Below are 144,179 nucleotides of genomic sequence, written 5' to 3' on the forward strand. Positions count from 1 at the left end.
AGGGTAATGCATTTGCTGACGCCTCTGCTAAACATGCTGCTGCCATAGAACCTTCCCCAGATGCATTTCTAGGTTCCCTTTCTGTTTCTATACCGCCGCCGTCCCTCACTGACCTCACCTTGCTCCAAGACTCTGCCCCAGAAACTGAGAAAGAATCCCGGATTGCCCAAGGTTGCTCTCTACATCCCGATTCTCTTTGGCACTCGCCAACTAGCGCCTTTGTACTCTGTCCGTCTCTGGCTGCCCTGCTACACAGTGTTTCACATGTCGGAAAGGAGGGGATGGTCTCTGCTGTAACTAAGACAGGATGGTGGGCCCCCCATTTTAGCTCTTTTGCAGCCCGCCACTGTGCAGCCTGTACCATTTGCCAAAGCCATAATATTGGTAAACCTGTAAAAGTGGCCCAGGGGTTCCGGGGTCTGCCTCAAGCACCGTTCTTGCACTGGCAACTTGATTTTGTACAAATGCCTAAATGTCAACAATATGAATTTATATTGGTTATGGTATGTTTATTCTCTGGTTGGATTGAAGCCTTTCCTTGTCGCAAGGCTGACTCACTGTCTGTTGCCAAATGTTTGTTAAATCATATTATGCCTGCCAAGGGAATTCCTGCTACTCTGTCCAGTGATCGGGGTACACATTTTAGTGGACAACTTGTTCAACACCTGGACCGTATACTGCATATCAAACACCTGTTGCACTGTCTCTACCACCCACAGAGTGCAGGTGCAGTTGAAAAACGAAATGGTGTACTTAAGAATAAGCTTGCTAAAATTTGTGACTCTACAGGATTAAGCTGGCCAGTAGCCTTACCATTAGCCCTTACGGACATGAGATCCACTCCATCCCAAAGGCATAAATTAAGTCCCTTTGAAATTGTTATGGGATGCCCTATGCAAGCTATGACTACCATTACTCCCATTCCAGATTTGAACTTGACTCACAGTGCGCTCCTTCAGTATTGCAAGGGACTAATGCAAGCTGTAAGTCACTTCCATTCACAGGTTCGAGCCGCCTGGCCCACGGAACCCACCTCTGACGCTTGCCACAACCTCCAGTCAGGTGACTGGGTCTATGTATGGCGCCATCATCGAAAGCACGCCTTGGAGCCCCGGTGGAAGTGTCCTCATCAGGTACTGCTTACTACACAGACGGCTGTTAAACTATCTGGCATCGCAGCATGGATACATGCTTCACGGTGTAAGAAGGCACCATCCCCAGAGAACCAATCATCACCTCAGGACAACGCAGAGTCAATTTTGACTCCAGAAGAAGACGTAGAGGAACAGTCTGCAATACCTTACAATCTATGCTCTTGTAAGGGTTGCCAGAAGCAGACGACGAACAACAACAACAAAAAAAAGCAGTAGCGACCCTAGCGCCTACTGCTTGGTGGGCATAAAACCGTGACTGCGGTTCCCTCAGTTGAGGTTGTCAGAACCAGAAGAGCCTTGCCTCCAACATGCGCCTCTGCCTGTTCCTCGGCTGCTGGTATCTTACGGTCTGGGGAGACCACGATGACAATTCTTTTATCCAGCAGCAGGTGTGGATAGCTCAGACCCTTAATATTTCTAATTGCTGGGTCTGCAGCCACATCCCAGCCCACTCTCAAACTGGTGTTCCTGTCCTGGCTATCCCACTCAAGTCCCCAGACCTCACTGGAGGGCCTCGTCCATTTAACAAAATATGGAACAGCAATGACACTTGGGAAGCGGTGGGAATAAATGCATAAGTGTGGTGGAGGGAAAAGGTCATTGGTGTTGGGTGTGTAATGGGACAGGGCTGGATCTGGGGAAAAGCCATTGCCTTCACCATATTGTGGCCAATGGTGTATGGGATTATTCAAACAAAACTAAAAAGTGGCAGGCCGGGTATGGAGATATGAATTTTCTCTCAACCTGGGATAAAACAGAGAAATCAATCTCATGTTCCCCCTACAGTAACCTTAGTGAAAACAATACAGTCTTTCAATGTCATGCAAATAACACCACTCCTGGTAAGGAGAATTACCCCGTACTCTTTGGGAGATACTACTCCTCCTTTGCAAACACCTATATGACAAATGGGTACAACCAACCCTTCCCGGCCTTAATAGGCCATCACTGGGTGTGTGGGACCAGAGCTTATACCGCACTACCAGCTAATTGGTCAGGAATCTGTTATCCCGCCCGACTCTGCCCACAATTCCGAGTGCTAGGAACCTTCCCTTGAGAATGCCTCCGCAATTTCAGGCGAAAAAGAAGGGACTTAACAGATGCCCAATGGTATGTAAATAACATAAGCCCTTTAACCTGGGAAGAGGCCATTGGCGGTTTCTTAATACCATTAGGGGGAGTAATACACCATGCAAAAGGGCTCCTAAGGTTACAAGCAGTAGTTGAAATAATGGCAAATGAAACCGGAGAAAGTTTAAGAGCCCTGGCCAAAGAAACAGGGGCAATCCAACAGATGGCCCTCCAAAATCGTCAGGCATTGGACATAGTGCTGGCGGCAAAAGGAGGGACTTGTGCTCTCATTGGAAAAGATTGCTGTGTGTATATACCAGACAACACCAATGAGGTAATAGATCGTGCTAGCCACTTAGAGCAAATCACATATCTTCCCCACGAAGAGCCAAGTTCTTTATGGAAGTGGCTAAGTAACCTTTTCAATTTCTCTGGCATAGAAAACTGGTTGTTTCAGGGAGCCCTAACTCTCCTGTTTGGAATCCTAATAATTTTTGTATGTTTTCAGTTACTTTCCTGTTGTATCCAAAATTGTGTCAGGCATGCTACACAGATAACTGCCCCAAAACAGAGTGCTAATTTGATGATTTTAAATATCACTGATGAACAAAGAGTTAAAGAACGATTGATATGTGGAACCGAGTAATTGTTGGTCATTGCGTAGCTTGACCAAAAGGAGGGATTGTGAAAGTAGAATGAATTATATTTAAATTATAATTCATTAAAGAAATGCTGCTTGAAAGGTTTGTTGAAATATGGTTGTCAGGAAGAGAAACATTAAGGAGTGTGAGACAATGGGTCCTCAAACTAATTAACTTAGAGCTCCTACTGAGCTAGGAGATTGGTAAACGTTAGTATGCAAATAAGATATGTATGTGTATTTGTCAGTTTCTCTTCCTTTTGTCTGTTATGTTAAATTGGCTTTGGCTTATCTGTATAAATAAATTAGCTTGAGCTTTTGTATGGGGCTCACATATCTGGGTGCACTGGCAAAGCGCTTTGCTAATAAACAGAGTGGTCTGACAAATTCTGTGAGCCTTGAATCTGACTTTGACAAGTGGCACAGCTACCTTATACAGAGCTGTTCCTAAAAGCACAGACTATCGCTTAGTGAGCTCTAGGGTGACCAGATGTCCTGATTTTATAGGGACAGTCCTGATATTTGGGGCTTTTTCTTACATAGGGTCCTATTACCCCTCACCCCCGTCCCGATCTTTCACACTTGCTGTCTGGTCACTCTAGTGAGCTCATATACCCCACATGGAGGTGACCAGCTACCTACTAATTTGATAATGGTACTGTTGATACCATTAGCTCCATCCTGGGGTTATGACAACTCGTGTTAAACTGCAAAGCCTAGAAACTGAATGACCAGTTTCTATCATTCACATGAACATGATTCTTTTCTATGAGTTCACTCTTCTATTTAGAGAAATATGTCACTGAGAGCTCCCCTTCTGTACATACTTACCCAGTTGCCAAAATAACCCCTCTTAGTAACTGGCAGCTTTAAAAGCCAGCCAGCAGCTGACTTCGAAGCAGAAGGTCAGCAAAAGAGAGTGAGACACTTCGATTCAGAACTTTAATGTGATCCTTGACTGCAGAGCAAAAGGGCTTGATTGCGCTATCTGGAGTGTGTTACATACAGAGTGGAAAGTCATCTTCATAGTCTTTGAACCTTTTGTGTATATATAGATATATATATTCTTCACTCTGTTGATTTCAAGATGAATGTTCAGCCTTGTGCTAGATGCGGTTTTGGGGTTTACTCTGCTGAGAAGATAAACTGTATAGATCAGGTCAGTAGACATTCTCTATCTTGATCATTTTGGACATTAATAAACATATGCATTGGTACTTTACTTACTAATATTGGGCCTCATCCTGCTTCCATTGAAGACACTGCCAAAACTCCCCAAACTGTACATTCTTTATTCATACTGGATTTCAGAACTGAGATGAACTTCATGATAAAAGTTTGTTGGAACAAAATTAAAAACAACAAACAAATTCAAAATGACAATTGATCTATTTAGTGCATGTCCATTCACACATGGGAAATGGTTATTAATTATATAGATAGAAGGGATCAATATTGGTGTTTAAAAATCACTAGAATAATACAATATGAAATACAAGAAACTTTCACTATATTTTTATCTTTTGCAATTCTAGACATGGCACAAAGCCTGTTTTCACTGTGAAGTCTGCAAGATGATGCTGACTGTAAATAACTTTATCAGCTATCAGAAAAAGCCTTACTGTCAAGCGTAAGTGTGCTTCCTTATAAAAAATAATCATGGTGTAAAATTTAAGTTACCATAATTCATTAGAAGAGTATGTTTGGGACAGATTCTGGTCTCACATATTGTGGTGTGAAACCAGAATAACTCTACTGATTTAGTTGGGGTTGGTCCTGCTTTGAGCCGGGGATTGGACTAGATCACCTCTTGAGGTCTCTTCCAACCCTAATATTCTATGATTCCATGATGCTTCAGCGGAATTACTCTGGATTAATATGGGCAGCACTGGCAGATGAGATCGGAATCTGACCTCATATGTAACATTTCCACATTTGTCATGTTGTCTTGTAGCTTAGAAGACACCAAAATAAGTGTCATTTGAAGTATTTAGAAAAGTAAACTATTGTGACTATACTATGATTTCTGTATTGGCAATTAAGAGTTAACAAGATGTGAATTCACTTAGTAGCCAGAAAAATATGTAAAATGCAGATTTTAGAGGGAGGTTTTTTTCTGAAAGTTTTTTATTTCATAATGATCAATTCCTGTCAAATTTGTCATTTGAAAGGAAGAGATGACAGTTGTTTTTTATTCTATTATTCTCTTTTGTTATTAGAAACAAGCATTGATATGATATGATCATTAAAATTAATTTAGTTGTAGGCACCTACTCTATAAAACAATAACTTGTGTGTAACCCAATAGTCATGTTGGGGAGTGGGACGGGTTCGTTCAGTGTTTTTAAGAAATATAAGACTAAAAAGAAAACCTATCTTTCTGGTGGTCAATAACGTTTCTAATTTCCCATTACACTTTCTTTTATAGACATAACCCAAAAAACAACACATTCACAAGCGTATATGAGACACCTGTAAATATAAATGTGAAGAAACAATCAGAAGCAGTAAGTGAGGTAAGAAGCTTTAGGAACAAATGTGTTTTATATTCAGCTGTATTTTATGTTTCAAAAGACACCATTGTAGTCATGTGTTCTGTTCTAGAAATGTTCTAAAACACAAAGTCCAGGCAGAAACTCCTTCTTCTCTCCCATGGTCTCTTTGAGAGTATTAAAAGTTTGTACCCAGGTTTGGATCAGAATTTTGAAAATGGGCCACAACAATCAAATACTCCCATACTTAAGGGGTTTGAAATCCAGATCTTGATTCAAATTTCCCAGTTTGATCCCATCTCTCGCTTGCTTATGCTGATGTACAGATTTGTTACAATTTTTCCCTAGAAATATATCAGTTTTATGTAGAAGAAGACACAGTTTGTAACATTTGTTATAAATATTTCAGTGAATGCTGGAGCTGGCTGGAAACTTTTGAAATTTAGACGAAATGAGGGAAAATGTCTAAAATTTTATATGTAGTGTTGCTGTTGCTGTGTCGGTCCCAGGATATTAGAGAGACAAGATGGATGAGGTAATTTTGTGGAATATTTTTTCCTTTTTTCAACAAGAAAATTTTTTCTATCTCTGGTGAATTTGTATCCTACGTGTTCAGTATTCATTTTAAAAAGAGGAATAATATATTGTGCCTGTTCAGCTCTACATTGGAGAAACAAGGTGGGTGGGAGAGACAAGCTTCTGAGCTTACGCAGAGCTCTTCTTCATGTCTGGGAAATGTATTCAGGGTGTCACTACTAAATATAGGGTGGAACAGATTGTTTAGTGTAAGTAGTTAACACATATTACATGTATTCTAGACCTGAAGAAGAGTTCTGCATAAGCTCAAAAGCTTGTCTCTCTCACCAACAGAAATTCGTCCAACAAAAGATGTTACCTCAATTTGCCTTATCACTCTACATGGCTACAACACTGCTTACAACTCTACATTATAAAGCCGTTGAATTACATTGCAAAGAAAAAGAGCAAAAGAATAATTTTGTCAATATCACTAGGAACCCCCAAGGTAGAAATATAGCCTTACTTCTTGTACATTTGGGGCCTCACAGTCCTTACTCAGGTAGCAAATCTATTAATATTATTGGGAATCTTCCTGATTGAGAAATGCAGGCTCAGTGTGTAAAGGGATACTTATCTAATATTGTAAGTGACAGTGCTCACAGAAAATTGGTGGAATGCTGAACAAAGCTGTGCAAACTTGATAGTTTCCATCATGTGGGTTCATGAAGGCATTTTTGTAAACTTTCTATCACTTGCTTTGAATTCTGAGTTCAAACACCAAGCAAAACTTGACTGAAATCCCCAAGTCTTTGATACCAAGCCACAAAGCAGCTTCAGTTTTATTATAATCTGTACCCAGAAGGTTTTTCAAGCATCTGATGAACTTGGCTGAGATTTATAAAAAACACAAAGTCAGGTTTTGCATGGTTTTGTTTTGAGAACATTTTAACTGAAATATTATGGGCGCATTGGATTTTCTTGTACCTGTACCTGTATTAAAGGCTGTTGTGCTCCTGAAAAACACTGCGGGAGCTCAAAGTCTTTTTGTTTTATGGCATTCTTTCCTGTCTTGTGGTGTTTTCCTCCAAAGACATTTGTTTCAATTTTGTATTTCTGGTAACTTTAACGTTAAAAAAGTACATAGTAAGATGGCAAATAACCACTGGTAACTGGCCCATTTCCATATGTAATGTAGCTTTATTGACTTTAGTCCCCTTTGATACTATAAAAACTATTGTGATTATTATATATAGTAAGCATAAACAGTGTGTTCATATATGATTTCACGTCCTACTAAAAATTCTCTGTAAAATAAGGGAAGGAAGTTGTCTTATTTAAATTATTGCACACACTGTTCATATTTTTTCTGCTTTCTGGACAATGCTGGCATCATCCATTTAGCAGCATTCATCATACGTTGCACTTTTTCTCCCATCTTTCTTACACACCATTTTTATGTATCAGGTTTTTGCAATAACTCAGACAATCTTAAAACAACAACCAGTATACTTTAAATTTTGTGTGACAGAGCTGGTCTGGAATGAGTCTGGGATTATTGCAGGTTCTATTTCTGTTTGCAGACTGTGATATGAGACCCTGTTACTTCCAGTGTGTTGGTGTGTATATATACACGCAAGGCAAATTATAGTTCAGAGATCACTTTCCCTTCTTTTCTCACCTAAAGGAACTTCTGTCCCTTTCAATCACATAGGGAATTTTGAACTCCAAAGAGGGGGTAGCTAAGTGTACTTAAGGGCCTGATTCTGCAGTCCTTACTCACTGAAAGGCCCATTCACTTATATGGCAGTTTTGGGTCTAGAACTATGTATGCTAAATGTATAAAAGAATTCTCACTTGAGAAAATGTTTGAGTTGAAATGTTAATGATCTCAAGTAAAAAGAAAAGGAGTACTTGTGGCACCTTAGAGACTAACCAATTTATTTGAGCATGAGCTTTCGTGAGCTACAGCTCATTTCATCGGATGCATACCGTGGAAACTGCAGAAGACATTATATACACACAGAGACCATGAAACAATACCTCCTCCCACCCCACTGTCCTGCTGGTAATAGCTTATCTAAAGTGATCATCAAGTTGGGCCATTTCCAGCACAAATCCAGGTTTTCTCACCCTCCGCCCCCCTCCACACAAACTCACTCTCCTGCTGGTAATAGCCCATCCAAAGTGACCACTCTCTTCACAATGTGTATGATAATCAACTTGATTTAATCAAATAAATTGGTTAGTCTCTAAGGTGCCACAAGTACTCCTTTTCTTTTTGCGAATACAGACTAACACGGCTGTTACTCTGAATCAAGTAAAAAGCATATTCAACTGGTAAAACTGAATATGCTTTTACTTGAGAACATTACATTACATTAGAGAAGAAGGATGGTTTTGCTCTTAAGGCACTAAACTAGGACTCAAGAATTGAGTGCAATTCATTGCTATGCCACTGACTTCCTGTGAGACATCAGGCAAGTCACTTAATCTCTCTCTGCTACTTCTCTTCACCTGTAAAATGGAGATATTGATACACATTTTCAGCCTTCTTCTGTCTTGTCTATTTAGATTGTAAGCTCTTCAGAGCAGCAGCTGTTTCTTATGTGCAGGTACAATACCTAGCACAGATAGCACCCTGATCTCAGTTGGGGCCTCTAGGTGCTATTGCAAAACAAATACTAAATTGTAATAAAGTGAGACATGGAGCTCAATTTTGCCATTAATTTACATTTGTGCAACCTCACTGACTTCACTGAGGCTGCACAGGGTAAAGGAGGTAGAATATTACCCACTGACTGATACACAGGACCAATGTTTCATACTAACACTTGAACTGTATGTTCTGTGCAGATTTCTCTCTTGATTTCAGTTGTTGTTATATTACTGGTGTCTAAGAACCAAATTCTCTTCTCAGATTTTCATGGTAGGTTTCAATTCCAGTGTGCTGCTCCTGTGGGAACAGAATATCTTAGTCAGAAGCCACTATGTGGATCAGAGAACAGATGTTTGTACTAAGGGATAAATCTAACCTCCTTCTCCACCGATACCTTAGGCAGTGGTAGGAGGCAGGTCTGTGTTCCTTGCATGGCACAGAATCTAGTGCTTGTGTGGCCTTCCTGTATGGCAGTTGGCAGAGGGAGGATGGTGATAAACAAAAGGATTGAAGTAGAGTTGGCCAAGTAAAGGGGACTCTGGTGGGGTGGAAAGGGAGAAGAGAGTGCAGTGAGCAATGTTTTCTCAAGGGCTGCAGAGTTTGGGTTGTCTAGGCCTGTGTTTGTTTTGCAGGGCCTAACATAAAATGGTGTCTCTCTGTATCTGTATATCTTTAAAAATATACGGCTATATCCTCAGTTGATGAAAACTGACATAGCTTTCAATGCCAGTCTACACCAGTTGAGGATCTGGTACATAGATATACACACAAAGTAGCAGAAGTGTGCATTTGATCATAGCTTTGTTATGTTAGGAAGTAAACAAAGTCTTGCACTGGTTTAAAATTATTCTCGCTGCATTTTGCACTTACTGTATAGTACTATGTACCCAGGCGCGTTCAGCACTTTCCCACCTTAAAATGACAGCCTCATGCATCCATGATGTGAGAAAAACCTATACATAATGATGCCATTATTTTTTATAGATTAAATATCGAGAAGAGGGGGAACAATTCAAATCGTTTTTTCACTGGGATGTGACATCTACAGATATGGAAACTGCCCATAGAGTTCAACAGCTGGCCAGTCAGGTTAGAGACATTCTTCAAGTACACACGTTCATGTGAGCAGCTAGTATGCAACCCGCCAAACGTCGGCCTGGTGTGAGCTACTGCCCCATGCTAAATGGGATGATTATTGCTATGCTTTTATTCACCATATTTTAGTCATGAGAGTCCATTTATTATTATTTTCTTAATAGCCTGTTTAAATTGCACTTGCTTTTCTAGGTAGCATATTTTAGTCATTAAAAAGAGGAGAGCAAGAGTCAGGAGATTTGGATTCTATTCCTGACTTGGCCATGGAGTCATGCGTGAGCTTGGTCAAGTCACTTACATTCTCTGTGCCTTTGTTTCCCCTTCCCTAAAATGAGTATAATCAGACTTGCCCATCTCTGTAAAACTTTCAGAGATCCTCAGATGAAAGTTGCTGTGTAAGTGCTAAGTATTATTGTAATCCATCATTTGTCTTGCCACTTTTTCTATTTACTGCAAATATTGAATGAAATTCTGGCCCCATTAATGTCAATGGTAAAACTCCCATTGACTTCCCTGAGGCCAAGATTTCACCCATTGTGTTTTGCTAGTGTTTTTTTTCTGCCTACCCCAGTTTCTCCTCTGACTTGATCCTGAAGTAGAGCCATAATGCTGAATTTGTGACAGTATTAATTTTCAAGGTGAGTGTTGCAAACACAGGATCAGGGACAGAAAGAAATTGGGCAGGGAGTTAGGAATCCCTGATTAAATTCATCTATGTGAGCTAGTAATAAAGGGAGAACAGAAAATGACTGCTCAAGTTAACTATTTATTTAAAAATAAAAGGTTTTTGCTAGTGTTAAAAAATAAATCTCCCTTCACGCAGAGACTGGAACAGTAATAGAAAATGTAGAGGGCTAGCTCGATGATTTATTAGGCTATAGAACCATTCATCTTATTTTGGTGGATCAGACCCATCCCACGTCAGTAATAACTAAAATATGCTGCTTTTGAAATGGTCTAAACCCATTATCACTCTTCTTGGCAGTCTCAGCAGACAGCCAAAGTACTCATAAGTCTATAAATAACTGTCATCTCAAGAAGCTGTCCCTTTTGGCTGGGCAAAGTAGATGCTGCCTATACGGGTAAACAGAGGACTTCACTTTTCAGAGCTTTCAATCTGGCATTTTTCACACACTCTGAATTCTTATGAAATAGGTCTGACAAAAAAGAAAATGTATCTGTCTTCCATTTGCTGAATTTTCAGTTTTCAGATTTGCCTGCACAACATCTGGCACAGATTTAGCACTAATAGTAATGCTGGGCTAGCAAATTCATTGCTGTTTGCGTGATGTTCGGCGTCACTCAGCAAATGTTTTACTGGAGTTTCAGGACATGGGCCCTAATTTCGTATTGCTTAAGCAAATCTTATGGAATGTGCTCAGAAATATTCTTTGATGTGGAAAGGGTCAGCACAAAATTCATATCACTTAAGATCCATCTGTGTTCTCAAAATGAGACTGAAGAGGAGTATAGGCCTCATGCTTTCCCTCTGCATAGGAGTATGTGTCACCCATAATGAATGATGGTTTTCTTTTCCCTGCCTGGCAGATTAACTATTCAGGTTTAAAAATGAGTATACACATTTCTGCTGACTTAATCTTTCCTTTTTTTAGAAAGCCTACCAAGCTGCATATGAAGAAAACAAATCCTGGTATTCTGGAACCATCCCAGATCCTGAAACGGTCAGGATAGCTCAGGCACAGAAGACTCTCAATGATGTATGTGGGCTGATGTTTGCAATAACTTTATTTGTATGAGTTATAGTGTTCTGAGGACTTTCCAGTTTAGAATAGCCAAACTTTCAATAACAAATTACAAAAGGAGAAGGTGACATGCATTTACTGCTATGTTGAGACACAGTGTTGAGCCTTGTGAGCGCTATCTATATATACCGTCAAGGTCACCTAACAGTGTTACTGCCAAGCTTAGAAATTATATTCAAATGGAACTACCATGAACTTCTGCAATTAAGATACACTTCAGCTACAGGACAGTAACATCTTAGGTACCTTTGATTGTAGATGGAGTCTAATGTATTCTACATCTTCCAGTGGTGCTATCACCTATAGGCTGCACCAACAGTGGATTACACATCTTATTTTTTGTAGAGTAGATAAGGATCTATTGCCTTTCCATCAACCTGAAGTGAATGGAAATCAAACTTGGTATAAGAATTGAAGATCTGTGCCTATGCAAGGTGGTCTTTACTAAACTAGTAACTAATAGTAAATATTTTGTTCGTAAAAATATTAAAGGATTATAAATAGATTTTTTCCACTTTACATAGGAAATGTTCCTAAATTTTGAACTTAAGAAATACATTTTCTTTTATGTGTCAATTATTTTAAAACTCTTTAAACATGTGTAGCCAAACTGATGGGATTTCCACTTTGGTTAAGTCCATTATGGTTTTTAAAAGTCATCAGGATAATATAACCCATAACAATTAGAATGTGAACATTAAAAGAGGTGTCACATTAATGGACAGAGGATTTTTCTTTAAGAAAATAAAAATTGTATAATTTTCTAGTTGAAATACACTGAAGAATATGAACAACAGAAAGGCAAAGGCAGCTTTCCAGCCATGATGACTCCAGCTTACCAGATAGCTAAGAAAGCCACTCAGCTAAGCAGTGACGTAAGTCCCAATTTGTGTGTGTCAAACTTACTGAAGTTCAGCGAAACTTGGATTTAAAACAGTTCACGTTAAAAGGTGCATTCCATAACCAACACTAATTGTAAAATAATTCCTGTAAAAGTGAAAAAATCTTGAACATGATACATTAACACAGGAGTCTCTAGTAAACTACATAGCCTTGGAAGAATGTCCCATGTAACAAGTGGAGCTTGAAACTTGTCTCTTTCACCAACATAAGTTGGTGCAATAAAAGATGTTGTCTCACCCACCTTGTCTTTCATGTATAACAAGTGACAGTATGGGCATTTTCTAAGATATATGGGACACTTATGACATAATGGCCATCTCAAATTTTAAAAAAATGAATTGCTGTACCATTCTACGCCATCTCAAATTTAAAAACAATTAATTGCTGTACCATTCTATACCCTGTGAATTATTTGCTCTTATTTTCCTTTTTTATTTTTATTCATTTACTTATCCACTTATTCCAACTTTTTCGTCTCTCATTCTTTCCCTTTTAGTTTGTAACATTATATAACAATACACTAGTAAATTGATTTACCTAGAATTTACTTTAACTTATCTATGCACGTAATGTACCATATTATAAAAATAACAATCCAAAGAAATCCAGTGAAAATAAGAACCATACAAAACATTTGAAAAATGCTGTTGTGGCTTCCATGTCAACCGTTGCAATAATATAGTTGTAAGCAAGAGGGGTTTGGGACATTACTGAAGAATCTTGGAGTGATTTTATTGAAGAATACTGTTCCCCCAAAACAAACACTTTGGACCATATCCAGCTGCTCCCACTGAGTTTGGAGTCTTTCCATTGACTTTTATAGGCATTGCATGGGGACCGTAATATGTAGACAGCTTACTATGTTGTAGATATCAGCATAACCAGTCTTTTTTTTTCTGTTTCCCTATATTAATAAAGAGAGAACGCTGTATGAAGTACCAGAAAAAATAGTTTTTTCCCCATAGTGCAGTTTTCTTTAACTGCCATAAAATGAACACCTTTGGCACTTGATAGATTAGGCTGAGTGAAATAATAGAACAATTAAGCTAATGCACATAGTTTGATGAGTAAAATTAGAACACACTGTAATGACAGTCACTTTTAGTCAATAGTAGATACACCTACCTTTGTATTTACAACTGAAGGACTTATATTAAGGACAGAAAACTGGGAATAATTCATTATCTGAAACAAAGGTCAGTTCTTCTGTTGCCTTTTCAAGCCTTATGGAAGGAAATACCCAGATATTTGCTAGTAAATAGTTTTAAAATGCACTTTATATCTTCTGCTTCCCAGGTGACATATAAGCGAGGACATGAAGACAGGGTTTCCAGCTATACCACTGTCGTAGACACTCCAGATCTACTGCACGCAAAGGCTGGAGGAAGGCTTATGAGTGATGTAAGTGTAACAGGAGAGAACAGGCAACCTGTTTCAATCCTGAATAATCTCCAGAACAGGCCTGTCCTGAGTACAGAATGAGGCAGGGGTCTTTTGGGAAAAATAGTATTTGATCATCTAATTAGTGACGATGCATACAAGGCTGTGCGGGGTGAGGGGTGATGGTGAATGAAGGTTGCACAGGCAACCTTAATTCTGATATTTCCTGACTTTTGAGTTGACTTTGCAACCTCAGTAGTGTTCTTTTAATGTAGCTTTTTTGTGTGTAGCATATATAAATGTGTGCAATATACTTGTTCCTACATTATCTTGCTTTTTTTACAGCTGAAATACACAGGAGAATATGAACAGCAGAGAGGGAAAGGCAGCTTTCCTGCTATGATCACTCCAGCTTATCAGATAGCCAAGAAAGCTAATGAACTAGCCAGTGACGTAAGTATCAAAAGCAATATCTCTTTTGAGGAAAAAAATCCAACAGATTTAGGGCCAAATTTTTTTCTGGCAAAATCCTGTCAGTGCCAGTGGAGTTACATCAGCAGAGAATGTGGCCTGTAGGATTTCAGGTAATTATTTTTTGCACGGACAGGTCCTGTGTTATACACCAGGGAAAATAAGGCCATTATATTTTGAAAGCAATACTGTTAATCTCTGGGGGCAGAAGGCCCTCCCAAGCTGCACTTGGACACAGAGGAATGAGGGGAGTGGCCATAAGGAACCACTTGTGGCTTTCTGACCCTGTTCTGCTAGGCCTTGGTATAAGTTAGAGAGGAGCTCTAATTTATACCACAGGCACAAGGTCCCTCTTACAGGAGGATTGGTTTTACCAGAGCTCTGTCCCTTCCCTAGTTCATCCCTGATTCCCTCTCCTTCCCTTTATGTTGGTGCAGGAGTGAGCTTTGACTGAGAGGCACATCCCGCTCTTGCCATTGTCTTGGGGTACTATCGTGCATGGTGCTCAGCACTCTTGTGAGGGGCTGAATGCCCTGCATTCCTACTGAAGTCATTTGGAGCTGAACTCACGTGGCAGCTTTCAGGAGTGCTAAGCATCTTTCAGGATTGACCCTTCAGGGAGCAGCGTGAGCCTGGGATCTTTAGTGAATATAATTTGTCTGCTTTTGCCTCAGTGCCAGAATTGCAATATTTGTTAAATGGGTACCAACCCGACTGCCAGAAGTTGTGATGATTTAACAAAGCAGTTTCAAGGGAAGATAACATTACCAGCCTCCTAGGAGGTTAAATTAAATCATGTGTGTTCAAACTGTCTCATTAGTATCAATTTTTACACAGGCAGGGAAAGGAAATACGTATAGTATATTATGCTAGCTGCATAGAAATTACTTTAAAACCAGGATGGAGAATTTTCTGGTTATTAACTCATCAGTGAAAGTCAAGAAGGACCCTTAGGGCATGTCTACACTTACCTCTGGAGCGATCGATCCAGCGGGGGTGTGTGTGTCAATTTATTGCGTATAGTGAAGATGCGATAAATCACCCGCCAAGCGCTCTCCCGTTGACTCCGGTACTCAACCAGGGCAAGAGGCACAGGTGGAGTCGACGGGAGAGCGTCAGCAGTCGACTCACCGCAGTGAAGACACCCAGGTGAGTAGATCTAAGTACGTTGACTTCAACTACGTTATTCAGGTAGCTGAAGTTGCGTAACTTAGTTTGATTCTCCTCCCCCCACCCAGCATAGACCAGGCCTTAGTCTTAAAGTCAAAGGCAGATGAGTGATAAACATTGAAACTTTATATGCTGCCCTTGATCTGTGGAGGTACTCTTATTGGTGTAAAAAATCGCCTATGTAGGATAAAAGGCAAGCTTGCGTATAGCTTGTAGGCATTATTTTGGCTTCAATAGAGATACTGTAAATCTTGGGCCTGAACTTGAAAGCTGCTCACCTAAAGCTACCATTGGGCCTAGTGGACATGCTAGTGATCAGCACCTCTCAGAATCAAGCTTCTTATTATTAAAAATAATTATTGGTGGGCAAAAGATCCTGCTGTAGAGTGTGCAAAGCACATTGAGATCAGGTAGGATGAAAGGCACTACATAGTGACTCTGCACTTAGGTGAATTATATGTTTATTTTTAACCTTCTGGCACATCAGATGTTAGCCACTGCCAGATGTAGAATGTTATACTTGGCAAACTAATGATCTGAACTGATATAGCAAGTCCTATGTTCTTAAAATATTATTAAATACAAGTAGAAAACTTGGCTTCTGAAGACTGGTTGAAGCAAAAATTTTTTGGCAAACCTTTATTATTAACATGTGCATGCGATTTATGATGCAGCATATATGTAACAGGCCAAACTCATCCGGCTTGATCTTCTTTTCTTTCTGTTAGGTGAGGTATCATCAAAGATATGAAAAAGAGATGAAGGGAAAAGCCAGCCATGCAACTGGAACAGATGATGCTTTCACAAAAGAAAATCACTTTAGCCAGGTATGCAACAACTAAGAGATACCCATGTACCCATGCTACAGCTGATTGTTAATACTGCCGAATGCTTAGAGTTTAGTAATGGCAATGGGATTTGCTGTCTCCTGTTGTAAGCTTTGTTTTCCCATATGAGAAATCAAGACCTCAAGGAGAGAGTAGCATGATAATACTGTAGTCTGAGTATGTAAATGAGCGTGTACCATTGGCAGGGGAACAAACAGGCTTTCTTTCAACCCTGTTCTTTATGGATTCATCTTTGCTGTTTTCCATTTTTCAGGAAATATAATTATTGCGGGCAATGCTAAAAAATCCTAATATTGATTAGCATTTAATATCATAATATTAATATTAATTAACATTTCAGAAATTTGCTTGAGGAAGTTATGAAAAACAGAAGTTACAAGCAAGTTAGAATTCAGCTGGAAGAATAGTATTTTAAAAGAGTGACAGGTTATTCATGGTTATTTTGGATTCTCTGTACATACTTATAGTACATTTTGGGTATAGAATAGCTATAGATGCTGTTACCATGTTATTGATAGACTTCACTGTAGTGTGACTCAACTTATCATGTGAAATGTGATGTGACATAGCATGACCTACAATGAACCCCTTTGCTGTGAGAAGTCATAGGAGAAATACCATGAATATTTGTAGCATTTACACAACTCCTGCTATAGCAGGCATCCTCATTTCACCTGATCTGTCACATTACTACAAAAGGTTTATACAAAGTTACATAATAAGCACATACATGTTATGGTTTCTAATGAGGAAATTGTTTTTTCTTTTGCTAAGATTGTTTAAAATAAAATATTTAACAATTTCTTTTTCAAAAACCGTTAATATGTTTATGAAAAAGTTATAAATAATCCTTTGGCAAAATGATTTTAAAGTTCAGAACAACCTTTTTTCTGTAAACCTGGCATTAGTCCAGAAATGGTTCAATTCTGTCCTGACATAGCGATAACGTCCTGGATATTCTCATGCAATCTGAAAGCTAAAGAGATTTAACCATATGCTTTTGAGGGCAGAATCTTGTCTAAAGACGCATTCCGCTTTATGGTACTAATTCTAGAATAATAATAAATAATAATAATAAAAAAAGAATGGGCCCTTTTTTTGTTTTTTAAAGTATTTGCCACCATAATACCTGAGCACCTCTCATTCATTCATTAATTCATCCTCAAAATACCCCTGTGAAGTTGAGAAGTATTACTGTACCCATGAGGACTACAGTCACAGAGACGTTGAGACTTGCACAGCATCACAGAGGGCATGTGATGCAGAGCCTGACTTGAACCAGATCTCCTGAGTGTCTTAACCATGAGACCCATTCTTCTTTTCTTTTAGTTTTTGGCCTGCGGGAGTTGGGGTGAGATTTGGAGGCTGTATTCATCTTCTCTGTACTGGAGGAATGCCTTTTTGAAAGTAGCTAAGTTACCCGTGCTTCCATTGCAACATAAATAAAGAGGCCATAGAGAAAGTTTACATTGTGGGTGATTAAATACATATATTCTAGTATGAAATGAACAAACTTTACAGACAAATAGAAGTAATGAACTATACAGGCACATTACAGAGACTGGGGAGCTTAGAAAAGTCATTAATCATCCACTTGCTCATATGTAATGAATAAACACCCTGAATTTTCTGCAGGATTATATGGATGAATATGAAGAGCACAGAGGCAAAGGAAGCTTTCCTGCTATGATCACTCCAGCTTATCAAAATGCCAAGAAAGCAAATGAACTGGCAAGTGATGTAAGTATAAAACATGAATAATCAATACAATACATAAACAATTAAAAGCAGCAGTTTGTCGAAGTAGTGCTTAGAAGCAGAATGCTAAAATTAAACTAGAAAAACAAACAATGACATTTCACTGCATTGCAGAGGACTAGATGGCTCGGGGGATTGATGATGTCCGTTATCACCAAAGCAAACTATGTTCTTAGTAGTTTTAGTTGTGAGATTTGCTACAGTAACTCCCATAGTGATTAAATATAGCTTGAATGATCTAAACAGTTTCTAGTTTTTTGATTATGTTGTATTGTATCTTTAGTACAAAGCAATTGATACTGAGACAAGAGAACATAGGATGCGACATTGGCATATCATGAGGATTGAATTCCTTATCTGCAGTACACTGATTTTTTTTTTTTAGTTGTAATCTATAGAAGACGAACAGACTTAGATGTGGCAGCATAAGGTTTTTCCATACAACCACCAACCAGTGAACCTCAGCTCAGTTCTGAAGGGACCACCTCTAGTAGTCACAAAATGTGTCTAACTGCATTCCCATCCTTTCTTGTTTTGTCTAGCATGACAGCCCAAAAGGCTGCCTCTTGGTGGAAATTTTTGTGATGTGGACACCTGTCCACTGGGAGTAGACTGAGCCCATCAACTCATGCAGACCATTAAAAAGCTAACAGATGGCAAAATCTTTCTGTCAATACCAACCCAAGCCAGGCACAAGCAGCAACCTAGAGGTGAAAGGTTCCATAGTATCTTATTACTTGAACTAATGACTGGGAGAATATAAAAAAACTAACACCTCCTATGCAGTGTAGTTATAGCTGTCTCAGTCCCAGGATATTAGAGAGACAAAGTGGATGAGTTAATATCTTTTATTGGACCCACTTCTGTTGGTGAGAGAGACAAGCTTTCGAGCCACACAGAGTTCTTTCCTTTCCCACATCTGAAGAAGAGCTCTGTGTGGCTCGAAAGTTGTCACTCTCACCAACAGAAGTGGGTCCAATAAAAGATATTCCCTCGCCCACCTTGTCTTTCTAAGACCTCCTATGACTGTGGCCTATTTCAATGACAAATCCAGTGATGCCCAATTTAAGAATGAATATTTAACCTTTCCTGATTAAAGATGCCATTGTAACAGGTCTCCAGAATGGTAAAAATCAAAATTATATTTCCTAATTGGCAAATTGTTATGGGGGTTGGTTTTATGGTTTTCTTTTTGCTGTACAAGGGGTATGAACATATCGTAGTATAAGGCAATTTAATTCTTCTTAAAGTCTGAGAAACTGAACACAGACTCCAAAATCAAATCTGAATAATCACAACATTTCAGCACACTCTAAAATATCTTTTGTTTCATAACATACGGGGTAGAATTTCAAAGTTAAGCATTTGCAATTGCATGAGGTGAGGAGCCTGTCTGTGTACATGTGAAAATTAATTGATTTGTGTGCAGAAGTTAGGCAAAACACAAATATAATCATCCAGACCCAGGGGTAGAATCTTGGCCTATTTAAGTCAATGGTAGAACTCCAAATCTAAATTGGCACCTCCTTCACCTCCCCCCTTTTTAAAATATCACTTAGCACTATCTTACAGGAGGGAATCGCCATCTTTAAAGAAAAAACAATACATAAGAGTGAAAAATAAAAAGTACTGTACACTCAATAAGCTGGTTTCTGTAGAAGAAAAATTCTAGTGGGTAACCATCTATAATTCTCTGACTGGCACCCTAACGTAGACTACTGAGAACTGAATTCTTTAATAGAATTGGGTATAAGCCTCAATCAGTTGCTAGCCAAGAATCTGCTAGTGATTATTAATATGAAGATGTCTGTTCAAGTAACTAAGAACAAGTGTGTCCAGCCAATGGGAAAACTTCTGTACAAAAATAGTAAATTGTGAAGTGTTTTCACATGAAACAGTCGGATTACGTGACTAGTGATTTTCTCTGGAGATGATTTTAAGAAGTAACAGGCTACAATTAATTTACCTTTCCAACTTATTTACCCTTTTGTTAAAGCATATTAAAACTAGTAGAAATTAAGGAAAAGTCTTACTCTGGTTCTTCAAGTGAATGGAAATGACAACGATGACAAAAAATATCTTTGTTTTGATGATTTTTCCCTTTTTTAGATAAAGTACAAAAAGGATCATTCAAAGATGAAAGGGGCAGCCCACTTCCATTCTCTTTCAGCCGAAGACAACTTAGTTCTTAAACAAGCCCAGAATGTCAACAAGCTTGTCAGTGAGGTAAGGCGTCAAATACAATTATGGACTGATAGGAGAGCAGCCCATACTAGATACAGCTATATCTATTTATCTCTGGCAGGTAAGTTCTGGTTTCTCAGGCTAGGGAAGTAAACAGTTGTTGTCCTTAATGACTAGCACACATGAAAACAATCAATGTGTAGTACAGTTATAAAATATGGCCATTCCTTGGGAGAAACATTCAGGGACAGATCCTCAGCTGATGAAAATTGTTATAGCTTCATTGACTTCAGTAGAGCTTTGAGAAGTTACACAAGCTGAGGATCTTCCCCTCACCTTTCTGTGTTTTTTAAAATGAACCCATCTCCAGATGAACTAAAATAGCTTTTCTGTTTCTTGAACTACACTTTTAACTGCCAGTGTTTTTTCACATAATTACTTTCACCCTTGGAGAAAGGAACATTCAACACTTACCGGTATGGGGGCCGGTCTGGGGTGGAAGGGGCGGGCCTGGGCGGTCAGCGTCCCCCAGCCAGCCCATCCGAGCTGCCTGACCCGCGCTGCCCAGGGCTCTAGCAGCGATTTAAAGGGCCCAAGGCTTCAGCCGCTGCCACGGTAGCAGCAGCCGGAGCCCTGGACCCTTTTAAATCGCCGGCCCCCGGCACAGCTGCTCCTTTTGCCCGCACCCTGTCGGCGGCCCGGGGTGGGGGAGTTAAGCAGGGTCCTTTGTCGCTGCAGTGCTTTAAACAGGGTCCTTTGCTACCACAGTGCTTTAACGTCAGCTGCATATGGGCTGGTACCGGTGGCCACTTTTTACCGGTATGCTGTACCGGCCCATACTGGCCCACTTGCACCCCTGCCCTTCTCCAAAATACATCTTCCCTTCCTCCTTCTCCTCTTTTTTTTTTTTTTTTTTAAGGAAAAGAAACCAAGAATATACATATTATAGGCAGAGGAGATCAAGAAATGCAGAATTTTGTTTCAGATAAAGTTTTCCAAAGTGTTGTCAATGTGATTTAGTGAACAGATTGTTGGACTGGTAGTCAGGAGACCTGAGTTCTGTTTCTAGCTCTGCCACTGACATGCTGTGTCAACTTGGGAATCTGTTCACTTCAGTTCTCCCACCTATAAAATGGGGGTAATGGTACTTGCCTTCTATTGTAAAGTGCTTTGAGCTCTATACATGAAAAGTGCTACATAAATGCTGAGTATTATTATTTTATTTTTCTGAATTTCAAATGTATCTGAAATGTATGTATGTCTTTAGATGTGGCTTAAATACAAGTTCTATACTTCAGAACTTTCAGATTTTTTGGGAAAGATTTGCTTACCTATTTCAAAAATATGAAATCCAAATCCAATATACAGCTGAGCTCTAATTCTGTACCCTTTTCTGCCTCCACATGTACATGTGACGTAATCAATGGGAAACTTGTATGTGAATTAAAGAGAAGAATTAGACCCTCAGTAACAGTACTGGATATACTAATTAACACTTTCATACAGGGAATCTCAATTTGACTTATAAAGTGACATCACTGTTACAGAGAGAGAGAAAGCAGCATATTTCTGATTCTGGCCAACCGAGTATACGAACCTAAGGAAGTTCTGTGCATGGCTTTTAGTGCTGTGTTTTCTCATTTTCTGGGGTTCTAAACAGAAGTAACTTAGGATAATTTAGAAGTGTATATTACGGTGTTTTAAAGGGTTTTCTGCAGATAATTGGAAAAATTAACCTTTGAAAAATATATGCAAAATGGGCCAAAATCCAATTTCCATTATACCTGTGTGTCTGTATTAATGTATAGAGAACAGAATCCAGCATCCTGTAAAAGACTGTCGCTTACAAATAATGCAAAAAAGACAAAGCTGCTTGTAAGAGAACAATGTAGAGGAATTCTCAAACTATTCTGAGTTGTTAAGGCATGTCCACTATTCTCTGATTAATGGATGCAGTGCGTCAGGAGTATTCTCCAATTACCCAGAACAATTCAGTGTCAACTGAAGTGCCAGGACACAGCCTTCTACATTTGGGTACTCTTGTGATATCAAGTGTAAATCTATTTTGTAGCAGCATAACTGAAATAATGTGTACATCCTTTGGGGATGCAACTACGTAGTCTATTTATCAAGAACATTAGCATGTATTAATTTGTTCATAGAATTGTGCTGTGAGAATAAGGATAACATTTTCAAGATTGATACGTGATTCTAGATGCCTTTGTTTTGGGGGCCGCACTTGAGAGGTCTTTAAGGGTATGTCTACATTGCACCTGGGGGTGAGCCTCCCACCCTAGGTAGATGGACTCGCATTAGTGGAGCTTGAGCTAGCATAGTAAAAATAGCAATAGGAATGTTGCAAGCCTAGGTGGGTTTGAGAATCCGAGCCTCAACATCCACGCTGCTATTTTTTGAGCACGCTAGCTTGAGCTCTGCCTGAGCTGGGAAACTCACTCCCAGATGCAAGGTAGGCATACTCCAGGGGGCCTCATATGTAGATGCTGAGTAATCAGCACTTTCTGAAAAACGTCTCATACTAAGGACCCAAAGCTGAGACATCTAATATCACTAGTCGCTTTTTGAAAACGTAGGCCCCAAAATCATCATCAAGGCTATAGGGCTTACTATTGGAAAGGGTAGAATTAGAAGTGTGGAATCTACAGTTTACTGTATGCCATATAATAAAATCCTTATGTTTAACTTATCTGGATTTAAGGTATGACTTATGTGCATAGATATTTTATGCAGTGAATTCAGATTTTGCTACATCTCACCCTTGAATTTTTTTTGGCTTCTAAGGTGAAGTACAAGAAGGATCTGGAAAACAGTAAAGGCCACAGTATTAACTACTGTGAGACTCCCCAGTTCAAGAATGTGAGCAAGATCTCAAAATACACCAGTGATGTAAGTCCTCAGTACCTTGTATGCAGTGCAGTGGAAGTTTAACTTAGCAGCTGCTGGACTCACAGTTCATCTGTGTGTATTCCATGTAAGCCCTGAGTAAAAGCTGCATTGGGAGTTTGAATAGAATAGTCATTTTTCTGTGTTTGTACAGCGCTTAGCATAATGGGGGCCTGGTCCATGACTACGGCTCCTAGCCACTACAGTAATACAAATAATAATAATTAATATAGGGAAAAGAGATTACTTACTATAATGCATTGCTAAGCTTATCAAAGATGACTATTAACATTATTTGTCACACTTTCATTTACTTCATCACTTATGTCCATTTGTTAATTGAAGTGACATATATGCAGATAATCTCAGGAGCCATTTTTTGAGAAATAAATTATTGAGCAGAACATATTTAAATATCTGTAAAACTAATGCTTACTATTATTGGTGTAGCAATAACTCATTTAAAAAACATATTTAACTAAAATACATTAGTAAGATGATCTCCATCAGCACAAAGGTAGGGCAAAATGGGTGACTATCCTGAATGAGGTCACAAAAGAGTATTCATGCAGGAATCTTAAAATACCATGGGATTAATTCCTTTGTTATAAATAACTCTTTCTCAGTTTAATGATCCGTTATTTCTGAGGTAAATAATTTTCAGCAAGTGAGTGAAGTGAGAAGGCACCAAATTTGTGTGGCACGTAGGTAATTTTGGGAATACAGTTGACATCTGTTGAAATGAAGGTCTCTTGGGAGGTGTGCCAATAATCTTTTTTTTTTTTTTAGGTGTCCAAGTTGTTGTATAAACATGATGAGTTTTCACACTATAGCAACACTAGTAGATCATTTGAACTGGCTATATTTTCCTATGCTCAGTACCTGTCTCTCTGCTGTAACAGATAGTGAAATGAAATACATTTTCTGAGACAATGTTTGCTTTTGTGTATAGCTTAAATACAGAGAAAAATACCAGAATCAAATGAAAGGTCATTATGAAGGCATTGGCATGGACAGGCGCACTCTGCATGCTATGAAGGTTGGCAGCTTGGCAAGCAATGTAAGTCATTTGCACTCATATTACAATAGGTACTGCGGTAGTATTCAGTTATGTAGATGTCTTCTTCTTTTGTTTTTTTTGTCTTTAATATTGCCAGCCTTCAATTGATGAGAAATCTTAGATCGAATTATGTTGGAAGGTGCTGAGGATGGGTTTGCTGAGAAGACTATAAATCTTGGGAACCCTCCTGCACTAGTTTACACGTATTTTATCGTGTAGGAGAAGTTTAAATTATTCATTTAGGTATCCAATCCTGCAAAATTCTGAGCTCCCTCAATTCCCTTGGACATCAATAAGAGTTGAAGTTGGTCAACACCCTGTAGGGTCAGGTGAAAAAACAATCTTTAATGGAGGTTTCTGAACCCTGGTTAATTTACTGGATTAGTCAAGAAGCCATTTTGTTACATACCGTTCCTTCAAGTACATTATTTACAAATCTGTAAGAAACTCAAGAACTGAGCAGAAAGATAAAAGAGATGTGTCATAGGTGGAAGTTAAGTTAATGCTCTGACTGTTGGCATTGGATTAATTGTGTAGTTGAAAAAGAATCAATTAGTGGCTAAACTATGCAAATAATTTCTTTTTTTTGTCGTTGATGACATTGAACTTACTTTGTTTCTTGTGTTTAATATTAATATTATTGTTTCTCCTTTCCTCTTGATGGATAATTATTCAAACAAATGACAGCTTTAAAAAAAGACTGATTTTTTTTGTTCTCCCTGTTTCAGATAGCCTATAAATCTGATTACAAGCACGACGATGTTGACTACAATTACCCAGCTACACTCACTCCTTCATATCAAACAACAAGGAAGTTGGTTCCTTTGAAAGATGTAAATAATTGTATGGGTTTTCATCCTGTTTCTTGCATGGCTCATCATCTCCTTGGAGGAGAAAATCTGAAGCATAGTGTGTGATTTTATCCTGGTGGCAAACAGCTGGTAACACAAGGCTCAGTGTGGTCAGGAAGCCTGTGAGGATTGGGAATGGGAAACAGAGACTGCCAGCCCTAGTCACTAATTTCAGTTCAGACCAGATTATTGGTAACCTAAAGATGAATTGGTGTGGAGATGTTTACACTACTTGCCCATGCTGTACCTCAATAAATTGAGGACTTCAGTCTAGAGTTTGTCATTCTGGCACCTTTCCAAACACTAACAACCCCCCCCCCCCGAAAATATTAGTGGAATAGGTATAGCTGATCTCTTTTGTGGGTTCTTCCATACCTAATATTCTAACTGCTAACAGGAATTGTATTGCTCCTTCTCCAGCAATAGTTCCATTTTGTCTGTGGAAAGGGCTAGGGAGTCAAGGAGGGGAGAAAGAGAATTTGAATTAACTATTCTCTACCTCTTGCCATGTGGAAGACGTACATCCCCCAAGAGGTGAAGCAAGAATGTCAAGGGCAGAGACTGTAGGCACCAACGTTTCACTTATCCAAGAGCAGACTGGGCTTGGAGCATTTTATCTAGTACATGTTTGCCATGACTCCAGACAGGACTTGTGCATGACTGGCATTGCGGCAAATTGATCTATATGCTCCAAAGAAAGAACCTGCAATCAAATACAGCATTGGGCCTAAGCTGTCCAGAGGCTAAAGCTCACTTGAGCAATTTGGATGTGGGTTCTGTGGATTACCACACAGCCAACATTCCCAGTTCTAAGATCATCATCAGCAATAAGTACATGTGGTTAAGTTTAAAGAGAAAAAGAAGGAAATTAAAAAGAAGAAAAGAAACTCTCTGCTGAAGAGAGCCTTAGATACCTATATAGAAAGAGTGAATGAACTCTTTTAAGTACACTGATCACTTTTGGCTTTGTGAGATAAATCATGCAGTTCTTGTAATGTGAGTTAACATGGTGGGTAGCAGAAGTGTGTATATGTGCAGGTGTCTTAGATAAAGAGGATCCTATTAAAATGGATTCATAGCTTTAACTGCCTTTAGAATTACACTCCACTTCATGGCAAAAAACATTCCTAAAGAACTAGCTTTAAGAAACATACAATTTGCAATGTTTGGTGATTAACTACAATGTATATTACGGCCTACAGAGGATAATAATTGTGTCCTGCAAAATGTGTCCTGAGGCCTTTGGCAGGAAGTGGTTTAAAAGAAAATTTCTCCATGACATTTTATCTTGCATAGTTTGGGGATTTAATATATTTATCTTTATAGATGTATTATTGCTGCAACTGTATTCATATACATGAGCAGGGGGTGGGACTAGACGACCTCCTGAGGTCCCTTCCAACCCTGATCTTCTGTGATTCTATGATACTAGGAATTTAGTGCACTCTAATCCTACTGATGGCTGACACTGAAATGTTTTTTCCCTGCACCATATATATTTTCCCTTCCATAATAAACTCTTACCATATAAGAAACTTTTATGATCAGTTATTACATTTTAAAAACTAGTTGAAGACAAGTAGTAATAGAGCCCATTGGAATACAATTTGTTCTGTGTAGTTATATGGCAGGACAGACCACTACTGAAGTAAGTTCCTGATTACAAAATAAAAGGGATTCTAAGGCTATGTTTACACTATGCGGGATCGACGCTTTGGTGATCGATACCCTGGGGGTCGATTTAGCTGGTCTAGTGAAGACCTGCTAGCTAAATCAATGGCAGAGTGTCTCCTGTTGACACAGCATGAGGTAGACACCTCAGTAAATTGACCTAAACTATGTCGACTCCAGTTACAGTGTTCACGTAGCTGGAGTTGCGTAATTTAGGTCTATTTACCGTGGTAGTGTAGACATAGCCTAAGAGATGATGCAGGATATTAATTGGATAGGAATGCTTTATAGGAACTGATTGAAACTGTGTCTCATTAATAAAATCCACATACTGTGTTTGAGGGAAGTTCGTTTTCAAGTAATATAGAAGAAATAATCTCAGCACAGGGAATTTTCTGGGGATTAAGTATCGGCTGTGCTTAATCTCATCCACAGCTCCCGGTTTTGGGAATTGTTCTACACCTCAGTTTTCATGACTTAAGTGGTGGGTTTACCCCCAAATTTCAGCTAAACGAAATTTCTCTACCATACCTTTCACATGCCAGTCTGAGCATTTCCTTTTTTGTTTCTCATTTTTAATTTAGGTAAACTATAGACAAAGCATAGACAAACTGAAGTACAGCTCTGTTACCAGCACTCCACAAATTATTCAAGCCAAAATAAACTCACAACAGCTCAGTGATGTAAGTCCTTCTCCCACTGACCATCTCTGTTTATTAGTGATAAGAAAATATTTTATTTCCTAATATTCTCACTGCATATGTGTTTTCTTTCTTGTTGATCATAGTTGATAAGTAGGTTTAAAACTAAAACAAACCATAGAAAGTGAATGAAATTGCTTTCAAAGCCCAAGTGGCCACATCAGTAGATCAAGAAATATGAAATGCTTTCTTGAACTTTAAGAAGCTATATAACTTCAGTTTCTGGCTATTTGATTTGTTAACACTTGTTTTTATTGGACTTGTCCTACAGGCCTATTTATATTATACCATTTACTGGGAATTTTCTTTGAATAACTAGGGGAAAGTTATATTTGCCTTTTCTTATTATTCCCAATTTTATTTAGTTATTACAGACTTTTATTATGGCACTTAACACATTAAAACAAACAATAACCTCTTCAAGTTAAATGGAATTGCATTTGGTGTATTGAAGGTAATTTGTTTCAATGTCTGTGGCAGTTGACTTACCGAGCCCAGTATGAGAAAACCAAAATGAATTACACTCTACCACGGGATGTTCCTCAGTTAGTCAAGGCGAAAGCCAATGCTGAGCTATATAGTGAGGTAAGCAAAGTGACTTGCAAATGTAGATCTATGTATTGTCCTCAAATATGAGTAATAATGAACACACGGATGCTGAGACTGTTCAGGAAGAACTAGGCATCTTTGTTCTGCCTTTATTCAACAATCTGAGACAAAGTTATCCAAATTAGTAGGGATAAAATGTGAAGCACAGCCTTGGAATTTGTTCTGAGATATCATGAAATGACTTGAATTTGTCTAGGAGATTAAATGTCCACACCACAAAACTGACCGTCCAAATTGGTGCTCATTGGATGTATTACTCTTCTGGCAGGGCTAGTGCAAAGACCAAAGATTTAGGTCTTGATCCAAAGCCCACTGAAGTCAGGGGAAAGGCTCTCATTGACTGCAACGGGCTTTGGATCAAGTGCCACTATTGCCAACTCTCATGATTTATCGCAGGGGTAGGCAACCTATGGCACGCATGCCAAAGGCTGCACGCGAGCTGATTTTCAGTGGCACTCACACTGCCCAGGTCCTAGCCACCGGTCCGGGAGGTTCTGCATTTTAATTTAATTTTAAATGAAGCTTCTTAAATATTTTAAAAACCTTATTTACTTTACATACAACAATAGTTTAGTTATATATTATGGACTTATAGAAAGAGACCTTCCAAAAATGTTAAAATATATTACTGGCATGCAAAACCTTAAATTAGAGTGAATAAATGAAGACTCGGCACACCACTTCTGAAAGGTTGCCGACCCCTGATTTATCACAATATTTGGTGCTTTACTTAAAGCTGCAACTCTTGGAATCAGACAGAAGACAGTTACCCCCCACCCTGCACATTTATTATTTGCTACAAATCTCATTCCTTTTAAGCCAATCTCGTGGTTTTTTCAGTGTTTGAGGCTGGCAATACTGCAAATCCTTAATGGGGATTTCACACTCCATTGTGCTTCCTCCAATTCAAGGTGGAGGTGTATTGGTGGAGAAATGTGGGAAGATGCACAGTGCCTGTGATGTACAGTTATTATCTCTATTGTTGTGATGGTCATGCCCAGAGGCCCCAATCAGAATTAGCCCCATTGTGGTAGGTGGTGTACAAACACAGAGGTAAAGATGGCCTCTGTTCCAAAGAATTTCGGGTGGGATTTTCGAAAGCAGCTGAGTGAATTGGGCACCTAATTTCCATTGGCTTTCAATCGAAGTTGAGCCCCTGGCTCTTTTAGGCACTTCAAAAATCCCACCCTTACAATCTAAGAATTCCTGCCACCTGCTCTGTGCATAATTGGAGACCACAAGCTCCAGGATGTTAAATCTGGCCTCTTCCAGAAGCAATTATTTAACATAAAATAATAATAAATGAATATATTATATTTCAAAGAGTGTATTATACTTTTGTTTTGTTCCTCATGATTTTCCATGGTTGCTTTAGCTGTTTAAGCAGGTATATTGATGTTAGTGACATGCTGTTGTATTTCCATTCTCAGATTAAGTACAAAGAAGGTTGGGAGAAGACCAAGGGTCGGGGCTTTGAAATGAATCTGGATTCCATGTCTTTACTTGCTGCCAAAGCCTCAAGGGATCTTGCCAGCGATGTAGGTTATATTTAATTAACTAGGAATTATTCCTAACAGAAGTCAGCTATAGAACAGGGAAATAAATATGTTGCTTCATCTGTTTTAAGCCCTGAATTTTACTGTTATGCATTCATCTTTCTCGATGGTTGATGAACTCTAGAAAAATTTGTTCAGAATAATTTCTATAGGCAACCAGCCCCACTCTCCGAAAAATGCTTATTTTTTTGTGTATATAAAGAAATAAAATTAGAAAAAGAGCAGTAGCTCCATGTCCATGTTGTACAATTCAGCATTTGAATTAATTAGACCAACACAAACCTCACCACCTCCAATGCAAGTACAAGGCATTCTTCTTTGATTTACCTTCTTTAACATAAACACATAGCAGCATGTACATTTAAAAAGAATCCTAAAAACAAAACCCTACCAAAATAAACCACTACACTGCATGCATCATTCTCTCCCCTGTGGAGATGTTGAGGGAGAGAATGAATCACATATGACAGATGTTATTCAAGTTGCTTAATGAGTTACTGGAAGGCACTCAGATATTACACTGCTGAGGGCAATATAACAACCTGCAGAATAGAATAGAAGCTGTTTATGTTAAATCGAGTCAAACCCCGAAGACCTTGTTCAGTTTTTGCTTAGAACCCCATTACATATTTGCCTCAATAAGAACATCAGAGTTCAGTCCAACACATTTTTCTTAAAAACAAAAGAATGATTTAGCTGTTTCAAAGGTTTTATATCTAGAAAAATATCCATGCGAGGAAAGGTTGAGCTCTTCTAATAGGTTAAAGAAGACACAACTAAGGCTAACCTGATTGCCCTTCAGAATTCATAAGCATATCTGAGAGCTCTGAATTGGCAACCAGGCCCTGCACTCAAATGGCCAATCCGTAAACATACTGCATATCTTTGTGGCAATTGGAAAATGACCTGTTATTTACAGTAAATTGTTTTCCTCTTCAAAGATTAAATACAAAGAAGAATATGAAAAGACAAAAGGCAAAGCAATTGGAAACAAAGATTCAAGACTTCTGCACTCTCTGCAAGTGGCCAAGATGGGTAGTGAGGTAAATGTTTGATTTCTCTTACTTAAAAGATGTTTTTCATCATTATACTATTTTGCTAGTTTAGGGTAGGAGATCTTGAACACTGCATTGTTGGTATTGATCTTATTTTCGGAAGAGGAAAGCACATTGAACCCTGTCTTAAAAAAACAAACTAAACAAAAACAAACAAACAAAACCCATAGACTTTGCAAAGAGATGCAAGATAAAAGAACAGAGTGAAGTGAGCTGGACTGTGTTATGGGTCCATAAGAGGAATTGCCAGTGGAACCTGCAAATCCATGCTGCCATTTTGGGGCTACAATGTGGCCCCTTTTGAAACCTCACTCCTATAATTCTTTGCCTAATATGCAGCAGGGTAGGCAAGTTTATTTCACTCTATTGCAAATGATGATGGAGACTAAGTATAGGTTTTGTGGACAAATAATGCCTGATTCTACAGTGATATCAAATAAAGTACTTATAAGCCATTGCTTTCTTTCTTGTATCTCTTAGAGTAATGGTGAATGCATTGTTCCTTTATATCCTAGATTGCTTATAAAAAAGGTTTTGAGGAGAGTAAGAGACATTTCCATTTGCCCATGGACATGGTAAACCTGAAGCACGCCAAGAAAGCCCAGGCTTTGGCTAGTGACCTTGAATATAGGAAAAAACTTCATGAGTACACAGTGGTTCCAGAAGACATGAAGACAAAGTGGGCCAAGAAGGCCTATGGACTTCAGAGTGAGGTAAGGCCAGACAAACCCATTTTAAATGTTACTGCAGGTTGAGGGTTGAAGAGTTATCGGGATATATTAGATGATCAAAATGACTTAATAATATTCCTTAGCACTTTTCTATCTGTTTTCATCTTCAAAATGTCTCTTCACGAATGCAGAACTGGAAAGTGTGCATACTTTAACTGTCAGATTTGTGTCTCAGTCTAAAACATTTTTTTTCCTCTGTAGCTGCAGTACAGGGCAGATCTGACATGGATGAAAGGAGTTGGATGGATGACAAAAGGGAGTGTTAATATAGAACAAGCCAAAAAAGCAGGAGATCTTGTTAGCGAGGTGAGCTGCACTTTCTGGATGTTTTTCTGACTGGAAGGTTGAAGCCTGGTTGACCAGGAGTATAGATGCTGTATGTGGAATGGATTGGGAGAATCAAGCATATTGGAAATTTGAGATATGTCTGAGCTGATGGGGATGGTGCATGTGTGTGGCAAGGCGGTTTGGGAAATTTTGGGTTGCGGTTTGGGAAATATTTGCCCATCATGCAACTATACTCTTCTTCCCTGGAACTCAGTATTTCCATTACAGGGCTCTCACACAGATCTCTGTGTAATCATAATTGTTCCCTCCTACCCTTCTCCATCTGCCTGCCCCTTTAGCACTGGGAAAGAATGGGATTTGCTGTTTTTTTTTTGTTTAGACCATTTTTCAAATCTTAGTAAAGCAAGGAGCTAAAACAGGGCACACAAACTTTTAAGTGATAAAAATAAAAAATTAGATGTTTCAGAGCCTTGCTCTATGGCCAGTCAGGGCTGAACTTGCTCTGAGTCTTTGGTGGCAGCACTAGCTTGCAGGGCTCTTCATTTCTTTTCCTTGGTTCATTCCTGGCCTACCACTGCCATTAACCTCATGGGAATACACTTTCTCAATGTCTAGTTGTAGCTCCAGTCTAGTTGTAGCGTTGGTCACAGGAAAGCAGGAGGATAGAAAGAAGAAACAATTAGGAGAAGTTTGCCTTAAAGGCAAAGGAAGGGAAAAAAGCCTGTTAGAGTTACTGGAAATCACATACTCTGATACCTTGGGCCTTCGACATCCAACTCTTTACTCCCAAAAATGAAAAATACATGTCAGAAGCAAAGGAAGAAGCAACAGCGCTCAGATCCAATATCTTGCTAGAGATGGACTGACATCTACTGCTGCGGCTTGCAATAGTAATGATCACTGCCACAAATATTTAATTTGTGTTGATCTGCCTGATACTAACCTCCTAAGATGAAAAGTGTATATTATTTTAAATATTTCAGTTTCCAGCCAGAATCTGGCATTTTGTCATTTACTTGCCGAATGTCATTATGTTATGTTGCACACAATTGTGACAAAAACACACTGTTCTTAATCTGCCTCCATCCCCTCTAAATTCTAAATACAAAGTAATGAGGACCTCTTTGAAGTGGAGTATGCTTTTTTAACTTCTGTTTTGCATGCAGCTGGGAAAGTCCCAGTGTGAACTGATCTGTTCACCTATCAGTTCAAACAGTGGTTTTCACTGTCGAATTGTGATGTAATAGAAACACTGTCACATATACCCCTGCAACAAGGAATGGTTGGTTTGATTGCTGAATTGTTAGATTAATAAAGAGTCAATTAAAGTACATAAGAAGAGTTTGCCTGGTCTCCCCATCATACGCTATCTTGAAATAGTTATGATGTGTTTTCTTATACTGTCTCAAAAGCAGACAGAAATTTGTTGTTTGCTCTGAAAGGAACACCAGGCTCGATTGTTGAGATGAATTCAGAATAGGCCCACTGAGGTCAGTAGGACTCTTTCTTATGGCTTCAGTGGACCTTGGATCAGGCCATTAAGGAATATTATGGTGTATTGATCAGAAGGACAGTCTTATTTATGCAAGGTGAAACGCTGGTTCCTTGCACAAAGCCTCTGCAACAGGGCTAACTGTCGGATACTAATGCACTGGGCTGGGCGGAATGGAATGCTCCTTCTGACACCCAAACCTGGAGCCTGGGTGTGGGGCACCTACAGCTGCCACTAAAGACAAAACTCTGTAGTAGCATCCAGTTGATATTGGAGAAAAATGCCAGCGTAATATTTTGAATTGTCACAATGATATATAGGGAAAAGTTTGTATCAAGAGGTTTGTATCAAAATATGTCCTTTGTGCGTTAAGGTCTTTGTCAAATAGTACAGCAGCATTAAACTCTTCCATAATCTAACAAACTACAAAAGGAACAACAGAAACTTGTGTTTGAAAAGGTTTATATCGTAAAATGTGGTTGTAACATGCATTGGGTGGCTCAGGAAATGGGTAATGGCATACAGAGCCTTTTAACTTCTCTGTTACTGATTCAAATCCAGGACAGGTAGGGAAGGTTGGTCATTGTCAATGTGAACCAAGAAAGGGATCTAGGTCATACAGTCAGAATATCTGGCATTAATTAGTATGCATGGTTTCAGTCTCAGGAGAGAGAACACTGATTGGCTGGGCATGCATACGGCACTGCTCTCAGCACTCGCACTGATCTCACCAGCTCCGGTTCAGAGAGGATAGAATGTGGACGCTGACAGTACTGGTACCTGTGCTGTAAAAAGAAGATGTCAGTTTCCAGAGCTCTCAATCTTCCCCTTTTGAAAAGCACTGAATTCACTTGGGAAAATAAATGTGATAACAATTTCTGAATGCTTTTTTTTTTTTAAATCAGAAAAAATACAGACAAAAAGCCGATGCTCTAAAGTTCACCAGTGTGGCCGACAGTTCCCAGATCAAACATGCGAAGAAAAGCCAAGAACTGCAGAGTGATGTGAGTCCTCATTGATGCTTTATCATTAACTTGGTAATTCTTGGGGACAGATGGGAACCACTGAAAAAGAAATTGGCTTCAGTTCTGAATCTTGCCATGGCTTTAAATAACTTTGAGCTTTACTTCTTAAACCTTTTATTTTTTTTAAACTTTCCCCTGCTTCACAGCTAGAAACCTTTAAACTTGATAGGGAACAGATATATGCAAAGTCTCAGACTTCAGATACTGTGGTGATAAGGGCCATATAGGCATCTGGATAGATGGATAGAGACTAAACCGAATCCTTTACAACTTTTGCATTTGGCATGGACCTCTGCTGTTTTTCTTTCCTCAGTGAGACTATTCTGCCTGTCTCACTCAAATCCTTAACTATACCCTGTGCACTTAGGACTGCATCTTTTTGAGCACAGATGCTTATGCTATTTTTAGGGAAATAAAGCTTTTTCTCAAGGTTGCTATTTTTTTTTTGCCACTCCCCTTTCCTTCCTTAGATGTGAGAAATAGAGCAATGACCTTGCCAGCTGGTATCTGTGAACTCCTGGCATGGTGAAGGCACAGCTGGACCACAACCAGTTTTTAATTTTTCAAATCAAGGGACACCTGTTGTTAAATGTACTGATCACCTAATTTAGTGAGAGTGGTAATTGCTGAGAATGAGATATGTTACATGTTGTGGCTTGAACTGAAGACACTGGCAGCTGTCCAAGTATTACGTGAGCAACACTTCATCCTGGGTTGGTTGGTCTTTCCTAGACAGCTGCCTGCTTTCCTTTTTTGTTCATCTGTGTTATTAATATGTAACCCTTCTGCCAGTGGAGCCAGCAACAACCAGGGGGTTCAATATCTAGGGGGTTCCTTTTCAACAATACAGAACTGGCTCGAGCCCCCATCCAGTAACCTGGGAAAATTACACACCACCCCTGGTATGTAAGAGTCTGAGTGTTGAAAAGAAACTTTTAACGAAAGGCAGGCAGTCTCCCAACATTAATTAGGGAAAATTGCCACAAGCAGGATTCATAAGCATAAAACTGTGAGCAGGACATCCGTCCCAGAGTGAGTGGGGCAGTGCCTTCCGCCTCATGTTCCTCAGTTCTACAACCAAAAGTTCCTTTTCTGTGCCCCTCTCTGCTCCCTCACCAAACCCCACTCACAGCGGTTGTCCTTGGTCAGTAAGGACCCAGGGTTGAGAGGTGCATCTGTGAGAGTTCACCTCCCACCCAGGAAAGAAGGCACCTTGCTTGCTCTGCCATCTGAGCACTTGCTTTGGCTGGCCACCCCACCAGCCACGGTTCCTCTCTGCTGGCTACCTTGCCATCCGGTCGTTCCACTCCCGCTTGCCGCTCCCACCGGCCGACTTTCAGTTACCTTCTGCTGGCATCTGCCTCTCTGCTGTGACCTCTGCAGGTCAGTCTCTTAGTGATTTTCAGCTTTTAGCAGGCTGGGCAGAAATGCTGTCCCACCACAAGTGATTTCAGCTCTCATTTAAGCACTTAAAATAACAAAGGCTCCTAATGGAGCCTATTTAGCTCTATCTTTGAACAGTGGGGAGGAACAGGTTAAACCAGACCGGGGGATTCTTAGGGAGAGTCCACACTTACTGGCTGGGACACCAAACCCCCTCCTCCGCCTTACTTTTCACCCCCCCTGCTCTCAATACTAAAGTGATTTATAAAAGAACATAAGAATGACCATACTGGGTCAGACCAAAGGTTCATCTAGCCCAGTATCCTGTCTTCCGACAGTGGCCAATGTCAAGTGCCCCAGAGGGAATGAACAGAACAGGTAATCATCAAGTGATCCATCCCCTGTCGCTTATTTTCAGCTTCTGGCAAACAGAAGTTAGGGACACCGTCCCAATACCAGCCAGAGTTGATCACTTTGAGCAACACAACTCTATCTGCTCTATCTCACTGCTGTTCATGTAAATACAGTTTGCTCCTGAAGTCTCTGCCCCTCCCAGTTAGCTGTCAGGGGAGAACTCATTCAGACCCTGCTTACAAATATTTGGCAGTTTCATTTTTTCATCCATATAGCTCAAACCTCTTTAAAAAGTTGGTTTTCAAAGTGAATCAGAAAAGCACATAGCTCTCCTGACTCTCTTCTCTTTTGTCTTATCCACTAGATTATTCTGCCTCCCTGTAGCTATAAAGAATGTGTCTTGAGGCAAGTTTGGTAGCCCTGGGGTTAGGGTTCAGTGCCACTTTGTGGGAGACACAACTTCCCCGCCACCCCCAATCTCTGTGAGATGCAGAATGTTGAGCCTTTAAGCGAAATGTAGCTCTGAATGCAACAACCTTCTAGCAAATCTACAAGCAACTCAATGGACTCTGAAGCAGAGTGTCTCCTCCTGGAATGTACGCGCTGTTAGAAATGCACTGAGATGTAAAATGGAGGTGGTTGCTGCTTCAGACCATTAAAAATCCTTGGCACTTTCATTTAAAGCAGGGACGTTAGTCCTGGCCAGATTATAATGTGATTCATTATATCCAGCTCACATAAATACTCCCTGCAGGTTTAGTTGCATTCTGTTTTCTTCTTCATTTCCTGCCCTAAAATGTAGCATTGCTGTGTGCTATTGAACAACTTAACTCATTCCATGGCAGAGGCAGCTTCATTTCCATGATAGATGAAGTAATTTCTTGTGTAAACTTTGTACAGAACATTAGTTTGTATCAGCTTTTATGTCTATTGAAATAAAGTACTTTGGGATGAATAGCATGTATAAATATATCATTATCCCTCCCTCTTTGGCTAAGGAAAACCAGTGAGGCCTGGGGAATTGAGGAAAGGTAGTGTAGATCAGGGTAAAATAGAGAATCCCAATAAAAGGATGTTTATTGTTTTATCAAATGTATGTGATTTGTATCACATCACTGACAATTAATAATAAATGAATTGGCTAACCTGGAATTGATTCATGCTTTATGGGAGAGCATCTCCATTCAGGTTTTGGAAAAAGGACCCTGACTTTAAAGGCTAAATCATCAAGTAACTTTTCCTTTAAATATTTTTGCCTGTTTCTTTCCATAGACTCAATTGTCATTTGAAATTGAACATAACCTGATGCTACTGACATTGTTTGCTTTGTTTCCTATGGACAGGTTGCATACAAGTCGGGGAAAGAGCAGTTTCTTCATCATTACACCATCAGCAAAGACGAACCTCTCTTCATACAGGCCAGAGCAAATGCCGCAAATATTAGTGAGGTGCTGTATGGTTGGGGCTGGGCACCACCCCTTTAACTTATCAAATGGTATTTACTGCTGTTGAAGTAATTGCTCTATAGTTAATAGAAGGACATTTCCCATGAGCTGATCTGAATATTTAAATTGAAAAACTTCAGAACCAAATTATTTGCTTTTGCTTGAATACCTGGCCAATCCCAGTGCTGCTCTGAAGGCTCTGATCCTTCAAAGCCTTTAAAACATTCTCAACTAATTCATGTGAGTAGTCTCACTAGTTTTAGTGGCACATGAATAGTTCCTTTCAAATCAATGGGGCGATTTGTGGAGGAAGTATTCCTCAGTGTGAGTAAAGGTATCCGAATCAGGCCCCTTAAACTTTAAGTTCTATGGGACAGGGGCCATCTCTGACTATGTGCACCTACCGTAATGGAGCTCCAATCTTACATGGATCTCTGCGTGCTACTGTAATGCAAATTATTTGTGTTATTCATAATAAAGTAGTGTTGTTATTGATATCTCCTTAGAAATTGTACAAGAGTAGCTGGGAGAAGCAGAAGGAAAAAGGATTTGAACTTCATCTTGATGCACTGTCTTTCTTGACAGCTAAGGCAAAGAGGGATCTGGCAAGTGATGTGAGTACAGATTCTAATTAGATGATATTCCATAATTAACCTGATGGTTTGTTGTAGAAAAATATAAACCTTCTCCACAAACCTGACCATGCAACCTCTACCCCAGCCCCTTCTAGCCCTTAGGGTGAATGTTCAGAACCAGAAACTGAACAAAAATTTGCTAAGTGGCACTGCAGAATAATAATGCATCTAAGTCACTGGTCTGGCCAATAAGCCAGAAAATTTCTGGAAGAGAGGCTGGTTTTCGAACAAATAAAGATTATTTTGGCTGAATTCTTTATCTTTTAGATTGTGACATGTAATATTAGAAAAAAGCTTCCTCTTTTAGATACGCCTATCACCAATCTGATTCCCTTTTGGAAAGAAGACACGTTGATTACTTGTACTGAAAGCTCACAAGCCTTAGAGACTAGGTCTTGCTCCATTTTCTTTCCTGTGTTACTGTGAAATCATAGGCATCTCAAAATGTAATTGTCATTGGGAATCATCATTGAGCCAGTGTGTTTCTAGTGGGGTCCTGCAGGGATTGGTCCTTGGTCCTTTGCAATTTAATGTTTTTGTCAATGACGTAGAAGAAAATATATGGTCATCACTGATAAAGTTAGCATATGAAACAAAAATTGGGGCAGTGGTAAATAATGAAGGGGACAGTCACTCATACAGAGCGATCTAAATGGGTAAGTGAGATGCTCCAACAATATGTGTTTTAATACTACTAAATGTAAATGTATACAAATAGGAACAAAGAATGTAGGCCATATTTGCAGGATGGGCGACTCTACCCTGGGAAACTGGTAATTCCTAAGTCAAAACTGCATGCTTTTCTAAAAGATCTTCTGTAGGAATTATTTTGGGGAAGTTCTATGGTCCTTTATGGCCTTGGAATCTATGAATCTTTGAGGGGAGTTCAGTTTCCAAATGTGGATCTCACTACTGTAGTGTTTCTACCAGAGACGGAAAGGCAAATGCGTTTTGAGAGAACCCGAATAATGGCAAAAATGGAATGCCGTCTTTACTTTAAGTGGCTAAGTTACCATTTGATAAGTGGCTAAGTTACCAGTTAATCAATGGCTACAGCTCAGCTGCATCTCTTTGTATCTATGATCCATTTTTTCTTCACAGATAAAGTATAAGGAAAGTTATGAGAAGACCAAGGGTAAATTGATTGGAGTGAAAGACGTGAAAGCAGACTCACAGATGGCGCATTCTCTCCACATGTCCAAGTTACAGAGTGATCTGGAGTATAAGAAGGCATCTGAGGACACAAAGTCTCAGTTTCATGTCTCCATGGATATGATAAACCTTGTCCATGCCAAAAGGGCCCAGAATTTGATCACAGACAGAGGATATAAGACAACCCTGCATTGTTTCACTGCTCTGCCTACTGACTTGAAAGTGGAATGGGCCAAGAAGGCCTATGGTTTGCAAAGTGATGTAAGTTCACCATCTCATACATTGCATAACTGTTTTATTCAGCTCTTTCAGACCATTAGGACTTAAATGAATTTCTATAGCTCATTAATTAAAATCTAGGTTTATACATTTAGGACCAGAAAAATATACCTTATATATTCACAAAATCCATTTAGCTCATAAGAACACTTGAATCAATGGAACTTTTTGTCATGGACAAATGTTTTTTTGGATCTGAAAATGGAGTCCTTAGAATCAGCACTTATTTGCCCAGTTCGGTATGTCAAGTCTTTTGTATAGCATCTTTTAGACATTAATGAACGCTCAGGACTCTCCCGTGAGGTTTATTATTCACCATTTGCAAACAGGTAAATTGAGGTAGAAAGAGGCTAAGTAATTTGCCCAAGATGATGACAGAATCAATTACAGAACCCAAGAGTCCAGTCTCTGCTTTAACCACTTGAGACACTGCCTCCTTTTATGGGAAGGTGATATGTGTTTGTTGTAAGATAGACTTGCCTCTTTAATGAGTGAGGCTGGGATTTTTCATAGGCACCTAAGGGAATTAGGTGTCCAAATCTCCTCAATTTGGTGTGAATTGTGTGCCTAACTCCCTTAGGCTCATTGAAAATTGCAGCACTGATGACTGGCTATTTTTTTGCCTGGGGGCGGGATGGTGAGGAGTGGAGGCTTGATCTCTCCTTGTAATTGGTGAGTAGAAAAATGTCACCAGTGTTAGGGAAAAAGTGTTCATTTAAACACCCTTCACTGTTCAAGGTCCTTGGACGATATCAGCTGAGACCATTTCCTGTCATTGTGACATTTTAAGTGTTACAAGAAATTCTCTGAAACAGATCTATACCCTCAGAATCCTCATTGTCTCTGCAGTGTCCTTTTAAACAAAGAATATCCAGGAAGATACTGCATACGATGAAACAAACCTACCTTTTGTATTCAGAGTAAGAATTGAAGACGACATTGAGGGAACAGGCCAACCTTTTTAAAAGATTGCCTTGCAAAGCTTGCAGCAGAACTGATAATAGATGGTTATACTGCCGCCTCTCTCGGTAATTTTTTGTTTTACCTGCAATTACGCAGACGTGGATAAAACAAAAGCACGCACTAATTTGGCTCAGTTGGTGTTCCTGATACGTCTGAATCCTCTAATGGCACTTTAAATGTATGAACAACAATGGGGCATTTTTTTCCCTTTGTCAGAACCAATACAGAGCAGATTTGAACTGGATGAAAGGAGTTGGATGGATAGCTACTGGGTCATTAAATGTGGAGCAAGCTAAGAAGGCAGGAGAACTCATTAGCGAGGTGAGATTTCATGACAGCATGTAACAGAACTTGCTGCATAATGTGTGCAAAATGTCTGTATAAAATTAAAATAATTTCCACTCAAAGGGGAAAGAAAAAGGCATACCACATGAAAGCCCTCAAAACCGGGAATAGGACTGGTAATTAGAGGGAAACCAGATACCAAACACACACCAGTAGGAGTCCATCTAGCCTTTGCAAAAACAAAGCAGGTGACAAATGATATTATGAATAATAATGGCAGTCAAACAGTGCTCAATTGCTTCCTACTAGCCTACCTTTTTAATGAAGCAAAACAGGAGAGATGATGAAAAGATGCACTTACTGCACCCAGAGCCTCCTTTTGAAGACGTTCTTTCTTGCTCTCTTTTTCATATATATTCACATTGGACATGGACATCTATGTGGATCTCTCTTGATCCAGCTGTCTGTCTCTGTGGATTCTGATCCTTATTATCCTCGTGACTTCCACATTACCCACTCAAAAAGAATGCTCTTTAGATGAGCTTGAGACTACTTTGTGCCTGTTTTTGTGGTCCTTCAAAGGAGGCACTGGCAGAATTAGTTCAGTAGTTTGCAGGTTTCTGAAGGAGGGCCTGTTGACCAAATCTTTGTCAGTAGAAAACAGAAAGACTTACAACATGTTAGATAGCCATGGGTAAAACCAGTGGTGAGCTGGAGCCAGTTCGCACAGGTTCGCTGGAACCAGTTGTTAAATTTAGAAGCCCTTTTAGAACCGGTTGTCCGGACAACCAGTTCTGAAAGGGCTTCTAAATTTAACAACCGGCCAAAAGTGGCACCGTAGGCGCCGATTCCATGGATGATCCGGGGCTGGAGCACCAACGGGGAAAATTTGGGGGGGTGCAGAGCACCCACTAGCAGCTCCCCGCCCCACCCTGTGCCTGGCCCCAGCTCACTTCACCTCCGCTCCTCCTCTGCGTCCTCCCCTGAACGCATCGCCCCGCTCTGCTTCTCCCTCCCCCCAGTTTCCCGCGAATCAGCTGTTCGCGCGGGAAGCCGGGGAGGGCTGAGAAGCAAGCGGCAGCTTCGCGCTCAGGCCCAGAGAGGCGGAGGCGGAGCGAAGGTAAGCTGGGGCGGGGGGCCATGAGGAGGGCCACCTGTGCTGCAGCAGGTAACCGGGGTGGGGGGCGCACGCAGGGGAACTGCTCCCCACCCCAGCTCGCCTCTGCCTCCCTGGGCCTGAGCGCGAAGCTGCCGCTTGCTTCTCAGCCCTCCCAGCTTCCCGTGCGAACAGCTGATTTGCGGGAAGCCGGGGCGGGGGGAGGGAGAGGGGAGAGAAGCAGAGCGGGGCGGTGCATTCAGGGGAGGAGGCAGAGGTGAGCAGGGGCCAGCTCCCAGGAAGCATCCGGCAGGCCCCTCTGGCTCCTGGGCGCGGGGCGGGGAGCTGCTGAGCACCCACCAAATTTTCCCTGTGGGTGCTCTAGCCCCGGAGCACCCACTGAGTTGGTGCCTAAGGCAGCACTTTTGATGTGATCAGTGGGGGGAGAAGCCGCTCCCCCTGCTCCCCCTCAGCTATGCTACCCCGCCCCTAGGAGCCAGAGGGACCTGCTGGATGCTTCCTGGGAGCTGCCCCAGGTAAGCACCGCTGGGACTCCCCACCTTGCCCCGCGGCAGGTCTCTCTGGCTCTTAGGGGCGGGGCGGGGCGGGGTGGGCACCCACTTCGGTGGCCCACAAGACCCCCCTGCCCGGTTCTGGGGGCGTCAAGGAATGCAGGGGGTTGGATGGGGCAGGAGTCCCGGGGGGCGGGGGTGGGCCACGAGGGAACCGGTTGTTAAGATTTTGGCAGCTCATCACTGGGTAAAACCTAGAGGGGTCACCTGTCCACACATTGAGAATAAAGATGCACCAAATAATTTAGCTTTGCAGTTATCCTTTAGCATGTGTTGCATCCTAAGTGCTGGCATTATTGATATATTTCCATGTAATCGTCTGCAGTAAGAGAAAACAGACTTTTAAAAGACAGCTGACCACGTATTCGGCCGGCTCCGCTAAAGCCAGTGGCACTCTGCCTGTTTATACGAGCTGGAAATCTGGCCCACAAACTTCTAAATGATGCAGATGTCACAAAAATCCGCATTTCGTTGTCACTAACTGGACACCACCATCAGTTGGGAGGCTAGTGTTTCAGTAGGATATGAAGGCTGAACCCCTTGAAGTGGTCCGTGTAGGTGAGGTGTGGCCCATGCTGGCAGGAGACTATAGCAAAGTTGCGTTCCTACTTCCTATGTTGTGTCTGTCCGTTCTTCGAATACAGAACCTCAGACTCCAAGACTGTTAATCGGGCCCGTTTTATGAATGCTCAATAACATTGTTTGTTTATTTAAAAGTCTGGCTGCATCTGGCAAGATGGGATTAAAAAGCATCTCCAAGAGCAATATCTCTCAGCACTTAATTAAATGAATTTCTAGTCAATTATTCTGCAGATCTGTTTTCAGTTTTGGGACAAATTCTGAGACGTCCAAAACCACCTTCATCTCCATTTAAAGTCTGTACATCTTAGAGGTCGTTCATCACTTAAGGATTTGGCCCTGGAGCCTAAAAATTGTGTTACAGGATGTAGCAGGGATAGGGATTTAGACTCGGACATTGAAATCTGAGCAGTTTCTAAAAGAGCCACAAATGCCCCACTCACGCAGCCGGACTCTATGTGGCGTGGAGATAAGAATGAAGCTGGAAGTAGTACAGCCTAGTGCAGGAAGAGTGGCTGCTGATTTGACTGCTACACATGTGTGGCCTTTAAGGATTGGGCCATATGGACAAAGTGTAAGCTTGACCATATGCAGCCTTCATTTTAATTATTTATATTTTAAGACCTCTCAGAAGATACTATGGGCCCTTTCAAATAAGCGGAATTAATCTCAGCACCTGTAAAATATGCAGCAATAATTAAACCCAGTATTAGTGATTTTACTTCAATTTGCCGTGCTTAGGTGTTAGCAGGAAATATAAAACTTCCAACAATAAGTGTAATCACTGCCATTTTTTAGCGCAGTTCGAGTGGGTACCATTTCTTGCTTAAAGGAACTATAAATAAAAAATGTAATCAACTGTACTGTGTTTGAAGCCATTTAAAAAATGCTTTCTTACGTGGGTCCCAGAGTATTCTAGTAGGCATAATCTGATTTTGAAATGTTTCCTTTATATTTAGGTAGAAATACTTTAATATTAATCGGCAAATGGCTATTGTTAAATTGAAACAAATATTAATCGGAAAGTACCTAGGACATAAAGATGAGGAAAGAGGAATAATAATTATGTTCACAAATTCACTCTAATCTCAAGCAACCTATGATTTTTCCCTTTCAAATAGCATGAAAGAGCAGCACAAAATTCACAGCTTTGATCTTTTTCTGCTCAACAGAAGAAGTACCGTCAGCATCCATGTGCTTTGAAGTTTACCAGTATTAAAGACACTCCTGAGATGATCCAGGCTAGAATTAGTTATAACCAGGCTGTGGATGTAAGTTATAATGTATATGCATTAAGATTATAAGAGTGGTATCCTCTTTGAACAACCTGACTGAAGAACTGGTTTTCTCTTTCTCTCTCTAAGATTATTCTTGGGAACCACGAAGCTTCTATGTTCTAGTGAGGTGCACCTTACAAAGGGCATGATTTTTACTTAGTATGGAAGTCTTCTATGCACAGAGCTCCCATTGAAGTCAATGGGACTTCCACACACAGAAGGCTTTCTATACAAAAATATTTTGCATGAATATGATTTGGGAGTGGGACTGACCTGCCTTCCTTATTTAGAAATTTTTGACCTTTTGAGGTCTAGCAAAGAAAAAAAAACATTTCTGTGGTTACTATTTTCAAACCCAAATGTTTGAAATTTTAGTTTCTGTTGAGACTTTAGAAATGGAATGTGAAGTGACGTGACAAGACTGAAAAAATAAATTAATAATTTTAAGCTGTCATCCTGCTGAGAGAGAAATCCAGGAGGACGAACCTAAAAGGGAAGAATAGAAGCTATTTTGCCTTTATTTTTAATAGCAGGACTATTTGAAACTGTTGTAGACTTAACTGAGATAATGTGGAAGTGAATGGTAAAGTCACCCAACAAAGACAAGTTTCAGCCAAGAGAGAATGTTTTATTGAGGAGAAAAAACACTTGTGAAAATAGGTATTTTTAAAATCAAGAAAAAGATGACAGAGCTTTGTGTAATGCAAATGCTAATGTGATATTCCAGTACCTTTGCCTTTGGTAGACTTAATAAAATTCAAAGTCCTTAATACTAAAGCAGAGTAAATATGAGTTAGTACTCAGCATCGGCGCAATGTTACAGTTACTCCATGTTTGGAGCTGTCACTGGCTTTCCACTCGGGAGCATCTACAGAACTGGGCCCCTCTACATCAGTGAACAGCAGCAGAGTAGAGTATTTGAGAAGCATAGGGGTGCAGTCTAATGGGTCTCAAGCTGTGGACACCCTAAACACTAGAACAGACAGAACAGTCTATAGGGAAGGCAAGCAGATTGAAAGAGAAGATGGTCCATGAGAGGATCTTGCATTTACGAAATGGTCAAAAGCAGTCAAAATGTTGGACAACTGTACTAGTCCTCCCAGTAGCTACATTGTAAATCTAAATGCAAGAAGAAACTGAGAGGTAAAGTGAAAAAATCTTTCAGAAGATGTATCTGCACACAAAAGGTTTAGATATACTAAAACACGTATTGTATGCCAAGTATCAGTTAGTTATTTAGAATACGTGCATTGGTAGCAGATGTAGTAACAACTGCAGTGTTATCCTGTGGGATTGACTACCCAAACTTTCAATAGTCTGTAATTGTCCCATTTTATTCTATAAAAGAGGGGATGGTAAGATGACTGTCTCCATATGCATTTACTTAGGGTTGACAATCATTTTAAAAAGGCATGCCAATGGATCCACAGTGTTTTCAGTGGGAATTGTAGGTGGCTCAACCCCTCATAGTTGCAAGTCCTTAATGAATAGCCTGTTAATAATTAGCTATCTCTTTAGTCACATATGAAATTGATAACAGTTTTTTTAATATTAAGAAATCTAGGGTCTTACACTGGTTTTATACCCATGTGACTTCAGTTGAGTTACTCCCAGTTTACCCTGCTTGAGAGAAGTATCAGGCCCCAACTCTTTTCAAGACCTCTCGATTAATACAATTGCCTGTATTTATTCGTACTGCTGTTGCTTTTCTGTATTCTTTGCTTTTCATAAATTCAGGCCTTATCATTTTTATCTGAACCTGTGATCAGATGTGTAGTGAGTGTTCTATTTGAAATTTTTCTGCATTTCAGAGGCTGTACAAGGAGCACGGAGAGAACGTAAAGCATCATTATACACAAACAGCAGATCTTCCTGAAATCCTTCAGGCTAAATTAAATGCTTTGAATATCAGTGAGGTGAGGATATCAGAATCTGGCCTTTAATGTTTCAGAAGAAAAGTGAAAAACACCCCTAGAGTATCTTGCTAATTTTACAGTACTCTGCTATGTACTTCCTGTCTCTCATATATGATCATTCTATGGCCCTATTATCCTCTTGGTAAAATAAGAAATCAAATGTGATTGGATATTTTTATAAAATACATGCTCTAGGAATTACTTTGGGGAAATTCTCTGGCCTGTGTTATACATGAGATCAGACTAAATGATCAAAATAGTCTTTTCTAGCCTTGGAATCTATAAATCTATAAGTCAGACCACTAGACAGATTAGAAATGAACAACCGAGAAAGTGAATTACAGCCCCATTACTGAGATTTGTGTTCTGTTGTACATCTGTCTTGTATTGATAGCTTTATTTATACCAGCCCCATCTGTCTGAATAAAATGAAGCAAACACAATGATGCTTCTATTATAACAACAAAGGTGCAACGTCAACCTGCTGTGTAGTAAATGAATTTAAATGCTGTTCAATATTTCCAAACAGACTCACTACAAAGAATCCTGGAGCAAGATAAGAGATGGTGGATATAAACTGAAATTGGATGCCATTCCCTTCCAGGCAGCAAAGACTTCAAGTGAAATCATAAGTGATGTAAGTGAAATTACTGCTAATTTTGTCCAGTATAAAATACCAGCTACTCCAGACTGTTTCTGTAGATGTGTGTCAGTGTTCATGGAAACAGTATTTCCATCCTACATGCTGAGAGGGATCTGCCCCATGCTCCATTCAACTCTTGGCCTCCCTTCTGAGACTAAGACCCAATGAGGTGTCATTGGTGACTGAGGGCTTTCAAATACGGAATTGTACTGAGATGACCAACTCATTTCAGATATACACTGAACAGCCATAAGGGTTGTTGACTGCTTTCAGTCATTACCAACCTAAACTACATCTGAAGCAGAAATCTATAGGTAAGAAAGAGATTTCAGAACCAAACTTTAATTTCTTAAAACACATAGTCCTCTGAAACGGATTTTTTACTGAAAAAATAGGTATAGCAGGCTTTATGTATATAAAAGACAATGCCAACATAGTCATATACAGAGAAATGCATTCGGAAAGAATGTCATATCCATCATATGATAGCATGTGGTGGGACCCATGTTGCTTTCTAAATATCTACATTTGTATATTCTTCTAAATAAGTCAAGATACTGAAAGATGTGTACTGACGAGGCTCCCTCAGCATTCACTTCAGATTTATTCAGGATTCATATCTTAACACTTGGCAAAACATAACATGTCTTAGCAGGTGTAACTAGAATTTATAGTCCAAAGATTTACAACTGCTTCGTCAGAGAATTCTTTACATTGTCTATGACTTGTGTCGAAAAGGGGAATAGACTTCTTGACTGCTTCAGCAGTTCTTGTTCATTCAATTCATTTGTTCAATTACTGTTTAAAAAAAAAAAAGCAAGGCTCAATTTTGGTCAGAAACTCACCTCTTTTGTTACTGGGCCCTTATCAAACTTCTGTTATTTTTTCCACTTCAGTACAAATATAAGGAGGCATTTGAGAAAATGAAAGGACAGATGGTTGGCTCACAGGGCTTGGAAGATGATCTTAACATTGCTCACTCAGTGCATGCAGCTTTGCTACAAAGTGATGTAAGTACAAGGATCTGGGAATGAACATGTAGAAACACTTTTCTAATGACCATGAAAAACAGACTTAGCTAGGCATAGGTTCTTTAGCATATTACTCAAGTCTTCCTTTACACTGGCTAAATACTTTATATTAATTGCATGATTATTCTTTTACATTAAACACATTATTATTAATCTGAGTGTAAAATAGCCCTACACTGCATTCTCTGTACAGGCCTCTTATGCCATGCAACTGTTTCCAGATATACAGTATGTTATTCTAGGTATATATATCACCAAGGGACAATTAGAAATGGTTAAGAAGAATTATCAGCTTTCATGTAAGGATTTAAACTATATAATTTGGAGATCTAACTTTTACATTGAGTATTTTCTACTCACTGTACTCTATTGAGCCTATATGTTGAATGAACATATGGAATTTCAGGTTGCTTCTTTTGTCATACATTCAGTATATTGTCCTGGTCTTGAAAGGTGCTGAGCACCACAACTCTCATTGACTTCTTATGAGAATTGTGGCTACCCAGTGCCACTCAGGATCAGACTCTACGGCCCTGATCCAGCAAAGTGCTTAAGCACTTGTATGAGTTTAAGCACATGAGTAGTCTTATTGAAGTCAATACTGCTAGTCACATGCTTAATAGTTTTATTCATTGGGGGCACTCAAGGCAACTAGCACTTATTGAAGTAGATAGGAATGTTTCCATGAACTTCAACAACTGTTGGATTGGGTTTGTACTGGAATGCTTTGTTGTATCAAGGTGAGAACATCATATTTTTTGTTGTAAGCCCAACAATGGATATTAGTTCTCATGATGTGAAAACCTAAAAAGGTCAGCTTGGAGCAGATTTTAATAAAATAATAATTATTGTATAAAGAACCATCTGCACCACCCATCAAGTTTATTAAATCATTTTGATTAGCACCAAAAACTCTGAATGTTTATCTGAACCTCCTGAGTCAGCATAAGTCATCTAGAAATTTCGTGAGAATAAGATTTCTCTGAATTTTTCTACTATTTCATCTTCTTTTTCTGGGCAGAAGTAAGTAGTGCAAAGACTCCTGTGAAAATATTTTTAAAAATGTCTCAAAGGTTACACAAGTATGTTAGAACTTTAAAATTATTTTGCGTGAAGGTCCGGGCTGATTCTGGTTTTCTCTAAAAGGTTCAGATATTGCTCTATAGGTTTATTATCATGAAATATCTTGAAGGTTTTGTCAGTGCTTTGTAAAAATTAATTAGTTTTTAAAAATCAACTGCGAGATTTGCAATTTTACCAATAACTTATTTCTTTAGCTTTAATTATATTCAGCCTTAAAAGGACTCCAAATATAGATAACAGTGCAGTTATTTAAAACTAATGTGGATGACTACTCTTTTTTGGCCAAAAATTGACTGCCATATAATCTAATTTCATGTATACTTAAATTGGGCTGGGGAATTTATTAAAACAAGAGAATGATTTGTAAGGGAAATTGGAGGAATGTGGAGACTATCCCTTTAGGCAGAGCTGGAATTTTAAACCATACCTCAGTCTATAAAGTGATCCATTTATTTTTGTAACAGGTAAAATACAAAAAAGGTTTTGAGCATATGAAGACCCAGTTCCATCTGCCACTGGATATGGTAAACTTAGTGCATGCCCGAAAAGCCCAGGCATTGGTCAGCGATCAGGAATATAGAAAACTATTTCACCAGTACACCTCTGTGACGGATGATGTGAGATTGCAGTGTGCTAAGAACGCTTATAAACTCCAGAGTGAGGTAAATGAAAGTCATCCCAGTGCCATTATCCTATTGGGTCTGACACATGATAGTTATATTCCAGACCATTACATCCACAGATATATATATTTGAGCAGCAATTGTGGAGTAAACAGTGACTGTTCTCCCTTGATTACATTGATGAATGAGGCATGTATCAGTCTGGTACTTGGGCAGTAATGGGTTACAGTAGAAGGAATTCTGCCATGAGTGAGATGGCATTTTAAAGGCCCTGTTGATTGTGTAAACTGTTGCCCTGTGGCATTTGACCTGCTATGCATCTAAATGTAATTGGTGCCTATATTCAGAACAAGGCTGCATGCAGTTTTAAAAAGTCTGTTTCATAAGAGACCTGTAAACTGTAGCCTCAGACTAAATCTACATGATCAGTGGAGTTCTAATAAGGACAAATTTGGCCCACTTTGTAATCTTGAGCTACACAATTCTTTACAAATCCAGGGCCTAAGCCGCCACAGGCAGTGTTGTGCCTCAGAAAGACACCTCTGTATGCCCCTATAGATCAGTTTTACACCTTTAAGATCATTTGAGCTGTCTTGTTATAACCTAGGCTTCTCACTCAGATAATCTGTAAAATGTTAGATTGTGTCTACCTGAGTGCCGAGGGGGCATCTTAAATACAAACTTGTAATTACTTTTCTTTGGTTTCCCATAGAATTTATACCGGTCTGACATGAACTTTATGAGAGGAGTTGGCTGTATTACTCCAGGGGCCCTAGAGATTGAAGGGAAGAAGAAAGCTTCTGAACTCATCAGTGAGGTAACAAAAGAGGGTTTTGATTTCTCCACTACAAACAAGAATTTGCCAGATGTGTGTCTATTAAACTGGGTTGGCAAAGTGACTCATTGGATTAATGGTAGGCTCCCTTCCCCCTTTATTTGATCACATCATTAATGTCCTGATATCAGATGGGTGAACCTGATGGAGTTCAAGGTTTTGCAGACCTCATTAACTATTTTCACAATCTTTTCCTCCTGTGTTCTGAACGCATGTGGTTGGTATTTTTAAGATACATTATTTTATATAAAAAAGTGTCTTTCCAGCTAAGAGGAAACCTGTGCCCTCTATTACACATAGTAACATTCCCCAAAAGCTAGGCTGGCACACTGAAGTGACCTGTACATTCAATTGTTCCCTGCCCCCACTCTGCTCCTTTTTCAGTTTCTCTGTGTTTTGCATTCTGCATACTCAGAATTCTGTTTTCCACCCTATTTTCCCATTTGATTTTTCCTTCTCCGCTCTTTCCTGGCTGTCCACCTTGCTAATTTCTCCAAAGCAAAAGATGAATCCAGTGACCATGTTCAAATACGTTTGGAACTAGGCAAAATGAGTCTGCACATCTCTAGCCCTACTCCGATGAATAGACCAGGTGCTTTGATCTTTGTGATGAGCTCTGGTGTTTGTTCATAATTTTCACTTACCTCCTCAAAGTATGTGAAACCTCAACTTTTCCAAGGGCTTGAAAGTGGAAAGTTCAACTGCAGCAACTAGGGATTGAGCCTTTGGCAAGGAAACTCTGATTTCAGTAGTCAGGAAGAGGTAAAATAATAAAATTTCTACATTAAGTTTGGCAGCACACTGATTTAAACCATACAATATTCCCTATCTGTTCTTCATTGTCACTAATGAGACATGAATGCACCAGATTAATGGGAGCAATTGATAAACTGGCCTAATGGTTAATAGATGAACATTCTTTACAAAGCACCATTTTAAGCACAGGAAGTAAAACCAAAGCACTAGTATTAGGGAGACAGGTCCCTTATCTGACAAGACAATTTAGTGCTTCTGTTCATTTTTCTTTGTGTGTGAACTCAGAGTAAATATCGTCAGCAGCCACATTCCTTCAAGTATACATCGGTGACAGACTCTCCTGGCCTCCTTCATGCAAAATTCAGCAACATGATTGCTAATGAGGTAGGCTCTAGTAACGTGGATCAGAAAATGCGCTTTTTAAAATGCAGTGAGCTGGGGAAGGAGGAGTGGGAGGGAGAGAACCTCATTCTGAGAAACATAATACATCAAAAGGAAAGAAGGCATCATTGATTTGTGCTTTGGCACAGTTAGATCATATTTTATTATTTCCGGACAAACATTTAGTATCATTTTGTCAATGAGATCTCTCCTTTAAAACTTCATAGGTAGCCTCCATTTGAGATGAAGTCCTGTAATCAGGTTTTTCTACTTGAAAGCAAGCAAAATGCAAAGAAGGTAGATTCTAGTACATTTTTGACGAGGTTCATTTGCATAGTACTGAATAAGCAACATTAGAGCCCACCTAATGCTATCTGAGAACAAGAACCTCTTTCTCATTTTTGAAAAATTCACCATGACCTGGCAAACATGCCAATTTCAGGAACAATCCAACCACCTCAAAGTTCACCCCTCATTGAGACCCTCTTACCTAATATCTGCTCATGGAATTTCTGATAGAACTAACAGTTCTGAAATATTTTCCTTGATATTTGGAACAATCCCTTCACTCAAAAAAACCAAAACCAAGCCTAATTCTAAAACAACAAAATCCCCCAACACACCTATATAGTTGCAGTAAGCTTTGGTATATTTCTTTTATACTTTTATTCTAGCAAAATATGTAAGGCTGTGCACTGTTGTTATATTATTTAAACATTATAGAAAATTAATGGCAATTATATTCTCGAATCTCTTTCCTAGCGCCTGTATAAAGCAGCTGGAGAAGACATTCTGCATCACTGCACACTAACCCTAGGTCTGCCTGAGTTTTCACGGGCAAGAATAAATGCAGCTAATCTCAGTGATGTAAGTGTTTGTTTTTTGCCCTTACATATATTTGGATTTACCTTGAGGAACAGTTCTGCACTGGCAGGGGTTTAGGACTAGATGAACTATTGGATATATTCTATTTCTGTTTTCTCTGATTTGATTGCATGTACACTTGTGGCCATTACATGTACACAGATGTGAGTAAAATAAATCTACATAAAGAATAAGCTGCATGTGTTTGTTTGAGATAATAAGATCTTCTATAGATAATAAAAAATCCTTTGGTAGTGAGAAATTGACTCACTAACTGTACAACAAACGTAAGAGGGTTTCTTTGTTCGTTCTTTCATGCATTTAAAAATGAAACAGAGAAATCTACATGTGCCTTTCCCACTGTAGGCAAAGTACAGAGAGTCTTGGCATAATCTGTGTGCTCAAGGCTACAAGCTGACAATGGAAGCAATCCCTTTCCAGACCGCCAAGGCCTCCAGAGAAATTGCCAGTGATGTGAGTTGAATGATTCAACCTTCCATCTTGCCTAATTTCTGTTAACTTCATGTTAAACAATGTCTAAGGCAGATTTTACTGAATTAAAGCAACCCCATAACCATGTGAGACGAGTGTGAGACAGAATATATTACATATGAATGTGATTCTTTGTGTGATTTTTTTTTTTAAAGAAGAGTCACAGCTAATTAGAAACCAAACCCAGTCAAAGATTTGGGAAACATCCAGTGATTTTAAGTATGGTGCAAGGTAGGGAAATTCTTCCCCTCTCCAATCTATCTAGATCTTCAGCCCCAAACTTTCAAAGCATCCACTAATTATGGGTGTCTGCCTGTTTTTGGACACCCACCTTGGGCCTGACTTTCCGAAGTACAGAGCACTTACAACTCATACCGAAGTCACAAGAAGCTGTGATTTCAGATCCTCCAGAAATCAGGTCATAAACATCTCAAGTTGGGTGCTGAAAATTAGTGGACTCTCCTGCAAATATACGTCTCAGTAACTTCCCAGGCAAGGAATACATATGTCCCTCTTTAGAATTTTCTCTGGTTTGGATTATCATTTTCAGACTATATTAGGACATGGTGCTATTTTATCACTAGGCATTTTTAAGTCCTTTCATTTCCCACGAGGGATTTTGTAAACAAATTATAAGAATCACCTATAATTAAAATGAAATATAAATATTTGATATTGCATAGCATTGAGCTGCATATTTTGTTATGTCTAGGGGAATAAAATCTGAATGCTTTAAACACGTGTATACATTTCACGAAGTAGCTATACTTAGCGATGATATAGTGCTTCTGGCTGCAGCCTCAGATCTGCAATTCCATAATAAAATTACGTCCACTTACAGCAGGACTGAATTTGCCTCTTCATCTTCAAAGCACTTTATAAACATTAGCTACTGTAATTTAATCCCCTCAATTCCCCTGCATGGTAGATAAGTATTATTATTCCATTTAGACTACATTATAACCTTTTCAGGCCAGTCCTGGACCTTCTCTTTAAAAGTTCCCTGCACACTGTTGATGCTATATAAATAACTACAACAACAATGATCCTTGCCATTTCACAGAGAGGATAAATGCACAATCAAAGAGGGAATCATAGTCAGAGCTAGAATGAGAATTTACTCGTTTCTGGTGCTTATTCCTATGCTCAGACCTGTACCCTACACTCCTCTCTCAAATCAGTTTATGGTCCAGCAACAGTTGATTGCAAAAACTGGATGGAGGTTGTAAAGGTGAAGGATACAGTGTGTACAATGTTTCTCTTTTGGATAGATTTTGCATTCTCTTTTGGCCTCTTTTTGCATTCTCTTTTGGCCTCTTACAATTGATATCTAAAAAAAGGAAGTTCACAGGAGTTAAAATAACACACAATCTGAAGTTAAGCACCTTCTCCTTTTATTTTCAGTGTCAATACAAACACAACTTTGTGATGGAAAGAGGAAAGCACATCGGTGCCAGAAGCATTGTGGATGACACCAGGTTGCTACACTGCTTCCATGCTGGGAAGTTGCAAAGCGAACAGGAGTATAAGAAAGGGTCCCAGGAGATCTGGTCTCAGTACCATCTGCCCATGGACATGGTGAATCTAGTCCATGCTAGGAAGGCCCAGGCCTTAGTGAGCGAGCAAGATTATAGGAAAAGACTCCATGTGTATACAGCACTCCCTGAAGACTTGAAGATGCAGTGGGCAAAGAGAGCCCACATGCTACAGAGTGAGGTAAAGACAGAACCCTCTTGTTAATTGCGAACAGATTTAGAAACAGCAAAACTTACCACTGACACAAACCACAAGTTGATGCCAAACACTCTGAAAATGCGTCTGCAAACTTCTGCACGTGCATTTACAGAATGTTTGATCACATGTACAACTAGATCCACATCTTCCCCAGGCATAAATGTACACTGGGAAGGAGGTTGCGTATTCAGAGATTCATTTGCAAGTGTCAGTTGTGGAGGCTCTTTTGCAAATGGAGACCGTAATATCAATGGCCCAATTTTCAAACAGGAGTCAGCTCAGCTACTAATTGTGTAGGTACAAATTTACACATGCAAATGGCTTGTTTCATGCAGATTTTGCACACCATTATGTTATGTAAATGATAAACTCTACACAGGCAAAACCCATGCTCCATTTGCACTTGCACGTACTATTGTTCACATATGCCGCTGAAAGTACTCAAAAATTGTGTGCACAGGTGACTGCGTATATAAATTTGCCTGCATGCAAATAGCCACATTTTGGCAGTTTGGCCACAAAGCTTTTCTGTAATTGATAACTGCACATCATAAAGCTCCTTTGGCTGCATTTTTGTTGCATGGGAAAAGAGAGGTTGAACGATACAGTGTAAGAATGAAGCTTGTGATGTTGATCTAATTCTTAATACATCTTCAGGGAACTGACTGTTGGCTGAACTCCAGATTTTATTGAGGTCAAATGATAGGACATTTGTTAGAGTCAATTGATCTGGATGAAGAAATATTAGTAAACAGTCCATTTATGAGAGTGTCTGAGCAGCAATCAAAGCTCTGAAGAGCTTGCATCTTGCTTTCTTACTTACTGTACCTACAATGTAACATCCAAATTGTACTCTTCTTCGCAACAAAAGGCACCTTGAAAGAGTCTTATGCACCTCATCTCTTCTGATGAAAGCCACGATCCTACTGAAGGATCCCTCTTGGATTTGCCTCTCTATGTTATAAATGTATCCAATTGTCTTTGTTCTTTGTTAGAATGGAAAGAAAGCAAAAGATTTGCCAGTGGAAATGGAGGATCCCAATGTAAAAGAGAGCGATTAGCAGGGGGCTTAGTTTTGTGTTGAGGGGGGAACCGTAGATTCCTTTCCTCTCTGCTTTGACAGTAGCACAGAGTTTACACAGACATTAACCACTAGGGAATACATTGGGGAAAAAGCAGGCATTGCCAACTTCTTTTGGGTCAGGAGTGTATTGCTGAAAGTTTCATCAAGTCCCTCAAAATGTTCCCCTGCAATGAGCAACATATCATATTTCTTGCATAAAATACTCTTTGGTTTCTGCTCAACCTGTCCATCAATTCCATATGCCTCCTCCTTCTACTGCCCCAAAAACCTCACTCAGTTTCTTGTGCTCCCCTTCCCAAATCCATCAGTCCTTCCACCCCTACCTTCCAGTCCTGTCCTCCTGACTCACCATGCTTACCAACCCCCTCAGTGTATAATCAAGACTCCTGTTGTCGGCTCCTTCTGTCTGACAGCTGGTCCTCATATCTGCAGTTGTGATGGTGACTGGGTTGTTCTTCAGCCTCTTGCTGTGTTTGGTTAGGTGGGGAAAGGATCCTATCTGGTGAGGGGCTGGATGATCAGTGGGGAATAAGTCCCTTTCAGTTCTTGAGGTGTGTGGATCCTGTATAGAGGAGTTCTGTAGTGGTGCAGAGGTGTACAATGGTTTCAAGAGCCTGGCTGGAGTACCCTTGTGCTCTGTTGCTTCCCTGCCATTGAAATGGCATTTGGCGGGCTGTTGCAGGCTGCCTGCCTTACACCGGTCCTTTGCTACCTTTTCATCCAATCCCCTCTTGTGCCCCGAAATCACATCAGGGACCAAATGGCACACAGAGCCTTGATACAGAGGAACTATGATAACCTGTGCATTACGTTACAGAAAAGTAACATTTCCATGGTCTAAACCCGTCAAACTTTACACGGTAAACTGCCACTGGAGTTCATCAGAGTTTCTCTGGTAGGGACTGAGTAAAGAATTGATAAGGACCTTGGGATTTGGCCCCATGTGATTAGAAACGTTATGAGTAAGCTAGAAAAATAATCAAGATGATTTGACGAGGGATGTCACCCAAATAGTCTAGGAGCTTATGAGACGAGACAACAGATTTTACCATCCCATCTACCACCCAGTAAGAATAAAAATTCTGCACTTATACAGCACCTGTCACCTGAGAAGCTAAGATAAGTTTGATTGCTTTGCAACCCTCCTTTGAAATAAGTAATTGCTGTTCTCTGCATTTTAAATATGGAGAGCTGGAGGCATGGCACTGTTCAATGATTTGGTCAAAGTCACACAATGGGTCACTTGCAGAGTCTGGAGGAGAACCTCAAGGTTTTTTGTTCGTCTTCCACTTGCTTTAACAATTGGCCCTATTCATTTTGTTAGCCCATTCTCTTTGCAGATGGGGCTCTAAAACATATAGAGCAGAGAACTGCTGTCCTCTTACAAAGTCAGGCTAATTACAAAACATGCACTGGATAAAATAATTAGTATTGCTGAGGTGAACTTACTTCAGAAAATTATTTTAAAAAGGGATCTTTTGCATCCCATACAAACAGGTTATTTCTGCTTTGAATCATGCTAATTCACTTGTGAGGCCTCCTCTCATGACTTGCATATGATTCATTATTTAATTCCTGGTGGAATGAACAAATGCAAACAGTTTGGTTTTATGATGTGATATATGCATGGAGAATGAAAAAGTCGAAACATTTAATATGAATCTGGGAGTCACAGCTGTGGATACAAAACTGAGAAAAGCTAACCATTTTCATTTTTAACAGTCTCGCTATAAATCAGACCTGAACTTCATGAAAGGGGTTGGTTGGTTGGCTCTAAGATCTCCACAGATAGAAAATGTAAAGAAGGCTGGAGAGCTCATCAGTGAGGTACTGATAAATTTTTCATGGGATTTGGAATTGTTTACCATCAAGGCTCCTCCTTACATGACACTTACGAATGTAGCTTATCATTTCCTTTTGATGTGGGAGCCTGTTTATACAAAGTGTAAGTTACCAAAGAGCAGTATGGGAGATGAGAGTCCACTTGTGACACTCGTGGCATATTTTCTATTCCAACGGACATGCTTGTCTAAAAATAAAATATGCAAACAAATAAATGCAGTAAACACCAGTACGAAATGTTAAGTGGATGAGCTCCAGTTTTTAAAATTGCATGTTATTGTGCATAACATCATCAGGAGGTTGATTTAGCCTAACCAGCATCTTTTATTACTGCAGAAACTCTGTGTAGCATTCCTAACTAGAGTACATGAGATCTGTATATAAGAAGAGAGTTTGTTAGAGCAAACTCCTGTTTGCAAAAAGAAAAGAAACTTTTATTTGTGCACACTGCAGTGGCATCTTGGAACCACATTTGCCAGCATTCAAATAAGGGTTGGCACTAAAGCAAAAACACTTTGTTTTTAACACCATGGTTTCAGGATAGTGATTTTTTTTTTTGGTCATTTTGTTCCTGTTGTCACATATGCAAAATTCTCATTGATCACTATTTAATAGAAGCCTCTTGTTTTTTTCACTTGCAGGCAAAGTATCGTCAGAAGCGAGAGAGTATGAAGTTCACCACAGTGGTTGACTCTCCAGACCTGATCCATGCTAAGCACAGCTACATCCAGTGCAGTGACGTATGTTTCCTTTTACTGTAATGGACCTTAACTTTTTGTTACATTGTAGTGCATCAATTGGTTTTTCTCAACAATGCTGCCAGCAACAGTCCTCACGCTGAATACTTTTTGATTTCACAGAGGCTGTACAGGTCTGGAGACTCTGATGCAATGCACAGATACACCCTACCTCCTGACCACCCAGATTTTATCAGAGCCCGTCTGAATGCACTTCATATCAGTGATGTAAGTGACAGATCATTTCATTTCAGGCGATAGACTTTGTAATAAACTGGACTGCTTCATCAAGGAAAACAGGCTTTAGGAAGTTTTCCTATAGATACAGAAGTTAAGGTGCCCTTTGGTGAGTCTGACTGAAAATGAAAAAGCCAGAGGACAACAGAGACATACCTGAGCCATTGATATTTTAAAGCTGTGGAGATAACTGCGAATCAAATGGATGTAATGTTTGAGGATGAGGACAAAACTCTGCACACTGTGATAAAGAAAAATGACTCCTGGGGTTCCAGATCAAAGGACCCATGTAATATTAAGACTCACAGTGGCAACGAAAAGCTTTGAGAGATTAAATAAAAAAAAATCAGACAGGAAATGACTGCGATGTCACAAACAACCTGCACCCAGCAGTTACTAAACATAAAGGGGCATTGTGGGTACAAGTTCAGCATCGGGGCAGATGTCATTGTTGGGGAGAGAATAAGGATCATCGGATTCACATTGCAGCAGGTAGTCTTATAAAACCCACACTAATAATGACCGACTGAAGGCTATTGAGGGGCCTCAGTCCAATTCTAGGTGAACAGGTGTCCACACGTGAAGAACAACCATCCCGGTTTCCACATGTGAACTTCCTGGTTGGAATTCTCAGCAGAGAAGCAAGGGGCAGATGAGGTCTGGAGACTGAACCAGGATTAGGGCACATTAGTGGGCCTTACACTGCCACCTCCCTTCTTGTAACTGTTCAGAACCTTCCCTGGCTCAATCTGCTGTCTTGCTAAAACACCACCTTCACTTGCAAAACATGAGAAATGGGTTAATGTATTTTAGAACTTGAAATGTATATTGGTGATGTGCTCAGGTGTAAAACAGACACCAGAAAAACTAGACTACAGCCTCAGAGGGTGCAGGTGAATAAAATTAGAAAGGGAAAAAATAGAAGTGTCAGCTGAGACTTAAAAAAATCAGATACAGCAGTTTATGTAGCCAGCAAATAGGATTTGACACTACATCCTAGCCACTCTGAAAGCTATTGTATAAATTCCACTTGGGCAAGAACCAGAACTAGAGCACTTTCACTTTGAGAATGCATTTCACAGCCTCAAAGTCATATCCAATGTGTTACAGGCAGATGTTATTCCAGATGAGTTAATGAAACCACATGTAACATGAGACTGAAACAGAGGACATTAGAAAAGGTTGAAATGACTAGTTACTGAAACTCTGGTACGGAAATTCTGAAGACACAAAACCCCAGGCTCTGCAAGTGGATGCATCAAAAGACAGAATAAGGGCAATATTGATGCAGTACTGATGTGGCTGATGCATCAAAGTCGCTAATATAAACTAAATAAAATAAAAACCAATCCATGTGCAAATGCAAAAAGAAATCTTGATGGTTGTATTTAGACATGAGAGTTTTCATCATTGTGTTTAATAGGAAAGAAACTGAAGTGCCATAGAATCTGATCACAAATCTTTGGAGATTGGTATCCAGATTCATCATGACAATGAATTCTTTAGAATAAAACATGTATTACAGCAGCCACAAAATTAGATTTAATAAACTGACTGTTTTCTCCTCTTCTTTTTAACACAGAAAATGTATAAAACAGCTTGGGAACAGACAAGGGCAGCTGGCTATGATTTTAGGTTGGATGCCATCCCATTCCAGACAGCTAAAGCTTCAAGAGAAATTGCGAGTGATGTAAGAAGTGTTTGGTTTACAAAATACAATCCTACAAAACCATTAAACCCTGACATAAAAAAGCGGGTTGTGGAGGCCAGTTTGGGTGAGGTGGTTATGTCGTCAAACCAGATGTTTGTGCAGAACTGAGTTAGAAGTTTTCCACTAGGAATGCCGTTTAATAATATACCGTCCTTGACGGGAGTATTTTTGAAGCACCCAGTCACGGGGGGTAGATTTCTGATGATATAGTACTGTGAATTGGGTACAAGATTTTGATTAGTCAAAATAGTGGGCTTACCTAGGCCACTTATTAGATTGAGTGTGAATGCACAAGACATTGGGTCACCCTTTCAACACATAGGCAAGGAAATTGAAGTGACCTTGCTTGAGTCATTTATAAACGGACTAGCCAGCTCAAGGAAAAAGGCGTACAGCTCTCCAAGAAATGGTCCTGCATTGGCAGGGGTGGTGGCTTCATACATTTTGTCCTGTTTCTTTAACAATTACCAAAGAGTTTATTCTACTGTGGTTACACAGTTGTACTGTAAATAATGGCTTTGTTACAAAAAATATACGTGGGTCAGACTCCTCTTGGTTTAAGTGCACAGAGGGGGAGCCTGTGCCTGCCGAAGAGAGAGCTATTGATGGGGCAGGGGGCAATTCAATTAATAAGGCAGTTGTATCATAATGTGCATGTGCAAATGAGATTTTCCTTCTCCAATGATCTGTAGTTCAGGTACAAAGAGGCCTTCCTGAGGGATAAAGGCCAACAGATCGGATTCCGTAATATAAATGACGATCCCAAAATGAGGCATTTCGTCAGGGTGGGAAAACTCCAGAGCGACAACCAATACAAGAAGGAGTTTGCCCAAAACAGGACACAGTTCACGAGTCACATTAATCAACCCAGATTCATCCATGCTAAGAAGAGCCAACAGCTAGTCAGCAATGTAAACTACAAACAGCCCCTGCACCGGTACACTTGTGATCCCGAGCAGCTGAATCTGAAGCATGCTAAACAGGCCTACAGACTCCAGAGTGATGTAAGTATATTTGCTCTATAGGCTATGTCTTCAGCACTCACTCCAAGGGCTATCAGCTACTCATGATCCTTGTAGACCCCTCCCTGCTTACTAGTCTTGATTAATACAAAAATCCTATTGTAATTAAAAAAGGAGCATCCGTTTTCTAAGAATAAATAGTTGTGTTTGATCCTCGATCCTGTAGCACCTGGCGTGTGTCCTGTCTAACCTTTAATGTGTGTGGTCTGACTAGAGTCACACCTGATAATACCCAATGGTGTCTATTGCATTTTTCCAGGTCAAATACAAGTCTGACTTGAACTGGATCAAAGGCATTGGCTGGACTCCCCCAGGCTCTTACAAAGTGGAAATGGCAAGAAGAGCTGCGGAGCTGGCATATGCTCAGGGAATGGCATCTCAGGGTACTTATGCCCAGTATGAACACAGAGCGGTAAGTGGAATAAACCGCACTTCTCACAAAACCTCGGACACAACCCAGCCCCCTAGACAGGATCTGAGCAGTCATCCCATTGAGCGCTTGTGAAAGCGACCAGAGAGAGGCCCTGGAGGCTGCAGTCTCCCCGTTATTTAACCACAGAACAAGGGCAGTGTCCGTTCATGCTTTCCCCACACAACCCTATCACTGTCCTCAACCCTCATCTAGAGGCATCTCCTCTAGGGAGGAGAGCACAGGTCACTCTCCATGAAGTTCAGCGTCCAGGCTGGGGCTAGGAAACTCCATAGGGTGGACAGGATTTGGCTCCCCTGGGGAACACGCAGAGGGTTTTGTCCTATGGGTGGCCTTCGGTCCACAGGGATCTTGGTATACTCATGAGAGCAGCAGGCTCAGAGTCCCTGCATGGCTTCCCTGGTCTTCCCTTTCCCTAATTTTGGCAAGATGCCTTTAGGAACTAGTCCGCCATTGACTCCCCTTTGACAGCTATGTTGAAAGCCTCTTGGGGTGGGCTTCTAGCAGTGTAATGGCAATAACTGCAGGATGATTTCTGTTTAGAGATCTACCTGGATGTGGGGGAGAACACGCAGCACTTTGCAGTTCTAGAGAGAGCAGGGGATTAAAGCCCTAAAGCATGGAGCGGGAGGGTGGAGATTCTCCTGTGTTTTCTCTCTCCCTTTTCTCAGATTTGGCCCCTAATTTGTTAAATTCCTCACACCGCTGCATGGCAGAGGAGCATGTGACCCTGGTAGTGGCTCTTCCCCACAACTTAGTTGGTTTGGTTTTGCAGGAGCGGGCAGAGGCAGAAGGATCCCAGCAGGTCAACGTCAACCCTGATGCTTCAGAAATTCTGCAAGTCAAGCGGAGGAAGATGCAGCTGCTCAAGAAATGAATAGAAAGATGAGGCAGCACTGCAGGGTACATGAAAACATTTAGCTTTTTCAGCTTGTCCTATAGCTTTCCTGACTAAGGAGTGCAGTAGGTGGCATCTAAGAACAGTTTTGGTGTATTTCAGTTTCTTTTAAAAAATAACAACCACCCAGACCCTGCAATTTAATATTGATCTTTATAATTTTATGTAATACAAAGTATGGTATTTATTTATGGCTGTCAATGAAATTAGTACTAGATGACTGGCAGGCTCAGCTTTGTACTAAAGATGAATAAGCCCTGATTTGTAGAATGTAAAATCATTTGTATTGAATAAATCAAATGCATTTGTTTCCATAAATGATGCTTGTAGATATTTTAGGGATTGGTTCCTGGTTTATTGGCACGTTGATGTTAAAGGACACAAGATAAGGCTTGGCAGCTGACTATGCACAAGGCAAGGGCTGATGGAACCTAAATTAGCATTGATTAATTGGGTCGTATTCTTTAAGGGACTTCAGAGGTGTTATCCCTGATTGACAGAGATCACAATTACTACCTGAGTCTTCTGTTGCAAACCGCTGAAGAAGGTGGTTAGAAGTTACTTCAATAGGAATTGCTTCTGATGGCTTATGGGGTGGTGTTGTGGGGTGGCTGCCCCACTCACATGCCAGATTGGGTTACAGCAGGCCAGAGCGGCTGCGCAAGGCGGCAGCCAATCAGGGAGCGCCTGTTAGAGAGCCAATCAGGGCTGAGCAAGTGGCAGCCAATCAGGGCCAGGCTAGGCCCTATATAAAGGCTGCCCAGGCGAGAGACAGTCAGTCTCTCCCAGACCTTCAAAGGGGGAAGGTCTGTCTCCTGAATGATGAGACCAGCACCTGGGACAGCGCAGCGCAGGCTTCGGGGAGCAGAAGGGAACTCAAGCCCAGTACCTGCCAGGCTGCAGGCCCTGATAGAAGGGCCCACAAGGTACAAAGGGGCCAAAGGGGAAGCGGCTCAGGGAGGAGAGGTGGACAAGGGGAGCAAAGGAGGACAGGGAGGCTGCTGCCAGAGGGTCCCTGGGCCGGGACCCAGAGTAGAGGGTCCCTGGGCCGGGACCCAGAGTAGAGGGTGGGCCTGGATCTTCCCCCTTGTATTACACCCAGCCATTAGACGCAGCCATAGCGGACTGCACCTGACCCCTGACAGAAGGGGTTAGACTTTAGGGGTTTGGTTCGCCACTGTGGCTGGGGTGAAGCAGAAGGACTGCTGTTAACCCCCCCCCCCCGGAAGGGGGTGAGCGTGGACCAGGGGGTGAGCGTGGACCAGGGGGTACTGCTGGATGGCAGTGTCCTGAAGAGGATGCTGCGAGAAGGGAGCAACGTGGGTCCAGATGCCAACAGAGGGCGAGAGACAACAGGACACCACCAGCAGAGGGTGCTCCACATGGACTGAGCTAATTCCTGGTGGTACCAACAGGAAGCACTGTGGTGGTGAGTCCCAACCCCATCACAGGCGGTTTATAGAACATCTCAATGGCATGAGGTTTAAAACCAACCATAAAGAGCCAAAAATACCCAAATGAGAGAGACATTGTTACACTTTGCAGACCGACTCTTCACATAAACCAGTGGGCACGCTTCCATCTCAGAATTAACGTCAATCCCATATTTTCCAAATTTTCCTTAAAGACTGTAGAATAACTGGACAAAAATACGCAATTCTATCTATAAAATGGAATTCCAGTTTTATGTCTAACAATTCAGAGATTATAATCTAGGTTTAGTAAATAATCCAGCTATCATCGGATACAAAGAAGAAAAAAAACAGAAAAAATCATCAACATTTTCAAAATTTTGAAATAATTTAGATTTACATTATAGAAATATTTTATATATTTTTGCTGATAGCCTGAGATACACAAATTGGGCCCTGAGCCTGCAAACACATGTACATGAGTAACTTTATGCATATGCATAGTACCATTGACGTCAAGGGGAATACTTAGCGGTGTAAAGCTGCTCACATGCATAAGTGTTTTACAAGACAAAAATCTCAGAAGAAAATAAGAAAATGACTGTCCGATTGATTTTGGGCAAAGCAGAGCAGCTCTCATTCCTTCTATCTGATCCACCAAAAGACTTCAGCGGACTTTGGATCAGGCCCTGTAAGTCACTGAAAAGACCTTAAGAGAATCTACGAGAGTTTCAGTTTTCAGCTAAATATTACACACATACACACATTTTTCACTGTTCGCTGGGGATGGAAATTTGTGGTTGCTGCATGAGTTCTGAAGCAGCAGCTATTGCTATTTTCTCTGTAGCCACCACCATCTTGGATATATTGTCATAGTGCCATCAATAAAGTTGGAGGAGGAGGGATAAAGAAAATTAAATTTCTCAGGTTTACCATTTGCCTTTCCAGAAAGTGTCGCTTACTTGCGTGACCTGGACTCCTGCTGAATTTTTGATTTAATCCAATTAAGGAATCTTGTCACTTGGGTATAAACTCCTGGTTTGTCTTTTATGCCACACTGTTCACCCCAGCTCACAATTCCATAGACATAATAGGAACCATTTTGTACACAGGTTAGAGGACCTCCAGAATCTCCCTGAGGAGACAAAAAAATAAGAGCCATTCTTTGCATTCTAAAATAAAGCAAAATGTTGCCCAACAACAAAATTTCTCTCTCAAGCACAAGATTTTGAGGTTTTGAATGATTTTTTTTTTTCTTAATACAGATGTTCCAAGGAGGTGGTGTTCAGATCCTGATTAGGTTTAGGACACCTCTCTGGATTCCGTTAAAATGACAGTGAAAACTCAAAGTGTTCTTGTGAAGTTTTGGCTCAAACTGGCAGAAATCTCACAAGTTCACATGACACTTCCAGAGTCATGAATGAAAGTCACTTGGCATTATGGTCATAACCTTGATTCATAACTATACGAGCAGAGTCAGATTGTGGATCAAAATATCTGTGAAACTGAGTTGGGCCCGTCTTTAGTTTTGTCATTTTCATTTAAAGGTTTATGGAAGAACTCCAGAGGCATACTGAGCCAGGTTTTGCTGTGTTACAATAGTTCAGCTCTGGAGTGGCTTCAGATTTACACCACAGTAACAGTAAAATCAATCCTGACTTCCCCCCATGAATATGAGATCTGATGAGGAAGATCAAGTTGGAGGTCTGGTGCTCATGACAAAGAAGAATCTGATAGATTTGAGGGGAGAGAGAGAGATTAGAAGGTATATGCATTAAGAAGAGTTCTGGGTAAGCATCTGAACTTTTCCAACGGAACCTCTAAAACTTCTCTGTCATTGATCGTGATGACATTAATTCTAAGACTGTGTCTCTCAAATCACACTGAAGAAAGAAGAAGGCTGTTTTAATGCATTGATAGGAGAAACAGAAATATATATGTAGTATCCTGGCAGAGCCATTACTCTGCACAGCCTATTTATGTGATTTTTTTTTTTTTTTAAAGAGAGAAATACAGAAAAAGCAACCGACCTGACAAGTATCAACTCCTGGTGTCTGCAGATTTCCTGCACAAAGCATGCTTTCATCCAGTTTGTTATCATATGCACACCGTGCATTGCACCGCGTCTTGGAGATCAGCTTTACTCTGGCATCTAACAGCTGACGAGATCCTTCACCTACAAGATGTGTGCCAGGAAAATGCGGAAAGTCACCTTTCCCTTTCCCACTTCATGTTATGTTTTTAATCTGAGTTTGTTTGTAATTTGGATGGGGGGGGAGGGAAGTCTGTCTGAAATCATACACATTTAGTTAGAGCTGTGCCTGGGAACTTCAATCAGAACACTAGAAGTTATGGACATTTGCCTGAGTAGAGGCAGGGGAAGGTCTACAGGATTTGGTCATTCCACCTACACATTTGTTAGTGGCATTAATGGCCTGATTTTTCAAAGATGCTGATCACTTGCAGCCTCCATTGACTTCAATGAGATTTGTAGCTGCTCAGCACTTCTGAAAATCAAGCCACTATATATTTTTTAACACACAAAATAATGAAACAGATAAGCAAGGTAAAATCCTACAATATTTAAAGGAGATAACTAATGGGAATCTAAAGACATGACATATCTAAAGGTGAGAGCCACCGATTCAAAGCACTATATCTGCAGCTACTTAAGGCTGGTTTATAAGTTTGGTCTTACTCCAGAGTTACAGGAAACATTTTGCCATCTCAGTGATTTCCTGAAATGCTAATAATAGCTCTGTTCAGAGAAAGAGCCAGTTTGAACGCTTATAAAGTAATTGGTTTTCTAAATAAACAATTAAAAGAACTGTTCAATTTGTATTTTTTTAAAAAAAATATACATTCTATTGGTGCATTCTAAACAACTGGACATGCTTTGCTATTGTTGACTTCAATGGGAGTCACATCAACAGGTAGAATTTGGCCCTATGTGTCATATCAGACTATCGGTTGCAAAGTACTAAGCCACCTAACGCAGCCTGAGTGACACATGATCCTTCTGTTACTTTACAGCAACACATCAATCAGAACACGAGAAAATACACTTTTCAGAAAATTGCCATGATCTTTTTTAAAAAAAAGCATAATTCCCACTCAGAGTTACTGGCTGTAATAAAGATTTGGGTAGAATTGCTCAAACTTGAAATGATTTGGATGTTTGATGTGTAGAAGCAGCAAACAAATTCAGATGCTGCTGATCAAAAGCTTAATGGGTGTGGAAAACTTGCAAGAGTTCCAGTATCTGATCCTGTCTGGAAATACTGTAAGTAAAGCATAGCCTCATTCACGGTACCTTATTGCTTCTGTTTTTGGTTCTGAATGAAGCCAAGAAGCAGTGTCAGGTGGCAAAGAAAAAGGTTAATGGAATTTTTTCAGATTTTCCAGAAAGGTTTGGATACTGGATGAAGGTTCAAGTCAATACTTATTTTACCTAGACAGGTTAACACATGATTAGTATTTGGTTAAGTTTCTTTGCTTAATCTGAATATTAGATACTAGGGCCTAGATTCTGATCCAGGGAATTGCAGAGCAACTCTGCTGAGAGAGTTACTCTATTCTAACATGGGTATAACTGAGATCAGCCAACCCTTAAATAGCTTACCCGTTTCAGTATCTCCCCATCCTGAGATATAGCATTCAGTCCCATCAGGCAATGGAGCACTGGGCAAACACACTGTTTTCACATACTTCGTTTCTAGAGCACAATGGCCATCAACTGGCTTCAGCTTAAGTAAAGCTATACACAGGGTAACAAAGAATATATCGATTGATAAAGATGAAAGGGGATTAAAATTAATCTACAATGTACACATGTGCACTGTGCAAATGCCTGAAATCTACTATTTGTACCTGTTGCTGGACCCTGCCCTCTTCTACTATGTACTTGTTTATGTAACTATCCTGAAAATCTAGAATGCCTACACTGTACACAATCACACACTGGCTTCATCTTTTCTAGAACCTGTCCTCGCACAGATTGAAGTCAGCAGGAGTTCTGCCATTGATTTCAGTGAGAGCAGGATCAGCCCAATAGAGAGGTGCAGCCCATAGAAACCGCACCTCCATTTTCATCTGTGAAAAGGTCCAACCAACAATGCCTCATCAGAGAGTTCACCACGCATGTTGCAACACTGTGGGAGCTTACCGATATCATTGAATGGAATATTGTTCCTTTCTTTGTAATGTCCATGCCGAATGATCTTCTCCACATCAAATTTTTGTTCATGGTACTCTGTCTTCTCCAGGTCTTGCTTTCCAAGGGACACTTGCAGGTTGTCTGGGTGAAGGCTAAGAAGAAGGAAAAAAAACAAAAACAAATCACCTGCTGAACTTTTTTGCTTTGGTGCTTAGAATCAGGCCCACTGACAGCAATTCCGGCCTGGCTAGGGCCGTCCCTAAAGGGGCCGGGGGCCCGGGGTGGAAGTAATGAATCTGTCACTTCTGAGCCAGACCGTGCTGGCCAATTGCGCCAGCAAATGGGGCCTGGAGCGGTCGTGTGTGCCTAGGAACCCTGTGGCCCGCCTGGGTGATTTAAAAGGGTCAGGGGCCTCCGGGTCCTTTTAAATTGACTGGGCCCCTGGGCAATTGCCCTCTTTGCCCCCCAGTGGCTGGCCTGCTTGGAATGCAGGCAGTCAGAATGGTGACCCAGTCAGCAATGCTTGAATGAGCTCCTGCATTTTGTAATTTACCAGTCTCCAAACCTAGACATTTCTACACACCCCCGAGGCATACGCTCCTCTGAAAATGAAATATAGTATTCTAGGCAGAGGCTAATTGGGGTTTAGCAACAGGAGGCAAAAATCACAGAATCGCTGTTCTAGAGCTCTCGCTGCTTTCTTCCTTATGCCATGGTGTGTAGTGTGGTCAACCCCAACCCCAGATCTTCAGAGGACTTTCCTTTCAACCACCAGAAAGCTTGCTACATTCCTCCTCTTTTCCTCCAGCAGACACTGAAAACCCTCAGAGAGGGGACCCCTTCAGATACTGACAACATTTCCCTAAGGAATTAATTGAAGGCTTGAATCAGTCCTACAGCAAGGTGTGATAAAAACACCAACACATCAGCCAACTGCCTTATCTACACTACACAGAAGTAAGAGGAGGGCGGAGAGAATTTCATAGGTAACACCTTTTGGGGGGGGGATGATCAGTACATGTTTTTATAATATCCTTTTAACTTCCTGTACATAGCTACTCACTAGCATGTGATCTTAATAAAAATACCAACCACAGCTAAATCAAGCAGAAACTGACTCCTCTGAACTTTAATCCAATTTGAGAAGAAGGTCAATTTACATATTGGTTCTTGAAGTGGAGTTCCCTAATATTCCATGTAGAAATATCCGCTCTCTTCCCTTCTCTCTCACTTCACAGCCCCTTCTGTAGCGTACTGTACACACGGTATAACCTTGTTTCAACTTAACTAGCATTTGATTAAAAGCAGAAGTCAGATCCTCTTTGAGCAACTGCAGCAAAGGTGTGAAAGGGACAACATGTATTTTAATGAGCTTCTGGGACACTCATGCAGTGGGAGGGAAGTGGACTGGATGATTTAATAGGTGTTTTTAATCTAAATTTTCTGTGAGTTTATAACTATATGGTAACAACATTCCTTTACCGTCTAATTCTTCTTTCTCTGGCAACCCTCAATACGAGTCCTAAGTAATGTTTTAGGATTTTATTTTCAGCTGACAAAGTGGTGTAGCTCCATTGAAGTTAATGCTGATTTACATTAGTTGGGGATCTGACTCTATCTTTCAATGAGAGAGACAGGGTGGGGAGGTAATATCTTTTATGAGATCAACTTCTGCTGGTGAGAAAGACAAGCTTTTGAGTTTACGCACAGCTCTTTTTCAGGTCTGGGAAACATACTCAGCATTTCTAGAAGCAGTTATTACAACAATCTATAACCCATTAACAACCCCCTCTCCCTGCCCCCTGCAGCTGTCTTTCCCCTGCCCACTTCCTTTCCTCCCTATGGATGTAGGGGTGTTAACAGGCTACTTTACCTTGAACGGTCCCTTGAAACATGTGTTAACTACTTAAACTGAACAATCTGTTTCATCTTGTATTTAATTGTGACACTCTGAGTATGTTTCCCAGACCTAAAGAAGAGCTCTGTGTAAGCCCAGAAGCATGTCTGTCTCACCAGCAGAAGTTGGTCCAATAAAAGATATTCCCTCACCCACCTTGTCTCTCTAATGACCTGGGACTCATATGGCTACAACACCACACATTTCTATAATGCTATTAAAGCTGTTCAGAACACAGAAATCCCATCCTGCAGGAAACTCTATTTTGACTTTTTTTTTCCCTATCCTGGAACAGAATGGAAAAAAAAAATCAAACTATCAAACATTTTAATGGAATGGGAAGTTCGGAAAAATGTCCACTCAAATGTCAAAATGAAAAATGCTAACACTTTCGATCTCAATGCTTTGTTTGAAATTTTCCCATTAAAAACACAAATCAGAAAGTGTTGCCAGCATTGACATTTTCCAGCAAAAAAATTCAACCTGGCATTTTGTTATCAATGGTTTCCAGTGGATAAATGTTTGTTAGCAACGGTTTCCAGTGGATAAATTTCAACCAAATAACTATGTGATTTTTTTCATGCTTAGCAGGACACCGGTAATGTACTTACTGAATGCAGTGTCCAGCAGTGAGAATCCAGCATGGTTCAATCAGAGCTCCTCCACAGAAGTGTCCCTTTGGCATGGGAGGCCTCCATGGCCACTTGCTCTGCAGAGATGCCATCCAGGGATGTTTGCCAGACATGGTCTTGGCCCCACCATAAATCCTTTTGAGTGTTCTTTGAGCCTCTGGCTGTCCACATGTATTGAATGTCTTACCCACTACAGGAAGAATGGCTGGGGCGACTGTAGTCGCTGGAGTCTTTTCTGCAGGGGAGACATACGACTGAACTTGCTACAGGCAGAGACTGAACTTGCTATAATGATTATAAATCTCAGGAATGGACATGGCAACGCATTCTGGGAATCTCTCGCACAGTTATAGGACTGGAAGTGTTATGACATACTACAGGGGAGACCTGGGTTTGGGAGCAACATTGGCAATCCTGCCAGATGTACTGTAGGAGCCACTTGGAGGATCATCTGCAGCACTGTTCAGCAGTGGTGATTGGCTGTCAGAGCTTCTTGGAAGCTTAGGAGCAAGTTTTGCCTGAGATAGAATTTGGGGTCTTGTTTGCTCATTTGACTTTTGATATTTTTATATTCTTGTGTGAACAAAGACACTGCGTAAAAAGAAAAGGAGTACTTGTGGCACCTTAGAGACTAACCAATTTATTTGAGCATGAGCTTTCGTGAGCTACAGCTCACTTCATCGGATGCATACCGTGGAAACTGCAGCAGACTTTATATACACACAGAGAATATGAAACAATACCTCCTCCCATCCCACTGTCCTGCTGGTAATAGCTTATCTAAAGTGATCATCAGGTTGGGCCATTTCCAGCACAAATCCAGGTTTTCTCACCCTCCACCCCCCTCCACACAAACTCACTCTCCTGCTGGTGATAGCCCATCCAAAGTGACAACTCTTTACACAATGTGTATGATAATCAAGGTGGGCCATTTCCTGCACAAATCCAGGTTCTCTCATCCCCTCACCCCCCTCCAAAAAACACACACACAAACTCACTCTCCTGCTGGTAATAGCTTATCCAAAGTGACCACTCTCCAAGTTTAAATCCAAGTTAAACCAGAACATCTGGGGGGGGGGGGAGAGGAAAAAACAAGGGGAAATAGGCTACGTTGCATAATGACTTAGCCACTCCCAGTCTCTATTTAAGCCTAAATTAATAGTATCCAATTTGCAAATGAATTCCAATTCAGCAGTTTCTCGCTGGAGTCTGGATTTGAAGTTTTTTTGTTTTAAGATAGCGACCTTCATGTCTGTGATTGCGTGACCAGAGAGATTGAAGTGTTACACTGTGTGTTACATCTGGCCACAAGCAGATGGGGTAAAAAGAGATAAGAAATAAAATTAAAGTGTTGTTGGGTAGAGTGGGAGTTTAATATACAAGCGCACACTTGAAGGACAGTCCTGTCTCAACTGCTCTCCCGAGATAAGGTCAAGCAACCAGTTGGGAGAGGTGAGGGGAATGCGGGGAGAGGGGTTATAAGAAACACTAAAAGCCAAAGAAATGCCTGACCCTGACCGAAGCACAACCTCACTCCTTACTCCTCCCACGGGATACAAAAGAGGTGGTTCTGAAGCCCCCAGACCCTCCAAAACAGAACATGACATAAATTATAAGGGTTGGGATCAAGGGTGTGCACTACAGGTATAATTATGCCTGCTAAGAAACAGGAAGGAGACATGAGAAAGGCTCTGTGGTGTACAGAGCTATTTATATGCTTGCTTGATTTCCCCAATAAACATTGCATTGCCTGCACTTTGGACTTCTGGTCTTCTGTTTTCTGTCTGTGGGACGAGAACCTGGGGAAGGGCAAAGAGAAAGCCCTTAACACCTCTGAGACTCATTGAGCAGGTTTAGTGTTATTCTCCACTCTACCTGTTACTGAGCAAGGCGAAACATCACAGGAGTCCCATTTCACCTTGTTATCTGTTTTGATGAAGCACCAGGGTTTTACATCACCATCTGGATTCCTGAAGGGAACAGATTCCAACATCCACCAGTCAGAGTGAGGAAATCTCCAGGAGAACAGGTTAACCATTGGACTGAAGGGTGCATAACAGAGCAGCTAAATGCTCCAAATAAAGATCCAAGCTTCCCTAGAAGCTATTTTCATTTTTAACAAGGGATACACCTGAGGAGATGGGTGGCATAGGTGACTCTCTTCCACTTTTCCACCCTCCTGATCCTGGGAGTAGCTAGGGGCTGGGTCAGTGCAAATTAGAGTGGTCTCTTCTAGGACAGGAGCATCAGAGCTCTTTAGAGGGGTGCCCCAGAATGTCCACTATTTCAGATGCTGAAGAAGAGTCTGTGTACATCACCATCTGAAGTTGGTCCAATAAAAGATTTTACCTCACCCACCTTGTCACTCTCATTATGACAAAGGCAGGTTGCGTAGAGCAGGCAATGGCAGCTTTACATCCCCTGGAGATTTCCCTTTACTTCCCTATGGATCCATATGAGCTGCTCACACTGGAATTATTCTGCACATTTTTTGTGAGAGGAGACCTCTGCATATGTAGCTTCAGTAGATTACCTGCAGAAGTTATGGTCACCGATGCCATAATATTCGGCATCCTCCATAAATGCATTGTAACTCTCGTCCAAGAGCAGGTTAGAATTCCAATAAAGGCATGTCTCCCCAGACCTTGTTTGACTCACTTTCCCTCTGTATTCATGGCCATCCTGTTCATAACAGTCCTCTGGTCCTACAAGAAGACAATGCTGGTATGAAAAGGTCCTGCCTGTCACTCATTTCCTACACAGCAGATGTGTCACCCACCAAGGACGACGTGGGTTAATGTCATGCCTGTTGCAAGATCCAGCGAGCAACTGGACCAAATGTAGTCTTGGATGAGGGAGGTGGGAATAACTGAACCTTAATCCATATTCTCAACCATATCTATACTGTGACACCAAGTTACAATGGAAAAAAGTTTCAGGACCCCCGACTCCAACCTAGCTATAAGGAAAAGGAAAATGACTGCAAATCCCTGAAACCTATTTGCCACTCCCAGGTTGAGACCTCATGCTCTAAACAGCTCAGCAAAGTAGCGTTGGAGAACTTCCATTATTAAAAAGTCAGCAATTGGTCAGAATCTGTTCCTGTAGCAACCTGCCACTTGAGCTGTGTATAGCAGAGGGTGCTGGTATGATGGATAGACCTGATCAGAGAGTTGGTATCATGCTAGAAGGATAGACACACCAGCAAGAGGAAAGAGCGGGTTAAAGGTTAATGAAGGAATTATGGCAATGGGAGTGCTCATGACAAGGCTGTCTGTTGCGTGGAGCTGATCTGAAGCCTTTAATATACGTATATAGAGAATTTACGATTCCCATCCTCCTACCCTTACAAATGTGTGCCCCTGCACCCTCGTTCAGTCACACTCTTCTAGAAGTGGGTAATGGCTGGAGCACAGTTTTGGAAACATCAGAGCTGGGAACCCTTTTGTGATATTTGGGGTTCACCCAGGCCAATAAGGGGTTTGGTCACCATCTGCCTTGTAACCCTAAATGTCTTTTGGGGGGCTTTCTGGCTGTTGGGGTCAGAGTTCTGAACCAAAGCTTCACAGCCACAAAACACTCCAGGGTTACAAGGCAGACAGTGACCAAACACCTTTCTGGCCTGGGTGAACCCCAAAATGTGTGGGTACATCCTGAAGGGGGCCCCAAAGAGAGGAAATTGGGAAAGATTTTTTTTAAGAGGAAGGGAGATTGTACAGGAAAGCTCAGAGGGGGAATGATAAAAGCCCTGAGAAACCTTACAAACAACTGGTTGTGCCTGCCGAGCAATGTGGGGAGTTAATGTTGCTAACACTTGAGCGTCCTTTCACTAGTCACTTGGGGGGACAGAGAACCTACGATAGGTGAAAGAAGTCCTCTGAAACCTTCCTGAGCCCAGGATTACCCTGGATATTACCCTTGGGCTCCTGGTCTAGGAGCTGCGCTAGTGAATCTGATTGCAGGCTTGAACCTTGCTTTGGACAAATGCAGCCTAATAATTACCTTCTCCCCACCCTTGGTGGAAAAAAGGCAAATCCCAACATACCTATCCCGGCATACCTATTTCACAGAACCTCCCTCTGAAGGGTTCAGCACACTGGCAGGAGAATTTTGATCTGAGTCTCCGCTGTAGACAGACGCCTCCATTTTTACATGGGTTTGGTTTGCAAGCTGCAGATACTGTCAACATTTAAAGCATAAAACAGTACTATTATTCTGCTAGAAGCTGGTCGGCGGTAACTGACTCCCCTAAGGGACTTACTCCCCTAGCTGGGAGATGCAGCAGACTCATCCTTGGTGGGTCTGGCAGAGAGCGGATGCGTAACACATACTATTCAATAGGAAACATAGGCTTTCCCCAGCACTATCCTCCAGATTGACTCTCCCTGAATAGACCACCTCTCTGGGGTGAGCAGATAGTGCAGGCTCCATGCCCACTTACTGAACATACAAACACGTAGGATTTTTTTCTGCTGTTATTCTCACCTTTGTTGCAGTATGGTGGCTTATAAGGATGTCTACAAGCGCACTGAGAATAAGGTGGAGTTAGCATTATAAGGCAGTCTCCTTTACGACAGCTATTCCTTTCACACACGTTTTTCACTGTGGTGGAGCCAGATAAAACAGAAAAGCAAGATAAGATTAATTGCTTGCATTTTAGACATGCATTCACTGAACAGGTGCTGAGTCCCATAGATGCCAGGCTAGATGTACTAGAATCTCTTGCACCATTTTTGGCTATAGCTTTGGGTGCTGCTGCCTGTTAAGCACCTAAAGTCAAAACTAGAGTTGTGCAGAAAAGGAATTTTCCTTCCTGTGAAAAATGTCAAGACTATGGTTTCTTTTTCCATTCTGAATCGGAACAACAACAAAAAATCTTGATATTTTTCATGGGAAGAAAAGGGTACCAAAAATCCATTTCAGGAGAACTGAAATGGAATTTTGTGGCTTACCAGCTGCCTGCCTGGGAGCCTGAGGAGCTGTCCAGCTACCTGGGCTCCCCAGCAACTTGCCAGGTGGGCAGCCAAGAAGCCCTGCCAAGAAGTCACGAGGGTGGGTGAGCTACCAAGAAGCCAGGCAGCCTGCCTACCTACCTGCCTGGTTTTCTCTGAAAGTTTTGATGGAATCGACACATTCCTTGAGAACATTTCAACAATGAATTGTCGACCAGGTCTAGTTAAAACCTGACACAGATTTACCAGTTCCTTTGGATTGTTTCACAACCTGATGCTTTTTGAGAAGTGAATCAAAGGCAATGTATTTTTCTAGAGCTTTTTGGCTAGAGGTTTTTCCTCCCTTTAATAATAATGAAATTATGAAAGCAGCACCTACCTTTCTCACACCTAGTTCTGGCATACGGCATAGGGCAGAGGCAGGTGTAGTGATTTCCATTTCTTTTGCATTCACCATTATTCTTGCAAGGCTTGGGGGAGCATGGATCTACCAGGAGAGCATGGAGACTTTTTATTTACACCCTCCAGTATCGACTTTTTGCCAGGCTCTTAGCTTGACGTTGCCATAAGAGTCTCAACAAATCTCATGTGTTTAGATAATAGACAGTTTCTGGATCATGTTCTTCTGATTTGGTTTCAGGTGGAACCCCAGGTCAGATCGCCCCCCAAAATGTGACCCTGCTCTAAAGTTGACAGGTTCCCCTTCCAGAGCAATCTGATGCTGTCTTCCTAAGCACAGAAGCACACCTAACAACAGTTAGCCAGTCAGCACTGAACCAGGTTCTGCACTGCTTACTCAGGCAAAACTTCCATTGTAATCAATGGGGGTTTCACCTGAATAAGGCCTGTGGGACCAGATGCATTAGGAACCAGAGATGACCCCAAGCTACTGAGTCTGGCTCCAGGTATAGAGGACTTCACTAAAGCATGGAAGTGTTTGGGCCCATCTCTCCTCGGAGCAATGTAGTTGTTAGATTCCCCTGAAGATGTCATATATCATTATTAAGGCTCCATGTTTGTCACAGAGGTCACGGACTCTGTGACTTTCCGTGACCTCTGTGACTTCTGCAATGGCTGGCCTGGGGGCCGCCTAAGCAGCTCGGGCAGCCCTGGGCCAGGTGCACTGGACGCTGCTGGGGCAGTCTCGGCCCCGCCCACACCCAGACGCAGGAGTTTGGGTGTGGGGGGGACTCACGGCTGGGGATTGGGATGCGGGGCGGTGCTTACCTGGGGTGGGGGTTCCCAAAAGGATGACAGGAACTCCCCTCCCTCAGCTCCTAGCTCTACATGCTGCCTCTGCCTGCAGGCACCACCCCTGCAGCTCCCATTGGCCACGGTTCCTAGCCAATGGAAACTGCAGAACCGGGGCTTAGAGCAAAACGGAGGCAACATGTGGAGTGTGGAGCATGGAGCTAGTAGCTGGGGTTGCTGCTTCCAGGAGCCTTCCCCAGTCCCCCCCCCAGGCTGTGACGCCCCCCCTCCCAGGCCGCACCTCCCCCGGCATCTACAACTCCCTGGAATGCAACCCTCCCCCCCATACCTGCACCCCCCAGCCGCAACTTCCCCCCCCCCGAGCACCCGCGGCGCCCCCCAGGCCACACCCCTCCAGCACCTGTGGCGCCCCCAGGGCTGCCCCCCCCCCAAGTTTTAGTCAGGGGTATATAGTACAAGTCATGGACAGGTCACGGGCTGTGAATTTTTGTTTACTGCCCGCGATCTGTCCATGCCTTTTATTAAAAATACCTGTGACTAAAACGTAGCCGTAATCATTATTATTTACTGTTTACTCAGAGGGACCCCATTGAGCTAGGCCCTGCATAAACTTATTCTCACCAAAATGACTGTGCACCACAGAAAATAAAGGGTTAGATAGAAAGGAGTGCCAGACCTCTGTGCAGTGCATCTGGGGGTCGGAGGGGTGAAGGAGGAGTTGCTATCTTTCTCCCCTCTGACCCTGGGGATATCTGGGAGCTCTTTAGGTTTCTGGTGTAGGCCTCAGTTCTACTTTAAACTACACCTGGTTGGCTATAGGTCCCCAGGGGCTATCCACCCGCGGAAGTGGTGCCAAGCAGCTGGCTCAAGGTACTTTCTCGCTATACTGAAGTATAGAAAATAACGTGTGACTCAGAAAAAACATTTGCTCTACATTTGGTCACAGAACATACATTCCAGGAAAGCAGCAATTACATCTCACAGTGTCTGTAGACAAATAAGCCGGGGCTTTTTGTAGTAGCAATCAGAAATGTTCTGCATGATCAGAATCCGTTCTGCGAAAGCAGGAGATAAAACACGGGCTCCTTACAAGAGGAATACAAAGGAGAACATTGCAGGCAAACCCTCCTAACTAATTCCTTTGATTCAGACATTCTGAGAGGCCGCTGGCAGATAAGGTAAGATGGGGAGTGAGACAATGAGATTTGCCACACTTAGAACTGGAATGGTGGGTTTTCCACCCCTGACACCTCCCAACATACTTTAAAAATGTTGCATTGCTAACACCTATTTTAATACCATTGTAGCCAAAGTATTCGTAGAACCAGTCGGGATATGTGAGGTATTCTTTGTCTGTGGCGGCGGTGTTCTCTTCTAGTGCAACATACTCATCGCTGTATTCATAGTAATCAGTCCTGTCTAAAGGAGCGTGGAAGGAAAGAGAGGAAAATAATATTAAAGGAAAGATAGTGTTGTAAAATATCCCTTGTCCAGGGTTGCCACTCTGCTGCACACTGGGGCCATTTGGGATGTCATGACAGCAGTTCGCATCACATATAGATCTTCCTGATCCTATAAAAGTACAAGTATTCTTTGTTAGCTTTGTAAGGCCCGTAACACATAAATGAGCTGGTCTGAGGCTATCCAATAGACGGAAGTGGTGCTCCTGCGTGCACGAGCGAGCGCACACATACAAACAGTAACATGTTCATCGCAACGTTCTGGCTACCTTTCCTTCACTGCTTCACTTGAGAGGGCTGGAGTGAATCAGAAATCTGGAGCAGGCAACAGTGCTCAGTCTTGCAGCTCCCCTAAGCGGCTAGAATTGGAAGCAGCTTCATGCCATGGTGCCCTTGAGGGGACTTTGTCCAGGATATTGTGAATCCATCCATTCACAGCATTGAAAATTTCCAGTGCCCCAATATAATTTGGATGATCCCACTGTTCTGTGGTTGTTTCGCATTTCATTGCACTATTTTATACCCTCAGGGTGGGATTCTTAGGTGCCCATCTCCCATTGAAGTCAATGGATTTAGATGTCTAAATATCTTTGTGAATCACACCTGCAGTGCCTGTAGACAGTCAGCATCTCAGATCCTATTATTCATTTGCTTCCCCGCCCCCCTTGTGACATATGACAATATCCTGGACAAACCTCATTGAAATAAGTTTAATATCTTTGTGGCCCATTGTATTAAAAATGCAGTTATTTACGTGATATTATAAGATGGCTATGAGCTTATCAGAGCAGGGACTGTCTCTTACTATTTGTAGACAAAGCACCTATTACAATAGGGCCCTGATCCCAATTAGGGCTTTTAAACACTACTGGAAGACAAATAATAATTGTTCCAATCTTAGAGGGCAGTAAGAAAGAAGAACAACGAGGAGTCCTTGTGGCACCTTAGAGACTAACAAATTTATTTGGGCATAAGTTTTCGTGGGCTAGAACCCACTTCATCGGATGCATGAAGTGAAAATACAGGAGCAGGTATAAATACATGAACGAATGGGGGTTGCTTTACCAAGTGTGAGGTCAGTCTAACAAGATAAATCAATTAACATTAGGATACCAAGGGAGGAAAAATAACTTTTGAAGCAATAAGAGAGTGGCCCATTACAGACAGTTGACAAGAAGGTGTGAGTAATAGTAGGGAGAAATTAGTATTGGGGAAGTTAAGTTTAGGTTTTGTAATGACCCAACCACTCCCAGTCTCTATTCAGGCCTAATCTGATGGTATCCAGTTTGCAAATTAATTCCAGTTCTGCAGCTTCACGTTGGATTCTGTTTTTGAAGTTTTTTTGCTGAAGAATTGCCACTTTTAGGTCTGTTATTGAGTGACCAGAGAGACTGAAGTGTTCTCCCACTGGTTTTTGAATGTTATAATTCCTGATGTCAGATTTGTGTCCATTTATTCTTTTGCATAGAGACTGTCCGGTTTGGCCAATGTACATGGCAGAGGCGCATTGCTGGCATATGATGGCATATATCACATTGGTAGATGTGCAAGTGAACGAGCCCTTGATGTTGTGGCTGATGTGGTTAAGTCTTATGATGATGTCCCTTGAATAGATATGTGGACAGAGTTGGCCCTGAGGTTTTTAGCAGGGTTTGGTTCCTGGGTTGGTGTTTTTGTTGTGTGGTGTGTAGTTGCTGGTGAGTATTTGCTTCGGGTTGGGGGGCTGTCTATAAGCGAGGACTGGCCTGTCTCCTAAGGTCTGACACATTACGCAGGTAGCAGCCTGGAGTGCACCCAAACACTGCCGGAACCAGCAGCGCTTCCAGCTTATGTTTTGCAGATGGAGAACCGATCAGCTTGGGCCATCCCATCTCTCCAGCAGGTGTCACTGCAGCCAGTTGGAGCCACTCTGATGAGTTTCAAAGGCAAAGTATGCTAATGAGCAGACTAAAATGCATATAGGGAAACTTTAAAAAAGCTCTCCCCTAGGGCTGGGCCGATGACCCTGCAGATCATGCTGTACCTTGAACTGATTATCGACTGCATTATCTTAGTTTCTTCTCCTCATTCATTTGCTTGTAGCCTTTACCTTTACTCCTTCTTTGCTTCCGAAAAAATCCACTTTTGTACAATGGGTGTTTTATATTTCATATTAAAATAGAAACATCTTCCCCCCCCCTTTCTTTTTCTATGCACCAATCTTGGTTTCTTGGGGGGTGGGAGTGGGGGGGAAGATTCACCTCATTTATCATTATGTCAAATCCAGACTCCTTTTTCCTGGCTCATTATTTCTCAGGAGCTGAGTCTCCATGTTATGAAAGTGCTGAAGGAGAGCACACCTGATTGAGGAACATAAGGATCTGGCTGGAAGCTAAAGCCATTGCCTTCAGCAAGCAAATAAAGTTTAAAGTGATGAATTTAAAAAAGGAAAACAAAAAGAACGTCTGCCCAGAGTTCAGCCTTCAAGCTGACATTGTGCAGGAGGGAAGATATTGCAGGAGTTAGATTCTTCCCTGCCCTTACCCCCAGCCTCCGTCCCCCTTTTATTATTAAATATCTTTTGGGAAAGGTGACTTTGCTTCAATAGGCATCTTTAAGTAATTGCTGCAAAGGTCTGAGTAGCCAGATCCTAGCACATACTTTATATAAAAGAAATGTATAAAAGGTCTACGCAGGGTTAATAAATGCGTAATAGATGCAATGTCCTTCTGTCATCTCTTGTCTTATACATCTTGGACTGCAACAAACTGGGTCTGGGACCATCTTTTTGTTCTGTGTTTATACAGCACCAAGCACAATAGAGGCCTGTGACATACCCAGGGTATAATCCACACTGATGAGTAGCTGAGTCACCCCTGCCCGTAACCTTGAGCGCCTTACAATGCCTTGGCACAAGACGTTCCCACTTAGGCTGCTTACAAGTAGCCTTCCAGGATGCAAGCCACAGCCTGAGTGCCTGCGTGCAACTGTAGCCTGCCAGCCACACTTGAGTTACACTCTAGCTCTCACCAGCCTGGGCTATATTGCAGGGTGACCACAACACACTCCCAATCCTGTATTTCCCCCCACAAATATATGGCCTATACTGCCCTCTACTGGACAATACAAACGTATATAAAATCTGTCATTTTATTAATAGAACTCCCACACGCGCATCTTGTTACCCCAAATGGAGTTTCCCAAATTCTTCAATTCAAACACTGAATTAGACAAAACAATAAAACACGTGTATTAACTACAAGGAGATGAATTTTAAGTGAATACACATAATGAGGCATAAAAGTCAGAAACGGTTACAAGAAAAATAAAGACAAAACAAAACTAGTGCCTAACTTAACAAACTATGTTAAATTCAAAGCAAAGTTTTTCTCACCACATGCTCTCAACAGTCTTGTTGGCCAAATTTGTTAGCTCAGGACCCCTTTGTTTGTTTAATGGCTGCTTCCTTTGTTCTTTCTCATGCAGTGAATCAATGGACAGAAAGAGAGGGAGGCAAAGGGGTGTCTGCCCCTTCTTTTGATAGTCACCCTTTTGAGAAGCATTTCCAATGGGGAAACAAGGTGACAAGCACTGGGTGTGGAAGGGAACTCCATGCCGTTTCTTTGCTAAAATTTCTTTTTGCCCCATCCCCTTTCCTGCCAAAGAATGGCCATTTAGCAAGTAATGGCCTGACAGCAGTGTTTACATCTGGTCAGATGTCAGCTTGCCCTTTGTCTCCAAAGAACTAGACACCCTGGACTTCTCTGGAAAACATACTTTTAGTCGTGATCTCAGCTTATGTTTACCGTAGACAATAAAGAGGAAGAGATGCAGATCAGAATAAGTAAAGAACAAGTTAGATCTTCTGACCCAAGGGTTCTCAACTTTTTTTTTCTGAGGCCCTCCTAACATGTTATAAAAACTCCACGGCCCACCTGTGTCACAATTGTTTTTCTGCATATAAAAGCCAGGGTCAGCATTAGCAGGGCACTTGGCCAGGGCCCCCCACCACAGGGAGCCCCACAAAGCTAAATTACTCAGGTTTCGGCTTCAGTCCCAGGTGGCGGGGCTTTAGCTTTCTGCTCTGGCCCCCAGTGAGTCTAATATCAGCCTTGCTTAGTGGACCCAGGGGGCTTCAGACACCTAACTAAGACTTGTTGTTTGAATGAATTGAAATCAGCAGGGCCTGATGCTATTCACCCAAGATGCTGGAGGAATTAGCTGAAGAAATTGCAGAGCCACTGGCAATAATATTTGCAAACTCATGGATAACAGGAGAAGTCCCAGAAGACCGAAGAAAGTTTAACATAGTGCCCATCCTTAAAAAGGTCGGGGGGGGGGAGCAGCAGGGAACTATAGACCAGTCAGTCTTGTTATATTTATAAGAAGCACACAGGATCTTTACAGGGAAGAAGGCAGCACCCCGCATTTATTGAGAATACAACAGTTAGCATATGCTTTTCAATCTCTCTCGCTCTCTCACACACACACACCCACCACGCACACAGTCCTGCTAGTTGATGTTTATAGTTACCAGTCCAGAGTCTGGATCAATCTAGTGGCCAGCCAGATTGATCACAGAGGGGAGCAGGGCTTTGTCGGTTGCGATCCAATGCTCCTGGAGTGTGGCAAGATGAACCCAAAGTCCCATGGCAAAGCACCCTGTTCTTATAGTCCTTTTTCTCTATTAAAGTCTATAGATTTTGCTGTGTCAGTTTCTGACTGGTTACTTCTTGATTGGTGTTAACATTCCAAAACACCTCTGAGAGGGTTATCCTATCCTGGTTTTGAGTTAATCAATTGTCTTTAGGGATGCCAGCCTTCACCTCAGGGTTGTCAATTTGCCCTTTCTCAATCATGGATACGCATTGATGGTTCTTTGGCATCAACAAATCCTGATAAGTGTCTTCGCTCCTCCTTTCTTGACCATCTTGTTAACAATAGACTTCACACCTTATTTTTTCCTGATGCATGCATTCCTCATTCACACAAGCAGTCTTTTACAGAGACCAAACAATCTTTTACAAGACTTTGAGAATACAAACAGTAGTATTTTATATCGAGGAAAAAGGCATTGCAAATTAAACTTTGCTAAGTTTTACAACCAATAACCAAGACAATTTACATTGAGACCCAGGCCTTCAATGTTCCTCTAATCTACTTAACATATACACAATACAGAATCCTGTCTCTTACTAACTAAACCTTAAAACAAAGAACTAAAGAGGTCCCAATTTGTAATGCATATGGGAAAACAGAATCTCATAGTCCCAGAGGGTCATTCCTTTCTGCTATTCAAATGGGGTGGCTAGCAGGATGAAATCAAATTATACATTAATTCTTCTAATGCAATTCTGAAATCCTGCCCCTACAGCCTGACTTCAATAATTACAGCCGGGAAGCTATTAGAGCAATGTATAAAACATTCAATCTGCGAATACATGGAGGATGAAGGGGTGATCACTAGCAGCCAGCATGGATTTCCCAAGAGCAAATCATGCCAAGCCAGCTTAATTTCCTTCTTTGACAGGGTAACTGGTTTGGTGGATAGGGGAAATGTGGTGGGCATAATATACCTTGATTTCAGCAAGGCTTTTGACACAGTCCCCCCTGACATTATGATAAGTAAACTGGAGAAATGCGGGCTTAGCGGAACTACCATTAGGTGGATACATAAGGGGTTAAACTACCACAAACAAAGAGTAACTATGTAAGGTGTTACACTTAGGGAAGAAAAACCAAATTCATAAATACAGAATGGGGGATAACTGGCTTGGCAGCAGCGTGCTGAGAAGGATCTGGGAGTTGTGGTGGATCACAGCCTCAACATGAGTCAGCAATGTGATACAGTTGCAAAAAAAGAAAATGCAATTTTAGGTTGCATTAACACAGGCGTAGCATGCAAGTCACAGGAGGTGATAGTGCTGCTCTACTTGGCATTGGTTAGGCCTCAGCTGGAGTAATGTCTCCAATTTTGATCAACAATGTATAGAAAGGCGACTGACAAAGATGGTCAAAAGGATGGAATGCAAGCCATATGAGCAAAGGCTGAAGGAACTGGGTATGTTTAGTTTGGAAAAGAGGAGATTAAGTGGGGACATGATAGCGGTCTTCAGATACTTGAAAGATTGTCACAAAAAGATGGAGAAAAGTTGTCTCTTGCCACAGAAGGCAGGACAAGAGGCAATGGGTTCAAAATACAGCATAGCAGATTTAGATTCAATCTCAGGAAAAACTTCCTAACTGTAAGAACAGTAGGACAATGGAACAGACTGCCTAGGAAGGTTGTGGAAGCTCCTTCACTGGGCATTTTCAAAAGGAGGCTGGCAAGCCATCTGTCTTGGATGGTTTAGACACAACAAATCCTGAATCTTGGCAGAGGGGGGTAGACTAGATAACCCTTGCAGTCCCTTCTAACCCTATGATTCTACAGTTTCACATATAATGCTGCTTCTTGCATTTTGCCGTGATATTACTGATCACCAAATTGTGAGTTTTTAAATGATATCTCACAAAACATACTCTATACAATGATTGTTACAATAGTGTGTAGGGTGTGGACACAGGGATACATTCTGTCACAGAGCCTGGTCCATGACAAGGGCTCCTAGGCACTATCATGATAAAAACAACATTACAAATAATAATGTATAACATTGTGATAGAGAGGGTTAGAAGCACCTATTGACCTGTTCCACAGTACACATCAATAACCTGAATGCGGAATGTCATCTATTAAGCTTTTTAAAAGGACCTTAACAGGTGGCAATATCATCGTCTCCTACGTTATTTAACCCTTTATAAACATTATGGCCACTCATTAACAACTGACTAACCATTTACTAATCACGTATTGACCCTTTATAAACTATTTATAGATGTGCCCTGAATATGAAGCATGGTCCCTATATTCAGCCATGCCAGGGGACAGAGGGTTTAACAGGGGACCTTTGGTGTTGGCCAGTACACAGGGTCTGGGCACCTCCCAGATGTTACAGAAGGAATCCTCCCAACACCCCTGTGAGATAGGGCAGTATCATTCCCATTTGGCACATGAGGAGCAGTGACATTAAGGCCTCAATTTTCAGAAAGACTCAGCACCCGACAGCTATGTCCAGATTTTTAAAAGGGTGCTTCATGCCCCCATTGGGAACAACAGAGAATCCTCCCCACACTGAGAGCAACTGGAGCTGCTTGGCAAAATCTGACCCTGTCCATGAGTGCAGAGCACTTTGGAATACCTGGCCGGGCACTTGTGAAAACCTGCCCCTAAGCAACTTGCCCAACATCGCCAAAGAAGACTAGCAGAGCTGGGAGAACCCAGGTCACCTAGGTCCCACTCCAATGCCTTAACTACAAGTTCATTAAATTGAAGTAACTGCTACAGATTCCCTAGAGTGTCCATCTCATCTCTCATTTACCCAACACTCTCCCAGCTACATGTGACAATAACTCCCCCCCACACCCAGATACATGACATTCCTGCATCAAAATAACATTTGTTTTCCTCTTTATCATTGCCTCAGCATTAAATAACTATTTGGCTTCCACATCTCTGATTTAAGAAGTGTTTCCATTCCATTTTTTTAATTATTCATAACAAGCCATAGGTTTAGTAAAGCAAAAGCAACAATTTTTTTTTATCTGAGCACATAATTAACGCACAAAGTCTGATACACTGGCTGATTTAAACATATTATTGAATCAGAGGGCTCGTTCTTTGTAAGTGCCGGGAAACCTTAGCACGCTTAAAAAAGCAGTGATCTGACATTTGTCACTGAAATGTGATGATTACATGAAATTAAATTAGACATCCTGCATGCAAATTTTCAAAGAATAACTTTTCTCTGTGTAGTACAACCGTTTCCCTCCCCTCCCACACACACTATAATTGATAGGCAGAGATTGACTTTTAAAGCTTCAAATCATCTTTGAGGTTTGGATGATCTTTTTAAACTGTTCAGTTTTCATCTCCAGGTTTTTTCATTGCTGAGACCAATCAATCAATTAGTGGATTTCTGATCAATATCCTCTTATTCATTAGCTTAATAGGCTCTGTTATTGAGAGAATAGCTGTCCCAACACTGGCAGTCATGCTGTTTTGATCAGTGGATCAAGCCGTGACTAATGTTCCAAGTGGAAATGGGATGTCACTTGAATGACATGGATTCCAGACGACAAACTTCCTCATAGATTTCCACCACAACTTCAGCAGCAACCACCACCCATCCGTTAAACTCTTTCTGGAATACTTCCTCACCAGCATCAACTTCCAAAATCAGCTTCTGACAACAATATACAAGAAACCCACAGATCACCACACCTACCTTCCTAGATCCAGTAACCACCCCAAAGGCACCAAGAAATCTGTAACCTACAGCCAAGCAATCAGATACCACAGAACAGGCTCCGAGGAGAAACTCCAGAATATACAACTTAACACAGTCAAAACTGCCTCCACCAAACAAGGACACTCCACCACAGAGAATTAGATCACATCATGGAACAGGCCACCCAAATACTGCAAGAGAACCTACTTCAATAGAGAAATAACACCCCTACTTTTCTCCTACCACCCCACACTGGAACCCATATGGGGTATCATCAAACAACTACAACCTCTACTCAATGGGGACTCCATCCTGAAAGAAATCTTTCCTGAACTCCCTCTTCCGTCCTTCAAACAACCCCCCAACCTTGCCAAGCTCATCATCGGAAGCAAGCTCCCCACAGACCAGGACCCACCAACTCAAAGTGGCACCAGACACTGCCAGAACAAAAGATGCACAAACTGCAGACATATCTCCACCCCCCACAACACATCTTTCAAGATCCATGGGTCCTACACAGGCCTATCATGACACGTGGTGTACCTCAACCAATGCACTAAATGCCCCAATAACAAGTAGGTGGGTGAAACCAGACAATCACTATTATCTCAAATGAACTCACACAGGAAAATGACAGAAGACAAAAAAACCCACATCACTTGTGGGTGAACACTTTTCACAAACTGATCACTCTATATCTGACCTATCAATCCTCATCCACAAAGGAAACCTGCTCAACAGTTTCAAAAGATGAACCTGGCATAGAATCATAGAATATCAGGGTTGGAAGGGAACTCAGGAGGTCATCTAGCCCAACCCCCTGCTCAAAGCGGGACCGATCCCCAACTAAATCATACCAGCCAAAGCTTTGCCAAGCCGGGCCTTAAAAACCTCTAAGGAAGGAGAATCCACAAGCTCCCTAGGTAACCCATTCCAGTGCTTCACCACCCTCCTGCTGAAAAAGTTTTTCCTAATATCCAACCTAAACTTCCCCCACTGCAAATTGAGACCATTACTCCTTGTTCTATCATCTGGTACCACTGAGAACAGTCTAGATCCATCCCCTTTAGAACTCCCTTTCAGGTAGTTGAAAGCAGCTATCAAATCCCCCCTCATTCTTCTCTTCTGCAGTCTAAATAATCCCAGTTCCCTCAGCCTCTCCTCATAAGTCATGTGTTCCACTTCCCTAATCATTTTTGTTGCTCTCTGCTGGACGTTTTCCAATTTTTTCACATCCTTCTTATAGTGTGGGGCCCAAAACTGGACAGAGTACTCCAGATGAGGCCTCACCAATGCTGAATAGAGGGGAATGATCACGTCCCTCGATCTGCCAGCAATGCTCCTACTTACACAGCCCAAATGTCATTAGCCTTCTTAGCAACCAGGGCACACTGTTGACTCATATCCAGCTTCTCATCCACTGTAACCACTTGGTCCTTTTCTGCAGAACTGCTGCGAAGCCGCTCTGTCCCTACTCTGTAGCAGTGCATGGGATTCTTCCGTCCTAAGTGTAGGACTCTGCACTTGTCCTTGTTTAGCCTCATCAGATTTCTTTTGGCCCAATCCTCTAATTTGTCTAGGTCGGTCTGTATCCTATCCCTACCCTCCAGCGTATCTACCACTCCTCCCAGTTTAGTGTCATGCTAAATTCATAACTTTTCTAGACACTAAAAGTTATGGACTGAATTGAGACACTGGATTTATGGATTATTACAACAATCTATTACCCACTAAAACCCCCACAGCTGCCTTCCCCTCCACTTCTTTTCCTCCCTCTGACTAGAGGGGTGTTAGCAGGGCCACTTAATCTTGAATGGTCCCTTGAAACATGTGTTAACTGCTTAAGCTAAACAATCTGTTCCATCTTGTATTTAGCTGTGACACTCTGAGTACATTTCTCAGCCCTGAAGAAGAGCCCTGTGTAAGCTTTAAAGCTTGTCTCTCTCACCAGCAGAAGTAGGTCCAGTAAAAGATATTACCTCATCCACCTTGTCTCTCCAATGAACTGCACGGTAACTTTGCTGGGATGTAGGTGTTGAGATGAGTGCCGGGCAAAGCCAAAGCTTATCGCAAATAAGAACCAAGGCAGCCACATGCTTATCCAAACTTTACTCAAGTTCTCAGAAACTCTTGGGACTGCTTAATTGAGCTATTGATCTACCTGGGATGGACTTTCTGTTTCCAGTTCAACTGAAAATAACATGGAAAAAGCTATTCTCCTGGAGTGAAATCCTGGCCCCATTTTAGTCAATGGCAAAATTCCAGATGGAGCCCAGACTTCACCCAGGATATTTTGGCCCTTACACATCTGATCTTGGCCGGAAGTAGCTGCAACCTTGAAAAGCAATTGCAAAAGAAATAAAAATAATTAAATTAACCACACTTTTAAATAATTCCAACATGGTGTCAATTGGGTCTGAATTTGAGTTTAACATAGAGGCTGAGGCGGGCAGGGGAGACGGGGAGGGAGGGGAAGTTCTGCTATTGAGGCCAATCCTAAAAACACTTATTGCACGGCCTAGTGTTTAATACAGTGACTAGCCCCATTGGAGTTAATGTTGATTCACTGTGGAAAGCCTTACACCCAGTATAGGATGCATGTTTGGACCCATAGGCTCTGCTTAGCACCATACAGCTAGATAGGTTTCATAGGGCCTAATCACATCAGCCACACTATCAGAGGCTCGTTCACCTGCACATCTACTAATGTGATATATGCCATCATGTGCCAGCAATGCCCCTCTACCATGTACATTGGTCAAACTGGACAGTCTCTACGTAAAAGAGTAAATGGACACAAATCAGATGTCAAGAATTATAACATTCAAAAACCAGTCGGAGAACACTTCAATCTCTCTGGTCACTCGATTTCAGACCTAAAGGTCGCAATATTACAACAACAAAAATTCAAAAAGAGACTCCAACGAGAGACTGCTGAATTGGAATTAATTTGCAAACTGGACACCATTAAATTAGGCTTGAATAAAGACTGGGAGTGGATGTGTCATTACACAAAGTAAAGCTATTTTCTCATGTTTATTTCCCCCCCTCCTGTTCCTCAGACGTTCTTGTCAACACTGGAAATGGCCCATCTTGATTATCACTATAAAAGGTTTTGGTTTTTTTTCCTCTCCTGCTGGTAATAGCTCACCTTAACTGATCACTCTCGTTACAGTGTGTATGGTAACACCCATTGTTTCATGTTCTCTATGTATATAAAATCGTCCTACTGTATTTTCCACTGAATGCATCCGATGAAGTGAGCTGTAGCCCACGAAAGCTTATGGTCATATAAATTTGCTAGTCTCTAAGGTGCCACAAATACTCCTGTTTTTTCTAGATAGGTTTGTTATTCCCTCAACTTCCAACCAACAACAAAGATCATGCTCCAAACAGAGGCACTGGTACAGGAAGACAGAAGTGGCTATGGCGCCATCTGGTTAGCTCCCAGTGTAATTCCCATCACTAAATGTCGTTATTCTGCTCAGGCCAGTTCAACCACCAACACTAATTTCCACTTCTGCTCTGGGATGATATTAGAGTCATAGAGTTTAAGGGCAGAAGGAACCACTAGATTGTCTAGTCTGACCTCCTGTATATTGCAGGCCACTAGCACCACCCAGCCCCAACACTCTAAATCCAACAACCAAAATGAGACCAAACTATTACAGCTCACAGGGGACTAGACTATTATGTGTTGCAGGAAGAGCAGAGGAGGGACCGAGGTACACCAGTGTCTGAGGCCCCTGCAGTGGTTGAGAAATAATTAAGTGAGATATACCCAGGTAATCCTGGCAAATGATCCGCATCTACATGCTGCAGAAGAAAGAAACCTACACCCCACCAGGCCACTGCCAATCTGCTTGAGGGAAAAACTCCTTCATGACCCCACACATGATGATCAGTTAGACCCTGAGAATGTGAGCAAGAACCAGCCAGTCAAGCACTGAAAGAGAGAATGCCGAGTGCCACCTCAGAGATCTGGCCCACCCTGCCTAGTGCCCCATCTTCAGCCATGGCTATTGCTGATGCTTCAGAGGGAAAACATAAAAAAACCCCTCCCAGAATACGATGATGGTGGTGGCGGGTGGGGGGGGGGGGAATCCCTTCCTGATCCCTGCTCGTGGCCAGCTGAAACCCTGGAGCATGAACTGTAGGAACATAAGACTTAAACTGGAAGTAAGCCCCAAGGCTGCTGAGCCTTGCCCTCCAGCGTCACAAGTGACCCCCATCATACAAATCACACTCATAAATTTGTCCAGCTCTCTTTTAAAACTAATTACCAGTATGTTGTTTGCCCCCCAATTTCCTATTGGGAGGCTGTTCCAGAACCTCATCCCTGTATGGTTAGAAACCTTCTTCTAATTTCCAGCCTGAATTTGTTCATGGCCAGATTATATCTGTTTGTTCTTGTGCCAACACTGCCCATTAGCTTAAATACCTCTTCACCCTCCCTGGTATTTACCTCCCTGATGTATTTATAAAGAGCAATCATATCCCTTCTCAGCCTTCTTTTTGCTAAACTAAACAAGACAAGCTCTTCCAGTCTCCTCTCATAAAATAGGCTCCCCATTCCCCTGATCATCATAATAGCTCTTCTCTGTACCTGTTCCAGTTTACATTTATGTTTCCTGAACATGGGTGACCAGAACTATGCACAGTATTCCAGATGAGGTCTTACCAGTGCCTTGTACAATGGCATTAATACTTCTGTAACTCTACTGGAAATGCCTTGCCTAATATTTCCAAGGATCACATTTGGCGTTTGCACAGGTGCATCACATTGATGGCTCATAGTCACGTCATGATCAACCCACACACCAAGGTCTCTCTCCTCCTCTGCCGCTTCCCACTGATGAGCCCCCAGCTTGTAGCAGAAATTCTTATTATTAGACCGAGTGTGACCTTGAACTTTGTACTATTGAATTTCATCCCATTTCTATCATTCCAGGCTTCAAGTTCATCCAGATATCCCGGTATAATATTCCGATCCTCCTCTGTATTGACCATGCCCCCAACTTGATATTACCAGCACATTTCATTAGCTTCTTTCTGTGCCAAAGACATTAACAGAAATATTGAATAAAATGGGTCCTAAGACCAATTCTTGAGCATGTTAAATTTTTTGCAATTAGTTTTAAAATATTTTGCTAACCCCCATGCAACTGAATGGTTTGGTAGTCCACATATTATTGCCATATAAGTAGCTCTCAGGCTGTATATCCTGATTTTCTCAAGCAGTGACGCCATTAAACTAAAGTGATGGTTATTTGTGGGATCTGAGGTGTATACCCAGAACATTATGACGAGTGAGTTTTTGTTTTATAAATTAAAGTTTTAGGCTTGTACCAAACCTTTTAGGGCAGGACCCTGTTATCACAAATAGAACACAGATTCATGGAAGTTAGAGGTGGACAATATCAGTTTGATCATATAGGCTACAATCTGTTTTACATCTTATACAATCCCAGTGAATTGGATGGTACAGGATGTAAATCAGGGCAAGATTTGACCCTGAGACCTATGCAATTAGATGGCCAAATGGTCATAGAAGCCAAATTCTGACCTCAAATGCTCACAGAAAATGACAATTAAATTGGTGTTCTGACAGAAATCACACTTGCATTGTGTGCAGCTGAAATAATACAGACCCATATGAGTAGTCCCATTGAAGTAGGTAGGATCTGAATTCAGATATGTGCCAAGAACCTTGCTGAATCAGGTCCACAATCATAATATAATGTACGGAGACCATTTTATGCAAGAAATCAGAACCACTTACCAATCTGCAAGTCAACTAGTGAAGAGAAGAGGCTGGAAAGCTGCATAGAAGACAAAGGATGGTAAATTTTTGGACTGGTAAGTTTTTGAATCCAAAACACAATAGGAGCCTAGTTTGAATGTTTTTGCAGTTTCAGTTTCCCAAGAATTCTAATGAATGAAGCTGGCACATTTTCAAAAGCACTCAGGACCCATTAGCTCCTGTGTTCTCAAAAACACTTTTGAAAATTCACACACTTTATTGAAGTGCCTAAATAGGAATTGAGCTGTAAAAGTCCAGCTACTATTATGGATCTTGAGTAGAGCTTGGAGTGAATAAGAGATTTTTTGGTTTGCTGGTAATTCCTTAAAATAATTAAATGTACAAAAAATCACTCTCTCTATATATATTCTCACACACGGTTGTTTTGGCCAAACCAAAAATGAAATTTTTGAAATTTTCAGCTCACCCAAAAGTCAGGAAAAAATTTTGTGGGGTGCAATGAACCCTTTCATTTCTATATGGAGCATTTTTCACTTAATTTTTTTAAACAAATAATATCAAAGGGAAATTTCAAAACAAACTGTGCTGAATTTTTTGGTTTTGCTTTGTTTTCAACCAAAACAATTTGGCAAATTCAGCACAAATTTGGGAAATGTTTCAGTCAACCCAATCTGCGTTTTTCAGAGAAAAAAAGGCTTTTGGCCAAAAAGTTCCACCCACTATTGTCCTGCGTACTTCAGAAAATCTTGTCTGAATTATTCAAACTGCCTGTTCCCCTACTAAGTAACTCTGCATTGTTTGTTTAACTAAACATTGCCTCTTAGAATTATAGCTGGTTCAGATGTTTGCCTGGGTCTCGATTCAGTAACCTCTGAAGTCAGTGCAAAGATCCTGTTGATCAATGGGTGAAGTTAAAGAAAACTGAATCAGCAGGACCTGAAAATCTAAGCTAGAAGGCTCAGAACAATGATAGGAGTTTGCATGGGCTTTCCAGAAATTCCCGTGTGGAAATTCCACACGTTCAACCTCTCCTGCAGAGCTCTGTCCCTTCCTCATTTGATCCCAGTCAGCATCTGAATGTGCAACAACAAATAATGGAGAAAGAAAGCTAAACAAACCTTTACCAGTTTTGGAAGTGTTTGAGTTTTAAGAGAAGGTGTGGCTGAAGAGTGTTTTATTGAATCCAAACTGGCACGAACATCCCTAGCAATGAGACACTAAATAGGCTTTAACCTGCCACCTCTTCTTGTGTTAAAACACATACAGTTCCATTATATACATGATTTTGTGGATGGGATGCGAGTATACAGAATACTTAATAGTATAGAGAAGGTAGATATCCCTATTTCACAGTACAGTAGTGGTACAAATACGCCCAAAGCAACCTCGTTTATGTATTCAAACTAGGATTCACAGAATGATTTGGAGAGTTTCGATTTTGCTTTTTTGCATTATTTACTTGGTTCATTATCTATGCTTGAGAGACAATGAACTGGTTAAATAACGCAGAAAACAACATTCTGTGAATACAAACTTGAATACGTAAACTAGTTTGTTGTGGGTGTGTTTGTGTCCCTCCGGTGTTTGAAACAGGGAGAAGAGATGCTCCAGATCCACCCACTCCATTGACTACAACAGGAACCTTAACAGAGCAAAAAGAAAAGGAGTCCTTGTGGTACCTTAGAGACTAACAAAGTACTCCTTTTCTTTTTGCAAATACAGACTAACACGGCTGCTACTCTGAAACTTAACAGAGCAGCGTTCCCCAGACCTCTCAGCAGAGCCTCCATATAGCTGCAATTAAATGAATCATCCAAGTATCTAACCAAATCATTTGCAACTAGGATGAAGCACACTCATGCAATTTTTTCAGGTCAATGACTGGGATGATGACAATTATAGGTCCATAAATGCAATACACTAGGTATATATGCATTAGGGCAGGTATAGGTTTCCCCAAGTCCCTTGCCAGAGCCCAGATACAGAGGCAATTGTACAAGCAAAATGCATCTGATCTCACCCTTTGCAAGGTAAGACAATGTACAAAATTGGGTATTGGGCTACATATTAGAGATGAGTCTAAATCAAAACCCTGAAATGGAACTAAATTCTGGTTGGCTAAATATACTAAACAAAAAGAAACAAGCAAGTAGCCAAGAATGGTACAAAGCAAAGCTACATTTACAATCCCCTTCCCTCAAAAGTAAGAATATTTCCCATTCGTTAGAGATGTCTCTCTGCACTTAACCCAAATTCCCCACCTTGTCGGATTCCATCATGCACGGCATTATCTGTCCAATTGGGACTGCAAATCACTGTTTGTGGGGCACCTCGTCTGAGACAGCAAAGACTTGAAGCAGATGCTTAACATTAAGCTTGATCCTGGACTAAGGCCTCTAGGTGCTGCTGCAATACAGACATTACTCCTAGTACTAAGGAATTAATTTGTGGAGAGCCATATGGATTTCTAGAGGACTTTTCCATAAAGGGGGTATGTCTAAGGCTTTCTCTACACTAGAAAGGGGTTTGCCAGGAGAAATATACCAGTATAACGATTCTGGCAAACCCTCCTAGTGGGCATCTAGTTTATTCTGGCAATATAGCTTGTAGCAGTTCCGCCAGCTAAATAAACTGCATCTCTATATAACTCCATTTACGCTAGGGCTTTGCCACGAGGGCTATGTGGGTGAGGGCTTTGCTTTTCTCAGCAGAGGGAGGCAGGGAAAACGTTTAGGTGCCAGACCAGACCAGGGCATTAACCATTACTCTTAACATCAGGAACTTGTGTTGTGTTTTCCCCTCCCGCAGTGCTACCTCTGATGACCCAGCCACTGTAGCACAATGAAGGAGAGAATTGGCCTCTCGCCTTTGAAGTGCTTCTCCAACCCAAACCTTCTGAGGTGCATTCATTACATTTGAGAACTCACCAAACCATACTGACTTAAAGGAATTTTCTCTTGCTTACTGGCAAAAAGCCACATTTTGCCTGTTTTGCTTTGTGTACAAAACTTTCTGTCAGGTTTCAGAGTAACAGCCGTGTTAGTCTGTATTCGCAAAAAGAAAAGGAGGACTTGTGGCACCTTAGAGACTAACCCATTTATTTGAGCATGAGCTTTCATGAGCTACAGCTCACTTCATCGTGAGCTGTAGCTCACAAAAGCTCATGCTCAAATAAATGGGTTAGTCTCTAAGGTGCCACAAGTCCTCCTTTTCTTTTTGCAAAAACTTTCTGTAGCTCTCTTCTTTGGATGACACAGAAGTGCAACCCTCCTCAGCTCCTAAGGTATAGCTCTTGCTCTTGCATTAGCACCTTGAGTTGCTGTGTGAAATCAGCAGGGTAGCCAAGTTTCCAAGATTCACAGCAATGCACAGTGAGTATCAAAGTCTAGGGCTGAGCCCTCCCTGTGTTTTTATATGCTTGCACCTGGCATGTTGCTATATTTCACGAGGCCACCAGAGGGGGCACTTGTACTTCAGTGGAAGTATAAAACAAGTCAGAAGCAGGATTCAAACAAAAGAAGTTGAAAAATAATAGATTCTGGGTTTTCTTTCACCAAACATGATCATTTCTGCAGCCTGCCACGGATACTTTGTGTTCTCAAGAGAGAAAAAAAATTGCTGAATGTGTGAATCCTGTTTCCATCAGGTCATTAGAAAGACAAAAGATGAAGCTTGAAGTCAGAGGCACCTCGTTGTAAATTGTAATTCTTCAGTCTCATAACAAACGAAAGTCCTACAAAAATATTTAAGATAAAATGTATCTGGTTAATTTGCTAAGCCTGGAGTCACCTATGTGGACCTGCTAGAAGTGCATTGGAAAAATGGCTGAAATGTAAAATGGCCAAACTTAGACAGGACTTTACAGCAATAAGAATAAACAATTCTCCAAGGCTTCATTTCTCCAAAGCACTGACAGACATTAGCTCATTAATGACTTAGAACACAAAAGGCAGACACTGCCAATGTTTGCTACTTTATATTTTTTTCATTTTAGGTGTTTATCATCTATGTTCTAACTTCATGGACAGCAAAAGGATTCAGCTAGTTAAATGTAACAGATAGGACCTTGTAATGCCAGAACTGTGTATTTTGTGCACTGAAGCCCAAACCCTACAGCCCTTTTGCAGGCAAAACTCCTATTTAAGCCCATGGCAATTTTGTCCGAGAAAAGAATGCAGGATATGGCCCTAGTTGTAAGCAGGAATTGCCAATAAGCATCTGGCTGTTTGTTGCAAGTCCCTTTTCATGAAGCAAATTTACTCACTGATTTTCCAGTGTTCACTCTCAAGTGCTCAGAAAGGGGTGTCCTTCCTTTGGAGCATCCTGAGAACTGGGAAACCAGGCACTAGGACTGATTGAAAGTGGCTATATCCTCAGGTGATGGCTGGAAAAGAGCCTTCAATCCTGATTCAGATGAAAGAAACACAATGGGACAAATAAAGAAGGAATTGTTTAAATCTATCAGGAACAATAAAATAAATCCTAGCAATCTTAAAGGTCTGATTTTTGTTCTGATTTACAGGCATGATAACGTTATGCAGAAAAGAGAGAAATATTCAACAAATATTTCTGTTCTGTGTTAGGAAAGAAGCAGAACAATGTAATATTTCACAGTGGTAATGAAATGCTTTGTATTCCATCAGCAACTAGGGATGACGTTAAACAGCAACTATTGAAGTAAAACATTTTTAAAGTTGTAGGATGAGAACTTGCACCCAAGAGTATTAATGGAACTGGCTAAGGCCCTCTCTGAAGCAATAATGTTGATTTTTAAGAAATCTTCAAACAATAGCAAAGGTTTAGAGGACTGGAAAATGCCAATGTTGTGCAAATATTTAAAAAGAGTAAATAGGATGACCTGGGAAACAAGAGGCATCAATCTCAGGTAAAATCATGGAATGGCTGATATGGGATCCAATCAGTAAAGAATTAAAAATGGTAGTGGAATTAAAGCTAATCAACATGATTTTTTTGGAAAACAGATCTTATCAAACAAGCTTGATGCCATTTTTTAATGATATCACAAGTTGATAAAGGTAAGTGCATTGACGTAATATGCTTAGACTACTGTAAGGCATTTGATTTAGTTCTGCATGACATTATGATAAAAAATTAGATCTATATAAAATTAATGCAGTCCATATGAAGTGGATTAAAAACTAGATCAGTAATAGATCTCAAACAACCACTGTAAACAGAGAATTGTGATCCATTGGGAGAGTTTCTATAAGGGTCTCACAAGGGATCTGTTCTTGGACCAGTGCTGTTCATTATCTTAATTGATGTGGAAGAAAATATAAAATCATTGATAGTAAAATTTTCAGGTAAAATAAAAATTGGTGGAATGGCAAATAATGAAGGGGACAGGTCAGTTATACAGACCAACCCGGATTGTTTGGTAATAAGTTGGGCTCGTTTGAACAACACACATTTTAACACAGCCAAATGCAAGGTCATATGTCTACAAATAAAAAAATGTAGGTCATACTCTGAAAAGGAGTTAGCAATCATGGTAGATAACCAGTTGAACATGAGCTTCCAGTGCAATACTGTAGCTAAGAAGGTGAATGTGATCCTTGAATGTATAACCAGGGGAATGTCTAGTAGTGTTAGGGGAATGTCAAGTAGTGTTAGGGAGGTATTATTACCTCTGTATACAGTATTAGTGAGACCATTACTGGAATATGGTGTCCAGTTTGGTGTCAACACTTCTGAAATGATGTTGACACATTTGAAAGGGTTTAGAACAAAGCTACAAGAATGAGTCGAGATCTAGAAAAATAGCTTATATTGAGAGACTTAAGAAGCTCACTCTGTTTAGTTGATCTAAAAGAAGTTTAAGAAGTGAGTTGATCATGGTCTACAAGTGCCTACATTGGGAAGAGATTTATGATAGTAGACTACTCTTTTATTTAGCAGAAAAAGGCATAATAAGATCCAATGGTTGGATCTGAAACTAAACAAATTCGGACCAGAAATAAGGTGCAAATTTTGAAGACTGAGGGCAATTAATCATTAGAACACCTTACCTGGGGATGTGGTTGGATTACCAACACTTGCAGTCTTTAAATCAAAACTGGGTGTCTTAATAAAAGATAAGTTATAGCTCAAACAGACATTATGAGCTTGATGAAGACATTTCCGGGAGAGGTTCTATGGCCTATATTATGGAGGAGGTCAGCCTAGATCATCATAATGGCCTCCTCTGGCCTTAAAATATCTGAATATATGAACAAAAACAAAACATGAATTGAGCTAGTTACCTCATTGGAGTAAGTTGTGACATGTTCCTATACCTTGCAGTGAACCAATCTCAGCCACAGTAAGATAAATACTGACTTTTTAGTTTGTCCACCTATATACAGTGTAACTCAGTGGTTCTCAAACTAGGGCCGCCGCCTGTTCAGGGAAAGCCCCTGGTGGGCCGGGCCAGTTTGTTTACCTGCCGTGTCCACAGGTTCAGCCAATCGCAGCTCCCAGTGGCCGAGGTTTGCCGCTCCAGGCCAATGGGGGCTGCGGGAAGGGCGGCCAGCACATCCCTTCGCCTGCGCCGCTTCCTGCAGCCCCTATTGGCCTGGAGCGACGAACCGCGGCCAGTAGGAGCTATGATCGGCCGAACCTGTGGACGCAGCAGGTAAACAAACCAGCCCGGCCCACCAGGGGCTTTTCCTGAACAAGCAGCAGCCCTAGTTTGAGAACCACTGGTATAACTGCAGAATGCTTTTTAAAACTCTTATGGTTCTTGTTTTGAGAAAAATGTCTACCTGACCATGATAATATTTTAAATTTACAAAAAGCATTTAGGAGCCTAAGTCTTGTGAATGGAAGTCAGGGGGTTTAGGCTCCTAAGTCTCTTTTGGACATAGGACTTATGAGCCTAAGTCACTTGGGTGCTTTTGAGACTATATTTCAGCCTCTTGTCTCTAAAACTCTCTATGAGAATTGTGCCTTTTTCTGCATGGAGCCAGAATTTTCTCCTTGGACCCTTGCCATAAAAATTCAAATAAAAGTAAATAAATTAAATCCACAAAAATACCCTGGGTAACACTCATAAAGAGGCAGGTTGGGGAAAGAACGAAATGTAGAAGGGCAAGGAACTCTCAGATAGCTGCCCTTTGCTATGCAGAACATGACAAAAGATCTTTGAAAGAAAGAGGCAGAAGATGGGAAAGACCAGTGCAGTTGCTAGAAATGATCATGTGGGATATAGCCAGCTGGCTGCAATGCTTAATGCTTCAGAGAAAGCGGAATATTCCCTAAACTTCCCTGCCAAGGAAAATTCCTTCCTAACCTTAAACCTGGAGATTACATATTGCAGTTCCACATTACAATCAGATAGAAACAGAATTGAGATTGGTTGTAAGACACGGACGAGAGCTTGAGCAATTTCTGTCCATCACTGACAGTAAGTCTGAAAGAGCTATAACTATAGCCACACCTGCCTGTCCAGTGTGAATCTCTTGTCCACTCTGACAGCTTTCAAAGGGATCTTTTGTCTGGGCTTTTGACAGACCAGAAAGGAATCAGATGTTCTGACAGTCTAACAAGCATCCAAACTCTTGGGTACTAACATGTTGAATGGCAACATTCCAGGAACTTTGCTGGAAAAGCCCCAACCTCCCAATGGCATTGCATTACTCAGTCAATGTTATAACTGGATTATAATGGAAGCGGGGTGTGTTCTCGCATAGAGCATACAGGGAACATACACACATTATCCTTAGAGTGGGAAATGGTCTACTTTAAAGGACTACATCATGGTAGTGGGTTCTAGGATTTTCTTTCCCAATACAGCAACCCCTGCCTTTTCCAAGTTAGGAATATAGATGCTGTCTGCCTCTTGATTCCATTACAAGCCCCAGAGTCTTGAGGAGAAAAGACAACCAAATATATTCTAATAGGATATTTATGCTGAAATCTTTTTTGTTTGCTTTAGGAGATCAGATGACAAGCGCTGAATGTGCCCGGTTTCAGAATATCAGAAACTGAATTTATTTAATGTCTCTTTTTTTGGCACTGTTAAGTTGAAACCCTTTCCTATTTTAGCATCTGATACAGGAACCTCTTGGGGCCCAGAAGGGAGCTGAAGGCATGGCTATTGGAGATGCTGTTGTAACCACCTCTGCTGCCTACCCAAGGGTTCCTGGCTACTGTATTTCAAAACAATGTTTGCACCATGAGTTAATCTTTGCACCACAAGAAGCTTCCTGGGAAAGTGTGGGTGTCTTCAAACTGGCTCAGTTGTTGAGCTTGTGTATTTGTGCTTACATGGAAACAGGCTCAGTTTCAGGAAACCGGAGCAAAAAAGGGGGCTGCAAAATCAGTTTCAATGGGGCTGCAAAAGTAGATTCTATCACCCTGACAGAAGTGCTGGGTATCAGACATTCTGCAATCTGTGCTGAGAATGCAGGTTATGCTGTTAGACTTAAAGCTTATGCAAAGCCATTAAGTCCCTTTAGTTACAAGGGATATCAACACTCCTGCTTCAGGGCATAAGCTGATTGCCTTTGGGGGTCAGAAAGGAATATTTCCCTCTATGTTATAGCATTGCACAATTAGCTAGGGGCATTGTGAAGGCTTTTTGCTTTCCTGCAGCATCAGGCAAATTTAGGCCAGTGCTGCAGTGGCAAGATATTGGCCTTGATGGACCAATGATCAATGCTGCTTTGACTACTCATATTCCTCTTTATGGGGAATTGTTTTATGATGCGATAGCACATGCTGCCCATTTGTGCATACCACAGAACTATGAGGAGAATATGCATAGACCAGAATCATTGATTTATTTCATCAGTGCACTCTGTTGACAAGTGCGGCAGCCAGCATCACAAGCTGTCACCTGTCTACACTTCCGGGGGATCGATGCTGCGGTGATCGATGCACTGGGGGTTGATTTAGCGGGTCTAGTGAAGACCCGCTAAATCGACGGCAGAGTGCTCTCCGATCGACCCCGGTACTCCACTGGGAATGAGAGGAGTAAGGTAATTTGACGGGAGAGTGTCTCCCGTCGACCCAGCATGGTGTAGACACTGCAGTAAGTCGACCTAAGCTATGTCGACTTCAGCTACACTATTCACGTAGCTGTAGTGGCGTAACTTAGGTCGACTTACTGCGGTAGTGTAGACATAGCCTCACTCTGGGACCTCTAGCACCAGCATTTTAAAAATCTTAATAATCTCTTAATAATTCACGCTTCACGAGCAAATACACCATAGGTTAAGACAGTGGGCATGCTGGTGGGTTCAAAACATTCTCCATTATAACCCTGCATTTTTTAGTTTTCATACTCTCTGAAAGGTCTACTTAAATGGGCCGAGGTAAGGGCTTGATTCTGCATCCATTACTCACCTGAGTCAGCCTTACTCCTGTGAGTAGTGCTGTTGAAGTCAGTGGGACTATTCTTATGAGGAAAGGTTTGAACATTAAGGCATCAGTTCAGCAAAGCACTTAGGCGTATGCTTAACCTTAAGCACATACTTAAGTCCCATTAACACCTACCACGTGCATAAGTGCTTTGCTAAATCAGGGCCTTAATTTCCTATCTAAACTTTTCTAAATTCACCCATCATCATGGAATCGGGGCACAAACACAGCTCTCATATTTACTGACTTCTGAAGCCCCGACACAGCAAAGTATTTAAACTAGGGTGACCAGATGTCCCGATTTTATAGGAATAGTCCCGATATTTGGGACTTTTTCTTATATAGGCACCTCTTACCCCCCACCCCCATCCCGATTTTTCACATTTGCTAACTGGTCACCCTAATTTAAACCCTCGATGAAATAGGCAAAGCACTTAAAACACAAGCTTCGGTACTTTGCTGAGAAAGGATACTTTGCTGAAGCAATGGCTTAACTCTTAATGTGCTGAACTCTGCCACTTCAGTGTTTCAATAACAGACTTTTGTTTTAATTTTGCAAAAGTAACAAATCTTTAACGATATCAGACCTCATTCTGAGAATTTCTCTGCTACTAGATATTTGGTATGAAGTTGAGTGAGACAGTCATTATTAAAAAAAAAACAAAAACAAAAACAAAGCTCAGGTTCTCAGAATAGTGATGTGATAACCAGTGAATTCCTACTGAAATTCTAAGCAAAATAAATAAATAATGTCAAGGATCTCTCGTCACTGAAGCAAAACTTGCCTATAGTTCAATTATGTCAGGTTTAAATACGGCCAAATTCTGCTCTCAGTTTCACCAATGTTGTAATTCCACAGCCCTGGATGGATTTACTCCAGATTTACACATTTGTAACTGGTTTCTTTTCCAACCATATTGCATTGAACAGACAGGAGAATTTTGCCTTAGACCCTGATCCTGAAATCCTGGTGCTTTTCCGTTCAGTTCTGACTGGCTACACCGAATTAATGCATGAAATGTCATTTGGCTTCTGCAATATTATAACAATAACCCTTTAATAATTATACTGCTGAATTAAAAACTCCTAAAACCCAAGTATAATAAAAAATAAAATGAAGAGGATGATGATGGAAAGGAAGGAAACATTAATTTAATTTTTCCACTGAGTTTGGCAGAGTGTAAAGTCTATTTTTTCTTTTTTGACAGACTGCTTTCCGTGCAACTTCTTTGGAACAAATCATTAAGCCAAAAATGTCCTCTTGTAACATGTTTGTCATGTCATGGTCACATCACAGCAACTGGGCCTTTTTTTTCCCCCCACTGGGATTCATGCCAAGTGCTAAGCCAAAAAACCTTGTTCTATTAATTATGAATAAAAACATGTTTTATTAAAAACTAGCCTGCTGAATATTCTGCCGTGCTGCTTTTCGGTGACAGCAGAATTGCTTTTGCATTTGAGCAACGTTAATGAAATTTTGGAGGGCGGGGGGTAATATATATGTATATATATATATATACTCCATTTTCCTCAGCGATATTTATAGGAAAGTCAGATTAAAACCATCAAAGCTAATTAATTGATCTAACATTTAGGACTCAATGGGAAAATCTGTACAAGATTTAGTACAGGATCCAACCTTCTGCAATGGGTGTGAATGAAAACAGCATAATCATTCTGGACTTGTTTAGATTTGATTGGGTTCTCATAAAATCTGTAAAACTGACACTGAAGTACCAGAGTATTGATGCCCCCAGAATGTCGCCAAATGCATCATTGGATCAAGTGTGTGGTATCCGTTGTTGTCTGTGGATGGACAGCCCTAACAATACACTATTTAAAGAAAACTCTGTTGTGTAGTGAAAATCACTGATCATGTATTCACCAGCCAGTTCAAAAAGATCCATAAGCCATTAAAAACCCTCTCTCTTTTTCTTCCAAAGGACTGAATTTAAGCACATCAACATCAAGAATTTCAGAATGAATTTCAGTCAAGATGAATTCTCATCAACTGGAATCTTCATTAAAGAATAAGTAAAAAAACCAAACCTCTTTTGTAAGAAAATCTGCGTGGCTGAAATATTTGGAGGAACAGAGGAATGTTTTTAAAAGTGATTTTTAACTTCTCTTGGGTTACAAGCCAATCTTTTATTCTTCTTTAGTGATGGGATTAACAGATCTGGAAAAGTCGCTCTCTAGCTCTGATAAGACTAGGGCAGGGGTAGGCAATCCCCAAAGGCGGCACGCCAGCTGATTTTCAGTGGCACTCACACTGCCTGGGTCCTGGCCACCAGTCTCGGGGGCTCTGCATTTTAATTTAATATGAAGCTTCTTAAACATTTTTAAAACCTTATTTACTTTACATACAACAATAGTTTAGTTATGTATTAAAGACTTATAGAAAGAGACCTTCTAAAAACATTAACATGTATTACTGGCACGCAAAACCTTAAATTAGAGTGAATAAATGAAGACTCGGCACACCACTTCTGAAAGGTTGCCGACCCCTGGACTAGGGTTTGGAGTTCTCTAGCTGTGTTGAATGTTTTGCTGTTAACCTTTCCCCCCTATAGTCAGAGATGTGAATATTCTGGGGGTTCTGTTGATGTTGAGGAGCTGCTGTTTGGCATCTCTTGTTATCTGGCAGACAGATCACCCGCTCAGCACCACTTTCTGATGCTCTTACTCATAGGGAATAGCATTTTATTCTGTGAGTAGCCCTACTAAATCAACCCAAGCACTTATCTGGCTAAGTGAATTTCATCCTCTTTGAATTAGTTTGCAAAATTAACAAACCAAAGCAAACGACTGACCCTTTTAGGTGAATATCTAATCCTTTCTGCAGCAATGGTCATTGCAAAAAACACATATGGACCTAACTGCAATACTGTACTACAGAGAGACAAATTCCTTCAGGAGCCCTATTTTACTCCATTAAACATGAAGACTGAAAGCCCTTATTTTTATCACAGCAACTGCAATTCTGGTTCAGATTCTGACTCATTAAGGGCCTAATACGCTCTCACTGTAGTTAGGGGGAATATTTCCATTGACTTTAATAGAAGCAAGCAAAAGCTCCAAGATCTTATATAGTTAAAAAAAACTTGTTAAAAATCTTTGCTTCAATAAATCCAGTGGCAGGTTGTTCCATAGGTTAACAAGAGGTAACATGTATTGCCTTTTATTGGCTATAAACATATTGTTTCCCTTTCTTGGATTGTGGGACTGTGGAAAAAGAAACATCCTACTGGCTTTGTTGGTACTTGTCTCCTCACACAAATTGGCCAAATAGTACCTTTTAATCTAGCCTCTTCTGGAAGCCATCTCCACCTAGCAAAGACTGGGATGTGTTAGTATTTGTATGGAAACATTAGCAGAGCTGTAAGCTTTACTCTGTCCAGAGCTTCTGTACTAATGTCACACTTAATAACACTCAAACATTCACCAGAATTAGCCTAAACAAACTCCAACATTTTGTTTATCACACATGCACGCACAACTCCATCCAGGCAACCAGTCTCTTTAATGTTTAATGTCTCCTCCAAAAATTGTAGAAAACCCATTTGAACCATGACTAGCTCTAAGAACCACATGCCACATTTGGTGTGTGCTTTGTTTTGAGACTCTCAGGTCTTCCGAGCAGGGTACAATTATATGTCTGGCATTGTTCACGTATTGCACAGCTCCATGTACACCTTGACTCTATATGGATAATAAATAATACCGGAGGAGTCAAAACTAGATCATTTGGGTCCAGTTGTTAAGGATAATTGGGAACTGGGGATAGTTTAAAAAGCTTACTCAGAAAGTGTGTTGATCAGGAGACTTATTAATACATATGTTTTCTCCCAGCTACAGTGAAATCAGTTCTATGTATTAGGGACAGAAGAACATTCTTCAAGAGCTAGACAGGTAGAAGGGGGTGCACTACGTTAATGTCATCATTTATTATTTTCATAGCAGTAGCACCTAGCAGTCTCAGTCATGGACCTCATGGTGCTAGGCGCTGTACAGAGAACAAAGACTGTCCCTACATCAAAGATCTGACAATTTAAGTATAAGACAATAGTCAACAGGTGGATCCAGACAGGCGGGGGGGAGTACAAGGAAACAATGAGACAACATTGGTTAGTATGATAGGTAATGGTTTCAGCACACCAGCTGCCTGACCGTTTTCAAATAAATACTGTGTGTTTTACAGATTCTTAACGGAGCTCCACTGATTTATACTAACGGAGGATCTGGCCCACAGTACTTATTTTTTCACTCTACTCTGTGTCCCCCATCTGCCTCCTTACACTCTCTCTCTGCTTGTTTTATTCTGCTCCATCTTTCAACCTATTTTCGCATTGGATTTTCCTTCTCTGTCCCTTTTGGGTGTCCTCTTCCCCAAGGGGCTCTCCGAGGTGGAATGCCTATTCAATAATGCTCAGGTTTCCACCTTTCCCACGACATTCCAGTGGATCTGAACCTAGGCTAAATCAGTCCTTCCAATCTCTGAGACAGTACTTAATTAGTGCCAGGTCTGTGCCCCGGCACCTCGAGTCTTGGCAGTTCATAGCCCCAGCATCTCTGGGTTTGCTGCATCAGTTATGAATGTAAAAAAATTTCTTGAGCCCCAGCACCTCTTTCATTGCAAATTAAGCACTGCTCTGAGATATAGCTTCATTTTGTAATGGCTAGGTAAAGGTTCTGCAAAGAACTATGCAAGCAGTAACTACCTTAAAAGGATACTTACACAGAAAGGTGCATTCCCCAGCAATAGGATCAGAGGAAGAACCCAAAGGGACACAGCTCCATTAACCATCCTCACAAACTAAATTTTTTTCTACAAATAATCTTGCATTTGTTGACTATGTTTTTTTTTTTCTGTAAAGTCAAACTACAATGGTTAGAGAGTAAGTTCATGCAATGCAAATGATTAACTATGCCTCAAATATTGTCTAATGTTTAATGTTTGGTCAACAGACTATCCTGATCAAATATGTGCTACCAGTGAATCCATTCCAGTTCATTATTGTCTTGATCATTGGGGAACATGTCAAAACAGTAAATTACAAAGTTTAACAATCTAGTGGGTAATAAATAGTAGTATGTATTTATTATTATCAACGTTATTGTCAACTCTAGACATTCAAAGATATGAGTCAGAGACAATCCCGCAGCAAAAAACCCCATGAGATTTGGCTTAAAAATCAAGAGAAAATAATAAATTTTAGGTTCTTTTTTATTGGCTTCTGGGTTTTGATTCTTTAGGGGCTATGTTTTCAAGCTTTCCCTCACAACCAGGAGAGCTAGGAATTTACTTCTTTTTAAAATGAAAGCAGAGAGTCTCATATAATAACATGACTCCATGAGCAGGAGCTTTAAGAGAAATACCAAATACCATGAGATTCATAAAAACAGCAGAAGAGTTGGCAACTGTATTTTGGTAGCTCCTAGAAGGCCCTACCAAGATTAGGAGTTCCAATGTGCAAGGCATTGTAAAGACACATAAGACCTTGGCCCCAAATGCTTGCAACCTAAGTAAAAAGACAGAAAAGGGTGGGGGAAGGGAAGTATTATTGTATAGAGAGATTAAGGGACCTGCCCAAGGTCTCTCAGGGAGTCCTATTAATACATTTCATGTAGGTTCATGAAGGACTCAGATATTGTAGTGATGAGTGCCATAGAAGCCCATGATGAAATGAATAATTCTGTCTTCAGAGCAGGGATGTGAATAATGGGCAGTAAATAAAAAAATGAGACCATAAGGTGAAAAGAAAATATTGAAAAACTGCTCATTAAATGAGCACGGTCCATCCTGTGCACTGAATGAGGCAGCCATCCTGTGGAAAAAAATAGCATGTGATCATGTAATTAAAGACTGCATCATTACGCATACACACAAGAGGGCTGAATTAAGGTTGCACATGCGACTTTAATTGTGGCATTTCCCAACTTTTGAGGGTTTGACTTTGCAAGCTGTATGTTCAAGGAATTTTTGGAGTGTGTAATATACTATTTAGATGTAATATATTTTATATTGGCGTAATATATATATGTGTGTGTGTAAATTATATATATACACACAACATAATAGGGGTGTTCGTATGTTGGTGGTCACACAGAAGTTTGAGAGAACAATTCAAGATTCTTTAACTAGTTAGGAAGACAGCAAGATAAAAGGAATTAGATAATGCTCAGCTTTAGCTAATGTGTCCTTGAATAAGCTGATTTGCACTGAATTTTAATAGACCCCTGATTCATCAAATCTCAAACAGAATTAAGGTATGGACAGGATCCTAATAACATCATGCTTTATATCCATGAAAGATAAATTAAAGGATGCAAAACTGCTATTGACAAACATTGATTATATGTACTTTGAAGTTGTGCCAGATGCATCTTGTCAGCCTCCAAAGTTTTCTTTTAAATCTCATTGCGTAAGGCTTTTACTTTTTAATTATTTTTTTCTCCACAGCCTCTTTGATCAACAAAAATGTAGATCATATTTGGGTGATGCTACTTCCTATGCATTTTATTTAGATGTGCCCTTGTGCATAGCTCAAGCTACATGAAAAGGCTGTATGGTACATTGTCATCTCAACGTATTATCCTGGATGCTGTTTAACACTTCAATGAGCTGCTCATGTTCTTGGGTGAACTTCACTCCTGCGCTGAAGGCCAGCACTTAAATCTCACATGAGTCTTCAATAACAAACTTAATTTATAGAACTTCTGCTGACCCTTTGCACAGGGGACAACTTTGCCCACTGTGACTACTCCACCACCCAGTTTTATACTTGTCAATGAATCCGTGGCAAGGGTGCTAACATGTCACATTTTGCTCTATTGAAAGTCAAGCTTTGTAGCGTCTTCTGCTAATGGGAAAAGATGGACTATCGTTTTGACCATTGCGTCAAAACGAGGGAACTTTAATAACCTTAAGAGAAAGTTTAGACTGGGTAAAAATAATGAGGCCTGGGTAAACAGGCTTAGCTCTGTGTGGTAACTCATTGGGCTGAAAAATGAAAACCTCATCCCCAACCTGCCAAGCACGGTCATTGTTACCAGGCATGGGAAGGAGACTCAGACATGTTGCACTGCTCCTCCCCGGTGCAAGGTTTTGGCCAGCAAATCGGTTTTGTGAATGGAACCACTCTCCCACCCGCTCCAATCCTCCTGGCTCATCCCAGTGCATTGAACAGACAGGGAGCTCTGCTGTGCTATAGACTGGAAGATATAGTGTCCCCCATACACGGTTTCTGAAACTTGCTCCCACAACACACACACACACACACAGTAGGATGGTGTGCAATTCTGCTATATTCAAGCCCTTCCATTAGCACGCTGAAAATTGGTAAATCCTTTCCAGTAGCTCTGAGACCTCATCCCACCTGTTGCATTTACGACTGCAGCCTTACCAACACAGTCATTTGCACCTGCAAACCACAAGCATGTGTGCATGCAAAACATCTGACTATTCCCAAAAGCTGTTTACTCACACAAACCACCTTTTGGAAATGTGCGAGAAGGTGGAAAGTCCAAAGTCCTTATGTGTGAGGGGTTGACCCAGACCCATCCATCACACATGGGTGATCCGGGCTGGGATATAAATGTGGAGGGGAAAAGGCTGTGGCAGTGCCTATCTGGGGAGAGGGAAGGGTTGTCCTTTCCCCTCCCAGTTAGCAAGGCCTCTGGCAATTGGGACCCACTGCTCTTTGTGAGGGGTCGTTGCTTGGAATCCTTTGTTTACGAATCAATAGCAGAAAGCCTTGAGGAAAGGATTTGAAACTGCTGCTGATGCAAGTGTTTACTCATCTTCATTATAATTCTTCCACGGCTGGTGGTTCTGCTCACCGGCCTATGGGTTCCAGTACAGAATAAACCACACTGCAGTAGGTGATTTATTTCTCTACTGTAGGTGCATACACAGGGCCCAGCAGTGTAATATCTGAATGCCTCCCAAGGGTTAGAATATTTGGGGGTGGAGGGGGAATGCTTTCAGTCTAAAAGAAAAATCAGATGACTTTGAGGAGATGTGACTGACTATATACATACACACACCAACAGTTAAGCATTTATATATTATATGTGATGGGTATGTCAGACTGTACACAAAGATCCAATATTGTATTTATTGATCAATCAAGTCCCATGCAGCAAAATTCACCACTGTGCAAGTCATCAGCACAAGGCCTCTGTGCTGCTGAAGCCCTATTTTGCAGGTTTCAGTGGGACATAAGCCTCATGCTGGCCTTTTGCACAGGGATGAATCTCATCCACATTTAGTTGGGGATAGTTTATATAAAGAGCTGAGGTTTTTCGAACAATTAATATGAAGATAAATTTAAAAGGGAACTAACGGTCTGCTTGTAGTTGAGGATAGTTTATTTGGAACCAACCATGACACTCACTGATCATCAGCCTGATTACTTTGCATGTGTGAGCAACCTGGCTTTGGGTGTGTCTTGTTAGCTCTTGGTCTCACAGATCCTTTTTGCCAGTGTGGAGTCCCACTGAAGCAGACCCGACATAGGATAAATAGCACATGCAGGGCTACATTATTTTGTTGATGCCACTGGAGTAGTGGTCTCTGTGATCTTCACTCTTTTAAACACATTAATGACTTGACATTTAAACACATTAATGACTTGACATCTTCACTCTTTTAAACACATTAATGACTTGACAATTTGGGTTTTGAGTAGGTAGGAGGGTTCAGTAATAAAACGGAAGAAACAGCTTCCAAGTTGACCTTGAAAGGTGTCAGGCTATGCCCAAGATGGCATGAGAGTTGAGAGAGAGCAACAGTACGGCAAAAATGCTGGGTCACACCAAGGTCAAGATTAGAGGTGGGTCCCTACAAAAACATTTTTTTCCCCCACAAAAAAAAATTTATTTTCACTTTTGACTTTTCAGCTGACATGTTTTCGTTTTGGTTGCCAAAAACCAAATGTTCGGTTTTTGGTTATAACCCCATTATTTTATTTTCATTTTTATGGAGGTTTTTTGGGTCAAAAATAGCCATTTGCATTGGGGGGAAAAACTTTTCTATGGAACATTTTCTACCAGCACTAGACAATACCAGTGAATCCTGAGTGACAGAGAACTCCTCCGTGGTCAAGGATGCTTCTTCATGGCACCTGGTAAAAGAAACAAGCGTTAAATGATATTGTGCCAAGTTTGACAAGATTTACATATATTTGCCCCAGTCAATGTTAAACATATTGTACATGGCCCAAGCACAGATCTAATTATTAGCACCAAAAAGAAAAATCACCATGATAATAAATGAGGAAATCAAATTACTAGAGTAAAAATCAACTCCTTTAACACTTGACTCCTCAAAAACAAATAATTTCCTTATGAACAACTTTATGCACATGGGACCAGATCCAAAGCCTAATGATGCTCATGAGGTCTTTCCATGAGGCCCACAAGCAGTCCTATGGAGCACAGTGGGATTGCCAAAAAAGCATAGCAGCTTCCAGGATCAATGCCAATGTTTCCATTACTTTGGCACTTTTCACCATCAGCATGGCTTTTCTCCAATAACATGATAACATAAAACTCCCTATAAATGGGCATGATTTCTTTACCTACCTTTAAAAACCACAGACTAAAAAAGGAAAGCAGCAGCTCTATTGTTATGGTCCATACAGAAGGCTCAAAACTGAGAGGAAGTATAAGGGATTGGCTTTTAATACCAAATCTTGGAGTTTTTAGTTTCTGGAAGAACTTCATCCTGGTGCAGAGAGCCGGCGTGAGGCCTAGACACCACTTACTTTGAAATGTAAAATGTTGTGGTTGCATTTTGTTTAATAATCCACAATCATCTCACTGATTATTTTGCTTCCTGTGTGTCAGATCAAAAGCACAGCCAAAAATGGAATGATTGCTGGCAATAGAAAAGCAAGATTTGTAAGATACACAGGGCATGTCTACACCACAGTGGGGAGCAAACCACTAGCAGGACTCGAGTTAGAGCACTAAAAAGAGCAGTGTGGATGTTCCGGCTCAGGCTAGTGCTCAGGGTCTGAAGTCTAGGGGGTCCGGCAGGCTGGAGAGCCCAAGCTTCCACCTGAGCCAGAATGTCCTTTTTGCTACTTTTAGAGAGGTAGCATGAGCCTCACTAGCTGAGTCTGTCTACCTGGGCTGGAAGACTTGCTCCCAGCTACAGTGTAGGTTCTCATTCTTCTCATACTTCCATCGGTGTAAGCCAGGAGTAACTCCTCAATGGATCATTAAAATTGGTGCAAGTGAGAAAAGAACCAAGCTCAAAAAGTTAGGAACCGAGGAAGTGCCATAGTAGATCCATCCAGTCCAGTATCCCACCTTTGACAGTGGCCTGTACCAAATGCTTCAGAAGAAGGCGCAAGAAACTTTACAGCTAGTGGTCACAGAATAACCTGCCACAGGGATAGTTTCTTCCTAACCCCCCATTACTCATTGTCTTATGCCCCAAGCATGAGGGTTTAGAGCCCTTCCAAAACTCCTGTGTGTTCTTTTTATTCCTTACTATAACAACTCCGGATATTCTTGGTGTATCCAATCCTGTTTTACTTTCTTGCAGCTGGCTGCTAAAAAGCCATAGAACAGTAAAACAGCTGCTGAAAGAGGGAGTGCTGCTTTACAGCTGAACACATTCATCAAAAGTAGACAGAAATTACCGTAGGGTAACATTGTTCTATGGAAAGGTGAAAGAGCCAAATTCTGCCCAACTGTCCCAAAACCGATACACAGTTATGCTACCAAAGTTGTGATAAGGTGTGTCTGTATTCTAATTATCAAAAGCCTGCTGCACAGCATCCCACTAATTATTCCTACCAGACAATGAGGGTATGTGCAGATTAATGGACTAATCCAAATTAGGGGCTTAAATGGACACAGATCATGCCCCCGACCCTGAAATCCACTCTAAGGCCTGTTCTGCCAGTGACTGATCAATAGGCTTAGATACATAAGAACTACCCATTTGAATAGGGCCAGATTCTCTGCTGTAACTGACCATCTTATGCTGGCCATAACAGAGAGGATAGGCCATCAGGGAGCCACTTAGGGCTTCCTGTTTCTCTGCCACTCCTCAGGTACAGGTTGGAGCAGACTGGTGTCTACTGTAACAAACGCCTGTTGATAAAGGACCAACCACCATTGGGGATTGCTGGGGCACACTGAACCCTGGCCACACCCCTGGTGATCCTTCTCTGCATAGAGCTGCGAGGTAGAGTGAGCTCTGCCTGCTCTGCATCCTCTGGAAACTCCTTCACACCAAGAAATTCCCCAGCAGAGGACTTACAGGCAGCTACTGATCCCAATCAGTGCAAAGGGAGAATTGTGACACAGAGGAAATGCCTCTACAGCCTCAGTGTGAGTGTGAGCTGACGCTAGTGGTGAATGCCGGCCTGCTTGCTTTAGAGAACAAGTAGCGGTGCAAAAAGCTTGGTGGTTAGGTTTAAAAAAAAAAGTGCAAAATTTGCCTTTCCACAACAAGCCTGGGCAGGGAATTACAATGATGACAAAAGAGAAGGAGGAAGAGGCCAAGGCAAAAGAATAAAAATAAAAAAAATAAAAAAACAATAAGCAAAGCTGCTGAATGTAGGGAAGAGAAAGAACAGAAACCAATACTGAGTCCACAAGGGAAAACCCTTAGTTACTCCTTGGCCCAGTGCCTTGACTTGCACAGAGTTACTGCTGATCTATCCTGGGACAGGTGAGATCAGAACCATGTCCTTTAAAATCTCAGCAGACAACACTTGACGAAGACTGTATTACAGTAATACCTAGAGTCCCCAACTGAGATCATCGTGCTCAGCCCTGTACAAACATCTGGTGAGAGACAGTCCCTACGCCAAAAAGCTAGCAATCTAAATGGACAAGAAAGACAAGAAGTGGGAGGAAAAACAGAGGCAGAAAGAGGTGATGTTGTCTTAGCCAAGGTTGCAGTAGGTCAGTGGTAAAAGGAGGAATAGAACACACGTCTCAAGCATCAGCCCATTTCCATACTCACTAGACAATACTCTGTCTCTTTATATTTTATAAAATACAAGTTCCATCCCAGGGAACCTGGGAAACCTTAAATAGTGCAGTCAGTGGGATTCAGATGAGCCATGGTTTTCAGGATCAGGCCCCGTTGCAATTGTTTAGTGGTTCTTTTAACATCCGAGTCTGTGTTTCCTTCACGGCATGATACAGATGACCCCACCACATCTTTATTTTTATAATCCCCAAAGAAGACAAGTATAACAAACATTGTGATGACTTTTTTCCGCTGAAGAAACAAAACTGTAAACAAGTCAGATTTCCAGGCAATTATGTTAGCATCTTGAGGCTGGTGTGAACTAGGCTTGCGTTTAAAACTCTAGAGCACGTGCCAAAAACCAGTAACTGTTTTTGCTCGGTTCCTTTCTCCCTATCTGCTTCTGTGTAGTCATTTTAAACAAAGATTGCATTATCTTCAGTGGGATGTTGGGATGACATCCACTTTCAGGAGGTGTGGATATTGCTCTAACCTCAAATACATCATTAATTTATCGTGACTGCTAAGACATGAGGCAGGAGAGCCTTTTAGGTTGCATAGCACTGGTGAGATGGTGAATTTTTATCAATTGGTCCCTAGGCAGAGCACCATTAATGGTCCATCTACATGGAACAAGTTACAAGATTCAGGTCTTTGTTCTTATAACCGTTGTGGGATCCCCTCTGCTGAGTAATTGAAGCATGAAATAGTTGAAAAATGGCAATTACTGCTTGCAGGAAATTTTGAATGATTGGAGTGTGGGGGTTTTTTGGGTCAAAATATCCCAAAGAAAAAACTGATTATGGTTTAAAAAAAGTTCAGTTTTCAAAAACAGTTTCCGGTAAACTTTTCAGTTTTTGAAAATCAAAAATGTTTAACAATTTTTTTTGGGTGGGGGTGGTCGGGTTTTTCAGTGAAAAACTAGACAAGGTGGGGTCTCCCACTTACAAAACAGGATATAGGGGAGTGGTGGAGCTTGGCTCATAATACTCTGGGTAAGCCACTTAACCCTATCATGACCACTTTACTACAGCAAACCCAAGAAACTCAGAGTTAGGGGGAAACTTAAAAGAAATCAGAACCCGTTAAAGTGTGGGACTGCACAGTTAGGGCATGAAGCCAGCCACGCCTCTGCCCTGTAATAACCATAGGGGTATGATTAAAGTATTTTAGTGTCTGCAGGTTAGATTAAACTGATTTTAAGGGTATATTTAATTTTGTCTTCCTTCCCCCTCACTCCCTTGATGGTGTCACCCTCAACACGAATATCCATCGGTGTGCTCTCTGTAACACACACGCACCCACACACACCCCTATGTCCATGCCCAGACTCAGTACACTCATGTACCCTCCTGACATCCCCAACCCAGCTCCTCAAACACTCATGCACTCATTTACCCGTCACCCCTCCATTCACGCTCCTCACGGCTGTCCCCCACACTTATTTTGCCCTTGCCCCTCCCCATCCACCCACCCAACGACGGTGCTGCTTTGTGCCTCAGGCTAAGTAGGGAAACGGGGGGAGGGGAAGGACCAGTTTTACTTCTCCCCTGCAGGCTGCCCATAGTTCCCCCACTGAGGAAGCAAGGCAGAAACAGTTTCCTCCCCCGAGCTGGCTGCACAGCTAAGTGAGCTGGGCCCAACAGTGGTGACAAACAATGCAGTGAGGGAGGAGAAAGTATTGCAACTGGGCACAATGGGACATCTTTGTGGAGAGGGGGCTTCAGTCTGGGAGGAAAGCAGGAGCCGAAGAGTTGGCTAGCAATGAACTGCTCCTCTGGGGCACTCCGACCCCTTGTTTCTATTTCAGCAGGGGCAAATGCTAGCCACACTGCCTCTTAGATCTGCCCCCACTTTGTTTTTCCAGCCATCCTGTCTATGGGATGAGATGCTAGATTCCCACAGACCTGGTAAATTGTTAAAGGAGCGCAAAATCTTTTCTATGGGCATATTCTCTCTCTCTCACACACACACACACACTTCCCCCCCCCCCCCACAACTGCCTGGTCCTGCTCAACTTTACTCGCCCAAGTAGTACTCACTCACGGGCATGATCTCATTGAAGTCCGTACAACTGCTCGTGTGAGCAAGGATGACTTGTGTCAGAAAACATTGGCAGGCTCGTGCCCCCCATTTTGTAACACTTCCCCTCAAAGGATCATTCAAGGAGGCATCTTAGAATCAGATACCAGAGAGGGAGCTAAAAGAAACATCAATAAAAAGAAACTGTGAGGAAACCAAATATAAAACAGACCAATATGAATTAAACAACATCCTAGAAATCTTCACACAAGAATTGATTTGCTCATTTGTACTTCTTTCTATTCTTTAATCTTTCAGCAGGGCTTCCATCCTTCCCCTTTGCTTTTTTTAATATTCTGTGCTCATCTGTTGTCTACAATATTGCTTCTGATCTCTCCTATCCCATCAATCATCTATACAGAGACTAGTCCACACACACTCTGGTCTCCAATCCTAATGACTGTAAAGAACTAATCATCTAGACTGAGTGATGCTCCTTGTTGTAAGTGTCTCTTTGATTTATTAAAGATCTCTGTATAAATACCTGCATGTTTTGGAAGTTATTTCCTACAACCTGTATGAAGGGACTTTGAAATCCTAAAACTATCTGCGTACGGGGGTTTGGTTCACCTAATAAACAAAATCATGTCATGGAAAAAAGTATCCTTGATTTAAACTAGCAGGACAGCTTAATCCGAACTTCAGCTCCGCTCCTCAGTTTGACATGTCCATCAAACATACACAGACCTCTTTAATTTGAAAAATACTGTGCATGTAACTTCAGTGTGCTGGACACACATCTGAGAGCCACAAGCATAATGGAAATGCTAGAGACAATGACATTTTCCTAAACGGTCACTACCTCATCATATTGCAATTGATTCTCTCCAGATGACCAGCAGAACTTCTAGGCTGATTGACTGATGTTTTAAAATCTGAATAAGGTCCACACTCTGTGTTGTCCAGAGCTCCTTACTATAGCTCCCTAAATCATAGAACCCTTCCTCACCTTCATTAGGAAGGTGCAATTTGGGTGCCGGAACTGGCCTCCTAGATCTTGGAGGTGTGTGCTCCAATCAGCATCTAGGCCACCCATGTGCCTGTTTCACAATCTGCAAGAACTCCTCAGCTACAGAATACTCCCATTGGTCTGTAATTCTATTATCCAAGCCTACGCATTATCCAGATCCCTTCCTTGTCCCCAGCATGAGATACATGGGGGACAAGGAAGGGCATTAGATAATACGGAGGTTTGGATAATAGAGCAGAGATCCCTGACCAGGACTGCAAGGAGGAGAAGGAAGATGAGCTGCCAACCACTGGGGAGGCTGCTGAGTGGTTCCCGCTCTCTTGTTTATCTAAATTCCTGATTATCCAGATAAAATGTGTCTCCCCCCAGGCTATTTGAATAATTGGGAGTACACTGTAGTTGCAACATTACATGGGCGTTGCCCGGTTAGGGATGGGATTTTCACCAGAACCTAAGATTGTGCCACCTTTGCTCACATTGAGTAGTTCCTTACTGTGAGTAGCCCCACTGAAATCAATGGGGCTACTCACAAAGTGGGGTTCTACTCAACACAAGCAAGCATATCAGTTCACTAGGGGAGGGGTGTGTGCATCTAACTCCCTTAGACTTATTTGTAAACCTCAGTCTAACTCCCCAGTAAGTGCTTTGGAAATGCACCTTTCTTCCCAAGGACATTGTGATGGTACCAGTTACTTTAAGGTTACTCCTCCGAGTTATGCTTTACCATAGCTCTGTTTCAAACAGGGTCTTTGCCTATCAAATGTTCACAAATTCCATTCCTCCTTTCCTTGCTGGATTTGTACAGAATATTGAATACCAGCTAAGGATAAATGCATATTCCTTAATGTTCCTCATGTTCCTTGGGGCGGTCACTACTAATGAACCAGCTACTGTTGCAGGCTGGTGTGTTTCATGCATTGATTGTTTTAGTGCTCCATTGTAAGCAAGAGAAACATTAATAATTCTATTACTACAGATACATCATGGCAACTCATAAATATAGACACAACAATTAAGATCACACATGAGTTAAAACATTTTTTAGCATAGTATGGGCAGAGTTATGCTGGCGCACCAAAGAAGTGGAGCAAAATTTTTAATGTGCAATTTATTCAATGGATTTTCCCACTTTTTCTGTTTGCAAACATTTGAACCTTAATGTCTTCATGTTCTGTACATTGTTCGCGAGCAGTTTGTTGCAAGCATTCAGTATTTGAAATTTGAGCTGGGTCACTTGTGGTTGGTAATGAAATCACATGGTATTCATTTTTGTCTCCTGATTTGATGATGACTGTTGCTAAGAGTAACAGGTTTCCAATCCAAACACTCACATTTTGGAGTCCAAAACTCATTCTGTGTGACTAGTTCCTAAAATTCACATAACAATCACTATTTCTGCAAAAATTCTTGCCAGTAAACGTATTCTCTAAATGATTCACAGAAAATGAATCCACAAAATGGAGCAAACTAGATCAAACATTTTTCATGACAAATTTGTCTGTTGCTCATCAAAAAATTTCAAAATTCATTTTCCCCCCAACTGCCTGTAATGTAAACAGAGACAAAGCAAAATCAAATTTATATTCAAGCAAATATTCCTGGGAAAGGTCTATGAGGTCCCGTATGATCCCAGCTCAAGCACACATATATTCATAACATCACAGCATGGTCCCGTGTAAAGGTGTTGGCACCAGGTGGGGTGACCGCATGATCCAGGCAAGGCAAAGCCACAAATCATTTCTGCAGGCCATTGTTATTTTTATAGTAGGGTCTGTTTGGGCTGATGCATCACAATAGCTCAAAAAGGATGGTGTCTGTTCTGTGAAGTTCACACTCTCAGGACAGTTAGACAAGTAGACAGAGGTTAGAAGAATAGGAACAACCACTGGCAATTTCTATACAAATCAGCTTGATTCACTATCCTCAGTACAGTAGAAGTGGATTTTAACGGGTATGCCTACATTGCACACTAAGCCTGGTTTCAGCCCAAGCCTGCTTTCTGTCCACACACAAATCAGTCTGACTTGGGTCAGGAAGCCCACAGGACACAGGTCTGAAGACTCTGCTGGGTGTACGTGATTCAGAGCCCTAGTCCCACTGTAACAGGGGTCTAAGCCCTGTCAGTTTGCCGTGTGGACTAAGGTCCAACCACAGACCTGAGTCAGAAGGTCTGCATGCTGCAGCATGGGCATGGTAGCACAGCTGTGAGACCCAGGTCCAGCAATTGTAAACCCAGGTTTACAGTGCAGTGTGGACGCTCAATTACACCTTACAGACTTGGGCAAAGATTGCACTGTAGACATACTCTAAGACATACTCTGTTTAACCATAAACAGGGTAGGGGCCTTGGAGTTGAGCTTAAAGAGGTCATACCATATGGCAGAAGGCAAGATATTTGGGATGAATCTGTCAGCTTCTCACACAAAGTGCCAACAAAACATTTACTTTAGAACCACATCACATCATCATGTGTATGGATAAAATTGCATTCGTACTATATACTCCAGCTCCCTGCGCAAAAGTGTACCATGAGTCTAGCTATAGTGGTCTCAACAGAGCAGAACTAATATGTTAGAAACTTCTCAAAATGATCTAAAAGACATTTCCTCTATGTAGCAATGCTGCACCAAAGTTTATTTGTCTATGGAAAGAGGGCATTTTCAAATCTCCAATAGGCAACGCTGCCTTTAATTAACCTGGGTGGTTGACAAAATATTGCACCTTAACCCTGTCAACTAGAATGAATATTGCAAATGTTACATCACAGACGTGTGAGATTGGGGAGGAAATGACACATGTTTGAGGAAGGAAGGACCCATTTCTGTGGGTGGTTGGATTTCTTTGAAGATAGCTACTGCCTGAAAGATGCTCAGTGGCTTAGAATGTTAGAAGTCGTTAGTCCTAGTGGGAATGAGTTAGTGGGCAGAGGTTCAGGTGAGGTGGCAAAAGACGCCTGATAAATACAATTAATTGCAAGGGTATTGCCATCACACTCTCCTCATAGCCAGTTTGTTTGTGTAGCTATAAAAACACATCTATATTACAAACCCTCAGCTGAGCTGAGAAAGGTTCTGTGTCTTTGACACAAGAGAAGAAGATCTCCATCCCAGCAGTTCGAGTGAGATTACTCAGCTCTGAACAGATAACTCAATACAAAGAAAACGCAGAAAAAGCAAGGAAAAAAAGTAGAAGCAGACAATTTCATAGAGCCCAAACCAGACAAGACTCTCTCTGATGACCAAGGGAAAAGCTTTGATAAATGGTAGGGCAGCTCCTCAAATCCAGGTCTCTGAAAGCGGGGGTGGAACACTGCAGGAAATAATATGAGGGTCCCTGCTGTGGGAGTCAAGGGAGAGAGGGGAAATAGTTCAGGTAATAAAAAAAAATGTTAATGTTCCAAGAGCGGAAGGCATCTGAGTGTAATTCCAGACTTTTAAGTTCAGTTTTCAAATCTTGGAGAAAGAAAGAGCCAGCCCGCTGCCTTCTCTCAATTTTGTCACATCGGGTTTAAGGTGCAGAATAAATCAAAACTTTTTTTTTTCAGAACATGGTACAAAGGAATACATTAATAATACATGAAAAACATTCATCACATTGGGGTGTATCAGTGGAAGCACTGTTTTAAAGAAACTATGAGTAACACATGAAAAACGTTGGCCCGAGGAGTCGTGGGGTGGGGGAGAGAAAGTGAACATTTCCTTACACCCCAGTCTGAGGCTGTGACTTTCAGATTGGGAGAAGAAGATACCCAAAACTAGGGATGGGTTTTCCACAGAGCCAGTATGTATCAAATCCTGTGAGCCATCTCCCCACACTGCACTCAAGAAGAATGGAAAAAGATATAAGGTGTGGGGGGAGTCTCCCAGAGAACTGGGATATATCTTGCTGTGTACCTGTCATGCTTTTTTTCCCCTGCCTATTGCACGTTTCTATCTCTAAGATCTTTGCTGTCTGCAAGGACAGGCAGTCATTTTTGTGTTCAGTTCTGTGTATTATTGCAGAGGGAACACACACACACCCCTTCCTAGAGACTTTACTGTTCTCCTCCCCCTCCCCCTCCGCCGCCCCATTGCACTCTTAATTAAAAAAATATAAGTTGTTCTGATTAAATGTATACTGTTTGCTTATGGAAAAAGCATACCGCTACCAAATATCTACCTGTAAACCTATCAGAAAGAAGAAGTTGCATAAAAATCAAAGACATGATAAGCTTTTCAATGACATTCACGATTTGTATTATCCTAGCGCCCAGCTGAGACTCAGGCCCTGTACATCTATCTTAGGTGTTTATGTGGCCCCCATGAACATAGTATCTGAGAGCATCACTATACTCCTGTGAGGTAGGGCAATGGTAGTTCCTCCACTTATCAGATAAGGAAATGAAGCACTAAGAGGCTAAGTGACATGTCCAAGGTCACACAGAAAGTTTGTAGCAGAGCAGGGAACCAAACCCAGGGCCTAGCCTAATGCCCTAAATACTAAACCATCCTTCCTTCACCAGGCATAGGCACATAGGAAGACAATTCCTACTCTGAAGAGCTTACAGTCTGAACAGACAAGATAAACAAAAGGTGGGAGGGAAAGAGCTGCATCATAGAAGGGTATGTCTACACTCAAAATACTACTGCGGTGCTGCTGGAGTGCTTCAGTGTAGATACTTACTACAGTGCCGGGAGCAGCTCTCCCATTGCTGTAGTTAATCTACCTCCTCCGCAGCCAGTAGCTCGGACAACAGAAGAATTCTTCCATTGACCTTGTGCTGATGACATCGCTGCTTAGGTCACATCAGCGACATCGCTCAGGTATTTTTTACACCCCTGAGAGATGTCACTATGCTGATGTAAGTTTTCGGTGTAGACCAGCTCTAAGTGAGGAAACAGAATGAAGCTTAGCAAGAGTAATGTTAGTCTTGCCAGGGCAGTCGCCATTCCTGGGGTCTAGCTCCTCCCCCAGGAGCTCTTGTTCTCCTTTTGCCAGCCCATGTGCCTAGGTACACCCAGAGGGATACCCTGCTTAGTTGTGTGTCTGGGGAAATGAGGCATCTTGCTTGGACCTCACCCCACCCCAGCGTCTGTTGCTCTCACTGCTCCTTCAAAACCTTCGTTCTTTGATTAAACTATTTCCACTTGCTGGAGAGAAGGAGAGAAAGAGAGAGAGAGCATGGACTTCACCTATCCGTGTGGAACACCTCACAGAGCTTTCCTTACATTCTCCTCTCCCCACCTGCCGGCAGGGTAACTGTGACCGCATCCGACTGGCCTAAAGGGGCAGCGGAGAAAGAAAGCACGTAGTGCCCCCGGTTGTACTTTGCAAACCCACCAAGTGGAGGCAGAATCCCCGCTGCTACTGCAGCTTGTAATGTTAAAGAGAGAGGAGCATCTTCAGCTGAGGACAAGGAAGAATTACGGGGTGGAGAGGATTCAGGGAGCCCTTGCAGGCTCTCTTCTTCACTTACATGCAGGCAGGATTTTGGGGTGGAAATTGGAGCAAGAACATGGCCACTGGGCCTGTAGCAAATGGGATTCAGCGGGTGGCTCCTTTTGGCAGGAGCCAGCAGAGCGACCGCTGAGGCTGTTGTTGTTCTGAGCGTGCAGTAGCAGTTCAGAAACAGTTCAGCATCCTAGGGGAGAAGATTCGATTTCCCTGAACCCTCTGTTTTGGACTGGGTGTAATTCACCCCTGTGCAGAGAGCTAGAGCAAGGCCTATGTACCACCATGTGCAGGCTTCTTAATTTACACCCTTCAGAATGTCTTGAACACTTTTTTTTATCCACTTTTCCAATAGCCACAAAGAGTGGAAAGATTGTCATTTCGCTGAATCCGTGCATGGAAAGTTTCAGATCAGAAACCCCTGAGAATGCAGAGGATCTTAATGAAAATGCTGAGCATCACTGTAATAATTCAAACTACCCAGGCCAGTGTCAGCAGGCTCAGCAGGGCCTGTCATTTTAAAGCTCCCTTTTAAAATGGGTGTCCCTCCTATTAGTTAAATTATCTAGGCTGCAGTGAAGAATATTCCAAGGTGACAGAAACTGGAACAGTACAAACTGCTAAAAATGAAAATCAGATAATTGCACATAAATTACTTCTGGGGTCTTTCAAGATCTTTCAGTCATGCTGACTGAAAGGCAAGTCATTTGGAATGCAATAATTAAAATAAAAGCTACAATATACAGAGACTGTAGTTGGAAGGAAGATATTAAGAGATATAGTGTACCTGCATAAATTAAGATCACCAGCGCCCTGGTTTTCAGTAGTGTCCGTCCTAAAGCTCACTGTCATCCTCCCTAGAAAGCAAATATGCACCTCAACAGAGAGGCCAAAGTTGAATGAGTATTTGAAAATGAACTATTCTTTTGCAGTTAGGTCGATGTGATCTGTCCTGGTCTGGGATGAAATGTACTTATAGGGTACAAGAAGCTTGCACTGTCAGAGGCCATAGTGCACTTGTGAATTAGCAGAAGACTTCTGGTTAAATCCTCAGCTGACAGGAATCAGCACAGCTCCACTACACACAATAGAGGTATGCTGATTTACACTTGCTCATGATCTGACTCTTAATTCTCTTTTTTCTGTCAATCTTGCAACTTTCACAAGCACCAACATTATATTAAGGGAGGGGGCCCAGCAGCAAGTCAATAGTGATGGGCTTCTCAAAACCTTGTGTTCAATGCTGTACACATTCTATGTGTATAAGGATACGTAGCTCTTATATAGAGCTTTCCATCAGTAGATCTCAAAGCACTGTATAGAAGAGGTCAATATAATCATCCCCATTTTACAGATGGGGAAACTGAAGCACAGAGGGTTGAAGTGACTTGCCTGCTATCAACCAGGAGCCAGCTTTGTCTACGAAACCACACTGCCTTTCCACAGTACCCTAAGACAGACCCATTGGTCTTTACAACCTAGCATGACCAAACACATCTCATCGCCACCATCTTGGATTCACGTCCTTTGAAGTGGTGTTTATCCATCTTTCTCATTGATTTAAAGGATCAGACTACAGCTGTAACCAATAAGCCACTAACCCACAGGCCTCCAGCTAAGAATTTGCTTTTGTGGGATGGGAACTACCTGTGGTTGCAGAAAGAAACACTTCAAAATTTGAGGCATATTCCAGTGATGAGCCTGTGGGTAATAGTAACTGAACTTAGTATTCATTAAAACCTTCCACCCATTAGCTGTTTCAGTGGTGAAGGGGCTTTGGGGAAGGATGTGGATTTATATTCATAAAACTTGCTTAAAGTCAGACAGCTGATCTGGAGATTTCTTCTGCTAAGACATGAAGTCATCACTGCTGCTAGAGTGTCTCTCTCTCCTCAGGCTATCATATATGGCACCCAGCCATTCACAGAGGACATCAAGGGGATGCCCCATAGAACATGAGCTAAAAGCCCTCCTGACATCCCTTAAAGTAGGCCCAAATAAATAAAAATAATGTTATTGCACCAGCTTTGGCATTTCTTGGATCACGTAGAGAGGTTTTTGTGAGACATGTTTTTTGTTATACTGTATTTTGTTAGCTCCTCAGAGGATTGCAAGCATGGGCTACTCTATAAATACTTTAAAAAAAACTTTAAAAAAATCTATAAATAAAGTTATTATTCCCCGACAATTAGTATGGTTTCTTTCTGATGACTCACTTAATAGCTCAAATGGGATGATTAAGAATTTTCTGATGGCTTCAAGTTTTGCAATTAAACAGGAGGCAGTTCTCTGTAGCAGAGGAGAACCACAAGTAGGAGGGAACACTATAAGCTAATTGTTTTGTAAATCTTTTTATCTTGTACTTGTCACCAAGACCTCAGCACATACATTACAGCCCCACAGGGGTGAATCTCAAACTGATCAATAGCAGTGCAGGTTGGGAATATTTTGACACAAATTTTGTTGTTGTTGGAAAAGACTAATTCATTGAAACCGAAACTTTTGTGAGAGAGGGTCAGTTTCAATGAACTTCCAGTTTTGAAAATAAAATAAAATTAAAAAAAAGTTTGGAAATTGTCAAATTGACCCATTTCAACACTTTCAAAGCACAAAGTTCAATGTTTCTTTACAGGGGGTCAGACAGATAATCACAATAGATTCCAAGGACAGAAGGGACCATGAATGACTTTTCCTTTTGAAACTGAAGTTATAATTAAAAAAGTCAAATTGATATGAAATATTTCAAAATTAATCAAAACAAAATGTTTCAATTGACCCAATCCAAATATTGGGGGGGACGGGGGATGGGTTTGGCTAGTGAAAAATTTTCAGATTTCAACCTTTTGTCCTGATTTGAGACAGGACTATTTTTCAAAAACTCAAAAATTCTCATGGGATGGGAAAACTGTTTCCCACCCAGCTCTGGTGCAAAGTGATCCATGGTTGCACAGGGAAATATTTAAAAGAACCCTCAGTTCCAGACTGTGAGCATATTAAAAATCTATGTTTCTATATGGATGTATTTACTTCTATGGCTACAGTAGATATAATACAATTACTGGCAGTTTCAGTAAGGAGGCAAAGGCCTGCTGAGTCATAGGGGCTGAAATACCCTGTGGTTCCCTTCAAGGTGGGCCTTTCAGACTTGAGACACATTTATGGGGCAAGATGTGGTGAAGCTTGATCTATCCTGACTCATGCTATTCCTGTTTGGTAGATCAATGGGGCATTTCAATCACCAAGGCTGTTAATCCAGCACCTTTCACCAAAACTCAATCAACTACAACAAACGCTCAGTTGAATCAGGGCTTGTGCAGTTTACTACAGAAAGAAAGTTCATCCAACCTCCATCTGGCTCAGCAATAAAGAGAGATGAAAAAGCACCATGAGGTTATTGGTGATAAGGAAAAGGAGGTTTACTTGGGCCTTGTTGATTTCTAGCTGACTCAGCCAACTAGGTAGTGACTCTTAGGGATTACTCTACTGAAGGAAATACTCAAACTTCATTGCATCGGATTTCGGCCCCAGGCCCCAGCAATTCTAATGCCAGCCCTGGCGACCCCATTAAAATGGGGTCCCGACCCACAGTTTGAGAACTGCTGCTCTACTGGGTAACACCAGTTCTCCTTTTAGTCCTGTATCCCATTTCAAATAGTGGCCAGTATGAGGTGCTTTAGAAACCCAGAAGCAGGAAATTATGGAGCAGGGAAAGTTTCTTCCCAATAGTTACACATTCTCTTATGCCTGAGAGTTTAAATTTCTTTCAAAACTCTTTTAAAAATCCTATTGCAAACCTGGATAAACTTGTTACTCTATGGGTTTATGAGCTGGAGGAGACTTTGTATGGAATAGAGGACAATGCAATGGAATGTGTTTTGTAGATTGACCTTGTATAATCTATAGTATATTTCATGATTGACATGGGTTCACCTTCAGCTTGAAATCTATCGAAGGAACTGGGTTTTGAACAAAAAAAATGACTAATAAAATAATTGCCATCAGCTCCTTGAAATGTGAACAAAGTAGATGGGATGGAAATTCTTTATCAAATCCCTGGAAGAAAGGATAATGAATAAAAAAAGGTTACATTCTTATTTATGAATACATCTGAGAATTGCATTCAGACAAACTAGGCACAATGCAGGAGTAACCTTGGCCTTCATAATGACATGAAGGAGTGCATTCAAAAGTATGCATATAAATGTTTAGGGCCAGATCCTCTGCTTCTATAAGTCTGCCTAGCTTCACTGAAGTCAAAAGGAACTACTTGGTTTATGGCAGTTAAGGATCTGGCCCCTGAAATGCAATCAATAAAAATCTACATTTAATAAGAAATTGAATTAATATAAAAGCACAATAACTACCTTTTCAAGCCCTTATACGACTCCTTGCATAAGTCTTCATTTGATAAATTAGTTCAAGTTAAACCACGGTAGCCCTGACATGCAAATGGGAAGCAGTGGTGCCATTTGCAGTGATTTGGAAGGTTAGGGCAGATATGTGAATGACCAGCCTTAGATATTTGAATGTTGCCTGTCTACTGGAGAGGGTAATCATTAAGGTCCGATTCGTCAAAAAACAATATATAAAGAGGGAGGATGGTCTTGTGGTCAAGGCACTGGACTGGGACTCAGGATCTGCATTTAATTCTTGGCACTTCTACAGACATTATGTGTCATCTTGGCCAAGTGACTTAATTTTTCCTTGCCGCAGTTTCCCATATGCAAAACATGGATAATAATACTTTCTTTCTCCCATCCTTTGTCTGTTTAGACAGTAAGCTCTTCAGATCAGGGGCTGTCTACTACTAAGCGTATGTATAGCACCTTGGGCAATGGAGTCTGATCTCAATGAAACCTCTTGATACTACTGTAATATTCTATATCTGGCTTCCGCACTCTGGAAATACATGCATAATACCATTGGCAACATTGTATGGTATCAAAGCTGATCAGTTTTTCTATCAATCTGAGCTTAATATCAATTTAATTATAGTTAAAAACATTTTAAATGGGGAAAGAAGACACCCCAGGGGCTATATCCTAACTTCAGCCCTGTGCATGTTACTTCCCCTGGAGTCAGTAAAACCAATGACACAATTTGGCCCAACACACTAAACTAAGGTATAAGTGGCAGGCAGACCAATGTCATCTGGGGGTGAGGTGCAAAGAAGGGATCTTTAAATAATATAGTGCAAGAAAAGGAGCCTAACCCTCTTTACATCCACAAATCCTGTTGGGCAGCTATATAATTCTCCATTTGTTGCACAGTTTGGGGAGTTTTGCTTCCAAATTTGCCTCTAGTGTGCATAATACACAGAGCCTCAAGTTCTTTGTCAGTCTGTAACTACCCACCCTGTCCTTTATTACTGCTTGAGAGACAGGCACTGTGCATCTTCATCTAGAAGCTGTGGCCTCTGCTCAATTGAATTACTTCCCCCTGTGGCTTCAAGCTAAGGGTGGCTTGTTTTAAATATAATTACTTTCCCCTGCAGCTTGCATGGTAAATGCACATAGGAAAGGGATGTCTGTTAAATGGAAGCTGGCAATTAATGGAGGGCAGCTTCTAAGCAAAGATGTAAATAGTAAACATCATTGTAAAATGCCTCACTGCTGTGGAGCTACACTGCACATTTCAGCTCAGAAGTTTGCACCCCAGACACACATCCCTTGAAAAGAATGATTTTTATACTGGAAACACCAACGCAACCTGTAAACTGCAGGAACAGGTAGAGCTGCATACGTATCGATCCAGAGCCTCAACCAATGTAAATCGGTGTAGCTCCATCTAAGTCAATGGAGTTATGTGATCCACACCAGCTGAGGATCTGGCCCACATATTTGTAATGAAAAGATACATGGGCTCATAAGGCTTCGGAGGTGGGTCTGGGGCCCCCATTGACTTTGGTGGGAGTTTCGTGCAAATATCTGAAGCCAAAGTGTAGCCCACAGAATGCACCATGGGCCCGATTCTCAGGGAGACCACTTACATGTATGCAATTTGTAGGTGCACATGGCTGTGGTCACTGTTAGTATGACAGAATTCCATATGTGTAAATTCCATCGCCCGGGCATGCGATAAATTAGATCATATGAGCACAAGGTGACCGTGCACAAAGGATGAGGGTACAGGTCGGTGTAGATGCAAAATCATGTGTGCATAAGACAATATCAGTGATGAAGCCCAGCAGCTAGCAGAAGGCTACCAAGCAACATTGTCAACATTGCATGACAAAATCTCAGACATGCTCACACTTCTCAACTGTTGCTCATTTAAAATGCAAGTTTACCTCACTCCCCTTCCAGGGCTGCAGCAATATAACTTATGACTGTAAAACATTTAGATGAGAAACGCTGAATCAAGAAGGAGAGGTGAAAGAAAGTGAAATGAACCGAATATCATTTCAAGCTCCCTGCACTAACTGACGTCTAGTGTCCCTTATCTGGCCTCTTTGCCCCAGATTTAGTCCCTGCAGACCGAAAGGACACACTTTCTTGGCTTAGTTGGCTAATTATAATATGATGGAATTGTGTCCATTAGCACAATGCCATATATATGTGTCTGAGGAGAACACTTTCTGCCACCATTCCATAATAGTGTTTGCCTGTTCTAGGGACCGGATCCTTGAATCAGAAAAACTTTGAATTTTGAGGAGTTCAGATTTGAAACTTTGGATCACTGAGCTCATTGTTATGGTTTTGGTTCTGGGTCAGATCCAAACTCAGAAGGTGCTTATTTTTTGGTTGAGACTGTTAACATTTCTATAAAACAGCCACTCTTGCAAGTTTTGATCAGAGAAACCTAACAAGAATGATTGCCTGCTAAGAGATTTCTGCAGGTTAGAGCAGAAATCTTCTGGGAATATATAGAGTTCAGTGACATTGAATGTGAACTCAAATCCTAGCACAGAGTCTAGGAACCTGAATCATGAACCAGCCTAGCCCAGATCTGAACCCTGCCTCCTTGAGAAGCTTTTCTTTTGAGGAATACATCTACCCAGGAAGCAGTTTGGAAATGGCTTCTCTCCTTTCCACACATAGTGGAACTATTTCTCCTCTTTCTAAGCTAAGCATGCAGCTAACTGAATTTCCACAACCTAAGAAGGTGCCACAACAATACTGGAACCATAGTCACTACATACCAGCATGACAATACCCATCTTCTCCACCTGCAGAATTTCTGCCTAACCGGTCACCAGTGCAGTTGAGTGGGGACTGGATTTTCCATTTTGCAGGAAATTCCATAATTTTGTGTTTTTTTTCTGTTCCAAAACAGAGCCAAAAAAAATTACAAAAAAAAAAAAATCCCTATGAAATGCAATTCTGAAAAAAAAATTCATTTTGGGCCGATTAAAACATTTCATTTTGATAAAATCAAAACAATTTGTTCCCATTTTGACCTTTTTAAACTTAAAAAAAGTAGATAAAAAGGAATTTTGTTTCAGACAGTCATTTTGAAAGAAAAGAATCTAAGCATTCCATTTGGAAAATGTCAAAATGGGATGTTTCAACATTATCCAAACACTTTGTTTCTTTTTTTAGAAATGAAATTTTGTCAAAATTGACACAAGTTTCTAAATGGGCCAATTTTGATGAAAAAGACATTTTGCCTCAAAAAAATCATTTCAGTGAAGACCAGGTCTAGTCCACACTGATTCCAGCACATGTAGCAACTGGGACACATTTCTGATGTGGAAATGCTGGAGACAGAGAACTAGGTGGTCAGCTACACTGGCTGGCAGAAGGGGAAAAGAGAAAGGCAGAAGTGATGAATACTGGTGGTCTGCTAAATACCATTTTTTCTATGACACCAGTGCTCCACGGACATGCAGCAGAAAGGGGGAAGTGTTCTGATGATGGGTGAATTGCTCAGTTTGTTTCCTCTGTGGTAATGAAATCTAGGGGTCTGCTCATATATGAGCTGGCTAATATGCAAGTATATATATATGGTGTTTTAAGTCCCATATATCTCCCCAGCTTAGACGGCCATTCAGCTTGACTCTTCCAACAAGCACACTTTTGAAAAGCATTCACACTCACTTTAACTTTTGAAAGCAATGTCACTTGCAGCAGAGGCTGCTGCTAATGAGAGATGAGGGAACAACACCAGGAGACAACACGCTCTTCACTGGCTCCATGTTGTTCCGTCCTGCATTGTGTGAGAAGAGGTTAGCAATGCCCTCCGATGATGGGTCAGAGTCTGTGTTAGCACACAGCTAACCATTAACCCCGGCCTTAGTTACTGACTTCCAAACCATTTTTTGAGCACTCAGCTGTCATTCTGTAAATAACAGTTAGCTTTGATGAAATGGCAATCAGCAACAAGACCATACAGACACGAGGCTCTGAGGGCTTATTGAAATCTGAGCTATACAAGAGGGAATTCAGGCTGATACACACTTAGCACAGATCCCATTGGCCTGAGCAGATGAAGCGGAAGTTTTCTTTTGCCTAATAGAGCTGTCTTGAACAATAGTTTGACTGTTGGTGGCAGTGGTGTGTTGGCGTATCAACAATCAACTGCAACAGCCTTGTGTTTCTACTGCACCCACCATCACCATGGGAACTGGCATGCATCTTAGAGTTCGATTCTTAGGGGGTCACTGGATGTCCACAGCTCGCCCTAACATCATTAACGGTGCTCAGTAATGTGTTTGCTCAGCATCTCCTAGCACCTCCTAGCACCAGGTCTATTCATTAACTGGGTGAACCTACTGTCTGGCCACGTTCCCGCAGTGTGTCAACCAAAAATACTGGCGATACCTGAAACACTGAGAGCTGAAGAGAAGTGACTATGCACTATGTAAAGGAGACTTTTTCTTTCTAAGGGTTCATACAATACAGGATTGAGATCTACATGCGTGCAGAGTTAGAATTAAATGGCTATAATACAGTGTTTAGACAGAAATCATTGCCTGTCAGGTGGCCCTCGTCTGTGCCAACCTTCTCAAAGACAAAATGTCTTCTTAAAACTGACTGCCAAATTTAGTGCTTGTGAAAACGAAGGCTCTGGCACCTCAGTCCTGCATTGTCCCTGTACTTTAGTTCTGGGCCCTGTCACCCAGCTCCACCAGTGCACCTCGGCCCAGTCATTTAACACTCCTGTTATGCAGCTCTGACACCATCCATTGTTAGAGAGCTCTGCCCTGCAAGGTGAAGAGCACTGCCAGGTCGCTGCCTCCATCCTGTATGGTAGCACCTCCTGAGATTTCACTCCCTAGGACAGAGACTTCAAATCATGCAGAGTTTTGTGATATAGGAAAGTAGGAAATCAGATGAAACCATGAACATATTTTCACCTGTAACCTGAAAACAAGATTTGAAGCCCTGCCTCCTGAGGTGAAAATGTTTAAATCCACTAATTCCCTCAAAGTGGAACAGTGAAGGCTGTAGCTATGATCCAGTCACAAATAGGCGTTAAATGAGAACATCCACCTTCATTTAAATAACGATTATCTATGTAAATACTGGGTTTGGACACATGTACAAAGAGCTATGGGCTAACTCATGCTTTCCTACAAGAGAGGTCCTGGCGAGCCAAAGTGCTGAGGAAAACTTGACAAAAGTGAAGGTATCCCACTGAATCATTCCATCAGGACTAGGGTTTGCGTCACTGCTGAGTGAGCAGAGCTCATGGCTTTCTGTTATTTATTTTTTCTATTGTGGCTGTACCTAAGGACCCCGCACAAGGATTGACTCTGATTGTACTCGGCACTGTACGGACAAAGAACACAAAAGCAGTCCCTGCCCTGTTGCTATGGATGCCCTAAAATCTCTGGATGACCAAGCGAGAACAAGGGCATTTATGCAGTGTACCAGTAGCTCTGCAGGATTCTCTGCCTCCCCATTCCTCATGGTGGCATGACTTTCTCAGAAGTCTCCCTGGCCAATTCTGTTCTGCAAGAGGAATGGCAACATAGCCCTGGAATCCATGAGAGATAAGGCCAGCAAGATCAGTGCAAGCTTACAGGGGAAATCCCCACTGGTCTGGAAGGCAATGATGCCACAGAAAGCAGGCTTTCCCATCTCTTTCCCCTCAGCCCCACATGAATGATGCTCAGAGGAAGGTGCTGTCACAAAAAATAAGCAGCATGATGCTGAATTTGCTCAATTAATTTTGCTCCTTTTGTCCCTTCCATGACACAAAACGGAGGGGGGAACTGTGTGATTGTTTGCTCAAAAAAATGGCTACACCAAACATACTGGGCCAAATGCCTCCAGTTGCAACTCTACTGAGTTCAGTAGAATTAAAAGTGGGATCCGTTTAGCCTGTAATATAGATCTGTGCCATTTATATAACCTCCTCAGCCTTAAATTCTGAAGCTGTACCGCACAGCTATGGAAACTATCGAAGATACTCAGCACAGACAGGACTTATTCCTTGCACTAAGTTCTGGCATTGCAAAGAATATTGCATTAAATTCTGGAATTGCAAAGAATACCTAACTCAACCCAAAAGATCTAAGTTTGATATCAGATCTAGGTTGTTTTAGCCTTCACATATTATACCCTCTGTTCCATGGTGATGGGCAACTGTTGAAATCTCTGAGAGAGAGGGATAGATATAATTATAGTGGTGGTTCTGACTTCTACCATAATCTAAAACCAAAGTAAAGTCAGAAGACACAGGCTTATGCGTCTTGAGATAAGTGTTTAAATATAGCTTATGTCATAAGTGATCTGAATGTGATGGTCTCAGCTTGACTCCTAAATAGACTTTAGATACCATGGTGATAAATGACTTCAATTTAGAATTAGATAAATAGATCTGTCCACATCACAACATACATACCATACAGCGTGGTACAAATCAGCATGACTGACAGCAGGCTTCAGGGCTAGGCTGTAGAAAAGGAGCTTCACGTCAGGAATTAAGAGCATAGACAGTGATGTGTGAAGGAAGCTTACACAGCGACTGTCCATAGCATGCCCATCTCCAGTCCTCCAGCTAAGGTTATCAAATCAAATTTGTGTGAGCACTGCAATTCATGAAACTCAATATGTATATATATATATATATATATATATATATATAGGAAGAGGGAGGGGAATTGGAAAAGTGGTAGAAAGAAAAAACAGACAGGGAGGTACATTTTAACTGAAAGCATTTAAAAGTTTTGCCAGGGGAGACTCTGAAATGCACACACTGAAAGCAAGTGATACTAATGCAGCCATCCTATAATACATATAGTGCCTCTAATAAAAGAAGTTGTATAGACAGACATCCATTAGCGACAGGTCTGAGGTACAAAGAGCTTTGGTGTTCAGATCCAGGGTGCTCGTATGGGTAAGAGACCATCCAAGAAGCTCCAATCCAGATTGAAACTTCACAAAAATTTGGGAGAGTTTAGGTCTAAGTTTATAGTTTGGGCCCATTTTTGAGATTTATGTAGATGCCCAATTAGACCCTGATCCAGTACTACATGGAAGCACAGGGATGCTGGAACAATGTTTATAGTGGGAGTGCTGAAAGCCATTGAACTAAACTGTAAACCCTGTATATAGTGGAAACCACTTCAAGCCTGGGGGTGCAGTTCCAGCACCTATATTGAAGCATATGCAAAATGTGAGTGGTCCCATTGAAGCCACTGAGACAAAAACTGGGCTTAAAGTTACATACATGCTTAAGTGCTTAGCTGGATCTGAACCTACCTGTCTCTTTATCCAACAAGGATTGACTCTGCTTTCTACATCTGGACATGCTTGTCATTTCTTAATATTTTCTTCCGTCAACAGATGATAATGCAGCCAACCACGAGAGGGCATTAAAGTACAAGGCTACACAAACTGAAACTGCTGAACTTAAAATGTGTGAAACTATTCTGTGCGAGGGGGACGTTCCTAGATCTGATTCGGTTTCTTCTTTTGCTGTAATTATATCTACAGATAAAATTCCAGAACAAAGAACCGATGCAAGGGTATATTCATTGCTATATGTTTCAACCATTATGAGGTTCGAAACAAAAATAGGGTTCATAAATACTGTACAATGCAACGTTTCATACATTGCTAGCTTGTACTATAAAATGTGACTCTCTGTTGTAGCTGTTTGTCAGACCAAAAACAATAATTGTATTGAAATTCATTTAGAATCAAATTGTTTGCTGTGCCCTGGGAATCTCTCTCAGGCATTTTTATAGTGTTCATCACCATTGCATAAAGATATTCTAGCTGTACAATCAGTTAAGATTGGTATATTTTAATTGAAATCCTTTCATTCTTTCTGTCTTTCCACCACTCTTTTTATTATCATTCATACTCTGACGGCTTTTTATGCATATCCTATAACGACTGATTACAGACACTTTTCTACCATGAAGTTTGATTTTTTTCTCCCTAACACCCCTTTTTATTTTAAATTCTTTTTTATATTATAAGGGAATTTGGTGCACTTCAGTTTACCTGCGGGGGTTTTTATTATGAAGAGGGATACAGTAAAAATACAGCTGTAAAGAAAAAACATTAAAAAGGCATCCTCAACACATAAAGACTAAAAGCCCCAAATCTGAATATACCACATAAAGGTAATAGGAAATATATAAAAGCTGACTGGAATAAGCAAGATGTAGGGATTGAAACAGGCTTGATAAAATGTGGCCTTAAATTTCTCAGAAGATAACCTCCCCGATAAAGGAAAAATTTGATAATCTGATTTGGTCCCTCTTTAACAATAATTTTTCTTATACTTTATGCAAATAGAGTTTCTTTTACTATTACTGTTAAGCATAATTAGTTTCTTCCCATTACAAAAAAAATTCCCATCAGCCAGGATTCCTAGATTTCTCATATGAAACAAAAAGATTAAAAATAAAATCCCTAGAAATAAAAAAATGATAGCTGATTGAACTTTTTCTGGTAACTCTAATAAGGTACTGTGCTAAATGAAAATGATTGCAGATAGTTACATAACTATTAAATACATGTCGATGCTCATTTTAACTACTGAAACCCCAGTGGCATTTTTTTTTAAACAGCCAAACACTTGGTATTTAATCTCTCTCATCTCACACAGGCAGCTTTATTTACTATTTGTTAAGCACAGGCAATCTTCTATTCTCAATACTGTACAAAACACAACAACACTGGGTAGTCCCAACCTCTATAATCCAATGGAGAGAAAGAAGAAAAAAAAAGACAGGATGTATTGGGAAATTCAGAGGAAGGAATAATTTAGGAGTTTGTTTTTACTCCCACAGGAAGCCTCCTATGAGTAAGAACAATTGGTGTGAATAAAGTTTGTAGGATCAAGGTCTATATCCTGCCCTTTCAAGAGAATGTACTTAATCAAATATGTCTTTTCCATCCCTGACTACCACCAGCCTATGTAATAACCATCATGTTCGACATGAATGAGGCCTTTATTTGAACTACTTAAAGCTAAATTCTCCCCGATTACAGACACATCATTCTGGCACTCATTGTGCATGTACACTTTCTGTTAGCATCCGTGAGAACACCGGGAGTGGAACAAGTACAGAGTACTGCCCAGACCATCCCTTTGCGGGATCAGAGAGAATTTTGCCGTTAATTTTTCTTAAAACATCAGAGATTAGGAGATTTCCTCGGTGGAATATTTTGAATCCCAAACCACTTGTTCAATTTTTGCATATGTGTGTGTGGCCATCGTTCAAAGAATCCGTGTTGCTTGACCCTGTTGTCAGTACAATCCTTTTGGTCTTGGCTTATGCGCTATGTGCTGTACTTCGCAACTTTATATTGAAGTAAAATTTCTGTAGGGAGGCCCCTCTTTGTAGGTGTAATTTGTGCTGCACATGAGGTCGTTCTTGTACCTCCAACAAGCTGATTGCAAGCTCAGAGGAGAGGTATATCTGCAATGCATTTTGAAAGTGCAGACACACAATTTTGAGCGACAAATTGTGTTGGTGAAAAAGGGGAGGCTGGGCCTCAAGGCAGCGAAAATGTACCCCAATTTGATCTTTCTTCTAGTCAATGAAATCACAAAGTTTTATGATTTCATTGCCTAAGAAGAGTCAATATTTTCAAACTCATGGGTGAATATTCAGTCTGTTGCTCATTCGGTATTTTACAGCTTCAAATCTCCCGTGGCCTGTAAAAACCTCTACAAGTTTTTCTTACTGAACTCAACCAAGGCAGCTTGTGGTGCAGGTAAAACTGATCTCTTGGAAGATGCATCAGCACAGCAGAGCTCTAGGCACATTTTCCTTTAGATTTCTTCTTTTAAATTCGTTGGGAAGATCTGATTTGCTTTTTTTAGTCTTTTACCCTCTTTTTCTTTTCTTTTCTTGTTAAAATGTCAGACTCCGACACAGTTTCTTCGAGTGTTAGTTGGATCAGTCTCGAATCAAAATAAGCTGCAGAATAGTTCACCTTTTGCAAAACTTTTCAACAAGAAGCTGGGGTGCATTTCGGAGCAGAGCTGGCTTCATCTTTGGCTCTCTGGAGGGGTGTATTTTATACAAACCACCTTGCACAGCTGCATCACTCCAGCGCCCATACTAAATGGTGGAGGTGACGGATTTTATATCATTACATTAATTATAAAATGGATAATTATATAATTGGGGCAGGGGTGAAAATGGATAATTAGACACTGGAAATACCCACTCTGCTCACCTGGGCAGGGTGGTTGCTGCTCCTTTCATCCACTTCTCCCTCTGGGTGCAGTCTGGACACTGGGGGTGGGAATGGGGCTAGAGGCTTCTGCCCCCTGTTCCATGTGTGCTGGGATGGACTGATGATGTGGTCCTGTCTGTTTCCCTAATCCTTGATTGGCTGGCTTGAGTAAGCAGGGGCTCTGTTTGGCTTGCTCTTCCCTCTCTCCTCCCTCACCTCCTCGCGGGAGGGAGGGTCTTATTACTCCTCCCAGCCTGCATTTGGCAGCCGGTGGCGCTAAGTGAAGATTCTTGGGAGTAGAAGCTGAGGACGGGGACATAGATGTAGCCCTGACATGGGATCTGAAAGTCTGCCAGCCGGTATTGCCTTGCTGGAGGTGATTTGATGGCCCTGGACGGGTTGGATGGCACTGGGAGCAGAAGGTGATGCCACCCCACCCGCAGCTGAGGAGAACACCCCGCAGAGCCCTTCCAAGCAGGAGCAAAGACAGCATAGGGCTGTGATCCAACTGGGGGAGGGAGCAGGGGTATCATGTTAGGTGAAAGCCTTCCTGCACTAGGTGGTAAGTGGAGGCTAATTTCCTCAGGGCCCGATTTCCCCTTCCATCTCCAGGACTGTTACTGAACAAGGTGCTCTAAGAGCAGATAGCTGTTTGGCAAGCCTGCTTGGAGGAGTGCTTGCCCTGCAATGATGTGAGGACATGAGTCCCTCTAAGTCCCACACCACAGAGCACAATGGGGAACGAGGGGGCATCACTTCAGTGCTGTAATTGAAGGTGGGGGGGGGGGAAGGAGGCCCTGAGGGCTCCTCCTGGCTCATGTGCGGCCAGGGTCACAATCAGGGCTGCTGGGACCTTTTCAGATAGCAATCAGCTTGCCTTCAGCTCCCAGAATCTCTGAGTTGGTGTTTACCATGCTTGGGGGGGAGGGGTGTCTGGTAAAGAAGAAAGTGGGTAGCTTGACCGGAATGACTGAGGTGGTTGCCCCTCTCACCCTCCCCCTAACAGTGGCACAGAGGTTAGGACTCCGGCAGTGGGTGTCAGAGTTGAGGCAGTGATTTTGGTTCTGAGGCTGCAGGGACCCATGCATGGGCTCAGGAGTGGGGTTTGCTTGTTGGAGGACCCAAGTTCAACCCAGCCAGCGACCCCACTCTCCAGGGTTTAGCTTTTGGCCAATAGGAGGTAGGCTTTGAGGGGGAGCTGTGGCTGGGCCTCCAGGGGAAGGTAGCAGAGAGGGGGACTCCAGAACAGCCTGGGCTAAGCCACCACCTTCTGAAGTTAAAGGCTAACACTTGGAGAGGTGAATACGTAGTTACATTTCCATTACTAGTTAGGCAAGACTGTGCAGAGCAAAGCAGAAGACAACAGAAAGGAATCAGAGAAGGCAAGCCAGCCCCAGGGGTCCAAACATCTGGATAAGTGGAGTGCTGCATTCCTGATTTGTGCTAGTGATTTCTGAAAAGGATGCAGGGAACAGTGCGTCATTCCTCAAGGATATTGATACAATTAGGAGGGCCCATGTAACGCTTTTGGGGTACATGTCTCAGTGTGGCTAGTATGAAGAATTTCATTTAAAGAGCAGCTGAAGATTTAGAGCATCCAGTGGAAATGCCGAGATCATGATCTGTGGCTGGAGCAGCTGACTCTGCCAGCGAACACCTCACAGGCAGAGGGTAGTCATTGGATTCCAATGCAGGTCCGTGCCCGGTGTGATGCTCACAGCTGAATGTGAGTAAATGTGTTTGTGCTGTTGGCAAGTATCGGCGCAAATGCTCCAAGGGCAGTGGGCAGCACAGCATGCGTTTTCTGCACAGCCCACAAGGGGCACACGGGGAGGGCAGTCAGATAGTGTGCTCCCGCCTCCCCGTGCAGCCACTGGCCCAGGTAATGCAGGAGAAGGCCCCAGGATGACACAAAATTAGCATTCTCAGATTGTTGTTGTGAGATGGCCCAAATAAGGATGCTGGCACTCATTGATGGATATGATTCTGTGTGGGTTTCAGATCACGGAATCAAGGAGTAAGGCCAGAAATCTGAAAACAGTCAAGGGCTTAGCCTATGTGATTTGTCAGGCTAACTAGCCCCAACTGCCCCTTCTCGACCTGTGTATTGCTTCCTTAGGAGCCCAAGTAGATTGCAGGGAATATCACTTAATTTATCATTTAGCTTATCCTCGGAGGGAATTTGGTGAATTATGCAATTGACACGGGCTCTCTGTTCAGTCTGCATTTTGTCATTTGATTCTGGTGTGTCCATGCTTGATCTTTGACATTAGCAGTAAATATGCCCAATGGTTTGTGATGGGACGCTAGACAGGTGGATTTGAGTTACTACAGAGAATTCTTTCCTGGGTGTCTGGCTTGCGAGTCTTGCCTCAGGGTTTAGATGATTGCCATATTTGGGGTAACGAAAGAATTTTCCTCCAGGGCAGATTTTTTCGCTTTCCTCTGCAGCGTGGGACACGGGTCACTTGCTGGAGGATTCTCTGCACCTTGAAGTCTTTAAACCATGAGTTGAGGACTTCAATAGCTCAGACATAGATCAGGGGTTTGTTACAGGAGTGGGTAGGTGAGATTCTGTGGCCTGTATTGTGCAGGAGGTCAGACTAGACGATCATAATGGTCCCTTCTGGCCTTAAAGTCTATGAGTCTATGAGGATGTATGGGACTCATTGGAAGAGTGTGACAGTAAGGCATCATTCAGCCTTTTTCCCATTCATGACAGGTTTCAGAGTAACAGCCGTGTTAGTCTGTATTCGCAAAAAGAAAAGGAGTACTTGTGGCACCTTAGAGACGAACCAATTTATCTGAGCATAAACTTTCGTGAGCTACAGCTCACTTCATCGGATGCATACTGTGGAAAAGACGGAAGATGTTTTTATACACACAAACCATGAAAAAATGGGTGTTTATCACTACAAAAGGTTTTCTCTCCCCCCACCCTACTCTCCTGCTGGTAATAGCTTATCTAACGTAATCACTCTCCCTACAATGTGTATGGTAATCAAGGTGGGCCATTTCCAGTAATCGCGTGACCAGAGAGATTGAAGTGTTCTCCGACTGTTTTATGAATGTTATAATTCTTGACATCTGATTTGTGTCCATTTATTCTTTTATGTAGAGACTGTCCAGTTTGACCAATGTCCATGGCAGAGGGGCATTGCTGGCACACGATGGCATACATCACATTGGTAGATGTGCAGGTGAACGAGCCCCTGACAGCGCGGCCGATGTTACTAGGCCCCAAGATGGCGTCCCCCGAATAGACATGTGGGCACAGGAGAGTGGGTTTGTTGGGGAGGGTGGGGAGAAAACCTGGATTTGTACTGGAAATGGCCCACCTTGATTATCATACACATTGTAGGGAGAGTGATCACTTCAGATAAGCTATTACCAGCAGGAGAGTGGGGTGGGGGGAGAGAAAACCTTTTGTAGTGATAAACACCCATTTTTTCATGGTTTGTGAGTATAAAAACATCTTCTGTATTTTCCACAGTATGCATCCAATGAAGTGAGCTGTAGCTCACGAAAGTTTATGCTCAAATAAATTGGTTAGTCTCTAAGGTGCCACAAGTACTCCTTTTCTTCTTCCCATTCATGTGTCTGATTTCAAACCTAGTGGGCTTTTGATTGGAGGGTAAGTGCTGTTTGTAGGCCATTGAGCTCTTCATTAGAATGTGTAACTTATGAAACATGCAGCTCCCTTGTGGACTGGGCAACAGTCAGGGAGACAAATCTTCCAAAACGGTGACAGCAGAGTTTCATTCTGGCAAGTAGATTGGCTGGCAGCCATAGATCTGCTGGTGCAGTCGGACACCGCCGCAAGAGGAAAAGGCTTTGGGGGATTTATTTGCAGGTTAGTTGGTGTGGTCAGTGTTGGCCAGAGAACTGGATCCACCAGGGCCATGGCAGGGACATCACTTTCCTGGAGCTCTTTCCCATTGTGGAATGAATCCATCAGTAAGTGGGTCAGGTTTTGGAGTGACACCCAACTTCCAGTGTGGGTGATGAACAGTCTGTCTCCCATTCCCCAGAGATGAAGTAGTTGGTGCAAGATTTTGCACTTCTATGTCTGGCACAGGATAGTCATGTTACTGCAAGATTTGTCCCAATCAATCACAAACAACAAGACAGCTCTGTCTTCCCTACAAATCGACCAGGCGAGACGGGGCCCAGCCCCTACTTCCATTGCCCTATGGAACCTGCATCTTAACTCCATTTGCACTGGTGGCAAGCCCGGTCACTCCAACGTCATTTGAGGCATATACTGCAGGGCTTGCAGAGTTCACTGAGTTCGGGGCATTTTGGGGCCTATGCTGGGTCATGCAGTTTGTGGTGGAATTGGTCCATTGCAAGCTTTTCTCTTCTGCCACCTTGTTCCCGAGATCTAGATGAATATGTTATAGCAGAGTGGCTAGGTTCCCAGACCCATGCTCAGAGCCCATGGAGTGAAACATGTAGAGAGACACATTCTGAGTAACTGGAGCTAGAGAATCCATGGTGACTTATTATAATCTAGAGCTGTTGGAATTGGTTTGGGCCTTGCCCACAGGTGTGCTCCATGGGCTGGTATTTCTGAAGGCTCCATTCACGGTCAGAGCCTTTAGGGCCCTCCAGGTAAGTGAGATTGTAGCAGGATCAGTGAATAGGTCAGGTAGAGGATTATTGGGGGACGTTATACAGTGCAGTTAGGATTACATATCACTGACATTAAAGTACTCCAATAAAGACAGTAGGGATACCCAGACAGTCCCAATGAAAAGTGGGGGTGACCAGGCTCACTGGGTAAGGCACTGTGGGATTTTCTAGCAAGGCAGCCTGCAACATCAAACCCCCTTTTTATACAATGGGATGAGCATTTCCTTGCCAGCTTTTCATAGTGGTTGTGAGGAAAGGTATCAGATTCCTGGGCCTACCACCAAATGATTATGGCTCACATTCCTGTAGGTGCAGGGCTGCTGTAGTTGCTGTCTCCTTGAGTATGGAAGCCCGTAAAATCCAGTCTGTGGGATGGTGGCAGTCACAATAGTTGGGCTCTTACGTCCACCCTTCTCTTTCAGCATCAGTGTCTTTTCTTGTTTTGTAAGTGTGACGGAGATTTTAAGGGAGTGAGTTTTGAGGCACTGAAAGGCAGGAGGTTGCAGTGTCGGTCTTGTCATTTCTTGTTACTCATTTTAACTTGGTGCGACCAAGTTTGCCCACTGAACTTAGGGATATGCTGACACATTATTGGTATTCTGGCACAGTAGGATTGACACACTGTGCGAACAGATCATACCCCTCCTGCATACGCTGTCAACAGAGACATTCCCTCCATCACAGTGTCTCATTCATTTGTAGGAAAATGACTTGGTTCTAACCCTCAGGGTTGTACTGTTCATTAGAAATAAGAGACACCTGGGCTCAATTAAGCAGCTCTTTCTCATGGCCTTGACTGTGTGGTGAGTGATGCTCCAGAAGAAGGCCTGCCCACCAGACTAGGCCAGGATATGTGTCAATCAAGCACCGAAACAAGAAAATCTGTATGGGGTAGTTAGGGAGGATGGGATTCACCCATCTGGTATTGGCTTGGACGGTTTCCTTATAGCTTTATGGTACCAGCTTAGCCAGGACGTGAGGTGTGATGGGGAAACATCCATGCTCGTCACTGGCATTCTTAATGGGAGAGGTCCAAGTGGGGTTATGGAGTTTGCAAGGCCCACGCTGACAGCCCCAATACGATTAGGCAATTTAGGCCTTGGGCTGTGGCTCTGAAAGGTTTGGACAGAGGCAGTTCCTCATCTTGGCTTATAACTCTTGCATGAGGAAGAGGTGGTACAGAACTTGGATGGGCAGCATCTAGTGCCTTAGATGCATGTGGGGTAATGGGGTAGCCTTTCCTTAGGACTTTTGACACAAGGTGATGGCCCTGAATGCAGAAGTCACTCGGAATAGCTAAACTGACCCCTTAAGATCCCAGAGATGTAATCTTTATCATTCTGATTTGATAAAAAAGAAGTTAACAAAATTGCAGCTTTATTTTTAACAACAGGTTGCCAACCTGAGCCTTGCTCTTGGCACGTGTCAGAGTCAATGCATGAGTGCACACTGCTGGGTGGGATGTGGTGTTCTGGAAATGCATCATTGTAATTGCCATCACTAGTCTGGGCACTAAAGCCGCATACTCCCCCTTCCCCGCTTTACAGTGATGGTGACGATTTTTAACTCGTCTATCAAAAAAATTCCTCGGCCTGAGCCAGTGGTGGAATAGCCTTCTGCAATGTTGTGATACTGTTACTCATCTTATGTTGTATAGACTCAAACAATAAAGAGCACCCCCCACCCACCCACACACACTTATTTTTTTTTAAAGGGATTCATTATACACCTGAAAACAACACCAAATGTTGCAATATATGCCTCTGCAATCACGGAATTTACCCACCCCATTTGAAGACTTGCTTTTGCTATTTGTCCATCCATCGTACTGGAAGAATGGATGTCATGACAATGGGAATGGTCTTGGATAACCCTTCCTTAACCTCCATCTGAGTCTATGACAGTTTAACATTTTGCCTTAACTTTTCTCCTCTAGAATCCGCCTCAACTGTAAATTAGAGCTGAGGAAGACAGTAACAATGAAAAAGGATGGATCATTCCTTAACAGGGCTGGTTATGAAGTTAGCAGCATCTAGTTCCTTCTTCCCAATATAAAACATACATGCGCGCGCTTGCTACTAGGTCGGCTCCATATACCATCTGCGTAACCTTTTAAACAGCTTTTGCTATAAAACAAGAGTCTGTATTTGCTATAACAGAATTGCTTCAATCCCAACAGTAGAATAAAAGAGTTTTCTGAAAGAGAAGGGGCATTGCAAGGGTGTGCTTTGAGCGCTGAATTCTTTTCCAGTGTCTTCCTTTTACTATGTCGCAAAAGGGAGAGGAGAAAAAAAAAAACATTAAAAAAGTGTTCCCAAGAAATATCACACACTGAATTGAACCAGCTTATCTACAAGGAGGTCCTGGTGGCAAGTGCAGAAGCAACACAGAAAAAAAAATCAATATAGCCCATGGAGATTAAAAACATACTGGAAAGACATAAGAGAAATGCAACAATTAATGTTAGTTTTGCATATAATATATGAAAACAAAGTGGAGAGGCATTAGTGTCTACGTACAGATCTATCAGATAGGTAATGCTTTTATCTCAACTTGAAAATGGAAGCTTTATTAGAGTGCTTCCCATCAGGAGGCATCATACCAAGCATACAGTATGAAGATCTAACTAGCTCGAAGACTTTCCTATTTCACTCGCCGAATCATTTAGCATACGGATGAAATTTAAATGGCTCAACCTGAGACAGAGGAGGAGTTGAACAGAGATTCAGATTTACTAGATAGGAAAAAAGCCATATGTTCCTTGTACAGCACAAGACATTTTAACAGCCAATGAAAATTGCTTCTTGATAGAAGGGAGCAGTTGTTCTGAGTATTTTAAAAAAACAAAAAGCTCCTGAAATTACAGCTACATCTTGACCTACTTGTCACATTAGCTTGTACTATATCATATATTATTATACCTCTGG

General features: G+C 41.5%; 2 protein-coding genes across 3 annotated transcripts; one reads left to right on the top strand and one right to left on the bottom strand.

Moving 5' to 3' along the window:
- Positions 1-3,952: 3,952 nt before the first annotated feature.
- On the top strand, positions 3,953-62,443 carry NRAP (nebulin related anchoring protein). The gene is made up of 42 exons (XM_073354971.2): positions 3,953-4,024; positions 4,401-4,495; positions 5,294-5,381; positions 9,517-9,621; positions 11,241-11,345; positions 12,158-12,265; positions 13,590-13,694; positions 14,019-14,126; positions 16,043-16,141; positions 17,798-17,902; positions 20,030-20,146; positions 22,904-23,008; positions 23,958-24,065; positions 24,794-24,898; positions 27,172-27,270; positions 27,769-27,873; positions 29,328-29,435; positions 30,395-30,496; positions 31,024-31,221; positions 31,441-31,545; positions 33,925-34,023; positions 37,125-37,229; positions 37,733-37,840; positions 38,963-39,274; positions 40,472-40,576; positions 43,960-44,058; positions 45,876-45,980; positions 46,510-46,617; positions 47,520-47,633; positions 49,202-49,399; positions 50,073-50,177; positions 51,237-51,335; positions 52,095-52,199; positions 52,563-52,670; positions 54,093-54,404; positions 57,229-57,333; positions 57,990-58,088; positions 58,209-58,313; positions 59,905-60,012; positions 60,726-61,037; positions 61,315-61,467; positions 62,261-62,443. The coding sequence occupies exons 1-42, from the start codon at positions 3,953-3,955 to the stop codon at positions 62,360-62,362; spliced, it is 5,208 nt and encodes a 1,735-aa protein (XP_073211072.2). The 3' UTR covers positions 62,363-62,443.
- A 1,692-nt stretch (positions 62,444-64,135) lies between these two features.
- On the bottom strand, positions 64,136-106,363 carry HABP2 (hyaluronan binding protein 2). 2 transcript variants are annotated; one of them, XM_073354972.2, is made up of 13 exons: positions 106,279-106,363; positions 92,196-92,235; positions 77,944-78,063; positions 75,812-75,919; positions 74,966-75,082; positions 74,540-74,659; positions 73,014-73,185; positions 72,356-72,450; positions 70,460-70,715; positions 67,961-68,103; positions 67,418-67,552; positions 65,826-65,971; positions 64,136-64,930 (listed from the first exon to the last, which is right to left on the bottom strand). In XM_073354972.2, the coding sequence occupies exons 1-13, from the start codon at positions 106,345-106,347 to the stop codon at positions 64,754-64,756; spliced, it is 1,698 nt and encodes a 565-aa protein (XP_073211073.2). In that variant the 5' UTR covers positions 106,348-106,363; the 3' UTR covers positions 64,136-64,753. The 2 variants fall into 2 exon arrangements, with proteins under 2 accessions (XP_073211073.2, XP_073211074.2); XM_073354973.2 differs by lacking the exon at positions 74,540-74,659.
- Positions 106,364-144,179: the final 37,816 nt, after the last annotated feature.

The sequence above is a fragment of the Lepidochelys kempii genome, chromosome 7, assembly GCF_965140285.1.
Source record: "Lepidochelys kempii isolate rLepKem1 chromosome 7, rLepKem1.hap1, whole genome shotgun sequence".
In the NCBI taxonomy this organism is placed as follows: domain Eukaryota; kingdom Metazoa; phylum Chordata; order Testudines; family Cheloniidae; genus Lepidochelys; species Lepidochelys kempii.

Bases quoted from the DNA above. Each gene is read 5' to 3' on its own strand.
- NRAP (XM_073354971.2), top strand. From the start codon at position 3,953: ATGAATGTTCAGCCTTGTGCTAGATGCGGTTTTGGGGTTTACTCTGCT. The intron at 5,382-9,516 runs GTAAGAAGCTTT...TATTTTTTATAG, and splicing joins AATCAGAAGCAGTAAGTGAG to ATTAAATATCGAGAAGAGGG. The intron at 13,695-14,018 runs GTAAGTGTAACA...CTTTTTTTACAG, and splicing joins GAGGAAGGCTTATGAGTGAT to CTGAAATACACAGGAGAATA.
- HABP2 (XM_073354972.2), bottom strand. From the start codon at position 106,347: ATGGTTAATGGAGCTGTGTCCCTTTGGGTTCTTCCTCTGATCCTATTG. The intron at 72,451-73,013 runs GTAATCTACTGA...TGTTCCCTTCAG, and splicing joins GGTGACCATAACTTCTGCAG to GAATCCAGATGGTGATGTAA. The intron at 65,972-67,417 runs GTAAGCTATTTA...CACATCTTGTAG, and splicing joins ATGGGGAGATACTGAAACGG to GTGAAGGATCTCGTCAGCTG.